General features: G+C 39.2%; 1 protein-coding gene across 1 annotated transcript; it reads right to left on the bottom strand.

Annotated features, from left to right (window-relative positions):
• Positions 1 to 5929: 5929 nt before the first annotated feature.
• Positions 5930 to 76451, bottom strand: LOC124283135 (teneurin-m-like). Its single transcript, XM_046719164.1, has 21 exons — positions 76250 to 76451; positions 53824 to 53942; positions 48494 to 48780; positions 48206 to 48320; positions 46408 to 46509; positions 42339 to 42533; positions 38185 to 38400; positions 35708 to 35890; positions 31308 to 31454; positions 29802 to 30009; positions 21810 to 21929; positions 21204 to 21483; positions 20676 to 20943; positions 20138 to 20531; positions 19676 to 19911; positions 19112 to 19245; positions 17857 to 18931; positions 15578 to 15825; positions 12595 to 12897; positions 10423 to 12034; positions 5930 to 10004 (listed from the first exon to the last, which is right to left on the bottom strand). The coding sequence occupies exons 1-21, from the start codon at positions 76324 to 76326 to the stop codon at positions 9145 to 9147; spliced, it is 7179 nt and encodes a 2392-aa protein (XP_046575120.1). The 5' UTR covers positions 76327 to 76451; the 3' UTR covers positions 5930 to 9144.
• Between the last annotated feature and the right edge of the window lie 67728 nt (positions 76452 to 144179).

Raw genomic sequence — 144179 nt, forward strand, 5'->3', positions numbered from 1 at the left:
CCATACTCTGTCAGTCCTGGTGTAGCATCATACTCCAACCATACTCTGTCAGTCCTGGTGTAGCATCAGACTCCAACCATACTCTGTCAGTCCTGGTGTAGCATCAGACTCCAACCATACTCTGTCAGTCCTGGTGTAGCATCAGACTGTCTGTCCTGGTGTAGCATCAGACTCCAACCATACTCTGTCTGTCCTGGTGTAGCATCAGACTCCAACCATACTCTGTCAGTCCTGGTGTAGCATCAGACTCCAACCATACTCTGTCTGTCCTGGTGTAGCATCAGACTCCAACCATACTCTGTCAGTCCTGGTGTAGCATCAGACTCCAACCATACTCTGTCTGTCCTGGTGTCAGACTCCAACCATACTCTGTCTGTCCTGGTGTAGCATCAGACTCCAACCATACTCTGTCAGTCCTGGTGTAGCATCAGATTCCAACCATACTCTGTCAGTCCTGGTGTAGCATCATACTCCAACCATACCCTGTCAGTCCTGGTGTAGCATCAGACTCCAACCATACTCTGTCTGTCCTGGTGTAGCATCAGTCTGTCTGTCCTGGTGTAGCATCAGACTCCAACCATACTCTGTCAGTCCTGGTGTAGCATCAGACTCCAACCATACTCTGTCAGTCCTGGTGTAGCATCAGACTCCAACCATACTCTGTCTGTCCTGGTGTAGCATCAGACTCCAACCATACTCTGTCAGTCCTGGTGTAGCATCAGACTCCAACCATACTCTGTCTGTCCTGGTGTCAGACTCCAACCATACTCTGTCTGTCCTGGTGTAGCATCAGACTCCAACCATACTCTGTCTGTCCTGGTGTAGCATCAGACTCCAACCATACTCTGTCTGTCCTGGTGTAGCATCAGACTCCAACCATACCCTGTCTGTCCTGGTGTAGCATCAGACTCCAACCATACTCTGTCTGTCCTGGTGTAGCTTCAGACTCCAACCATACTCTGTCTGTCCTGGTGTAGCATCAGACTCCAACCTGGTGTAGCATCAGACTGTCTGTCCTGGTGTAGCATCAGACTCCAACCATACTCTGTCAGTCCTGGTGTAGCATCAGACTCCAACCATACTCTGTCTGTCCTGGTGTAGCATCAGACTCCAACCATACTCTGTCAGTCCTGGTGTAGCATCGGATTCCAACCATACTCTGTCAGTCCTGGTGTAGCATCATACTCCAACCATACCCTGTCAGTCCTGGTGTAACATCAGACTCCAACCATACTCTGTCTGTCCTGGTGTAGCTTCGGACTCCAACCATGGCTTGTAGACGTGAGACCAGATTTTGAGCAGATCAGTTTGTGTGAGGTCAGCTTAAGCAAACTGTCCAAGACTTCTGTGTAGCACGTGATTGTAATTATACGCCAACTCTGGGAAGACAAGTGTATTTACTTGTGTTATTATTTGTTAATTAATATGAGTGACCTTAATGCAAAATATCCTTTCTGCAATGAACACGTCCTTCAATGAAGACAGTTTTCAGCCCCTCTACAATGCCTCGGGGGTTTTGTTCTTGAATAGCCTGACCCACAAAATACCCTATCAATCTGATTAAGTCATGTACCTGGTGCGTAACACTTGACTAATGAAAATCCATGCCATAAGTCAAGGAAGCCTCCGTCTCATTGGTTTGTGTAATGAATACATACTGTGTCTTTGGGAACCATCTGTACTGTCTCAATAGTGAATGTATTTGGTGCTTCTTTTAGAAAGCAGACTGAAATTTTGTTTCTTCATTGGCAAGCATCCTTTCGATCTGTGTGTGGGCATGGGGTGAGGGGGCGTACATGCCCAAGAAGAATCTTTGTTGGCGGTGGTGAAAAAAATGAATATATTTTTTTAAATAAATTTTAGTTTTTAGAACAGTATTTTCTTTAAATCAGACTTAGGATAAATGTTGTGCCATGGAGAGTGATTGACTTGTTGCATGCTGTAATCCTAACAACAAATATTCACTGAATCAATGTCATCTGAAAAACAGGAAGAATCACTGATTAAATGCAAAATCTGTCTGAGTTATGTTGTTACGATCAAATGGAACACTTGAAGAAATTAAAATTGTATTGGTATTTTCATGTTTATTGAAAAATTACATTTCTTTTGATGGAAGATGTGTAAAATACACTGAAACAGCTCTCTGTCTTAAAGGTCACATGCAACCAAAAAATCAAACATAATTAAAACACAATTATCATTTATTCATGACATATAATATACATTGCTGGTTATGAAAAAACATATAAACAAAATTATAAGCGTACAATCGCAAATCAAAAGTGCAATATTGTGTACTTGGTTTTACTTCCCAAGAAACGAAGCAGCCGGGATACCGAACCCAGTCAGAGCTGGTGGGTGTGCACTCAAGTGTAACGGCTGGTTCATTTGCAGATGCCCTCACGGCTCATTGTGTGTGTATATATAGAGATGTTCGGTTTTGTAAATACATGCTCATTTTTTGTGTATAACATTTTGCAATCAACAGACATCATAACATGTCATGTGCCTGTCTGTCTGTGTAATTACATAATGTGACAGAGACCGAAATCGGGCCATAAATCAATGCGTTTTGTTTATGGTGTATAGCCTGATTGGTGTTAAGTTCAAATTGTATGTGGTCAGTGATCGCAGTTGTGTATTGAATATTGTCATTAGCAGACAGGCAGACAGGCAGGCAGACACACAGGTGTCAATAAAACAAGACATTGAGTTTTGTCTGTGACAACGACATATCTATATCACAGTTAGAAATTCTGTCAACGCTATGTAATGACATTGCTTTTAAGTATCGAACTGAGAAAGTGACTCGGTAAGAAGAACGTGTGGTGAAATAGACAAATGAAATTATATAAACAGTTTATTTACTGTCATAACATATAAAAAGCTTGTGCCTGTGAGATATCAACAAAACATTAGGAAAATAGCTCACACCAAAGCCTTCACCGAGTATTCACCGGACAGCCCACTTCCAAGCTGCGTGAACCTATTTCACTGCGCACGTGCTATGAGCGCAGCCCAGCTGTTGAAACCAGTTTTAGTGAATTAGTGAATCGTTTGAACTCCGATTTCGCGCGTTTTTTTCATGTTATTTTTGAACTTTATAAGTTGAATTTGCATTTTTGATGATTTGTTTCGGTAAGTCGATACCGAAAGGTATCAGAATCTGCAAAGTTGTGTTTTACGTTGCATGTGACCTTTAAGGAATGAGTCTGTTTCACAGTTCCTGAACCATATTTTCAAAACTGCAGAACCCTTACATACTGAAAATGATAGGCTAAGCAAGTCTAATTTTGAAATTAATAGTGCTTTAATATTTTGTGTCACATGTCATACTGTCTCTAATGTACAATAAACCGAGTGGACTTCTTCCTCTAAATAACAGGCTCATTGTGCTCTATTAGTGTACCAAATACAAATAGAAACTTAATTGATTCTAAATCTTTTCTCTCTCTCTCTCTCTCTCTCATGTGAAATAGCTCTGCCAGTGGTGTTACTCTCTTTACAGACATGAATCTGACTTTATCATGCTCGTGCTTTGGGATGGAAAGTAGTATCTGCAATACACATTGTTCATATCCCCTCATGGCGTTTCATACTCTGGAGAGGGGCGGTGGGGGTAGCCTAATGGTTAAAGGGTTCACTCTTCACGCCGAAGGCCGGGTTCTATTCCCTACATTGGTACAAAGTGTGAAGCCCATTTCTGGTGTCCCCCGCCGTGATATTGCTGGAATATTGCTAAAAGCGGCGTAAAACTAAACTCACTCACTCATCCTCTGGAGATAACACAAGTACTGGTCAGTTGTTGTCAAAGCACTGTATCTGAGTGTCTTTATCAAGTGCTGTAAGGCATCTAATGATCAGTGGACAGGCACTTCGAAACCAGTACTGAGCAGCTCACAATAAAGCAAGTAGCAAAATATAAGTGTGACAATCTGGAACAGAATGTTACACCCGAATTCACATCATCCATGCATATGACATGGGCAACGTTTACGAGATTATAAATTACTAAAAACTTGCATTTGCTACCTCAGGAAGAACCATAGAGAATAATAGAAATGGGTTTTTCTTTCTTCCATGAAGTCAAATAATTGGTTTAGGATGCTTTGTTAACATAAGAGTTTACTGGTTAATGCTGCCATTTTCTTTCAGACACACATTTTTTTAAGTATGTAGCTGCAGTTGGAATGAGACAAGTTTGGCATGTTTTATTTTGTGCATGATATATGGACATGTGTTCCAGAGAGGCTCCATGCCCCAGTGAAGGATGGGAAATGTTTATTTGTGATGTCTTCTGTGTGCCAAATGGTCATATGAATGTGTTGTTGTACTGTGCAGATCTATGACATCATATTTTATGGATGCTTCAACATTTGCAACTGCTGTGTTTGTGGTGCAGATGAATGCTATAGTCCGTTTGGCTCAAAAGCGGACCGATGAATTGCAATCTAACTCGAAAACTTATAAACATAAAATACTCAATGAAACACTGATCATAATGAAAACGTCAGACCAACTCTGAGAGGTGTTTGCAGAATTTATGTCCTAAAAATAAGGAGTTGTTTAACAAAGTATCATTAAAATATCGACACAGTTCACTATTTGTTACGAGGGAGGAGTGCAGAGAAAGGGACAGCCGGGTGTGCGAGAAAGGATGGAGACGGCACAGCACAGGTAAATGAATCAATAACTTTGTCGGCACTTGTGCACGTGCTTCTCTAACACCTGGCTGTCCCTTTCTCTGCACTCCTCCCTTGTAACAAATAGTGAACTGTGTCAATATTTTAATGATAGTTTGTTAAACAACTTTTTTAATTTTAGGACATAAATTCTCCAAACAAATCACAGAGTTGGTCTGACGTTTTCATTATGATCAGCGTTTCATTGAGTATTATATATTGATCAGTTTTTGAGTTAGATTGCAATTCATCGGTCCGCTTTTGAGCCAAACGCACTATAGTTACCATTTGAAATTTTGAAGGCATTAAACAAAGTCTTGATACAGTACCATCAGCAGCCAAAATGGAAAAACATTTGTCTTTCAGTCCAAAATTGGGATTTTTCAAATGTTAATTTTCATATTCTGAGAGGTACTTTAGTATTGCATTCATTCAATAGTGTAAAAGTAAACCACATCCTTGTTATTAGTGACATCTGATGCTGTATTCAGCAATGTTCCTGCAATAAGACCGCTGACAAATCTGGACCAGACAATCCAGTGATCGTCATCATGACATCTCTCTGATGCAAATCACTGTATTCCAATAGCACAATCAAATGCTCAAGCCTGAGCAGCCTACCCTGACAGTGACATGGGTTGGTGTAGATATATTCTAGGCTGGGTGTTCATACAGGTTTGTAACAAACGTTCATATATCAGTGTCATTCGTAAGCGCATAAAGTATAAGGTAAGTTAAGATAGGTTGTAAAGTTACGAATGCTTTGTGCATCGTGACCCTGATCAGGAACTTATTCATTATTCTTCACCCAATACATGTTGCAGGCCTTTTCAATGGGTAATGTGTCTAATGATATAATGAGTGAGTGAGTTGGGTTTTACGCCGCTTTTAGCAATATTCCAGCAATATCACGGCAGGGGACACCAGAAATGGGCTTCACACAATGTACCCATGTGGGGAATAGAACCCAGGCCTTCGGCGTGATGAGCGAACGCTTTAACCACTAGACTATCCCACCGCCCTAATGATATAATGACTATTCTCTGAAAGATAGCAGTCTTGGCCCAAGGTCTTCACTATTTGTGCACACATTAGTAATACTAATGAATATCATCAGCCTCAAGAAAGGTGAAATAATCACCACCATGTGATCTTCTGCCTTCACAAGAGCAGTTTCATCCTACCCAGCATTCCACAATGTTCCTTGCATATTGTTTGTCAGCTGGAACAAAACCAAAAACTCGTTTTTCATGATTCGATAGTTATGCATTTTTATTTCCTTTAAAATACAAAACAGAATAATGTTGCATTCGCCTTAAATATTGCATTTGTACATACATGATAAGACGAGATGAGCTGACATCTCTCTGTGCTCACCGCGGAATTTCTTGACACATGAACGACATCAGCTTCACTCAGTCCCCAACACAAATTTCAAGCAGCATGGATGCAGGGAGATAGCCATGATTTCAAAATAGTATTTTGATTTACATAATCTTACACTGACTTCAAGTGGATGATTGGATGAGTGAGTGAGTGAAGTATGAGGTATAGAAACAGGGGCGTGTCATGCAAACTGATTATACCCTAGACTTGAACAAAATGGACATTTGGCACATAGAGCACTACATACGCTAGAGGAACACACAGATTTATGCAGCGAGGAATCAATGAGATATTAACACAAACAGGTTTAAGACATTGCATAATTGAAGGAAGGATGCCATATTTTGATGTCAAATGCCACACTGACAGAAACAAAACTTGAAATTGATGAATGTGTTATTTTATAACTGGACTGTATAAACTAAGAGCATGAGTTAATGAAATGATCAACATAATCTTGATGAAACATTTAAAACTTGAACATTGTACATATTTCAATCAACATCTGTGAAACTTCCACTCTTGATAGAAACAATCATATAATGCATTATCCGTCCTTTGATTATGATATCTGCATAATACTGACTAACATTTCACACAAAATGCTGAAAAGTAATACCGAATAAGTTTCTATTTTTTTAAGAAGCTTTCTGATTTGAGTAAACTCACACTACCAGTAAAAATTGTTGAAAGGAAACCCTTGGCAGTTGTTATAACATATAAAGTAGGATACTCACTCAACGATAAAAATTAAGTTAGTGGATTTGTTTTAAATATATATTTGTTTCTATTTGTTTTTAGTAACATTTTACTCTCAAATCTTCGTTTTAGAAAATATATGCCTATTAATACCAATAAACATCTTTATATCATAAAATTTGAATTTAGAGTTAAGTGAGCACAACAGATTACCATATTGCACATTTAGGTAACCCAAATTGTATGCAGTTGAAAAAAATTATAATTAAAACTTACTAAAAACTAAGATTGTAATCAGCATAGACCACTTTAAAACTATAACGGCAGTTAGTTATTGCATATCAAGTTTATAATGAAGTTAACCTCAGTGTTGGTAGACCAGATTTCATGGTTGAACATACTATATTCTGTAAGACTATTTCCTAATCTTTTTTTGTATTTAGTTTCCATCAATTAGTGCACAAGCAATTTGCATGATGGAAACCTAAGCTGAGTCTTTTAAGCTTGAAAGATAGGTAAAGTTATAAAAAATGTAAAACATCCAGCCCAAACAAGTATGTTTCATGGTAGTCATTTGTAAATTTATTTCTTCAATGCTAATTATAATATCTAAATGATAAGTACTGTCATATCTTTCACACTGATAAGACCATAATTTTATGATCTCATAAATGACGGCATCAGAAATATAGTATCTCACATTCAGTCAGATGCAACAGTATGTGATAAATTGGCGTATCTCACGGACACCTGTAACCATGGTAACAGTTCCTGATACTTCTGATCTACCAACACATAGATGAATGTTGTCAGTGAAATGATAGGTACATGCACTGGATCACAGTTGGTGCCAATACCAGTTTGTCTACAAATGTACAACATTTCACAAAGCTGCTTATCATACAAGCCAACTGTGAAATAGGCGAGTGAAATTACACACCGACTGACATGATGGATATGTACGAACATTGGCGGCATGTTGGCGTCACTTGTTCCTGTGAAACATCTTTGCACTTCACAGACCATCTGGTGATAGATCAGACTAAAATACCCTCATATTACTGTAAAGCATTAAAATGAATTAAAAATTTGTTATTTTTTTTAATTACTTTCAAGACTATTTCAAGACACATACTTCAGGTATAAATTTCAATACATTCTGAAATATCTGTATTTTAATAAATTTAAGTAAACATGATTCCTTCTAATGTTAAATTCAACAATCAGAATGCAGTTGTCATTCTATCCAGCAGATGTTGAATATTTGGTTTGTCTCTATAGCAGTACATTACTTCTTCACTGGTAACAATCTTAACACTGTATATGGGCAAAACATCTCCATGACAACATATATCATTGAGCGCCTTCCAGGACCAGACTTTCCAAGAAGATGCAGGTGATCGTTTAGAAAACACCGAGGGTCCTTCACCTTGTAGCTGTGGCTGTCTGTGTTACACCAAGGAATGGTGAAGTCTCTGTAGCACCTGGTATAACACAATCGGGCTTCTAGGTGGAAGAAATTCTCTGTTACACACAAAGCCCTCATAATGATACTCACAAAACACTGAAATGATGCACTTTTTTCCCTTATGAATGATTTTGGTAATATTTAGAATCACCGAGAATTTCTTACATCGCTCCCTGCCTACTAGCATACAGTCTGTAATAACTGTCATTGGAACACCATGAGTCACTATAAGATTGTGCTTGTAAGTTCATAATGCATGGTCATCTTGACCAGAGTTGCAGGTCAACGCGACACAAGTGCAGGTCAACACGACACAATTGACCTCAACTCTCTTAGTCCAACAAAACAGCAAGTTATGGTTTAGCTATCTGTACAAATATCTATGAATGTCTTCAAACAAGAATACGGTTGGCCTGGCGAGACCTGGCCGCTTTGTTGTGACTAGAAGCTGTCTTTACTCTGTATTTGTGGTAGTATAATCGTGTGTACACCTAATATAGCACCATCACAGAACACTCAGTGCTGTCCTGGCCCCCCTTTGGGGAGAGAGGGGAGGTCCGGGGGGGAAGGACAGCACACTTCATGTCCCCCTTTCCAATGGGGGTTGGTAGAAAGACAAGCACTGGGCAAAACAAACAAAGCACCCATAATGTTTCACTTGTCATCTGAATCACCAACCACAGTATAAGAGAACATAGCACACTGTATGCATGGGGTTGGGGGTGGCAGCCACCCAATTAAAACACCTTTCATCCTCCCTGAAAGGAAGCACCACTGTCACTGATGCCATTCTCTGCCCCTTATAGCTTGACCTTGACCTGCTGAAGCATTGTCAGCCATTTTGTTCACTTGGTCTAACAGCCATTTTTCAGAAATTAAACACAACTAAAACCTAATTTTCCAGTCCTACCTGGCTTGTTTGATAAATCTTATATTGTTTGCGTCATCTGACAGCTCTGGATAGTCCAGGGGAGAGCGTATGTACTCTCCTTCCCATCCATTAACATGGCCATTGGCTTGAAGCTCTTTGGCATCTTCATCCTCCCATTCAAACCTAGTGGGTAGACTGTTCTGTATCAAATACTTCTCTGTGTGCCAGGCTGAAGCCACAGCACGTTCCTTTGCATGGTGCAAGATTCGGTTCATCTCATGATCAATGTTGGTGCCGTAGCGGATATTTATCACAGTGTGATTGCCATGGATACGAACATCTATCTCATCTCGACCTCGTCCGAAGCCATGACTTCTCTGATTCTTATGCACAGAAATATTGATGCCATTATCAAGAGTGACGAGATCAGTGGTGATGCCCAGCGTCCGAAGATCATCCTCCGCCTGGGTGTAACTGGACTTGATGAAGTAATGAACATCCTTTGAATGAATTGTGTAGTGAAGGTTTACCATCTGTGATTTGTTCAGGAGCACTGTCGCAAGCTTCCGCGCCCATTCAGAAGCAATGTCTGCCACATTGATAACAGCCTTGCCACCAACGATGGAGATGGTTACTCCCTCACCAAATATGGCAAGTAGAGGCGCTGGTTTCTCACTGGGCAGATTCTGGAGGGGTGTGATCTTGGATTTGGGAACGGTTGAGATGGTAAGGAGGTTCAGCATATCACGGTCAAAGGTGCATTCAAATGCCGAGGAACTTGGGAGAAGTTGGTAGTCTGTGGTGGAGGGCTCTGGATGGAGTATTCCAGTGTAGGACACATCGGGAGCCATGCTCTTGATGTCGTAGCCCAACACCGACAGCCAGCTGGTGAGGTCTGTGAACATAAGAAAGTTAGTGAGTGAGCTGTTATTGCATGTTGCCTGCATAGTGAGATCATCCTGTTCTACAGGTCATCAGATGACATGCAGCTGGCAGGGGACACCAGAAATGGGCTCCACAAAATTTTGCCCATGTGGGGAATCGAATTTTGGTCTTCAGCGTGACGAGCGAACACTTTAACCACTAGGCTACCCCACCACCCCATCTTTCCATGAACCCAAGTCTTACACTTAATCTGAATCACACTATGGATGCAAGTCTTACCACTTCTCCAAGTTAACATTGATCCAAGTCCTACCATGAATACGAGTCTTACTGTGGATCTATTTCTCACCAAGTCCTACTGTGGATCCTTCTGTATATGTGGTACATACGTTCCACCATTTACCCACTACAGACAACATTTAACTCACCTGTGCGGGGCAACTTCTCCTTGGCCATGTGGAGGTTGATGAAATTACGGAACTGGTACAAGTTGAGGATCTCTGGCAGCGAGATGACATCTTCAAGTTTATCGAACATGCCTGCATAGTCCGGAGACAGCCAGCGCCCGATCTGCGTGTCGTAGACTCTCTTTGGGAAGTGGGCCAGCAGTGTGACAGGGTTATAGATGGCGCCTTGAAAGCCAAACACTAGTTCAAAGTTGGGGTTAGTGTCCTGTTCCACCAGCCCAAGGGGTGTGTAGCTGCACTGCTTGATGGTGTAGCCTTGGTCGTCAAACACCACCAGCGGACTGCCATTGGGATCTGAGGCAATGTAGTACACTTTGTTGTTGCGTTCCATGGCTAACAACCTCTGGTCGCTGTCATACAGGTAGAGAGTGACTTCGGCCGAAGTATGGTTGTAGGTATGGGTGACCTGCTTGGGGTCACCCACGTTGGAATAAAAGAACTGCACCATCCTTCCATACATGTCTTTCTGGACTGACAGTCTTCCTTCAGAGTCATAGTAGTAGGAGAACCTGTACTTGTCCCTCTTGGAGACAGAGATGAGATTACCCAGTGAGTCAAACAGGAGATGTTCTTTGCCTCTTTGAGCCATGAACCCATCTTGGTCAAACTTGTACCACATCTCTCCGAACTTTTCAATTCTGTCCCCGACATCAAACTCCAAGTCCTTTATCTTCTTGTGTTCTGTGATCTTGAAGATGTTGCCATTGGCATCATAGCCATATTGCCAGGCCGATTGTCCTTCCAGTAACACATCCTTCATGTTGTTGTCAATGTCGTATATGTACTCAATTGCCTTTTGGTCTGTCTGACCAATCCTACGTCGCCACTGATGAATTCTGTTCAGCTGGTCATAATTGATTTGCAAGGTGAAGCGAACATTTTCTGCAAATTTGAATTGAATGTCTCTCATTCTGCCATAACTATCATACTCTCGAATGATGTTGATACTGCCGATATTCAGTACCTCCTTGTCTTGGGCAGCCCACTTGATGTCAATGGTCTTGACCTTTGACAGTTTGCCATTGATGTCACTGTAGGTGTTGTTGCTGATCAAAGTGACGTTGTTGGTGAAGACGGCTACTGTTGCAATTAGCCTAAAGTTGTTGTCATAATCGTGAGTAAAATTTACTCCAAGTAGATCTCGGTCGTAGGGGAAGCTCACGGTCATGGTCTTCACCAGGGAGCTGATGTAGGTGTAGTTGGCGACGTAGCCGTACCCGGACATCTTGAGTGAGGTACTGGCAAGCCTCTGCACGTCTGGGTTATACCCAAACTTAATACTGGTCTTGTCAAACAGAATCTCTGATCTCTGGAAGTGGTTGTTATATCGGTAGTACACGCACCTCTGCTCGCCAGGATGACGCACATGTTTTAGTTTACCATTGGTGTCGTAGTCCATGATGAAGGGCAGGTCCATCCCTGGTGGCTGGTACAGGTAGCGTTGAATACCAAGGGAGAGAACTCTGTGGAACAGGTGCTTGCCCAGGACAGGAGTAGTCACTGCAGCCAAGTGTCCCTCTGTGTCATGTTCAAATAGGTACTGCTTGCCACTTGGGAGGATTATGTCAGTGGGCTGGATGAGTTGGAATAGAAAGTTCAGACGTTAAAGGTAAACAAGAAGAAGCTATTTCAGGTAAGAGTGTCAGTGGAAGCTTTTCTTTATCAGATATCACAGGACAAAAATACAAGTAAACAGGCAAACATATATGCCAGTATTTTGGAGTGTTAAGGTCTGACTGACTGACTGACTGACTGAGTTTGGATTTATGCCGTATTTAGCAATATTCCAGCAATATCACGGAGGGGGACACCAGAAATGGGTTTCACTCATTGTACCCATGTGGGGATTCAAACCCGGGTCTTCGACGTGACGAGCAAACGCTTTAACCACTAGACTACCCCACCGCCCCGGAGTGTTAAGGTATTGATGATATTTGCATCATCATTTTTCTCAACAGTAATACATCATGGTGTTTCAGAGAGCCCAACACCTTAAGAATAAAAAAACCCCAAAACACACATGTGAAACTAATTCATAGTCAACACAACACATTTTTTCAAGAGGTATCATGTGTATAACACTGACAACATATTTCCTTGTTGCTGAATGATCCCACCCTAATTCCTACCAACCTTCTTTGATCCATATCTGTAGAAGTACCGGAACTGTGCCCCGTTTGTGGACGTCCTCTCAGTCAGCACCCCCTTGTCATACTGGCGAGTTTCTCGCAGTTCCCCGTACTGCCACTGGGTGATGTCGCCGCGGGGGCTGTACGTGATGTTCATGGCGTGGTGACCCGTTGCAGGCAGGAAGTGAGATGGCAGGCCAGAACTGTCGTAAACGATCGTGAGAATCTCGCGCAGAGTCTTGTCCATGATTGTCTCCATGTGGGTTTTTCTGTCATACTCCATTGTCAACAGATTCTCCCCATTGATCTGAAACAAAACGATCAGCCCTATGTTCTTGCTATCTCCTTAACTCCAAATATATCATGTAACCATGGCAATATACTTTAACGTATGTGCTCTTTAGCCAACATCAGCCTTTTTGTGCTCTTGATGAGTGAATTTAAATCATTTGGACTTACATTTTTATTCAAGAATGTTTGAATATTTAACATTAAAAATATTTTTGGCTTGATATGTACATATGTCTCCATACTTGGGAACAAGGCCTTCATATTGTTAGTACTTGTACCTGCCACAAACCTATATCGCACAACTAAAGTTAAAGACCACCCAGCTGATTCATATGAATATATTGGGTGTCTTTAACCTCTTTTTATTCTAGCATTGAGGGGCGATTATCACTGACCATTATTTGAAGCGTTTCACAAACAATACCAGAGATGACATTCGGCTCTGTATTACGGTGCAGTCCAAATTTGGCAAGTGACAACTGACAGTGTGGGGTTAATAGACAACAACTGATCTGCACTCAACATGTCGTGGACAGTAAAGCTGGTTGTTAACGATACACACATCTACAGATATCTATTTGTTAGGAGACAATGTAAAGTTTACACACGACTTCTTTCTTGAAAATAGTCCAGGAATGTTAGTTCCATATATGAGTGCTGTTGGGATTATTTGTTTCTCAGAATTGATTCCATAAAGTGACATCATGCTTTTCTTACACTGGAGCATAGCCAGAATATAAATGGAGGCAGTGGAGAGAGTTGGTTACAGAATATACCATGCCTCTTCTAACGGGAGGACTGCCTAACTATGCAACTTTTTACAGTGTCCTAATGCATATATCTGGATTTGTTTAGGTCTCATGTCTTCAAAAATAAAACATACAAAATAAAGACATAACCAGCATGTGAAAAGAAGATTCATTTTCATTCCTCAAAATTATATAGAATATTAAATATCTATTAAAAATATGAGAAAAATTATAGCAATAAAACTGTTAGAATGATAACTGAAGTACCTGTTTCATGAAAACAAATTCAACTATGTGAAAGCAAACAGAACTTTACACATCAAACAAAATTTGAAACTTGTAATATGAAGTCATTTTAATAATTAGCATGCATACACAACTTAGAACAAACGAGAATCAAATCTTTAACATGAGACCCAACATTTTTAACTTTCAGAGAGTCTAACAATACAGGTTTCAACTATATGCTGTTTTGTACTACCTCATGCTTGTGGAAAGGGGGTAGACATTTGTACGGAGATTTCATTAGTTGGAGCTAACATAAAAGTCTCCGTTGATGCAGGTAAATCTTCAAATTATCTCCCCTGACCAGCCATTCTGCTTTTGCTTCCACCAAGGTCAGTCTGTGTTTGTTTCAAGGTCAACAAAAACCATTCATGATAATGAGTGAAGCATGATTATATTAATATGTACGAATGTTCCACTTACAAATACGTCCATCCTCGGAACCAATGGCTGCAAGTTTTCACACGGTGAAGTCAAACATGTTTTAACACCAACAGTTACAAAGCCCACATACTTCACAAAACTTAACAAAAACAACTTGCAGGTTGAGATTTTCCACAGTGAGGGTTTCAACAGACATAGCTCTCACACAGCTGTCTATAAGTCCCTGAGGAAAACAGGCACAATATCGCCAAGTTCTGTTTAAAATCAACATCTCAAGCATATGAGGTTCCAAAAAACTGTTAGAAACAGGGTTGCGATTTGGAACTACAATACTACAGTTACCATGGCAACATACATGAAGCCTGTGTCACGGAGACAATATGCGCGGGAAAACAACACTAAACATCCAATCAGAAATCTCAACACAGACTGACGTTGTCAACCAAAGCACAATAGACTGAATCAGACGATATCAGATATATCACCCTGTAATCTGTCTGTAACATAGCCACGTATACATTTGATGTCCTTGCCAATGCACAGACCAATCCCCTTTCGGAGATAGTTGGTTCACTGAGTTACAGGAATAAGAATTTTGGATATTGACAATAAAAGGCTTAAGGCAAGGAGAGTTAGTCAAGGCTATGCTATCGACAGATTTTTCATTTTTATTACTGTACAACTCTTTCACAACCATATACAGCTATGGACTGTTCCATTGTGTGGAAGCTACCATTGACAGATAGGGGGGGAAAGAGTGCAACCTGCAGCAAAGGACTCAATTTTCTGGTGTTCAAGCCTGATGGCACAGTTGCCATACACAGCAATTTGCTTGTGCACCAGAAAATAGAACACTCAGTACCAACAGTGATAATACCAAAAATGCCACATAATAAATCTATAAACAAAATGGCAAAATGCAGTTGAAAACACTTGGCCTTTGCTGAACTCTTGCCATTAATATGAACTTAATAAACTGTCAAAAATAATAAAATTAAATTTGAAAAAAATCATATATAGAAACTGTCAAGGGGAATGCCATTTCTCTAATACCCATTATAATAATCATAATAAATTAACAATTTAAGTAGAAAAATTATGTTACAAAACATAAAACAAAATGTCGAGAAATGGTATAGAGGTGAAAGGTTATCACTGTTGATTCTGTGTGTTAATGATTACGCACGAGATGTAAAAACATACCAAGAGAGCTTTTTCCTTGATTCCATCCTCATGCCAATCATGCATGTGCGCATGCCGTGAAAACGGGGATCCTACCCTCAATCGTTGACCAATCTTTTCGATGATTCGACTCTGCCGACTCCTACCCTTGCGGCGTAAATAGAAGCGCCATTCCAGCCGGTGAATGTACGCCCCTGGTATGATCACCTTCCGTTTGTAATGCATGCGATGCTCATTCTCCATGATTGGATGCCCTCCAGTTTCTATAGCAACAGTCAAGTTGCTAGGGAACAGCACCACAACAGCTCCTCCAGGCAGGTACGTCACTTTCGTCTGGGTCGATCCTGAAAAATCCAAAATTGGTTTCACTAAAACTGAACATAGTGTGAAGACATCCTTCAAACCAATAGTGTTCTACAATGTGAGTTTTTGACAATCTTCAGACACAATTAGGTTTTCAAGAGGAGAGATCAACAGCAGCCTGTTGTAGTTTTTAGCGAAAAGAAAACAAATGCACAACATAGACTTGACGAGAGAGGGCGTGAGAGAAGCCACGTAGATTTCGGCCATAACTATGTCGCGCTATCTGACTTAAGGCAGTGCTAACGCTTCTGTAGAGGGAGATACATTCACGCCCTAGTGGTGGAACAGTGATACAAGAGGAGGTAACTCAAAAATAAATCATCTCTTATCAACTAAACGCAACAGGCAGTAGAAGGCTTTGCTCATGCTTAGAAACATACAAGTTATTCAGTGAAGGTTTTTGGCATGAGTGAATATTTACAAAAAATCAAACTAAATAGAAATGTCTTAGCTTGTCTTTAAGAATGAAACTAAAGAACCTGTGGAATGTGTAGAAAGTGACCAGTTCAGGGCATGCAGTGAAATTTGCGGAGAATATATGGCAAAAATGCTCTATGACTACGAGGCTCTAAATGAGCAGAAATGGAGGACAACAGATTGATGCATGAGAACCAATCGTGCTTCATGCTGCATAGTATCATTCAACTTATATTCCACAAAGCTCATTTGAATTTCTAAATGTGCATCTTTACTGCTATCAGTATACACAGTAACTACTTGTGAGTGAGTACCTCTCACTAAAGAGAAACCAAATTTTCATGGATAAAATTGAAACAGACACTCAATATTTAAGATAGAAAGCATGCAGAAAAAGTTGAGATGCAGCTTGATTAAAGCCTGATAACAGAACAAGTTATATACCCATACATATAACCGATACAAAACATAAGTATTTAACAACTATAATGCAAGTTGTGTACCTATATATAACAGATTTAAACATCAAACAGGGATGCATGAAAGGACGTGACAACATTAGCAGATTAAAAATGTTGATGAAATGATAATAATCATCAAATGTCTGCTATTATTATTGATACAATACAAATCCCACCAACTAATTGAATATTGAATCTGAGCTTTGTGAAACAAGAGTTTCAAGTCGCGATACAGAGTGATGGTGCAACACTGACTAGGAAGATGCAGAGTATATTGTCATTCAGAGTTCAAAGATTGTTACAACTTGTAAGCTTTGGTGGGTGATATTCAGAAGGCATGCACACCATAAGTAGTTAGAATAAGAAAAACAGACATAATTTTAAAATTTGAGAAAACATCAAAATGGTCAAAATAGGTTTCTGTGTTGTCTACTGATTATACAAGTTTTAATAGAAATCAAACATTTTCTATTCAAAATAAAACAAAAAGTTTACAGCAAAATCATATTTTGCTAATCTAAACCTTTACCCCACAACCTGGAGTGATTGCCATCTTCATTTCCTAGAATAATGAGATTGGATTTATATATTGTCATTCTCAAACATGTCATGTAGCTTTTCTCACATGAATCTTGGAAATAGTTCAGACAGGTTCAAATCATTTACGCGTGATATTGATGACTGTATAATTAGTTGTGGGGAAGGTTGGACAGTGCTCAATCTAGGATCTTGTAGATTTATCTCTTTTTCAAAACTCTTAAAATCACTTAGTCTTTTTTTTACCTGAAATCAATTTAATATGGGTATGTACTTTTATGCTTACAGTTTCAAATAGCTGGAACATGTGTTTCCAACATGTTATTCGACATCTAATTACAAGGATTATTCAAAATGTGAAAATATGACACCCCCTATAACATGATTATTTGAAATTTGACACACACACACAAAAAAACACCATAAGAATTATGCCATGAGAAAATGTTGACTTTGTAAACAATGTCCCTTTTACGGACGTCTTGCTTTCTGAAATTGTTCATTAATATGTACGATGAGATTGAGCATTGTCATCCTATTGGTAGCCAGCAACTGCTGTTTATTTGTGTATATCATAGGTGGAATGCAAGCACTTGCCATGCATGACAGATTGCACGCTCCCATAGGTTGCCATAGCAACCACATCACTGCTATCTGTAGTGACATGAACAATGGAACCTGTTGTGTTCACGTCGGTGTGCAGACGAGTTATCTCCCCTGTTGGTTGGCTGATGGTGAGAAGTCGGCCCATATCATCGTACTCGTATTTGAAGGTCTGGCCGTCGGAAGTGTGTTTGGATTCCAAGAGATCTGTGCTCATCATGTAGGTGAAGGTGGCCGTCATGTTGTTGGGGGCCGTGAAGCGATAGAGGTGGCGTTCGTTGTCCATCAAGAGCTCACACTTAGCGCTATTCGGGGTGATGATTTCTTTAGCATGGGTGTCATACCCGCGGACAATTATCAGACTGTTGCCCGCGCTGTCAATTACAGATTTTACCTTGCCATAAAATGAGTTGACGTTGTAAGTGAAGTTGTACATGTACTGATTTGTCATAATGCTGATGGTGTGCTGGTGTTGTCCATAGCGGTTGAATATGAAGATTTCCTGGGTTTCCGGGGAGACAACTTCATACTGTTGATTCACACTTCGTTCAGGAAGCTCAGATACTATGGAGAAGACTCGGAGGTTTCCCATGTCAGCAATGTGCATGATGCCATCTGGGGTCACGGTGATTGATTTGGGCGTGTTGAACAAAGCCTGGGCAGCAAGACGTTCTTTCATCACATAACATGGACAGGTCTTCTTCTGGCAATCACACTTGGATTTCGCCCCAGCAAAGTGATGTATCAATCCATCAGTTGTCACTACACGCACCCGGTTGATATGATGTGTGTCACTCTCGACAATGTAGAGGTCGCCATGAGGTGAAAAGGTGATTGACTCTGGTGACACGAGAGTCACGTGATCAGCTATACTTGTTGCCTGTTCATCGTCGGACAAGACACCAGCCGGAAAGAAGTTTGTTTGCCGAGGAGGGCAGTAGGCTGGACGTCCAGCCACTGTGACCAGTTTGTAGTCCTTGGTCAGTTTCAGGACAATGCTGTGATCAAGAATATGCAGGGTGTCATCAAGCGGGTCAATTGCAAGAGCTGTTGGCCATCGCAGGCTAACCTGAAACATCGGGAAGCAGCACGATTAGACAACATTTATGATTGGTGATGAATCCAGATACCAAAAAATGTAAATTTGAAAAGAAATTAATAAACGAGATTGGTCTTTAATTCCTAAGTATAAAAACAATTCAAACAGTATGAAAGTATAGACATTATAAATTGCTCTGTATAGATATACCCTCTCTGCAGACAGAATGTCATCACAAGGCATGGGTGTCCACTCTCTCAGTTGCTCCTGGGTGCCAATCAAGGTGGTGATGTAGCCATCAGCCGTTATCTTCCGAATATTGGGGCCATCTGGGTTGATGGCATCTACAACAGGAAATTACTCAGTAAGCACAAACTTCCATATGCTACAACTATATAAAAAATGTAATGATAAAATTGGCTATACCTGACTCACAATGCTAACCTCATGAGTCAGGAAAGGAAAAAATACTCATTAAGCTGAATAAAATTGATATTTTATCCCTGACTATGCTACAACTGAGTCATAACAAAAATAAACAAACTTCATGACTATCAATATGATGCAAATTTTGTTGCTTGTGTAATTTCAATACCAAGTCAGCAATATTCCAACTATATAATGGTGAAAAGCCAATCCAGAGATTTGTCTTGTGATATACACCTGGGGACAGGATGACACACCATTCATCAAGACAATGAGCCTTATTATTTGTTCTAATTGATAACCAATCACATGATTATGACTGAAAGATAACTAAAGCTGAAGTTTTACCTTTAGGATGTCTGAGACGGGCCTGTATGGCCATCTGACCGTCGCCGCACAGATCGGCCTCGCCAGGGGTGCACTCCTCCCCATTGCCGGCCACTGCTTCCAGGTTGTCCTTGAGGTCACGCACTGGACCCATGGTCTTCACTCGGATCACCTTATGGCTCATGAAGTCCGATATGTACAGACGTCCATCCACAGGACTCACGGTCATGTAGAACTTGTAGGGCACCGACTGTGTGCTGGAGGCAGATTCAGACACCATGGTTGAGGAAGACATGAATCATACACTAACAGAATCAGGGAAATAAATATATCATGCAGTTTGATAAAAACCATTGTCTTCCTTTAACCTGACAAAATGAGGTTATTCCAAGGCAAAATATATTTCAGCACCAAAGTAAATGAGCGGGAATGTACAGTTATCTGCAATGAAACCAAGACCTGTGGCCTCCAATCCAAACCTACCTCATCTCCAGTATGCTGGCAATCTCCTCCCGGTCTGGTGACAGCTTCCTAATGAAGTTGTAATCTCCCACATACAGACTACCATCCAGCCCACTTGCCAGTGCCACTGGTGCCAGGAGTCGATTCTCTTGAGCCTTGCCATTACAGGCGTCACAATACAGGTTGCGGCGGTTGCCATTACCGAGGATGTTGATGATGCGTTTGGGTTTCTCCTTGAGGTAGATGTTTGTGCCATCACCCTTGTGGAGGATGCCCTCTTGGAAATTGTAAGTGTGGTGGATGTCAAGGTTCCAGCCACCGATTTCGGAGGAGGTCAGGTCAAACCCATTGACCGTGGTGCTCCTAGTCTCCCAGAAGATGTACTCACATTCCTGATACTGATAACCAACATACACTGAAATACAAAGACAATAGGTGAGTGACAGAGGCTACACTAAGTGGAGTATACCAGTTACATTACCAGCCTATATATAGTCTAGTCTGGTCCAAACATACTAACGGCCAAGCAACGACCCAATCTATGGAACACAACACTCACCTCTAGCCGTCACTATCCCATAGACCTTCTGGTTGAATGCGTTCCGTCTGTTCCAAGAGAAGGTGTACTTGAGAAGGGGATCAGCCTCGAAGGTTTTCTCCAGGACCACACCTTCAACGGACACCCTGAGGTGGACGAGAGAGAGGTTTTCTGGGATGGTGGTGGGGGTCATCTGGATCAGGATGAGAGACATGTAGCCCAAGGACTCGCTGCTGTGGTACACCAGGTGCACTTTGGTTCCAGGGAGATCAAGGCTCTCTTGAAGGACCTGCAATGTAAGTAAGACAATTGGTGTAAAGGAGGGCCTTGAATGTAAGGTGAGTCAGTCATCTGTTGGGTAGGAGAGACTGTTTGTGAAGAGCATATCAATCAGATGTTGGACAGGAGAGACTGTGAAAAGCACATCGATCAGATGTTGGACAGCAGAGACTGTTTGTGGAAGAGTGTGTCTGTCAGATGTTGGACATCAACAGTCCAAAGTTAATGATTAAAAGTGATTGAAGCAGTGGTTATCCTGCCTTCACCCACCTGTGATTCTGGAATGATGGTGCTCTTCTCTGGGCAGGCTCCTAGCTGTGTGTGTTGCCAGGTGGACAGAACCACAGGCTTCAGGAGGTAGTGCTGGTGCTCTGTGCTGCAGTCCTCGGGGAACAGATGGTCGGGCTCCTCTTTGGTGAGCGTCATGATAACGGTATCCATGGTGATGATCTGGTTCCATGGAGTCAAAACACTTGCAGACTTGGTCACAAATGGCTGTCTAATGAACTCAAGTTCCACAGAACCACCGCCATTAACAAGGATGTCAAACCTGCAAAGAATTCAATACCCCTTGTATGACAACCTTGTATAACACCATGAGGTGAACGAATTGAATCAGCACAAATTACACACTCCAACCCAGAGCAGATTTCTGTGAAGGAAAGTTCACAGCCAACAAAATGGGATCATAAAAATGGCAAAATGGGCTGGATGATCGGGCTCAGTCATTTGGTTGACAGAACCACATTGAAACCCAACTGTGTAGATCGTTACACACATCAACCAGGGAATTGTCAGGTGCAGACTTGTTTATTTACAAGATGCCATCTTATGGCAGGGATGATGCTGAGTACAGAGATAAACAAACAAACTTACACTCCTTCCTTTCTTGTGAGGGTGAACCCATAAAGAGGCTGCGCAACAATTTCAACCTTAACGCCGATCAGAGGTGTTCCATCTTTGGTTGTCACTCGTCCCCGGATGACCGACACTTGGCTGAAACAAAACAATATTCTCAAAATAACATTCCTGTCAAATATAAACAACAAATGCAAAGGAGAACTGAAAATTACAAAGAATATTCTTATGACACCATGACATTAACCAAACTCCTAACAATCAAAACCAATATCCAATCATAAATAATAAAAACTATATCAAACTGCTGGGATAGAACCCTCATAGAGGCCCAGCTGATAACTGACAATGCACACACTGAAGAGAAAAAGTGGATTATCTCCCTTGCATTGACTTTCATGACAAAACTGAATTCTGTATTTGTCACATGATCATATTACTACAATCAATACAATACTCCTGAATAATAATTCTATTTTAAAATTCAAAACCAACATCACAGAAATTTTATATATCCAAAATCAACATAAATCATGTTGACACCATTAACCAGTGAATTTGACAATCAATGAAGGTCAACAAACAATTTCCATGACAACTGTGTTATAACACTCTGTAAACCCCGGTTGTTATCCTATTGCGTTATACCACCCTATGATCTGAGGACAAGGTGAACTCAGTGAAGAACAACACACAACATGAAGAAGATGAACCCGGTAACACTGAAACAAGATCTAGGAACACTCAGTTCGTGTGAAAATATGTGATAGTTAGCAAGCTGCCCTACGGCACAAATTTATAAACACATGTAATCTCTAACACCGACTTGGGCGGTCCACTGATTTCACAGATAACGGCAAACACAACCAACCTTGCACCAGTATGTTTCAGGCACGGATAAAAACCCAACATCACTTGAATTACACCAACTTCATCCGTAAGGAAAACAGACAAGTTCAAAGATAAGCCATGTTTCACCTATCCAATTGGGCCAAACATAATCTGATTTAATTTTCCATCCAAATTCAGTTTAAGGTCTGAAGTATCAGACTTTTTCTATTACGATCAAAATCAATTTTCACAGATCAAAACCCAGATAGCATCTTTCAAGTTTTCTTTTCACAAAGGTGATACTATGTACATTGAGATAATATGTTTAAATTTTGACAGAAACCAAGCTGCAGCCAACAGAAGGACAATCCCACTTTCATCCTGTGTAGAGGATGTGGGTTTTTGGGGTAATTACACTGACAGATATTAGATTGCACGTTGTAAGAGATTTAACAAAACTCCAAGGAGACTGGAATAACACAATAGCTTGCGGACTTCATCCATAGCTTTGAAGTAATGAGAACGGTTTGGGAAACGTTTCTTAATTGCGTGGCAGGGGACTATGACGAGAACCTGTCATAAGAACAAGTCTAAAACCACTGAAGGAATAATCATGGTTACTTGTTAAGAATACAACGTAAATTGCTAGCCAAAGGGCCCTTATCCTTAACCTATGGATTTTTGAATAGGAAAAATGCCCTAACATGTTATTCAACATTCTTGCATTGTTTTATAGATCGTGATGAGGTAGAAACTTTGCAATTTGATTAGATTTTTCTTTTTCATTTTCATGAGTGTGACATGTCAGGTTACTACAGTTAAAAGAATAGCATGATGAGCTTGCATGCTGGGTGGTGTTGTGGGTTCAGCAGCACCTATTCTTCCAGGTTCAGTTCTCTGTGTAGTCTGGTCTTGGACATAGCTGGGGCAGGACAGGTTGGTAAAGGTAGTTCCCAACATAGTCTGTCTCACAGTCCCTCAACCACTTTCCCTTCCACCTCAGCCCTTTCTTCTAAAGCCCTAAATGAAGCAAGTCTAGATTTCATCAGTCTCTGGTCTGAATCTCACTAGGGCTCCTTTTCCATTTAAACAGAATTATTTGTTTCAATCAAAATTATATATATTCAGAGACTAAGTGTTAGTCTATTCCCAATACAAAAAGTTTGATTTATTGAATGCCAGATTTATGAATATACATTTATCATGTTTAATTTTCAATCAATTCTGTAATGGAACCCCTATTTACATAAGGAAGTATTGTCTTATAATTTTGACAACTAAGAATTAAGAAATAAACAATGGGTTTCGAACAAAACTATTTTTTAAAATCTAAATGCACCACTTCACCACTAGCCTGGTCTGTGTAGTAAGTTTTAAAGAACTATTCAACACTTTAGTTCTACCCCTGCGATGGAACACGGACCACAGACAGATGCATGGAAGAACATGCTAATCACTATGTCCCCTTTTTCAACTGAAGGTATAAAATGTGACTTTTGCATAAAACGAGAGGAGCAGAAAAATTATTCCTGCTGGGAAATGACACAAATGAAATGTAAACAGTAAGTGATATTGACAACTACAAACAGCGCTTGCTGAGCAGCGTGTGCAACTGCTAACTGTTGCAAGTGTTCCGCATGTGTGCCTGCAAGCGAGTCTGTATGTAATCCTGACAACACAAACACCAAGAACTGTTTTGAGAACAGTTGTTTCAGAACAAGCGTATTTGGCCTCCTTTACCTGATGTCTGCATATTTTGAAAAAGTTGCCAGGTAACAGTAAGAAACGTATAATATATCGCCGGGATTAACAGGGCCCCTCCTAAAAAGCTTCCTTAGTTTACACGGAAGACAGAAAGCAGGGGATGCTTTGACACTTGAAATGCTGCTGGCTTGTGTACAAAGTGGAAGTCTTACAGACTAACAATGCAAGAAAGATTGGTAAAAAACACCTCTTCTGGCAAGAGGAAGATATGGAATGCGAGTTCAAGTCAGGCAGAAAGTTGTTGAAGGAAACAGAACTCTCAACTGCACCCAATTCTCTTCTCTTAAATCTTGGCAATTAGCCTCAAAACTTGCTCTTCTGCTTTTTTGAAAATACCTTCATTCTCAAACCATGTTCACAGTTCTGAAATGATTTGTGTGTTTTGAAATAAACCAAATGAACATATTTGGGGATGAAGGAATGTCATAAATATATACAGAACAAAAACAGTTCATGAATCATGAATATTTTGGGGGCTATAATTAAAAGTACCGTCTGCTGAGTCCTTCCACAACAACAAAAACAAATACATTTATTAAAGTACATAATGACACATTTAAATGAACACTAAACAATTGCTCAGCATGCTGGCAATGAAGTGAATATCTACCACAATACTCTCAACAGTTGTATAACATTATGTCGTATAACACCCCTGGAGCTGAACCCAAAGCAGTGGTTCATGGAGGGAAAGCAATGAGTACATCTGTGAGATCAACTCAATCCACATAGAATATGTCCCTTTTGCCATGCCCTGGAGACTCACAGGAAACCAGCATGGGATACTAGAGACCCACTGGTTACAAGCATTACTTACTAGAGACCCACTGGTTACAAGCACAAGATACTAGAGACACAGGATACTAGAGACCCACTGGTTGCAAGCATTACATACTAGATACCCACTGGTTACAAGCACAAGATACTAGAGACACAGGATACTAGAGACCCACTGGTTGCAAGCATTACATACTAGATACCCACTGGTTACAAGCACAAGATACTAGAGACACAGGATACTAGAGACCCACTGGTTGCAAGCATTACATACTAGATACCCACTGGTTACAAGCACAAGATACTAGAGACACAGGATACTAGAGACCCACTGGTTGCAAGCATTACATACTAGATACCCACTGGTTACAAGCACAAGATACTAGAGACACAGGATACTAGAGACCCACTGGTTGCAAGCATTACATACTAGATACCCACTGGTTACAAGCACAAGATACTAGAGACACAGGATACTAGAGACCCACTGGTTGCAAGCATTACATACTAGATACCCACTGGTTACAAGCACAAGATACTAGAGACACAGGATACTAGGGACCCACTGGTTACAAGCACAAGATACTAGAGACACAGGATACTAGAGACCCACTGGTTGCAAGCACAAGATACTAGAGACACAGGATACTAGAGACCCACTGGTTGCAAGCATTACATACTAGAGACCCACTGGTTACAAGCACAAGATACTAGAGACACAGGATACTAGAGACCCACTGGTTGCAAGCATTACATACTAGATACCCACTGGTTACAAGCACAAGATACTAGAGACCCACTGGTTACAAGCATTACATACTAGAGACCCACTGGTTACAAGCACAAGATACTAGAGACACAGGATACTAAAGACCCAGAAGAAATCAATAAGATACTGCTGACCCAGAGATCACAAACAGGAAACTTGAGTTTTGTCCAGACCAGATAATCCAGTGATCAACATAATGAACATTGATCTATGCATTTGGGATATGATAACGTGTGGCAGGCATCTTTGACTGATCAGAGACAAACATGGGATATGGGGAAACCCAAAGAACCAGCAAAAGATACTGGAAAACCCATATGAGATAAGCACATGATACTGTAGTCCCAGAGAAGACAAGCCTGGTACACTGAAGATCCTCATGAGGTGATATATATGGGGTACCATTCTGAAGTCCTCGGTGAACTCGGTCCAGGGACCCATATCATCATAGCCTGCAGTCTCCAGTTACATAAAACCAGCTACCATGTTATTGTGCACCTGTCAAAATTTTAATGAAAAATCTAACTGAAACAAGCTTTGGCATCAAAAGAATTCCAAGCTATTTTCCCCATCTGGTCTGAGAAATTCCCTCCAGATTTATTCATGGAGGAAGATTTCATCGAAATTAGTCTTGTTACATTGGCGCCAGTATTTTCCTGTAGGCTCTATAACCATGAATGATGACACAGTAACCTGAGACAATATGACATGAGCACCTCGTCATCGGAACTGTGACAGATGTGAAGGCCAACATTGGACCACATTTCTTTGTTAAAACCAAACAGTGTATGCAATATGATACAGTCTAGTCAGAGATTTCGTGATATCAATTGTGTTATCACCATGGTGGCAACTATCGGTGAAATGGAACATCCGTTACAACCTCAGGTTACACTGATCTGTCAGTTTCCATATTGGAATGGCCAAACACAGCAATTTTCAGATAATGTTCACCAAACCGATACGAAAACTGGTCTCGGACAGAGTTGAGGTGAATCCCAGGTGTGGAATATTGCAATTATCGCAGGTCATGCTCTGAAGACATCAACATGCTTTTCCACTTTGGGCAGATAGCTTCAAAAGTTTAATTGAAAACTGTCATAACAGATGCAATATTAAAACATTGCCCCTTGTTTGTCTGCCACTTCTAGCAACACCAAGTGACCTTGTTTTTGTTTTTCATTGTTCTAGTGAACATGTAAATTCTAATTTCTCATTTGTTTTGCTTAAACACATTTGTCGCCTTTTTTTTCTCTTTATGATTTTACATTTCTGGCGACAATGAACTTAATGAGATTCAGATTCGAAAACAGCTTGTCTATGGTATGAGAATGGTGATTAACAATTATGGAAGAGTTAAGTTTGAAATCTGGTAATCTTCATAAATGGCCTATCTTGTTGAGAGATTAAAAAAGGTTTAAAAGGGTTGAACAAAGAAAGCGGGAGTAATTTCAAAATTGCCATCATTCAGTTGGAACAATGAAACAATTTTTCCAAATAAGCCACCTTGCGGGATTGCGTAAAGCCATTATAACGCCAATGGGTAAAGCAGGAATCTTATTGGAGTAAAACCCGTCTCCGTTGACTTTAGGGAATGTGGGATGGAGTGCCAAAACTGGAAGGAAAAGTCTCGACAGAGAACAGATATGGGAAGAATGTTTTAAATGAAGATTAAATCAGCGTAATTGTCTGATTCAGGCACAAAATGTAACACATTAGGGATTATTGAACTTCTGTCGAGTTTTGCCAATGTGCTGAAATCTGGGGTTGGCATTTGGGTGGGGAGCCAAGTGATAACTTTGGGACCTCAACACTTCTGTGCTGCTGTCTCCTGCCAACTGAGACCAGATCACTGAGGAATGAAGGAGCTTAACCCTTGAGCCCAAGCACAGGCTTGGAAGAATACTGAAAATTCAATTTAATAACACCAATTCAATCTTGAAAAATTCAATTTCACAATTTGGAGTAAACCTGCCCACATGGTCTTAAATTTGACAGACATCTTTTTACACTGTTAAAAGAACCGTCACATCTTAAGAATTTTAAAAAAATATAAATTTCCATTGAAGAAAAAATAACATCAGGTTGTCTCTAAGCTGAAATTATGAATACGACATGAAACACAGGCACTGATCTTGCTGAATGACATTTAACTGGATTAAATTCTTAATAACTGTGTTAAAATTTGAACCCAGAAGTTCCAACCTTCACTGAAAATTGACAATATTTTCAGACAATAAAAGGAAGAACCGGAACCATGTCTTTAAAGATTAAATTCAAATATGAAACTTGGTATTAACATTTTTCATTTATGGAGAAATATGTGTTTGTATGAAAAAACATACATTTGCCCTAAAGGGTTAACATTAAAAGGCCAGTATGATGACATGAAGTTATACAGTGGGGTCTAAATATATCTAAATCGACATCTCAAGTGTTTGATGTTTCTTGAGGTCGTTGCAGATCTCAGTGCCAGTGTCTGGAACTCAAATATTGGTGAAAAAATCTCTGACTCTTTGACAGCACATCAATTACATTTGGGGAATTTTTTCAGGGGAGACAACCTTGAGCTGACTCATACCGATGTCAAGGCAAGTGATTTGGTAAAGGACCCTCTAATTTGGTTTCTTTTCATAAAAAAGAGAGAAAACTGCACAAATGATGCATATATTTTCAAATTAAGCTGAACTGCAGCGTTTGTTGTGGGTACAATTGACTTAATTTGCTGTAAAAAAATCAACGTAATCGCCACTTATTCTCAGGAGGTGAGATGTCACAAGGATCTAGGGGGGTCTTATGAAATTTGGGTTACAAAAAACAGCTCTGTCCTTTGTCAAAATTGGCCGACATGACCAACATTAACCTGAGAAATGTGGCTCTGTGGTGAATTATTCCAAACATTACTTCACTTGATCTCAGACCCAACTCTAGTGCTAGCCTTTGTCCACAAGCTCCAGCTTGTAAAAGACATAGCTGGAAACAAACCCATCCACAAAATCAATAACCAGTGAAATATTAATTACCATAAATGTAGGTTGAAAAAGAAAGATGTGTGAACCAGGTAATAATCTCAAGTTTCCAATGTAAGATTTCAGACCATTTCTTATCCAATGAAACAAACAAAATCCAATAATATCTACACTGTTAAAAAATATCTAGCAGCAAAAAAAAAGAATCCTAAGATCAGTAAATTTGAAAAATATTCATGAGATGAACTTGACACCAGTCTGTCTCTACCCCTTCATAAACATACCGCAACACAACTCTCAGAAAGAGCAGAGTTAGATGTGGTCTTCAGCAAACCATGATTGTTGCAAGATGGAACTCAGATTCACTGACATTGTGTAGATCAGTGTTCATGATGTCAATCACTGGATTGTCCAGACTCAAGTAGTTAAAAACAGCTGTCATGTACATGGAATACAGCTGAGGGCATCATTAAACAACAAATGAACAAACAACAATACAAGCACTAAGCAGCCTTGGTCAAGCAGAGCAGCCAGTTATCCCGTCCTTCCATGGCTTTCAGTTACCTACAACTATATCACATAATAAAGAGCCAGCTGACAATGTTTACCGCCAGGATTCAAACCTGGAACCCTGCAATGAACCTATTTACTGCACATCCAGGACCCAGATACAGTAGTCGTCAAAGCAGAAAAGTAGTCTTGTGTTGTTCGAAACACAACTAAATAAATGTTACGTGTCATACAGTCATACCTTAGAAGGCTATATGTCATATGCTGCAGTCAACAATCTGATTCTGAATGAAGTCTACGATTCAGTGACGAGTCTTGTCTCAACAAAGCAAAAGTGTTCTGCCATTACTGATCGTTACAACAGTAATTAAGATATGGTAGTGACCTCACCTTTCATTGAAGGCATTGCGAGTGGCGTGGGTCTGTACGCTGTCTTCCTCGATGAGGAAGCGCATCTTGTCAAAGAAAGAGGCTGTTGTACTTGGTGGCTGTTTGCTAAGGAGGACGTCCTTGGGATCTGGCGACACCTTGCAATACTGGTCATTACTGCAGGACACGGTCGAACAACAGTCTGGGTCCAGGCAATCCAACAGTCCATCTACAAGGCAAAGAAACATGAGAAACAGCATGAACCTACTAGACCATATTCACATTTGCAGGAGAAAAAGGGTTTTGTATAGTTTATAGTGTTATTTCACCCATATATTACCTAAAACACCACAATATCAGCCTCATATATTGCAGGTGAGGTGAGGTGAAATTGGGTTTAACGTCATGCTTGAGAATATTTCGCTCATATGACAACGTGCATACGTGTGTATGTGCAGCTGCTTGTACTAGCCCAAACTGAAGCTGGTTTTATAGTGCTAGCCCACTGAGATACCATGCCACAGTGAAGCATGAATACCCCACTCAGACACATTATACTGACTCCCAGCCGACCAGTCCTTGTTGTACCCGTTAATGCCGAGCGCCAGGCAGGGACCAACAAGTAACATGTTTTAACGTCTTTTGGTATGACGCTGTCGAGGATGGAACCCGCGACCTTCCGCTCTCCGGGCGGACTCTCTAACCACAACACCACGGAGGCGGTTGGCCTCATATATTGTAACAACTAGAAGAATCAAACCAGGGTTTCAGTAAAAGGGTGGGAGCTTCAGCCTGTGGACTACCCTTCCTCTCTTCAAGGTAAATACAGCAACATAAACTGGTTCCATTTGCTATACATATTATTTTTTCTCTTTCTGTTACATTTTTTATTTGACTTTCGGGACTAATAATCAAATCAATATCAGTCCCTGAATTGCGTCCCCATCATGCACAAGCTGCCCCTCCCATGTTCTCCTCCCTCGCATAACCAGGAACATGACTCAGTTATTGCACATCAAGAGTCTTCCTGTTACACAGAAATATGCACTAAACATGATTTCCTCCCTGATGGCAAAATTCAAATATGACTTGGGTCAGTTTTAATAACTACCAGAGGTACTTAACTTATCATATTCAACATAGGTTCGTGATTTTCTTCCAATTTCCCCAAATGGCAGCAGACGTCTTATCATTTTCATTACTGATACACCTTTGAGTCATGTTGACTCCATCTGCAAACATGTCTGGGAGAGAGAGAGTTCTGACAGACAATCTGCAAGATAGACTGGCATCAACGACGACATCAATGACGACATGTCCGACCCGGTACCATGTGACGACTGCACGGCGAGTTAGTCATTGGAACGTATCAATTAATTAAACAATCCTGGCTTCTCGTGCCATTGCATGTCCGAGACGAAAGCGATTTGTGTAATGTTGCAGAATCAAAGTGTGTGATTCATAACGAAAGTGAGGATTGTGGGCCGTCTGTTGTCGAGAGTGTGTGTAATGTACGTGACTGCATACCATTGTCATTGTCAGCCATATCGTCACATTTGGTTTCCTTCGCAATGTTGCACGCCAAGCCCTTCCATCCTTCACTGCAAGTGCAATTCCATCCTTCTCGGAATCTTTTACAATCGCCATGGTTGCTACAATCATCAGGGCAGCCGTCTGTCGATACAAAAAGAGGGATTTGTGAAAAAAACACACCAAACATCAATCTGTTAATGTGAAAGTGCTGTGATCAAATTACATCAGTGGGATCAGAACCAGTGTCGAATAAGGAGAGTAATCGGCAAATGGACACTGCAGAAACTTATACATCTTCCTTCAAAGGACAAAAAACATTTATAAGTCGGTTAAGTATTTTTCAGCTTCATCTGTTCCACCATCAGCTATCAAATTTAGTTCTTCAGCACTATGTCAGTCACTACTGAATGGGACTGGCAAACATGCACTCCGTGAACTCATATGATATAACAATTATCTGAAAATTGTTTCATGTTTTGATAACTTGCTGGAGATGGCCTTCCAGAGAATATTATCATTATATCCCCTGAGATCAGCACATCACAACAGAAGCAGATAGACTGAACCACTAACAATACAAATACTTTTTTCAAAGATTATACCCATTAAACCTTGTCAAAGGATGATTACATTTTTTTTTTCTTTTTCCACTAATAGTGCATTTTCAAGCATGGATGACAGTCAATTCATGCAATAGTTTTGATGATGTGTCAAACACTCAATACAATTTTTTTTATGGGTCATCAACACTCTAAATGATAAAAACACCATGGATGTTTTTTTGTTGTTGTTTTTTAAAAAAACAAAACCTTCACATGTCAGCTATACAAAATTGAAATATCAAATTTCCAACCATTCGACTTAAAAACAATAGTTCATAATTGATGAAGACTTTCAGAAATGTAACCCACAAATAATATTCCAACATAATCACGCACTGCATGAGTAATGAGTTTGATGCTTAACTTGAGTCCAATCTCATTATCAACCATCTCATTGTACAATTACATGTGTGAGAATACAATCCGATTGAAGCAAATGGACACATTTTTCAAAACGTCTCTACAAAGGCTGCGTCTGCCACCTGATAGGGCTAAAATCCCAGACAGACTAGCACCATGTCAAAAACATATTATATTTTCTGCATAATACTGCCCTAAGACTCTCTGATTGATGGGCCGGCCCAAGCAATATGGGCCATCTGCCTAAGAACGCCTAATGATAATTTCTTAATTGAAACTAACGATGAAAAAAGGTGGACAGACGGCCTTTAATTATTATGGCATCTTTCTCGTCAGTATAATATTTTAATACAATAAAATGTTGAAACTGATATGAATGACACCCGAGAAACGGAATGCTTGGGATGGTGTCATGATCACTGGTGTAATCGTCTCCCTTTCACGAACAAATGCATCTCCGCGATTATGACGACAACGCTCCAAATGAATAACTGTCCATATGGAGTTCCAACTTTCTAACAAAGGATAATACAATATTTAAGAATTTACACAAAAGCTTTTAAATTGGCTCCCGTGGGAATGTAAATTGTTGTGCAGCTACGAAGGAAATGCCAATGGACATGTAATTCACTTTGTCAGACCTGGCCAGGAGGCTTTAAATAAACATTAGCATTCTTTAATTAAAACAAATATTCACATTGTTTGAAAGTTTCTGCAAGGACCTAAGTGTTAAATAATTCTCTTGAACACGAACTACTGCCTAATCAAAGTATTTATCTTCCAATATTGTATCTCAAATGAAATAATTCCCAGAAATAATAATGCATCTCAGTATTTTCAAATTAATACAATTGGTTTTACAGTGACTGGGAGAGAGTTCTACATTAAAATGGACGAAATGATTTATTTTATTTGGTTGGCGAGGGAGCCTGTCCCTCGTGTTTGTGCTGGAGTCAGCAATATTACAGACATACCCTGCCCACATGGAAATAAACCCACATGTAAATAAACACATTCTGATCTGGAACAAATAGAGGCAGAAACTTATATACTGCTCAAGAGAAGTTAAGAACACATAATTATTTTGAAGAACTATGGTTAATCTGTCATGTTTTGACAGAGTAGTGATATTCATATGGAAGAACTGCTTGTTCTTCAACCTCTATCTGTAGTCTAGCATTACACTGATAGCGGCTGCCAGCCCTTCATCACGGGCTGAGTGACCAGCCAAACTGGACAATCCCCCTTATTAGACAAAATGCCCCAACCCAAATACTCTGCATTGCTAAAAATTACTAGTTTGATTTTTCTCAGATCACTAATCACAATGAAGTTCACATTACTCAAACATTTTACCAGAATGTTACCCCAAAAGAACCTCTCCTTATGAAACACATATCTAACTCCTGTGAAATAATTCAATAACTTCAAGCCGTTTTATCTCTTTCAAGTTTAAAGTTTTTGTCTTTAACCAGCATATCATGATTAAATGGACTGAAAGTAAACCTGAATGCATCGAAGGCTTCACGATACCAACCCATTCAGCTGGACAGATTGGGAAACGTAAATGGCGTGCCAAGTGTAATTGACAAGTTATTGGATCAGCTTCCTTATATGGTCACACGATGACACCTGCCAATCACTCCCATCAAACAAAGCCACTTCTTTTAAATCTTCCTTTGATACCTAAATTCATCAAATCAGTGTTTCGTGCAATGATGTGGACAGTTTTTGTCCCTTCAATGTAACACATTATGTCTTATGACAGCAGCAGAGCACTCCGTGTTTGTGTCATATAGTGTTTCATCTTTACATTTATCCCTTTAAGTACATTTTCATGTTTAAAAATTAATGCTAATCTCACTCAAAAACACTAAAAACAGATTTGATGAAAAAATTGCATTTCACATCACATTTTTAATCGTCAGCAATACTGCAGCGAATTTTCAGTTTCAGGAAGAGATTCTGCGTTCTCACTTCTAAAATAATGAAATATGTACAATTTACAATTAACCAAACTAAACAATACCTTTACTTCAAACTAATAGTTCACAGTTTTGCCATTACAGGTCAACATTCACTAAGAATTTTATCAAAAGGTGTGGTCCTTATCAAAAGTTGAGTGGTATAATCTAAGAGTTCAAATTACTTCTATTATTACTCTGTTCACTGAAGCAATCACCTTCTTCATCTTATATATTTCACGTCTTCATACATTTCTTCAGACAATTTCTGACGGGCAATACAAGACGTATCCAGCACTTTCCTCTGTATGATAACGTAATTATTCATACTTTGAACAGCCAGTCAAAAAGCTTTAAGAATCAATTCTACATCAGATAAATGGTTGAAATTTCAAACACACGGTATAGCTTCCTTGGGAGTAATCTCCTCATTGTAAATACCCAGATGCAAAAAGAGTCTGTTGGAAAACATTTCCCATGAGAGGAAGTGCTATTACGTTGGTTTGTTGCTGCAAGGATAGAATTCTCAATATTTTCTTTATGACTGCAACATTACTCTTATTTCCCATTTGCAGAGAAATGTAAAATTTAATCCCATCATAAAACATAGATTTCCGATTCTGTAAGACCCCAATGCAATATTTCCCAGTAAATAATAGCTGGAACTGTTTTATAACAGCGCAATTAAAACAGCACAAATCAATTTCCTATCACATGACCGCCTGACACGATTCCGTTGTTCATTTTGCCATTCATCTCCATGTAATTGGATCAATTTCACAGTCTATATTCAAAGTGTGCAATTATGAGCGGCCTGAGAATAATATCCCATAATAGTTACAAAATGTCAGGAGAAAAGGTCCCTATCGTTACCTTTATTGTGTGACCTCAAAGCCATTCGCCAAAACAAAGGTCAACTCAACAGGAGGTGAGATTTAAACATCAGCAAAAACCTACTTCAATACTGCCTTCCCAAAAATTTACATATGCAGTAAACTATATATGATAAGAACATGCTAACAATGAATTAACCATACACAGTAACCAACTGTTTTCCTTGTGTATATCAAATTACAGTTATATAAACCAGAATTATTAGTCCTTGATTGTTATAAACAAAGTTAACTGCATTGCTTTTCGCACTGTATTTTTGACAAATGTCCATGTACAGCATGCATTAAAGTTTATAGTTTAGCTAAAGAAATTAATTTGCTGATCTGAAGAATGATTAAATACTTTTTATAATAATGCCCAAAAATATATTAATAAGAGAGGCGAAATGATAGATTTCAATTTTGTAGTACATGTTTTCCAATTCATTAAAAAAACACACCATATCTAAAAAAAATGAAAAAATACTACATTTCATATCTATTAACTCTTAAATTCAATGCATCTATTCTCAAATATTATTGACCAATTAGAACAGCATTATCTCCCCTTGCCAAAGAATTATCTCCCTTCTCACCAATTGTGCAGTGCTTTCCATTCCAACCATTCTGGCATGTGCAGGTCCCATTGTTGCAGTATCCGTGCAATTCACATCGATGGTCGCATTTAAGCTGATCACAGAGGGCACCAGTAAAACCCTCGTCACACTCACATCGCTGATTTTTGCAGAAGCCATGAAAGCACTCAAGTCGACAAATTTCTGCAAACAAAAAGTAAATATGGCTAACTAGCAGCCCCAACACAACGACCAAGGTATTGAGTAGGTGAAATAGCCAGGCAGTGTGGGTGTAGGGCACTATTACTGAACCAGCATCGAGACAGTCAGGGCGAAGGATTCACAACAGGTTCTCAATAGTTAGTGTGGCTTTTATTGAAAATCAATTACAAATATGTTAACGCATTGAAGAGGAAATATTTACTTTATCAGAAATTGTACATCATCTCTCAAGCACACATGAGTTCATTTAGTACAAATTCTTCTCTTAAAAATACTGTGATTGTTGTTCAGATTTACACAGAAAGTGAAAGAGTCAGACTTTGTAAACAAAGTTTGATGATGTCAAATGCATAATTCAAAATTAGAACTATTTCAAGGTATTTCTAACAACAGAATAAACCTTTGAATAGGTGTCATTTAGAAAGGGTTTAAAGTAAGATTTTACAACTGTACACATAAATTCTTACAGAATTTCCATGAAGCATAAACATGGCAAATTACAAACTGTTTTAGTAAACAATTTAATATGAAACAAATGCTTCACCACAAAACAATGAATATCAAATCATGAAAACCATAAAATCATGCTGAAATTAATAAACCAGCCAACGAGCTGTCAAGCATTCCAAGTTAATTGTGTGTTTCAACCTTTGTTAGCCATTATACAATAGGCTGGTACATCACACCCATACTTGTTTGTTGTACCAAGGATTACCCACTGTGCTTGGAAAGCCAAGCCTTCTGGAAACCAGCAACAAGGGATGTAACTGATCAATTATCAATTTCAACAGCTGATAATTAACACAGCAAGGCTGCACGTTGTACAATGTTTATTTTCCACAGACCGATGGTAACGGTGCAAAATCCGGGCAACTTATGTGCCATTCAGGGCTTGTTTGATAACAAAACACAGAGAATATCAGGACATGATGCCAGTGTCTAATGCTCTCATTGTGTTGCTGGATGGCAACCCTCTGTCAGAGCTATAGCAACCATGCTCCAAGCTGTGACAGAACACATCCTTCTCGTCCTGACTGAAATGGCTTCACATATATGGCAAACTGTTCCTTGCAAAAGAACACCAGAAAATGGCATTTAGCAATGATTGAATTAACTATCATGTTTCCATTTAAGCCACATGGTAACCTAAAGGACATATTCATGTTAAACAAAGTTGTCATTGTTATCAAATGTTACAAAATCATATTCTGTATGTGTTTCATTTTGAATTGTGCACATATGGAACTGAGATCATATCAATAGTATGATTCATGCTAAAAGAGATACTGACAAAATATATTATAAGCAGAAGACAATATATATGAATATATAAACACTCAGAATATGCTGACCAACACCCCCCTGCCACCCACCCTATCTCATAATAGAACTGACCCACCAATTCATTAGGACCAGTCTACTGTTCACATTAGGAGTGATGGGTGATCCAGTCAACAGAAAGTGACCTCTCATGATTATGTTAAAAGTTCTCAAGTTGCAAATCCCTTGTCCATTCCGGGTGATCTGTCTCTGACAAGCAGTTATCTCCCTTTGATCCCACTCATCTGAATGGATTAATGAAACTACGCCCTGCAATTATTCCCTAAAGAATAACCCTTATCAACATGTCAAATAAAATTAGCGCTCTGTTAAACATTCGGACAACAGACATTTGTGAGTGTCAGATGTGACAAGTGGCATTTATTTACATGCGATGGAAGTAAAAAACATAACAACAAAAAACACTAACACAAGAAAACATGGTTCATGCGGCAACAAGAACATTAATTATACTTCCCAAAAATGTAACGAAACATACATGAGTTTAACTGGCGTCATGCTGATTAGAGTGTCGTAACTTTCATATCCAACAGATCAACAGTGATAGTAGCAAGTCATTTATGGCCTGTCACATGATACATGAGCTTAAAGTTGGACGAAAGAGAACACAGTGTAATTAAATTCACCAAATGCGATTCCATTGCAGTCCTGCTCAATTGTAGATACGAGAGGGTTGGAAGTTCAAAGCATGGGCAAACCACACAGTGTGAACTGGGGACAGTTTTGTAGCAATGGCCGACAGTTTTGATGCATTGTGGACACCTCTTTGACTGCCACGCTATTAATCATGGCTCCTCCTTGCATTACAAGTGGTAGTAGTAATTGAACGTTAGTGCTACAGAATGGGTTAGAGGCTACAGGTGAAGCTGGTGGCAAAAGCCGATTATGAATGATTACATTCGATTTAAATGGCATTCCTTCCCAAGATGCATTACCTGTTTCACAGTCCTCGCCTGTGAAATGGCGCTCGCATATGCAGCGATGGGTCTCCACATCGTACACTCCATGGCTTGAGCAGTCTTTAGCGCATATTTGCGTCACATTTATTTTGTCGGGTACGCTACACGCATTCCCTCTATAGCCCTTGAAACACATACACTGGCCGTGGATGCACACCCCGTTACCAGAGCAATTGGACATAACACAGTCAACTGAGAAAGCAACAGAAAGAGTGCACAGATGAAAGCAAGCACACTAACACAGAGACTTATACAGAAATACACTGTACAACATAGAGACATGTGCAAGAGGTTCTCGGATGCAAGATGACAACCATCATTTCGCTACTCACATTTTAGAAACCATAGTGCTACTCCAAACTTTAACCTGACTTGTCAAAGCGCTCTTACATAAATCACTTTTGAAATATAATATCTAAAACTATAAATTTAAGCTCTGATGTAAAATGGCCAATATGTCCTAAAGAATTTCACCCTTTTTGTTGACATTATTATTCATAATATTTTTCTTGAAATTTCATACTGCATATTTTCATAAGGACATCTCTTAATGTAATTCACTTTTTACCCATTTAAAAGATTTTTATCTCATATGGACAACTTCTTGCACAGTCTTATTCATTATATTCTCCAGACTTGATCAGATTGCACTGTGGCTCATATTACCTCAGTCTGTTACAACAAACATTCATTGCAACATTTATTAGGATAAAAAAGCTTCGGCTCGTGTAATTACACCACAGAATTCGGAGAATAAACTGAATAATGTGAACACACACTGAATTATGTGTGAAATTATACAGAATTATCTGTTCGCAAAGAATCTTTTCGGAGCCATTTTTCTATGCAGAAGCTAGTATATTTTGTCATACTGTACAAAAACAGTAACATGACACCCTCTCTCAATCTGATCAAGTTGGTCTGAACAGAAATGATGTGATGCTCACTGTCAGAGTGCTACAAGATATGTGGAACACAATTACCACTTGTCTGTGACTCAACTCTAAAACAAGCAGCTGATATCATATCTATGATATAAATTGAGATAACAAAAACAGCCTAGAAATAAATTGATAAACAAACACGTTGTAAAACACCTTATTCCCACCACCACACATATCACACTATACAAATCTCATCTCTACCCAAATCAACTCCGCTCGAAGGCCATTTTGTATCAATCTTCAGCTGTTTTAATAGTATTTTAAATCAGCAGCAAAATTCCATTTCAAATGCAAATTTGGTTGTTTTTTTTGGGAATATTTCCCATTTTTTACTCTTCCATTTCCATACGCAACAGGACAAATTTTCTGACTGGTCACATTGCTTCATCATTCCCCAATTTTTCACACTGAAGGAAACCAGTGTTGGCGTGAAAAAAGACTTGAAGTGATTCATAACTTGTGAAGGGGAGGTAACTCTGACAAATCATTCACCGTGAGCCTGTACAAAAAACTTCCTTTTTCTAAGATCTATTTCCGATCATGATCAGTCACACAGCATGTTGATTCGCTTACGTTATTCGTCAACTGCCTTCAGGGTAGCTGAGTGCCACAAATTTATCTTTTGAAATACAGAATTAGAGTTTCTAGCCTACACAGCCATTTTTTCACTCCAAATTTTCTAAAGCAACAGGGTGATAATTTTTCCATTTTGCATTCAATCAATATTTTACTCTGAACATCTGTGTGCTATATTAGATATTTTATGTTAACAGCAATGTATGGCAAGGCATTGTCGCCATCTGCTTTCTCCTGGCACTGAGCGGCAGGAGTTCAGCTTGGGACACGCAGCTGAGTATTTTGGGGGACCAACCAATAGCATGAGGTGGAATCTAAACACACAGTCCCCCTGCCCCATTTGTTTACATACTTGGGGAAGAAAAAACATTCTGGCATTGCAGTTCCAGATGTGTGTTGGAAAACATGGTTAAACTAAACTACCCCTTGATGTCTTTTTGAACAGCTTGCCGTCATCGTGAGATGGCAGCCAAAATGGCAGTTGCCTGTTTCATTAATGCTGATTAGTTAATTATCAAGCCCTATTTCATAACATTGTTAACATTGTAGAATGTTCAGACATGTGTTGTCCACGTTTATTGTTAATATATTTAACATTTAAGCATTCCCTTAGTAGAAACATTTATGAAAATTGTCATGGTTATTCATAAAATTTGGAATGTTAGATTGATGCTAATTAGACTGACCGACTGAGTTTGGTTTTACGCCGCTTTTAGCAATATTCCAGCAACATCACGGCGGGGGACACCAGAAATGGGCTTCACACAATGTGCCCATGTGGGGATTCGAACCCGGGTCTTCGGCGTGACGAGCCAACGGTTTAACCATTAGGCTACCCCACCGCCCCGATGCTAATTAGAAGAGTGTTAACTGAGGGAGTGGTCTATGAATGTAGTGTCTTTATAGGACTTCTTCACCAGAGCTTTGCAGGAAGAGGGTGGGAGGAAGAGGGTAGGAGGAGCTGTGTTGGGTGGGTGGAAACTGGGGTGGCCCAGGGAAGAGGTAGGAGAGGGCAATAACAGATGGTGAAGAAGGTGGGTGGGGAAGGTAAGCTCAAGAAATTGTCAAGAGAGGAATACTTTGGGAGTATCTCATTGCGATGAACCTTTTCCACATTCTTGGACCTATAACACATCTGACGACCATATCAACATCACATCAGTTCTCCATAGACATGACAGTCTCAGAAACCAAACCATCACAGAATATACATCATTAAGAAACACATCCACCAGCCATCAGTGAAGAGATTTCACAAGAACTTTGTGATGGTTTAGTTTTGAGATATGAAATCATATATGTTACATCAAGTTGGAAAAGCACAACAGCAGAAAATAAGAAAAAAGAAATTAATTATTAAACGTGTGATGAAATTAAAGGATACATGTATACATATGAAACATTGGATTGCACGTTATAATTCTGTTATCACCAGTCGATTCCTTTTTCAGTTTACTTAACAAACCAAACACTCAACATGTTACAGGGGCAAGGGTGGCCCATTGTCTCAGGAGCTGCAAGTCACCGTACAGAGTTGCGTCCCTTGGCCACACTGAACCCTGATGAAACACGTATGACGTGGTTTCGAATCTTGGTTGGCACCAAATATGTGTCAGCATCATTCCCATGCTCATGGGTTCCACCAAATGGTGAACCTCAGAGACCAGCATCACATCAGGCTTTCCTCCCAAGCTAAGCTGACACGCTGTGATATAACTGGAGTACTGTTTGAAGCTGCTGTAAACCCCCTCACTCACTCACTCAATATTTACATGTTATAAACACAACAAACTGGTGCTGATAATAACGACATGTTACAGTCAGTATATACTTCCAGTTTTACAAACGATTCCTCTTTGTCTTTCCTTTAACTATAGAAGCATTTACTAAGCAAGGTAATATATTTTCTACCACAGTGATCTCTACAGAAGAAAGAAGACACTCTTACAGAGTTCTAGAGAAAGAAACTAATTTTTCCTGACCATTCCTATCTGTCACAGACAAGGTTCAGTCACCATCAGCTAACAATATTGTGTTGTTCTGAACTAATCCCATTTTGGCATTAGCTGGAAATGTTTTACTGCACTACCCTTACTTGAAATGAATCTAATTCAAAGACCAACCATGACAGTTGGTTTTCGTATTAAGTTTGGAGAAGAAAATAATCAAAATGAAATTACTTTTTTTCCTTCTTTTTGTAGATAACAGTTTCTTTGCTGACAATATTCCATTATATTTATTGGCTTTCTTTCAACAAGTACTGAGAAAGTTTTGTCAGTGTATTTCTTTCAGGGAATTCTGTGACAGAAAAGAAATTGTCATAGAAACATTAAAAGAAGAATTTTCTACATGCTGGTATCTTGTATTCCTCAATACTTTTAGGGGACAATTCACAAGTCTCATATCTCAATACTAATCCCAGTGGTTTTCAAGCCAGGTCTCCCAATAATCCCCGAGGCAAGACAACTCACTTCCTTTAGTTTGCCATTTCATGACATCAGGCATACCCCTGAACAATGAATGGAACATGCTGCCAATAATGTTGCAACATATGGGTGGATCTTCCATTGATCCAGTGTGGGTGAAAGGTATGACAATAACAGAACTTACCAATGCCACAATCTGGTCCTTGGAACCCTTGGAAGCAGACGCACTGTCCGTTGATACAATGTCCATTTCCGTTACAGTTGGGGACTTGGCATTCATTTTCTCGATACTCGCATTCTCTTCCCTTCCAGTTCATGTGGCACTTGCACACACCATGAGCATACAAACCATTGCCGCTGCACAGAATTGGACATTTTTCTGAAATCAAAAACAAAATTTTAAAAAGAAGTCTCCAAAGGGCATTAAGAAGCTGGAAGACTTTTATGGATAACAACTTCTCTATCTCTCGCATGTGATGATTCAGGGCTATAACTTGCACCTTCTTGTGGTAAACAGAACAAAATAGAGTTACAATATTACAAAACTATAGTTGTTAGCCACAAAATGTGTTTGCCTTTTTTGCAAAACTTGAAACCTACATGATGGAAAACGTGGATTGAAACAGGTAAACCCTGACTGGCAGTGTGATCCACTGTAACACAACAGGCTGTTACTAACAGAATCTTGACAACCCAATGGTTGACAACAAGACACTCTCAGAAATATTACCACCCACAAAACACTGGTATGAAATCTTGGCACATTCAAAATGGCCACCTACCACTGTATACAGCCACCATCCCTACACACAATCTGTTTGCAGAGGCTAAAGTTGTATTTAATGTTGACCCATATGACAGAAACTATTCAAATAAATAATCAAAATTGAAGGTAACATAATTTTTTCTTCATTTTAAACAAAAAGAGAATTTTCTTGTATTATGCAATGTCCATCTCTTTATTTTGCAAACTTGACACCCATGTGACAACGATATTATTCTGTCAACTTATCTGTGCTGGCATATGATCTAACCAAACGTACGATGACACGTGAAACAATGGGCATAATTTTCCAAATATTGATATTAATTCCTTCCACGAACAACTGTTTACATTTCATTTCGTGTTTCTCTATCAATGGGGTTGGGTAGTCAGTTAATCAACAGACAATAGCATATAATTTGACCCCAAAGTTTGCAAATGTTAGAAACGAAAGTGACGCGCTCCCAATTACAACAACAAATGAGGAAATGGACTTCCTTTATTCATTGTAAATGTCGTCAATGTCCATGAAAGAGAAACAGAAGTGCCGATATTTGATTAGTACAGGTCCTTTTGTCTTCATACAAGACAGTCGCAGGTCTGCAAGGAATGGTAACATTCCGACTGTGGGCTTTGTTCGTTTGACGACACAGGGGTATTTCTCGCTGCAGTGGCGCGACCCCATAATAGGAAAATATCACGGAGGGGCTGTTGTGCCTAAGGTCCTTCTCACAAACAATTAGACTGCCATATTGATTTTTTGACATTTGAAAATAATAATTTGACTGACTGAATATGGCCTTTGAACATGAGTGGTCACAGGGGATTTGGGGATGCCCGTGATGTTATCGGGGGGAAATTGGGACGGATTCCCTAAATGAGACAATTTCATTTTGGAATGACAATTTTTTTACTGAAAATTCATCTCTTGGTTATCTAAAATTCTCGAAATAATCAAGTTTCCAAAGTGAAGCTATGATATGTTGATACTTGGAAATTGAGGAAAATGAAGTCCAGACGTTTTGTGATGATTAAATTGATTGAAATGGGACACAAAACCCTTCTCCATTTCACCAGTGAAAAAACTACTAATTTTTTCCGAGGTTTCAAAAAACAGTTCCTACCCCTCAAAGACACAGGAGACATACAATACCACCTAAAACTCCCAATCCCCGGAAAAACAGGAAATGAAAACAAACTAGCTTGACTTCTTTCGAAAGCCACGATCCACCTCCGTGACAACGGTATGTTTAGATTATTTAAATTCAATTTGAATAAAAGACAATATTTATTTTTCAATGGTCATTACTATTATGTAATTCATACCATTATCTGCATCAAGTCAGTGAAATACACCAATGTTTGGAGAGACAGAGAGACTAGTTCAATTTCAATGTTCAAATGTATTTTTGACGTTAGTGGCTGCCATTGATTAAGGTGTGAATGGGCGAGGAACACGTTTGAAAGCTTGAGGAAACTTTTTGCCTTGATGCTAGACAAGTGAAAGGAAAATGTTTCAATTTCGGATGCAATTTTCAATTGGAGAAATGGTGAGAGCGAGTCCTGCTGACTGAATCATCTATGCCTGAACAATGGCTTCACATGCCCCTTGCTTGTGCCGTTATTGCCGTTCCGAGAAGCAGAGAGAGGGAGGAAAGAGATGGATCTAGGAGGAAGTTTCACTTAATTCTGGCTTTTGATTCTAAAGGTCTAATACCTCTTGGTGACACTTTGATTAATCTGAGCGCGTCAGCTCGTTCTTCGTAATTCTTCCAGGAGATCCTGGACCAACTTGGGGGCAGCCAACTGTTAGCGGCCATCATCAACAGACACAATAGCTACACTAACAAAGTTTCAGAGCATTCTTCTGGACAAATGTCATTTATTTTGAATTTGTCACAGATGCCCAAGCAAGTCTCATTTCGACAGTTCAAGGGGCTGAAAACCCCACAGGTTTCTGGGCCGTCTGCCAAAAAATGCATTTGTTTTCACGTTTTGTCCAGCATTTCCTGTGATGTCAATTCCATCGCTTAAACCAATTACGAATCCGATCAGTTTTGGAGTTGATCTCGTGGAAAAAGGCATTTATTTGTGCTCTGTGTTCCGTGTCCTGTATCTGCAACCCCACAGTGGTGTCAGCCATGATAATCCTGTCTCCCCGTCGAGGTTAATGATAAATTTTACAAGAAAATATGAGTTTTAACCTCATTACCATCCTGTCTCGACACCATAAAGTTGGCGGATTATACCGACAATGAATTACCGTGTGTGAGAGAGGACGTCCATCCTTGGATGGACGTCCTTGCAGACACGATGGGGACAGTGGAATAATTAGAGGACAGTGGCACGGTGAGTCAGCCATTCTGAATAATATCTGTTTGCTCCATTCCTCCTTCAAGTTGGGCCATTAATAACATCGCTCATTGGAATTCCCCAAAGTTGAGTTGTCCAGGCTTTGATAACCATTTGTATCACTTACAATGGGCCTGTGTTTATTTGCTTAGCAATCCAGAGGCACAACTGACAGTAAGTGATCAAACACACATTATTTAATTTGTGGTATGATGAATTTTGCGTGCAGTGTTAGAGGTAGGGGTATTCACTGCGGCACCATCAAGGGGGACAAAATCATAGCCTAATCTAATTTAACTGCTTGTTGAAAGACCTGGCTCAGCCTAATAATGTGCAAAGAAGTTGTAATGCTTTTTTTCAATTTTGACAAAAAAAGAATAGTGAGCTGCCTAATTTATTAAGTAAGGAAAGTTGTTCCTGTCTGGTGAGAGAGAAAAAGGGGAGGAGATGATTATGTAAGATACTTCCCCCTCTGACAATCAGGGTTTTACATGACGCGTGATTCCTGCGTATTTGACGCAACAATTTTGTAAATGACTCTCAAAATACTCAAACTTGACGCAAGTTTTATAGGTGGCCTTACAATTCAGTTCAATAAAAATCAATTTGATAAGCAAAAATTGATATTGTTCGATGATAGTTTGACTTTTACAGAGCTGTCAGATTGTTCCAGAGAGCTCAGAGGAGACAGTAATCCAGGCTGTGTGAACTGAACTATGCTGTAGTTTCATTTGGTACGTGGTGTGACATACACAGTTACATACTGAGAATGATAAACACAAAGAAATATTACAATTTTCATGACTCCCAAATATTGAAAATTACTCCCAAAAATACATATTGTGAGTCACCATGACTCCAAGTCTGTGTAAAACCCTGGACAATGTGCTGACAAATGCCAGAATAATGGTGATTATACTCATCATACTTACTGTGATGATGATCATGCTGTGAGAGAGAGTGAGTGAGTGAGGTTGGGTTTTAAGTGTGTATTCATCAATATCCCTAATGCTGTGTGAGAGAGAGGTGGGCAGGAGAGAGCAAGTGTGTATTCATCATAGCCCTAATTAAGATTTACCTGACCTCTCAGTTATAAGTTTGCCATCTAGCACTTTTTAAAATAATTTGCCAAACTCACTTTCAGCACAGGCTTCTCCTTGGTAACCGGGAAAACACTGACACCTGCCACCAACACAACGTCCATTACCATGGCAATCACCAGGACAACCACTTTGCATTCCTGAAAATCAGAAAAAATAACAATTCTTAAACAATTAATAAATGACAAAACTTTGCCAGACAGACATTTTTGTCACCTAAATGTTAACATAATAATGTCCAGACAACTGACATTCAGTTGAGATGAAGACTGCCGAAGGAGTGTAGGTTGGAGATGTCTGGAAGTACCACCCTGACAATTAATGCCCATCTGATAATATCAACTAGTCTGGCCGATAAGAACATCAGTAAAAGTCGTCTGTATACTCAGGCGAGGTTACATTTGTACAAATCACACTTCTAGATGAGACATAGATATAAGTGCCTCTGAAAGACTAGCCACTGCCAGAAATGACCATAAAATCCACACTTGCCATCGACAGTCTCGCTCTCCAAATGTCAATGTGGAAACTGGCCAGTCTAATTGCCACTGGGACCGATAACATAGCAAGACACTTTACTTATATGGCTCGAACATTGGTAATTTCAAATATGATGCAGAAGCTAAGAAGGATAAGACATTTCTTGCTATTTGAATACTCACATATTTGACAGCAGACACACATTTACCAGCCAATAATGCTCGGACTTTATCTTGGTAGACAGACATTACAGAGTTTCATGTTGTAACAGACGCAAAAGTAACATTAACTGATCTGCCACTTTGTTAATGACTTTAAGAACAGTGGGGTAGTCCAGTGGTTAAAGCATTCACTCATCAGGCTGAAGCACCAGGTTTGATTCCACACAATGTGTGAAGCCCATTAGTTGGGCCACCCATTGTGATATAGTCCAGTATAGCTAAAAGTGTTGTAAAACATACTCACTGAATGACTGTATGTCGCTAGTATATAGCTCACAGAAGAGCAAGTGTTGGAATTTTGGTAAATGTTTTTCGGCTTTTGTCAAAACTGTGAACATATGGAATAATCTAACACCAAGTCTAGATTTGGTCTGTGTAACATTCTGTGACAGTTACTTCATTCCCATTACATACAGCACATTGCTACTCTAAAGACATTTAACAACATCTGATGGTTTCAAATAACTACCATTATTTGGGCAAGTTTTGACCAGCCAATTGTTTGGCAGATACATCAGCACCTGACAAAACTGGAATTGGTCTTACCATACAGCAGCATGAAAACCACGTTCCAAGCATCAGATGAGGTGAGGTGAGGTGAGGTGAGGTGAGGTGTGGTGTGCTGAAGTGAGGTGAGGTGAGGTGAAATTGGGTTTAACGTCGCGTTGGAGAATATTTCGCTCATATGACAACGTGCATGCGGGTGTATGTGTAGGTGCGGCTGCTTGTACTAGTCCAGACTGAAGCTGGTTTTATAGTGCTAGCCCACTGAGATACCATGCCGTAGTGAAGCATGAATACCCCACTCAGACACATTATACTGACTCCAAGCCGACCAGTCCTTGTTGTACCCATTAATGCCGAGTGCCAGGCAGGGACCAACAAGTACCATATTTTAATGTCTTTGGATATGATGCGGTCGGGGATCGAACCCGCGACCTTCCGCTCTCCAGGCGGACGCTCTAACCACTACACCACGGAGGCGGTTCCAAGCATCAGAGAGTTGTGCCTCACGACAGGTCATTGATAAAGCACAACTCGCTACTGACCACCCAATCCACATTCTTGTTTGGGCAAGTTCTGGAAACTCCGGACAGTTTAACTGGAAATTTGGAACAGTTTAACTGGAACTTACTGATGTTGTCAGCTTCCAGTGTGACAGTCTGTGGTTCATCATTGTCATTGTAGATGCCAAGGTACCAATCTCCAGAGGTCAAGAACTCCACCAGCCTCATCCTGCCTGCATTCATCTGCAACAGGGGTCATAGGTCACAACAGGGATCATAAGGATAAAAGGTCATAACAGTCCAAAACAGGTTACAGTGAGGACCAAAAATGACAAATATTGTGTTTCCCAAAGCATCTCATGAAATATTCTAACATCTGAAGACTAGGAAACATATCACTTTGCTTTCATGCTGACCTTTGACAAAGCCCTTTTTGACCTTGTTGATTGAACTCGGTTGCCTTCCAATCTCTTCATGAAGTCATACTGGATGTGGGTGGGTGGGGCACTCCGTCTTCCATACACACCCAATATGGCTGTTGCAGAAAGACTGAAGTTGAACTGAATAAACCCTGCTCTGTCCTGTCCGAACTGGCTCTGCCAGAAAGACTTTGGTGGAATCTGTTCTGTGAGAGGCTGACCGAACATCACTAACTTTGGAATGGGTAATGGCGTTGGTGTTCCCCACTGATTGCCAGGGGAGCCTGAAATACAGGAAGGTTTTGTTAAATTCGAGCCAAATCAACCCACACAGTACATAAACTATGGCAAACAGTAGTGAGTGAGTTATGTTTAATGTTTTACAGTGCCAAATGTAAAAAGAATCTCAATTGATACATAAACATTGGAAATTCTATCATCCATCACGTTACCCTTCACTTTACACCATGGAAACCAGAAACTGGAATAATGAAACTGTATTGAGGCAAGTTCTTACTATTTCTTGAAACCTGAGCGTTTCTCCGTTAATCAATGGCAATAGAATTAATTCAATTGTCCCCAGTAATTTTTCAAGTGTTCAGTTGCAAATGACATTATGAAGCGTCCATTTTTAGTTTCACAGTGACTAAGCAGTGGGGTCGTATTTCTTCCATTATTCAACAACAGCATAATTTTATGCCACTGACCACATTTGATTTCATCAACAGCGGTCTCCAGTGAAATAATCTGGAGTTATAGACAATTGTTGCCACTGATGTCAGCCATTGCACAAAACATGACTTGGCTGATGAAACAAAGACAGGGCCTAATGATATTAAAGAAATGTTTAAGTCTGAAATTTATTACCAAAATTGTATTAAAGTCTTCATGGTTACCATGGCAACACTAATTTCACTCCAAATCAATCAATTTTGTGAAAAGTAAACAAGTGAGATTCAACTTAAAACTCATCAGTCATTCTCAACAAAGACAATGAAATGTACACTTGTGAGTCACGCATGTGCACAAGCTTGGCCTTTCAAATTCAATCTGTCGCGTCATCGTCAACAGCCAAAAAGACATTTGATCTGCCTAAACTATGACCTGATGCTCCCTGGAATAAAATACACATCAAAAAAGCAAAACTGTGAAATTTGTCCCCTTGAGCATAAAATATGACCAATAGATTTGACAAACTGCTAACCTCAAGGGAATGCCCAAAATTTTGCATTTCCAATTAAACTACCGCGAAGAACTTTTGAATATTTTAAATAAACGGGCAACAGTGTCAAGAATAATTTTTTTTTGCACAATCTACGTGTTACAGCAATAACACTTTGTCATGTTCAAGCCTACTGACAGGTCAAATGACAATACATCATAAAACAGTAACCTTCAGATTCATCATTGGGCCATTACTCTCAGGCTACTTTAGTATTTTTAATATGCATGCAATTAAACAAGTTTCAAAAACCTGCAAGAGTGCTACTAAAGGTTCAGAGCCATGATCAATCTATGCATTTGGACATCTTGAAACAAAAAAACCCTGAACATCTTGGAAGATCCAACACGCATTTCCTCCCAAAGTCATGTCCAAATCGGTTTGATGGATGAGATTATCTTACAACCAAATCTACAACTGCACAAGCTCTGCTCTTTGAATTTCCCTCTGAGCGATGGAGAGTTCTTATCTCAGGAAAACAGAGACCTTAAAATCACATTACCTAATACCTCCTGATCCATCCTTGCTCTCATATTACTTAATGTCGGCCTACAAACCCGGATGAATCCGAAAACAATCTGCATGGCTGGGACGAGACCTACAACCACTGGCCCTGTAGCTTATATAATCAGAGGCATCATGACATGCAGACTCCGCACAGACCCTGCAGCATGGCGATAACACTGTCATTTGTTGGTGATTTGCTTTCCCTTCTGTGTTGAACTGAGTGATTTTATTGAGGTGCACTTACAGGAGGTTGTGTGTAAGCAACAATTACAGAAGTTTATAAACAATTTAACAATTTATACCACTCCAAAGGAGGAAAGAACGCTCACTTCTTTTGTGTAACTATAGTCAATTTGTCAAGATAGACAGTCATACAAAAGAATCACATGTTCTTTTGCTGCTTTTGAGTAAAACAATTGATAAGCTTTTTTTTTAAACAAATGCTGGGTCATGACAACCCAGTTTCACCAGACAGTTAGTGAGGGAGTTGCCCAATGCCCAGGGGCAACATTTATAGACTCTGTTTCACTAAATGATCCTAATCAAATACAAGTCTTCAGTCTGATGAATTGGTTAACATATTTAACACCATCATATTAAAATGAACAGAGGACAATTTGACAAGAAAGTATGTAACTAATAGAGTGAGTGAGTGAGTGAATAGGGTTTTACGCTGCTTTTAGCAATATTCCAGCAATATCACAGCAGAGGACACCAGAAATAGGCTTTACATTGTACCCATGTGGGGAGTCGAACCCGGGCCTTAAGTGTAATGAGCGGAACGCTGTAACCACTAGGCCAACCCAATGCCCAAATACAAAGGGAAACAAATGATATACAGGAAATACAAACAAACAGATTTCATATTAAATTCTTACAGAATTAAAAGATGAAGTCATTCCAAGATGAGCCTGTTTCTTATTTTGGAAAATGGCCCAAACTCCCAGCTCCAAGAGTCCAGGTTTCAGACTACCGTGGCTGTTCTGTGTGACTGTCAGGAGGGTACAACAACCAGAGCAATAGGGTGGCTTTGTTTCTCACAAAAACCTTGTTTTACTCAGCATGATAAGCCTGGAGAACATGCAGCAACAACACAGGTGGTATGTGTAGAGCCGAGACCCACGTAACACCCATCACACAATCAAAAGATCACAAGTGGCATGAAAGGTTTCTTTAGGCTCAGCTGCTGGGCGGATTGTGTGGCAAGCACCTGCTTCAATGTGGTGGTAGTCCTCTAGTGAGTGAGTTGGGTTTAATGCCACTATGAACAGTATTTCCTTTATATCATGAGGGAGCAAGGCTCGAAGGTTTACAGGTGTCAGAGGTTTACCACTCACTTGAAACCCATAAGCAAGGGTGAGGTGAGGTGAGGTGAGGTGAGGTGAGGTGAGGTGAGGTGAAATTGGGTTTAACGTCGCGCTGGAGAATATTTCGCTCATATGACGACGTCCTATCATACAGCAGCATGAAAACCACGTTCCAAGATACAGGTGAGTTGAGGTGAGGTGAGGTGAAATTGGGTTTAACGTCGCGCTGGAGAATATTTCGCTCATATGACGACGTCCTATCATACAGCAGCATGAAAACCACGCGTTCCAAGATACAGGTGAGGTGAGGTGAGGTGAGGTGAAATTGGGTTTAACGTCGCGCTGGAGAATATTTCGCTCATATGACGACGTCCTATCATACAGCAGCATGAAAACCACGTTCCAAGATACAGGTGAGTTGAGGTGAGGTGAGGTGAAATTGGGTTTAACGTCGGGCTTGAGAATATTTCACTCATATGACGACGTGCATGCGTGTGTATGTGTATGAACGGCTGCTTGTACTAGCCCAGACTTTAGCTGGTTTTATAATGCTAGCCCACTGAGATACCATGCCGCAGTGAAGCATGAATACCCCACTCAGACACATTATACTGACTCCGAGCTGACCAGTCCTTGTTGTACCCATTAATGCCAAGCGCCAGGCAGGGACCAACAAGTACCATATTTTAATGTCTTTTGGTATGACGCGGTCGGGGATCGAACCCACGACCTTCCGCTCTCCGGGCTGACGCTCTAACCACAACACCACAGAGGTGGTCCATAAGCAAGGGTGAGGTGCCGACAAACCTAAACACGCAATAAGGGTGAACTAAGGTTGGCACCAATGAACACAGGTTTCTGGCTTGCTGAAGGTACACAAGTCTGTAGGACAAATTTTTATCCCCTGTTCCCCCTGAATATTCTTAAATACAACCCCAAAAAGTAATGAATTTAATAAATAGAAGCGACAAAACCATTTCCACTTTTATAAGTAAACATACATACTGACAGACAAAAAATCATTATTGGAAGAAATCTGGAAATCAAAAGTGTGACCAATCGATCCTGGCCCAGGTAAGGGAGTCAACTCTGTATGACTAACTTTGAGCCATCCCATGGAACCCATGCCACATCATCAACTGAACACAGAAGAGCTAAGGTAGCCAACCCATGTTCTCACCACAACCAGATCCCAAAGGTCTCCTCACAACATAAAAAGATACATCACAAATGACGGCCTCCAACGTATCTGACCCCACCCATCCTCTTCTCCCTTGAGATGCTACGTCAATAATGTCGAGGAAAAGGGCGTGACTGACGACCCCGGAGAGTGGGGCCAGTGTTGCTCTCCCATGGGATCACTTGACCTTGTAGCATTGAGCACCACAGGGGCCGCCTCGGAAAATGTTCCGTGTAACGTAAGTCGCATTTTGGCAGCTTGTTGTCACAGACACCAGTGAGTCATGTGACCTTTGATAACGTCTGTTGGAGGCCTAGAAGGCATGTTTACATCACTTCTATCTTGCCAATTTTGAAATTTGAAAGAAAAACACAAGTGTTTTCTTTACATTTTATATTTGTTGTTATTAAAGAACTCCCCCTTCTCTCTGATATGCTAGTTGAATCCATTTTATCAGTGATATAAAAACTGTTGCAGTAATCGGAAACAAATGGTGGTCTTATCTCAACAAACAACCTCCTGAATGTTTAAGATATAATGCTGACAGATCTAAAGTAGTTTTTATCTTCTTGACAAAGTGTTTACATATCAATCCAAAAAAATAATCATTTTTCAAAATGAGTTTCATGGACTGAGTTTGTTTAGTGAAAGATTTCATAGGAGTGCAATATTCTGAAGTCCTAACTTGGCCAGTACGATAGTTACTTGCCAGCTCATCTCAAGGAGCACCCAAGGCAACATTCAAGAACTCTTGTGGATGTCTGACCTTCTGTCCCTGATCATCAGCATGGAATACAGAACCCTCTTGCACAGAGAGAGTGCTGAGACTATCCATACTCCCATAGAGTAGGGATACATGCAACAGCTGTACTGCTAAGATCTCCTGTGCAATCAAGTCCTGGAGATCCCCTGGGACCAGTACAACATGGGTACTTACACACCCTGAACTGTCCAGCATCAGCAAATGGACCTGGAGATCCTCTTAAACCCACAATATGAGAGCAGGCTAATGAAGATCCCCAGGACCCTCCATACCAACACTGGTACTTGACATACCCTGAACTGTTCAATGTCACAGGCCACTGGATCCCTCAAGTAGCATAGAGATTACCTGGCCGTAATGTTGAGTATCCGTATGGGAGAAGTTGAAGGCACAGACCCGACGCAAGCTGCAAGGTGGGGAATCTGAGTCCTGTGCCACCTTCTCGCCCTCCTCGAACATCGACATAGCTGCAACAGATGAAACATCATCAATGAACAATTAATACCAGGCTAAATAACGAGTGACAGACTAAGTTAATAAATGACCGACATTTTGTCAATGAAATAAATAAAGATTAATTTATCTATTAATGAAATAAATAAAGATTACTTCTATCTATTAATGAAATAAATAAAGATTTATTTATTTAATGAAATAAATAGGAATTAATTTATCATCTATTAATGAAATAAATAAAGATTAAGATTTATCTATTAATGAAATAAATAAAGATTAATTTATCTATTACTAAATAAAGATTAATTTGATGTCTATTAATGAAATAAATAAAGCATTAATTTATCTATTAATGAAATAAATAAAGATTAATTTATCTATTAATGAAATAAATAAAGATTAATTTATCTATTAATGAAATAAATAAAGATTAATTTATCTATTAATGAAATAAATAAAGATTAATTTATCTATTAATGAAATAAATAAAGATTAATTTATCTATTAATGAAATAAATAAAGATTAATTTATCTATTAATGAAATAAATAAAGATTAATTTATCTATTAATGAAATAAATAAAGATCCTTCTATACTATCATGATACCGTAAGATCCTTCTATACTATCAAGGGATACTGGAGATCCTTCTATACTATCATGGATGCTCTGAGATCCTTTTCATACTATCAAAATGAAATAAATAAAGATTAATTTATCTATTAATGAAATAAATAAAGATTAATTTATCTATTAATGAAATAAATAAAGATTTATTTCATTCAATTGCGGTTTGATATAAAAAAAATGATGCCAAGATATTCTCTTCATTTTAAGAAATAAAGACTTCCTACTGTACTGCAGACCTATTAGGTAATTACATTTATAGTTAATTTCACATCTGTATGAAATGCAATTTGGAACCTCATACATGGTCCAGTAGCCAAATGTATCCACATTTTCAGCAAATTGTCTCCCAAAAGCCAACATTATTAGTCTATACATGAGCTACATGCCTCATGAAAACAGAGACGTATGGCTGAAACACAATCATCAGCTTATTCTTTAGATCTTAAAGGTGGTCAAGCTCAGTGTATGGCATGTTGTAGACTAACACTTAGTCTCTGAATATATGTAATCTTGATAATAACAAACAAATCCAAATAAATTGAAAAGGAGCCCCAGGGAGACCAGAGATCCTGAACCTGAGGAAATCTAGACTTGCTTCATTTAGGGCTTTAGCTCTGCAGATAGGGCTTGGCAGTAGGGAAAATAATGTGGTTCAGGGTCTATGAGACAGGCCAGGCATGTTGCTGTTCCCTGATCATTGCTGACTATATCAGTCACTGGATAATCTGGTCCACAATTGATTATCTACAGACTTTCTTCATACTACTGAAACACTGGTGTGTTCAGTGGTAAACAACAAGCAGGAGGGCCTGTTAAACTGCGACATCAGTTCCTTACAGCTCAGATACCATAGTCAGCCGGTAACATACCAAGGGATTCATGCTTGGTGTATTAATACACCAGCAGCATCAAATCACCACTGTACAGTTACACAAACACCCACACTTATGCCAATCAGTACGCTCAATCACATCTGACCTTTGTGTAGTTCCCTTTGAAAAGAGTTAACCAAGTTAGTTCCAACAATTTGCTTCAGAAAACCAATTAACGAGCATGTATTTACCACTCAGCACACATGCACATACATTTCACTGTCAGCTGGCTCGTTCTCTTCTCTGCCAGGCCAACACAGGTCAGATGTGAAATCAGATCTTCTACGGATCATTCAACACTGTCATTCAACACAGGGCCAATGACCCTTCAATCAACCTCAACATTTAAAACAAACATATTGCTAACCTGCGCCATTTGTAATGAGGGTTGAGAAATGGAGCAGAATCACCTGCCTGACAACCTAAACCTACCTATAAATTAGTGCTCTCTGTGGGATATCAGCTCATGAGAATCTAAATGGGGGAGGTGTGAAGATTTAATACTCATACATTTCATATTCTTCCCCAAACAAACTCAAAACCTACATTAAACATAAATATGTTAAAATTTTTGATTTAAATACCCTAAATAGTGTTACTTGATATTTGATAGCATGATTAATTTGATTTGAGTTCACATTATTGTTCGCAAGTCAGTACCCCTTGTGGAGACCCTCTGCTATCAATGTGAAATTAACATCTCACAAGAGACCTGTCTCAATGCTTTACTTATACTTCGGCTCAGTAATTGTTGAAACCAAACCCAATCAAATTGTCATTAAGAAGGGATGAGTTTCACTGGGATGGCAATGTATATGATATGATTTTCTGGCAGGGCGGTGATGGGTTAACCAACTGGACTAAACAAACACGAGAGCCAATCTTCCACTATCTGCCTCAGCGCTTCTACAGCTTATTGGTAATCGACTTCCAGAAATGAGAAACTGCTCGGACTATGACAGAAAGGGAGAAAGGATTTTAAGATTTGTTATTACCAGACGATACCTTCAAAGTTGGAAAAACTGTGGTTACAAAAAGATTGTGGTCTACACATAATAGACATGGATTGCTTGATAAATGATAGGATAATAGCGTTGCACAGTCACTTGCACTAGCCTTTGAAATGACCGCGGCCTACTGCGTTGTGTTGAGGACAAGTACAGCTACAGTGAGGGTAGTCCTCATGGACTGGTATCATTGGGGGCTACAATTCCACATGAGTTCTCAATGCTTCAATTTGGCATCAATTTATAACTGAATAAAACTGAGAGAGAATTTACAAGACAGTCAACATTTATGTGTTGTTCCATCAGGACTAGGTAAAAGCTCTGGGGACCATGTAATGAGGTATGTTCTAGTCCACTGGACTAGTATCTGGGCATGTCTTCAGAAACACGAGTTTCTGAGGTTAATAGATAATTCCCAGTGATCTTACTTGTTAAAGAATTCTGCTTCGTAAAACAAATTTCATGAGCCTTGCCAGCTGTAAAGTATATACTTCTCACATACAATCTTACATCATAGTTTAATGTAAATACTGAAATATATTTTGTAATCTTTGCCAACCAACAAAAATGATGAAAAGTCTTCAAATGCTCAGATGATGGCATTATCTAATTCAATGCACAAAATGCTCACATGAAGAAGTAAACCAAACATGGAATAATTTAGGCAATGATGGTTAAAGCATTTCATGCCCACAATGAACACACTTTCATAAACATTCATTACCAAATTTAGACCAAATTTAAAGCAACATTTTGGCAAAACCATTTCCAGTAACCAAGGAATATTATTCCAAGACCTCACTGCCCAAATGTCTCGGATCAATGGTAAACATGTTAAAGCCCAAATTACAGGAATCTTTATCCTGACATGTTCGGACGCTTCTTATGAAGGGCAAGGCTGTCACCACATCACAAGAAATGAAGACTGGGTTTTCTGCCAAGAAAGACAACCATTCCAGTTTGTAAGCTCCAACCATTCCGTTTTGTCTGAGACAACATGGAAGTTATACTCATATGTTATACGTGTGAATTTCTAATTTTCTGAATTTCTAATTCTAATAAATGCTATATCGCTTAGATTTGGCCTCCAATAACTTTCTTTAAATTCACACTGACATTTGGCAACTGAAATGGTTCAACATGGATGTTCTACTTGAAATCGTCATTCTAATCACTCTTTCATTCCACTGCCAGGCATATCACACCATGTTGACAGAAGTTAGAAAACTATGGCAAGCATGTGTGGACGACAGTTGGCAGTCTTGAAACCTTGCACTTGTGTGGGGCACTCTCATCATTTGTGGTGCATAGCTCAAATACAAATCTGTTCCGTGGAACGCTATCAGCTGATGCTTCCTCTCTGTGGCGTTCCTCATCCCTTTTTCAATCTTCTGTCACTGTTTTTCTTTCACGATATTACCTTCCTTGTGTTTTTGTCAGTTTTCTTCTGATGTTGAAACTGACGTATACCTGGTGGCCCGGCTGTTTGAAAATATTTGCTGCTTTCATCCTCTTTGTGATCTTCAAACTGCCACATACCTGTGTACCTGGCTGTTAGCCTTGTTTACTTTCTCCCAACTTTGTCGTGATTCTTTGCGTGTGTGAATTACCCTTGTTTACCACCATCATGGAAACCACAATGAAGTGCCAGTATGTACCCATGTGGGCTTCAAACCAGGGATTCCACCTATCATTTTTTTATCTGTTTCCATCGGATTCTTTCAAACTTACTGTTCATATAAATAGTTCATCTGTCACGACCCTACTGATAGTAATGGTATATTTCAAGTTGTTTAAAATGGGCAAGCCTGTCTATCTAAACCAACATCTCCATGGATGCTTTGCAGTCAAAACAAGCATGTCCAAAATCTGTCTCACTTTCATAACCATCGTCTCTAATTCATCATTCATAAACTGGCATATTTTTCTCATTCCAAGTTTTTAGCTGTTTTTGACAAAGTGCCCATTATCTTGAAAAAGAAAGCTTCATGAGAATTATACATTTTACCTTGGCCCATGGTATGTTAACTTTAGTTATCTGTTGAAATATCTGACATGGTGAGATTGCACACGCATCTACACATGGAGAGAAATCAGAAGTTAACCATGGAAAGAAATCAAAGGCTCAAATGTCAAATTTCAGCTCAAGTTCACTTTCATGTGTTTTTATCAAGGAAAACGTCAATTTCAAAATCAATTTCATCCCCTGTATTATGTGAAGGGGACAGTATTTTTCTGAGGGATACACACCTCATACTGAACAAAATTTATGAAGGGTAGCTGTTACAAAAACAAAAATTCAAAATTACAAGCACTTATAATTGCAAGCAAGAGATAGCTCTTACAGGAAAAGCCAAGGAAGGCTGTTTGAAAAATACAATTTGAGTTTATGAGCATGTCGTAAGTAGCGAAATTGACGACATCGACTTTACATTCATTGCAACAGAGTTCTATAAATCCAAGATGAAAGTGTAATATTTCTATAACCATGAGCATCAGGAGAAATAAACTGGAATTACTCCTGCAAAGAGGTTAAAAACCTCTGTTCAACATGGTTACACTTTGCAGCCATCCGCATATGGGGCTGAATGACGGCAAATTACGTCCCCACCTCCTTTAGTTCGCAATCAAGTGTTATTTGGTGGTATTCAATGGCTTTTCAGGGCACTGAGGAGTGTTGTATCGAAGTATATCAAACGACTTGGAGCCCACTTCCAACCTTAACGAAAATACCGCTACAACCTCACTTAAAACGGCCTCTCTTGTCCAGTGAAATTGACAATAATGAATCCTCGTCAACTGAAAATCAATCTGTTATCAGTTTGGCACAATGGAGTTACAGTGTGATGTACATGCAGTCCGGACAGTCCTTCATCCTTATTTATTGATTGTCACCACAAACTTGCCGCTACGTGTTCACGCCTCTGCACTTGTACCCATACAATTTTTAACCCCTTGCCAGATTCCGGCAAAGCCGAGATTGACCAGTGTTGTTTATATGACTGTTTTCCATATCAGCAGATCGAGGGAGGCCGTTCATCAAATAAATTTGTCACAATCCATTTTCTGTCCTACCAGAGCCAGGAAATTTGCAAATTGATAGAAGGAGAGCTGATAAAATCTAGCCCCTAAAACAACAGGGGGCCTGCTATTAGCTTGGCATTCCCTCTGTAGGATCAATAGTATATAGATAGTGAAGTCGCCCATGATATCAACTTTCCCCAAGTCACAACATCTGAACAAGATATGGATTGAAGGAAAAAAATACATGGAAAAGCTTTTTATATCTGTGCCCCTACGGTGTTTTGTAAAGCATTCAGAACATCAAACCTCACACTGATCTAATGGCTTCGCAGCAGGATTAAGGACTGTGAATTACAGGCCTGTAATATCGATAAGTGTGGATCACACTGTCAGCTAGGTGAGTCAGAGAAGGGTGGTTGAGATGCACCAGTGTTCACCCACTTGGGATTCAAACTTGATCTCTGGTAAGTTTGAAGCCAGTGATTGTTCTACAGGTATGATTAATGGTTCACACAGATGATGGAAATTTTCTAGGCATGGCAGCCTGTTATCCAGTTGACATTATGACTCCCAATGTATAGGATCCTGTTTCACAACAGGCACTACGATGGCAGATGGATGACCTAAACACAGACTTATGACTGTCCTACTTCTAAGATGATCGTAACTCCTAGACTGTAACACAGACTTATGACAGTCCTAGTTCTCAGATGATTGTAACTCCTAGACTGTAACACAGACTTATGACAGTCCTAGTTCTAAGATGATCGTAACTCCTAGACTATAACACAGACTTATGACAGTCCTAGTTCTCAGATGATCGTAACTCCTAGACTGTAACACAGACTTATGACAGTCCTAGTTCTCAGATGATCGTAACTCCTAGACTATAACACAGACTTATGACAGTCCTAGTTCTCAGATGATCGTAACTCCTAGACTGTAACACAGACTTATGACAGTCCTAGTTCTCAGATGATCGTAACTCCTAACTCCTAGAGACTTATGACAGTCCTAGTTCTCAGATGATCGTACACAGACTTATGACAGTCCTAGTTCTCAGATGATCGTAACTCCTAGACTGTAACACAGACTAACACAGACTTATGAACAGTCAGTCCTAGTTCTAAGATGATCAGTAACTCCTAGATGACTCCTAGTTCTCAGATGATCAGTAACTCTCCTAGACTATAACACAGACTTATGACAGTCCTAGTTCTCAGATGATCGTAACTCCAAGACTGACTAATGACACCTAGAGATGAACTTATGACTCACAGACTTAGTTCTCAAATGATTGTAACTCCTAGACTGTAACACAGACTTATGACAGTCCTAGTTCTAAGATGATCGTAACTCCTAGACTGTAACACAGACTTATGACTCTTAGTTCTCAGATGATCGTAACTCCTAGACTGTAACACAGACTTATGACAGTCCTAGTTCTAAGATGATCGTAACTCCTAGACTGTAACACAGACTTATGACAGTCCTAGTTCTAAGATGATTGTAACTCCCAGACCTTAAAACGGGGTTTATGACAGTATAAGTTGTAGGATGACAGTGAGGAATGGCACCAAGGTAGGTACGATCCTTAGCAACATGCAGTCAGAAGCATAATCGAACAGATCACTAAGTTGGTCTCCATGTACTGGGCACTCCAAGCATCTCTGTTCAGACTAATAACAATAAATCACACAACTCAATCTTCTCGGACATAGGAAATGAATTCCACAGAATCAATACATTTCTTGTCATATAAGTCAGGGTATAAATGTCAAATGCTCAATGTAGATCTAGTTAAAATATACGACATATGCCAAATTGACGAAGTAATAAGAAATATAACGCTGACAGTCTGGCAGCATATAACATACAATGATGGCTACCTTCCTGGAATTAAATATCACCCCAGGTAATGGTATATCTCCACTTAATTGTCTTCTGACCAAAATAGCACAACACAGGCTTTAACTGAAGGATATACCACAGCAAGTCAGCAAACTCTTTGGGTAAGTGAGTGTGTTGGTTCAACACCAGTGACACCAGTACACCATAAAGTATTTCAGTGACAGTACACTATCTGCTGCAAAAGGGAGAAAGGTCCCGAACCCACATTTGAGCAAAACTATGATTCCTTGGTAAAATCCCAAAGTATAGGTTTTATGTCTTTTGAAACATTTGAGTAAAACTATGATTCCTTGGTAAACCCCCAAAGTATAGGTTTGATGCCTTGTCTGACAACAATCTAAGAGTTGGCCAGACAATCACACAGAGTGGTTGATGGTGTGAGCAGTATTCCATGGTACAACATGCCAGTAACCCTGGCAGTGAGTCGGACTTCCCAATCCATTAAGCATTTAACGTTAACTTGTCGTTGCTGGACCACTGTTTTACTTACAAGCCCAATGTTACCGGCTCTGAATGTCTACATTTCCCTCGTTCTGTATATCCTCATGACTCAAATCAGTAAACCAAATTTAAAAAAAGGGAAAATGTCAAACAGATCATTAAAAACAAAACTAGACAGCTGGTCACCTGAACAAATCTCCAACTATATCTGGTGCAAGGAAGGCAAGTTTACAAAGGTTAATCTTCATGCAGCTTTTGAACCTTTTTTTTTCAACCCTCAGAACCTCGACAAGTAATTACACAAATGATATCTATTGACTCACCCACAACAGTTGCCCAAGGCATTATTTGTTTTTCTTCTTATTAAAAAAAAGATAGAGAAGGAAATGACGGTGGTAGACAGAATGGTAGCTAGTGTACAACAAATGAGAGAGTGAGTGAGTTTAGTTCTACGCCGCTTTTAGGAATACTCCACCAATATTGAAGCAGGGGACACAAGAAATGGGCTTCACATATTGTACCCATGTGGGGAATAGAACCCAGACCTTCGGCGTGATGAGCGAACGCTTTGACCACAAGACCACCCCACTGCCAAGTACAACAAATGACACAGATATGGTGGTTACAAATATAGGCAGCAGACAGTGTGTGTTGGTTTATGTTTATTGTCTCTTCCACGCTGTGTGTAGTAAACTCTGTCAGTATGATGTTATGGGGAGGGTATCCTTTGTCTCTGTGTTGTTTAACTGACGAGGTAAATAAACACAGTGCCACATCATGTCATAAAACATGGAAAGAGAATCAGATTAGGCAAGGTAACCTCACTTATCCAGTCAGCCATTGCCGAATTACCATATGTGTTTGTTTATTTGTTGGATTTGTGGAGATCTGGCGATTAAGTACACTGTTGCTAATGGCAACCAAACAAAGCAAACCTTGATCTTTATTGATATTTCAACTTTGCAGTACGTCTAGAAAACAACTGTGTTTTGTGCTATTAACCTAAACTGGAAGTGTGGCTGATGAGGATGCTGAGAATAATGGTGAAACTGCTGACGCAGAATTTATTTGTTGTTTGATGACATACTGAGAAATATTCCAGCCATATGATGACAATCTTTAAGTAATCGTGTTGGGAGCAGACAATCAAGTGATGGAAATAAGTATAAATCTAGTTGGGGCATGATGTGTTTGGTTGTTGTTTGACACTCAGCACTATTCCAGCTACATGAGTCATGGGTAGATTCTCCCTCGCTTGTCATCGTACCTGGACATATTAGAATGTTGCTCGTGCTGTCATCCAGTGGTTTCCTGACCTTGACCTGATTGTTTACAGGAAGCTGAATTATACCTGGTATTAACTACATACATTCATTCCCTTATATTCACAACATCTATCATACACTCATTCCCTTATATTCACAACATCTATCAACTTGGTATGAAGTTCAGAGTAGCAACAGCTCAAAGCAGTATACAGTAAGGAACAGCATGCAACGGACATGCTGCTACTCAATTCTCTCAACACTGAAGGCGACAGCATAACTGAAATCAACAACACTTCAGCTGAAATCCGAGCCAGTCAAACATAAACCTTTCGGGAAGTCATCCAGAGCTCAGATATAGATGATGCTGAATATTTTATATTTCTAGACTGCTGATGAAAAGTTCACCATGACTGGTAGCAAGGTCTGGACTGAATGTCTGACGATGGAGCTGTCTAAATATTCTAGTACATATACTTTTCAGATTTTTACCATAAAGAGAAGTATGTATAGAGAGTGGAAGTGTTGTCATCTAAAATAACAACTGTATGTCTCAGTGGTTGATGACCTGACACCATGAATCATTCCTCATATGATGGCACCATGGGCAGTGAACTGACCACAGGTGGTAAACTGAAGCAGTCCTCATTTGATGGCACCACGGGCAGTGAATTGACCACAGGTTGTAAACTGAATCATTCCTCATTTGAAGGCACCACGGGCAGTGAACTGACCACAGGTTGTAAACTGAATCATTCCTCAAACTACCGAACACTGGTTGTGAATCAATGCTCAAATCATCAACCACTGTTTGGAATCAATGCTCAAATCATCAACCACAGTTTGAAAATCAACATTCATATCATCAAACAAGTGAGTTCATATCTGACCAGATTGTGAATCAATGTTCAAACCACCAAGTTGTTCGCTGTTCATCAAAGCTCACTATCATCAACAACTGGCTCTCTCTTGTATAGACTCTAGACCACCAGGACACCGAGATCATCAACAACTGGCTCTCTCTTGTATAGACTCTAGACCACCAGGACACCGAGATCAACAACTGGCTCTCTCTTGTATAGACTCTAAACCACCAGGACACCGAGATCATCAACAACCGGCTCTCTCTTGTATAGACTCTAGACCACCAGGACACCGAGATCATCAACAACTGGCTCTCTCTTGTATAGACTCTAGACCACCAGGACACCGAGATCATCAACAACTGGCTCTCTCTTGTATAGACTCTAGACCACCAGGACACCGAGATCATCAACAACTGGCTCTCTCTTGTATAGACTCTAGACCACCAGGACACCGAGATCATCAACAACTGGCTCTCTCTTGGCTCTCTCTTGTATAGACTCTAGACCACCAGGACACCGAGATCATCAACAACTGGCTCTCTCTTGTATAGACTCTAGACCACCAGGACACCGAGATCATCAACATAGACTCTAAACCACCAGACTCTAGACTCACCACCAGGACACCGAGATCATCAACAACTGGCTCTCTCTCATCAACAACTGGCTCTCTTATAGACTCTAGACCACCAGGACACCGAGATCATCAACAACTGGCTCTCTCTTGTATAGACTCTAGACCACCAGGACACCGAGATCATCAACAACTGGCTCTCTCTTGTATAGACTCTAGACCACCAGGACACCGAGATCATCAACAACTGGCTCTCTCTTGTATAGACTCTAGACCACCAGGACACAGGCTCTCTTGTAGACTCAGACCACAAGGACACAGAGATCATCAACAACTGGCTCTCTCTTGTATAGACTCTAGACCACCAGGACACCGAGATATAGATGTACAACTGTTCAAGACATTCTGAAATGCCATTCACATGACAATAAAGATGATTTTTATAATGATTGTTTTACTGCTCCTGTCCATTTCATGCCCCCTGGCAACAAGATATAACTTTCATTTTGGAAGTGAAAGGCCAAAACATTTCAATTCTGGCAGGCATATTTCGTTGTTGAATGTCTCAAAGCTGACCCACCATCAACCATCTCCATCTACTCCCAAGTATTAAATCCTAACAGAATTTGACAGCTGACTATTCACCTTGATAAGTTTCAGTGCACATATTACACTGGGAAATCAAATACAATGCATATTTCATGGACACACCCAGACCGCATCTTCCTTTCACTCAAACAAAACAGCAAACTTCATTTTGGGAGCCAGCAATCTTGGACAATGTTTATTTACAACGTCAGCAACAGTCTCGTGGGGGGAGGTTGCGCGCTTGCTATGTCGTAACTAGCAATGGGTACCCTTCCCAAATTACTATTAACCAGCAGCAATTCCAGGTGAAATACATCACAGACAGAATTGATTTCCCGAGGAAATTAAGTCAAAACAAACATAGGTCCATGTACGAGGAGAGATAGCAATAATTAAGGCTCTGAGTCAAACAGCCATGCATGATGCATACATTGGAACCTACGCGGTGCACAGTTTCTAGCTTCGTAATTAAATTGTTCTGTTGCACTCTCGTAATTTACTTTATCGGCAAACCTAATACATACTATTTGTGTAACCGTGTATACTTAGACTCTGAAGGCAGCAGTGTACGATGCAGCAGTTTGACGTGCGTGTGCACGCAAGTGATATTTTCTTGCATGAGAAGAAATGTATTACGTCCCTCTGAAATTACCTACGAGTAGAGAAGATTGGAAGTTGGGCATCATTTTCATTCGAAACGAACAACTAGTCATTAAATGCAGAGACTGTAGCAATAATAGCTTCAGAAAAACACAACACTTGAGTAAAATGGCTGGTTTATGTGAGAGGATTGTAATTATTGGGGGAAAAGTTACAAAAAAAGGAAGAATTCATTTTTTTGTTTGCAAACTGCATTGACCTCAGAAATATTCTCTAAGGAATCGTCCATGAAACAGACTCTTAAGTAGCATTACTGTAGGTTTATGCAAATAAATACTCTTGGAGTCTCCATGACTGGAACCAGGCAAACATCATCTATTAATTCTCTTTTTTACATTGCAAACGCATGAAATCAAGGTTTATTCTGAATGATGAAATATCTGAAACTCACAGCTTCATTCTTTTCCTCAAGTGTCCTCACATTCATTGGTAAATAAAAATCAACTTTGAATGCACGCAATCCCAAAAAATCAAAATGGTCCCATTAGTTCCAGAGCACCATTTCATCAGACAAGTGTCTATTTCATCTGAAATTAACATCACTCGTAATGACGACCTTGTACCAACCACACTGAGCAGTCTATGAATATGGCCAATAAACTATGCAGACACAAACGCCATCTCAACTGAAATGTGCGTCAATATTGCAACTGACGAGTCTGTGGCGAAATGAACACCCAACCAGTGAGGCTGCCATGAGCTGTGCATGATGAGGATGATTATATAGAGGTGTCATGTAAGTAATCAGGCGGAAGACCTGAGATTGGTTAGGCAACAGTTGTAGTTAGTCAATGCCCTCTCGGGACGCTGAGCGACTCGCGCAGAAATATCGCCGCCTAAGCCTCTCACAGTTATTAAAGAATTTCTACCTCTCTTCGCGCTGCTCTCTATCCAAGCTGATTACATTCAAGAGTGTTTGTCCCTTTCATCTGACACTTCCATAAAACTTTATTTTGTATTTCTTTAATGATTTTCTTCACCACCTCTTTTCAAAAATCACATCAGCCAACGCTGACCATGAGCAAAATTTGACATTTTCCCAAGAAAAAAACAACAGAAAGCTATTCCTTCGCATAAGTCAGCTGTGAAATAGATGTTCTCAATGTCCCACTTTGATCTTTGAGTTCAGCTTTTCTGAGCTACTGTCAAGTTCCCATGATGTACAACAGACACATGGAACTGATACCTCCTTCGAACAACTCACTGACATAGGTAATGAGGATCTATGTGCAGCAAAAGTCATTTTTTTGAGCTTGAAGAAAAACCTTCATCTTAATAACGTCCAATTTTCAAGTCCAAGCCTTACACAACACACTTCTTTATTTCCAGCCTACGTAATTTCAAGTATGAATTACACTTTTTTACGAATACTGAATATGTCAATACTCATGCAATCAGTGGTGGCGTGCGTTAAAACGTATTCACCTTGCTAATGCCAGTGTCATTATCTCTCAAGGTAGGGAATGGATGTCTGTGAAGAAGATTATTTATAAACTTGTGTCACCTATAGATGCTACATACTGCTGGTTTGAATGTCACATAATGGATGCTAATGAGCACCTTTTGCTCTTTACAAACACTGATCATGACAACGTTACAGTGAAGTTATTGTTTAAAAAAGGAAAGAGCTGTCCAGGTAGGTGTAAACTTTCCTGCAGCAAATGATGATACCTGAATCATTCCACATGTTTCAGTCTCATGTTCAAGGATACAAGCCTTTAGTCAGTTACATAATTAAATCTATGAATATTTCAGACAAACTAATAAATGACTTTGGAACCTGTACATTGCTAATAATTATATTTATTTATCATTTCACACAGCATCTTGGTCAGTTACTTTAGATGCAGGTAACAAGAAAATTGGTTATATGCTCAAGAAATATTAAATCAAGAAAAAGGTCATGTCAGATACAACAGAATTGCGAATGAAAAACTTAAAAACAAACTGAACAATAATTAAAAACTTTAAACTTGAATACAAAAACATATATTTTTATTCCTATTTACAAGCCAAACAGCAGGTTAAAAAAGCCTGATAATAATCACATTCAACATGGCTTCATGAGACCAATAATTCACAAACCAGATATCTGGTCAAACAGACCCCTGAAAAGATCAGAGACGGTAAAATAGCAATCTAAAATCAGGGTAGTCGAGAAAAGATACAGTGCATCAATTCAGCATATTCTACAAGAATCTTAATGACTGGCAAACTAATTATCCCAGAGAAACCAGGTTCGTTCAGCAGCGAATTTGACATTTTTTGCATGTTTGCCCACAAAGAATGTGGAATAGAGTAAAACAACATGGCCCAGAGAAGAAGCATGGCTGTGCCTACTGCTGGATGATGACAAGCCATATCGACAAACAACCCCCATAAAGCTAGGTACAGTCATTAGCAAACCCAGACTGACATAGCCACAGTGTAACGTTTCCATGGAACAGCGTAGTTCATAACAAAGTCAACACTACATGTATTTAGAACATAAGCTCACTTTCCTAGCTGGTCCTTGCTAATGAGATATATACCTAAACTACAAATTTATTTTGGTGTTTTTTGCCCAATTCGTTGCTCTATAACTCCTTCTGGATGCATAAAAATATACAAATAATGCATTCCACGTGTCGTGGAAATTGGTTGGTTGAATAATGAGGACTCATATTTAGCTAGTTGGCTTCAGGCATCAATAAACCACCTCCACTGCAAGCCTGTCGGATACAAACACTGATTACACGTCTGCTGATTCTATGCACATCCTCATCATATGAACAGCGAAACATGAATCCTGGGTTGATGTTGGCAGTGTTTATGGCAGATTTGTAAAAACACAAACATTTCCGTGCATCACTGCAAGACCTCTTTACACAGCCATTGTCACGATGGCTGCTGTTTCATTGTTTTCTTACAATATTTATAAGCATGGGTGATGAAAGGCTTTTTAAACTGACATGTAACCACAGCCAAATCTACGTTGTTGGGAAAAGTTAAGATTCCATGCAGGACTACCGTTTGATGGAAAGAGCAGACACACATGAATGTGTGCACTGTATAGACTCATGTCTTTCAGACACAAATCTGAAAAAATATTCTTCCAGAGAAAAAATCCGTCTTTCTGTTTTCTTTTCCTGAAGAGAGTCCAAGGTCATGAATGTAAGTCACAGTAGAGTGACCAAACTCGGTTTGTGGATTTGACAGCAGGAATAAAAACAATGGAATGATAAGGCAAGGGAAGATTCCCGTAAAACATGCTTCAAATTTGAAGCCTAATCCTAAATTCAGGCATTTATAACTTTCGGTTATTTTATACCAAAGATTTATACTTGGCCATCACTTCTTCAGTCTAAGAGATTTGCACATGCTCAGAAGTACATCATCAACAACAAAACATGCAATTATAAGTTTTGACAAATTCAAGGATCCAAACTAAAAATACTTTTCTGTGTCTTGCAATACTGACAGAGACAATCATTCACAACAATTTCCATTGTACAAGACACAATATTTTGTGCACAATAAATTCTTTCTTCAAAATTACAAGAATGATGTTTTGATCCCACCCAGTCGGGTCGCTGTTTGTTAGTGAGTGAGTTGGTTCTATGCCTCTTAACCAAAATTGAAATCACAGCAATCTTGACTTAACTTGCTGGGTTAAAATAGTTGGTCATGTACACGAAGCATTCGACCACAAATAAGAATCCTACAATCCTATCAAAGATAAAGACCATATTCAATATCATATTATATTTAACAATTGAACACATCGACCTTGCTACCTTTTCACTGACAACTGATGAAGATTGCTTCTAGTGTTCTATCTGCGTGGAGCTCTCTGCCCAATCTGTCCACCCAATGGTAAAGTGGGCTGCGTACTTCTATCATGCCTCACAGACAACACTATCAATTGTGTATTTCAAAGCTGTATTGGAAAGAGAGTGGGGCTAATAAGACATGAAAACATTCATCAAGTCAGGATCAAAAGGCGATTTAGCTGGCAGTTACTGTTCACACTGCTCTATTGGGACTGTAACATTCATTTGGTGTTGTATTGAATACCCAGGGATGCAGGCAACAAGCGAAGAACGAGATCAACTGACTGCCAGCGACACTGGCCAATGAAATGTATATCAATGAAACCCAACTGAAAAGGAACCACGCTATGTCTGTTACAGCAGAGATGCCAACCCCAAAGTGTTGCAAATAGTAGTTTCAAGGATGAAAAGTAGTAGTTTGACCATAAAATTAGTAGTCAACTAAATACTTCAAATCATGATGGATTCTGGAAAAAATAATATGACACTAATCACGAGTGAAGCTTTAATTTCACATACCTCCAGCAGCAGATTTCCAAATTGTTACTTGCAATGATTCCAGTTCCAATGTGTCATTAAATTGGATGACTTGAAGAGTGAAGTCCAAAAATGTATTTAATCGACGAAAATATATGTTCTTGTCTTTTTGTCTGAATTTTCATGATTTTTCTTCAAATTTCATAGAATTTCTAGTGCAATCGTATTGGCATAGTTTGAGGCTAAAATTCGTAGCGACTATGATAAAGTTGTAGAGGTTGGCATCTCCGCTACAGTGATATTTCAACTACAACTACTAACCCACAAGAAGTCAAACATTATTTGGGGACATCTTGAAATTTCTACGACCTTAAGGTAACTGACCCATAAGCAAAGGAAATATTGTTTCGGGACATCTTGAAATTTCAATTTCACGCAGCCTTATGCCTCCTACAAGCAAGTAACACAATCATCGACCTAGTGACATGTACTGCAGTAATGTTGAAAGAGTAATCCTCCTACAAGCAATTTACACAATCATCGACCTAGTGACATGTACTGCAGTAATGTTGAAAGAGTAAGCCTCCTACAAGCAAGTAACACAATCATCGACCTAGTGACATGTACTGCAGTAATGTTGAAAGAGTAATCCTCCTACAAGCAATTTACACAATCATCGACCTAGTGACATGTACTGCAGTAATGTTGAAAGAGTAAGCCTCCTACAAGCAAGTAACACAATCATCGACCTAGTGACATGTACTGCAGTAATGTTGAAAGAGTAATCCTCCTACAAGCAATTAACACAATCATCGACCTAGTGACATGTACTGCAGTAATGTTGAAAGAGTAATCCTCCTACAAGCAATTAATACACACAATCATCGACCTAGTGACATGTACTGCAGTAATGTTGAAAGAGTAATCCTCCTACAAGCAATTTACACAATCATCGACCTAGTGACATGTACTGCAGTAATGTTGAAAGAGTAATCCTCCTACAAGCAATTTACACAATCATCGACCTAGTGACATGTACTGCAGTAATGTTGAAAGAGTAATCCTCCTACAAGCAATTTACACAATCATCGACCTAGTGACATGTTGAAAGAGCACAAGTAATGTTGAAAGACTGCAGTAAAGAGTAATCCTCCTACAAGCAATTTACACAATCATCGACCTAGTGACATGTACTGCAGTAATGTTGAAAGAGTAATCCTCCTACAAGCAATTTACACAATCATCTACCTAGTGACATGTACTGCAGTAATGTTGAAAGAGTAATCCTCCTACAAGCAATTTACACAATCATCGACCTAGTGACATGTACTGCAGTAATGTTGAAAGAGTAATCCTCCTACAAGCAATTTACACAATCATCGACCTAGCGACATGTACTGCAGTAATGTTGAAAGAGTAATCATGAGACAAACTGCACGGTAAGCTAAACCACATGTGGCCAAGTCCTATCTTACACAAATCTGACTTCTGGGCACCCAGAATTTCAATTGTCCACAAAACACATGAAATCCAGTCACAAGATGGAAGGCTGTAACTGAACCTGTACATATGAACTGCATGTGCTCAAATAAGATTGTGTAAATCACAAGATTACAAGTGAAAAAGAAAACAAGCAGAACGATCAAGGTTAATAGAAAAACTGAGCTTTGAGAACATGTGCTATAAATATGGTAAATGAATCCCTCATCTGGAAAATGATACCTTGAACATATCCCAGAAACTTCAATATAAAGCTGCCAGTGCTGGCCAATCAAACCTCATCATCTGTCAAACACATGCTGCATTATTTAAGATATGCAAAATGCAAAAGAAATGAAAGAAGATTCGATTCTTTCACCTGACAGCTAATCTGTCATTGCATTTGTCGTGTGAAATAATTGGGTGTTCTTTAATTTCTATGAGCCGTGATATTGCTGTAATATTGCCGTGATATTGCTGTAATATTGCCGTGCTATTGCTGTAATATTGCTAAAGCGGCGTAAAACTATACTCACACACTAATTTCTATGAATCCTTCATGACAGATAACTATAATCATATGACTGACTGACTGACTGACTGACTGAGTTTAGTTTATGCCGCTTCTTGCAATATTCCAGCAATATCACGGCGGGGGACACCAGAAATGGGCTTAACACATTATGCCCATGTGGGGAATTGAACCTGGGTCTTCGGCGTGACGAGCCAACGCTTTAACCACTAGGCTACACCACCGCCCCTATATTCATATGAAAGAATCCGGTCTTTCTTAACTTCTTTCAAGTAGTATTTAAAGTAAGTAACTAAACTTTAAAACATCACAACCTTGAGGGAAGACGCAGGAAGATCCCCAGCCTACCTGCTGCTACCTAATCATGTTCAGATTCAACTTTATAGGAAACATGAGCCAGTAGACCTCAGGCTTAGACTTTAAAGACTCTAGTACAACAAAGTCATGATAATACTAATGACTTGTATGACATTAACACTATCTGGGTTGCCTCCTAGCGGTCTCACAAACCAACATCTCACTACCCAGACCAACACCACCCTGTGTAACGAGATAAAGGTAATAATACCTGTCATTAACATAAGGTGAAACGTTATTGCCGTGAATACCCCACTACTGATATCCATTATTACTTACGTTATTCATTTACGAGTGAAATATACATAGAGATGTCGACATCGTGCTAAATGTGAAGAAACTGTTGGGGATAGGAGTGAATTACTGCTATACTGCAAAAGCCTTGAACCTCTTCATCTACAGAAATGTTTCCATACTTTGTTACTACAGTGTTGTCTCAGACAACTTCTACCACTGTTCAACAAAAAGGGGCCACCGAGGGGTGGCAAATTGGACCATGTCGGGGATCAAAGCCCTGTGTTTTGGTCTTGATGGTCTACTAGACTCACTTACCGACCTTCTTATTAAAGAGAAATCTCTCTTGATGAGATGTTGACAGGTCTTGTACTAGCCCAGAAATAATGACCTTTCAGAGGTTAACATTTTCAAATGCCTGGTAATGTTTCTCACATCCGAGTTTTCAAACCATCACCAGCAAATGGTTTGAACCAGTATCTCTAGCAACCATTCCATGAGCACCAACTGGTCAATTCATAAGAGAATTCAGCAGAAACAAGCAGATTGGAAGACAAAGGAAGACACACTCGGGATTCCCTTGACCGTCATCCCTCTCCAGATATCCCCACACCAAAGTGACCCCCCTCAAGGCATCCTCCCTCCCGCACTAGCCCCAACAGATATCGCTACTACTAAAGTCCACTCCTCCTGGACAATATTAGTTTTACCTGCATTTCATGACAAATTTCGTAGGAAATATGTACTGACCCTGAAAAGGCTTAAAAAAGTAATACTGACGCTTTAGACCACCGGAAAAAACATGCATTGTGGCAAAATTCATTTAAAATTTAAAATTTTTTTTTATACAGGCTAAATTTGAACAAAAAGAGATATGACATGGACCATCCCAAGCTTGCCTACAGGCTGTTCCAGGAATTATCCGATAACACTTGTATTGGGAAACAGTTGCCTCGCATATCATCCACACAAACCATTCAAGCCTGTCATTTCCAGAAAAAAGCTGCCAAAGGTGAAAAAGCTTTATGAACAGAATGATGTTTGTGTCATTTCTAGTCTAACTTCAAAGATCCGAGTAAGAACCAAGATGAGGAAATAATTCTCTTGAATCCTCAAACTGATCCAAACTGGAAACACCCGTTTCATAATTACAATATAAAAGAAACACATGACAGAGATTTACTTTTGTCAAAAATTATAAAACTTGCTCTGCTTTAAGTTAAACTTGAGGCCAGTAATTGCATCAATGTGTGGCAGGGTCCAGACCTCCCCTTCATAACGTTTCATAATTAATTACACCATGCTCCTATCTATCATCAGCAGCAGCAAGACTTAAGGTCTCAGTGTTGATTAAACATCAGAATGTGTGTTTTCTCTGTTCCCCTGGCAACAATATGTCCTTGATGACATCATCATAATTATTACCCCATACTGACTTATCTAATTAACTTCTATTCCTAAAAGGTTAACAGTTGTAATGACTTTAAAGCATGTCTGAAATAAATTCTAACTTGGCCTCATAAACAGTTCCATGATTTCTTCCAAGTATTATCTATATATAAAATATAAATGTATTCAGTCTGTCATGCATACACTGATAAGCATGAAGTTTGCAATTGTAGGTAAGTCTTTCAGTTTGAAAGAGAAGAGTCTATCTGCTACTTTATATTACACCTTATTAAGATAATTTTTAAAACAACTGAGTTTTCACTGTAAAATATCTTCATTTCAGAGACATAATGTATGTTGAATGAAACTTTCAAATTTAAGGAATCTTGGATTCAGCTTGTCTGTATCCATGGTTTCAAAATAACATTTATAACCAAGCCTCTAAACCTTTCTACTCATACAGAAATATTCCGTTCGGATCAATATTTTTTCAAAAATCACTGACATGAAAACTAACTGCTAAGCTATGTTCTTAAAACATCAATATTTCAGTGAAGCCTTTGATGAAATCAACATACATATATCTCAGAGTGATTGCAATGTATTAGGGAGATATTTCATGATGACGAAAATAATCAAAGCAAGGTGCAAGCAATTTCAATCAAAGGGAAAAATGCAAGGAAAATTTGAGCAAGATGACTACAAGATTACATCAGTGGAATTTTGCAATAATGATGGTATTCATCCCTTCGACATTAACAGACTACAAGTGTGTAATCAAAATCATCCATAAATAACCCAGATAAATTTGGCATGGAGCGAAGGAGTGCTTTGAAAGATGGGTTTAAAATCCTATTACTGGGCCACATTTATCTCCCGGTTTGAGCTTTATGGTTTGACCCCCATATTCAGAAATCTGACATTTTTCAGAAATTGATGCAAACTCACTGCTCTTGATAAATGGATGTCGTTTTTTTCATAGCCTGTATGATTAAGAGGTGAAATGAATTCTGTCACCTACTTGTGGATTTCATGACTGGCAAAATGAACATTCTCATGATCACTTCCTGATTGCGACAGGTCCTGTCAGTACCACCGACATTTGTTATAGATGCTATTGTCAACATAGGCAGATCAGTTATCCCATCGGTCTATGGTTTCTTATCATGGCTATAGTCTTATTCGGTGCTTACAGTGCTAGGACAGAAGGTTAAAACCCTGTCCCAACGTCCTAGCATAACTGTCCAGGATCAGATAATGATTTGCTAGGCACTCAATAGGGATTTTAAAAGCTTTCGTAATAGACAGTTTTTAAGATGGAAAGGGCAGTCAGTGAGATTGCATGGTTTGCAGTATTACTTGGAAAAACTTAAAGGTACATGTCCAAACTTACAGAATAAACCATTTTCAAATTTTAATGCACCAAAATAAACCTACAGTGGGCACTGGTAGCCCAGTAGTCTCAGTGATTTGACCATGATGTGCTGGTTGGGAGTTCATTTCCCAGGCCAGCCCTGATCATAGTAATAAGCAGTCATAGCAATACATATTGGTATCGTCGTAGACACATACTGAACTGACAAATAAACAGTTCAAACTTCCTGTTTAGAAATGGGCTTCAGTACCTCATGCCCAATAAAGGCAACAAGAAGACAAACTCATCAATATCCCCCTCAATGGCAAAATACTCTTCATGGTTATGTCTACGAGTTATGATTATGTCAAATATTTAGGTGTGTATATAGAAAAGTGGAAGGAGAGTATTGAAAGGTTTTTAAAGTTCTGCTCCAGAAAGGAGCACTATCACCAATTTCAGTCTATGTCAAATTTGTTGCCATGGAAATGCCAAAAATAATTTATTCAGAAATCCAAAACTACCAAAAGGCACCAGTACACCACCAGATCTATGTATGTGTCAAGTTCGGTGAAGAAACATTGAACGGTTTTAGAGTTCTGCTCCGGAAAAGTGCACTACCACTAATTTCTGTTTTAGTCAAACTTGATCAATGACCATGGTGTTGTGTGGTTCTCTCACTTGGGTGATGCATGCCATCGTATCCCAATTGCGTGGATCAATGACCATGGTGTTTGTCACCAGATTGTCTGGTCCAGATTGTCTGCACAAATACAGCAAGAACATTGCTGAGAGTTATGTTAAACAACAAACAAAGAAAGAAAGAATTTGGAATGGCAAGACTTACCTGCGAAGTATACGGTACACGCCAGTAAGGCCACACACATGATGAGAAGGATGAGGGCGGTGCACTTCCATGTGCATCTCTGTTTCAGCTGTTTCTTCATTCTATGACTCGCGCTACTGAACTTGGAATAGTAACCGTAGTCTTGTGAAGGGGGGTACGTCCCCATTGGAATGCTGGCCACACCAAACTGAGGAAAAGTGAAGGCTTGCCTGCAATAAGAAGGTTGTAGTGAGTGACATTGATGATAACAACCACATGATAACTGGGTACTGGATCGGTCACATGACTGGCCATTGAGCTTCCTGAACACATCTTATTAGAGGAGCCATATTTTCACAAAGTCTTCTCAATGTTTAACAGTGTTCTAGTTGGGGAAGCGGACATACAGTGAAACCAGATGGATCCCTACAATGCAACAGATGGATCCCTGCAGTAAAACCAAAGGGATGCCTACTTTGAAATAAGAAGTTATCCCTTCAGTGAAACAAAATGGATCCCTACTGGGAACAGATGACTCCCCACGGGATCCCCTGATGATAACAATTACTATTGTATCTGTTATTAGAGTTTTAACTCACAAAAGCCCAACCAGCAAAGACGTCCAAGAAATGTCATGACCTTGAGAAGTGCAGCAAGGTGACAACAAAAACCCTTCAAAAACCTTCAGGAAAATCTACTAAAGCCAAAATATGAACGTCAGCAAAAGTGACACGTTTGATAAATTGTGGAAATATCATTCAGAAATATTGGACAGCCATTTCAAAATTATGGATTTTTTTAGAAGATTTGTCTCTAAAATATGACCAAGGTGGATTGGAAGACACATATTTAAAATATCGATTTAAGCAGAAAGGTGCACTGTGATGTCTTACTCCAACAACAATGACTCCTGAGAGTCTGAAAGCTGGACATAAACATCCAACAGATGAGACAACAGATCCATACTCTGTCCGCCCCGAGCCAATGATACCATTCTCTCTGTAGGAATTTTAAACAACATGCGTCGCCTGTGATTTTATATTATTACGTTCTAATGGGTTTTATCCGTTTATTGAGTTACGTAAGTTTTATGATAATTTTACAGCAACTTCAAAGAGCCTCTTTCAGAATGAACGCATCAAGGGAGGCTGGACAAGGGTCATCTGCTTCAAAGTGATCTGGATGATTTGCCATCTTAAGTCTTGTCAAGAGCCAAATCGTAGGCAGATGAGGAGCTGCAAGACCTGGGAGAGCTGTCCGCTTTAGTCTCATTGATTTCCATATCATCAGAACTCACTACATCTCTGATCACTCAAACAATATGTTTTCTTATTTCAATGTTGTCTAAACTGAAATCGATTATTTTTCATTTTCAATATAAAAGCCATTGCCAACTCCTGCCAGTCCTGGAACAGATGTACACAATTGACCTGGGATGTGGTGCAAAGCTCAGATTGTTCAAGTTCTCTCGTAATATGATTGCTAACTTGTTGAAATCACCAAGCGGATATAAATATATAACAAAATCATGCACCAGGGAATTGGAAAATACTGATATGCAGCATAGCATAGAGAGATCTATCAAACTGATAATTCTTTCACCACTTTACGGCAGTATTGGATATTCAAAGAGTTTGTGTAGAAAAATTATCATAGACAATTGTTATTCTGTTAGTTCTTTCAGCAGTGATGGGCATCGAATGGGTCAAGCACAACACATGTCTATTTGGGGAGGATGTCAAGCATGGCATCATTAACCTGACAAGTACAGACCTAGCACTATCGGTTATAGTTGGTTGGTTGGTTGTTTAATGCCAAACTCAGCAATATTCTAGCTATATGGCGCGGTCTGTAAATAATCAAGTCTGGACCAGACAATCCAGTGATCAGCCTCACAAGCATCAATCCACACAACTGGGATACGATGACATGTGTCAACCAAGTCAGCAAGCCTGACTACCCAATCCCGATAGTCGCTTCTTACGACAAAGATGGGTTACTGAAGATCAATTCTAACCCAGATTCTTCATGGGTATCATGTGGCCGAAGACTGACTGACTGAGTTTGGTTTTACGCCACTTTTAGCAATATTCCAGCAACATCACGGCGGGGGAGAACAGAAATGGGCTTCACTGTGTCCGAAGAACACAAATGTAGTGAGTGAGTGAGTGAGTGAGTCTTACTCACTGCCCAACATACCACACCAGAAAAGTGCTTCCTGCACTTATCACAGCAGTAGATGTACCCATGTGGAGAATCAAACCCAGACACTGGTGTGACAAGCAATCACTTTAACAAGTGGGCTAATCTAATACACCTTAGACAAGCAGAATCCAGTCTGAACAATAGATTAGTAGATAATATGTGATTGAAAAGTTAGCCTGCTATCAATTGTGTTGTAAAAACAATATTGTTATGTTGATTGCTACTTCAGCCAACATACTCATTTCCATTGAGCTGACAGATCTATTACTTCTCATCCAAGCTGACCAAAATGAAGACTGACCCTTTGCACCGTCTATCTTACAGAAGGAATTGAACAGCCTAACTGGTGTTACAAAGACCATGCAATAAAATCTCTAGGAGTCATGGTTATCGTTCAATCTTTGGAATTGGCAATGTTTTTTGGGCTCCGTCTCATAAGAACCAAGAAGGAAATGCAGCTAATGTGATTACACAGAGTACGAGGGAGAGTATCATCTAATAGTGACATCAATACTGAGAAAATAAGACATTTAAACCATGTGACATGCCAAGGCAACATCGTAACTTTTTCAAAAATTAATTCCGAAACTAAGTTAGATTCCTGAATTGTGAAGAAAAAGGATGCGCTGGCAAATAACAAAAGCTGACACAGCCACATCCAAAAAGATTTTATGTCCGATTTTGAACCGTATCAACTGAATTTCAATCGGGAGTGTCGTAATACACGTCCGCTTCTTCACGTCCCTGACCCATGTTATGTGTGATTAAACACTCGTGCTCTGCTCATCCCCCCAAAACAATAGCCCTCAAGTTGGGGCTGTCTGTAATTATCTCGTATCATTCCCAAACCTCATTGCAATTTGGAACAATTATTTGTTTTATGATGAAATAAACACACGCTCATTGCGACCCCCCAGTGGTACATCAGCAAAACAATGGCCGTGCCTGCTTGTGTTTTAAAGACAATGGACAGAAAGCACTTAGTGTCATGTTGGGCCTCAATTTACAGAATACAAGACATTTATTACAGAGATAGCCTTAAATGTAACAATTATCATAAATACAGAATAAACTGCTATTGTCTCAAATGGGAACAAACAAAGTCCCTGCCCCAGCGTCTTGATACTATTACACTGTTATGGTAGGAAGTTGTAGACGGAAATGGAAAAATTGTGGGTCGACTATTAACCTGACAAACTATTGCTGCCTACGTCTGAGGAAATTGCCAATGAAACCAATTCCAATGCAAAAACCGAAAGTTAAGTATGACCCCTAGAAAAACATAGCTAAAAATATCGGTCAATTCTCTTTCTCAATTTTGTAGTGATGCTGTTCAGCAAACACACAAAATATTTGGACACTTGCTACTCAGTTCTCTCCCCCTGATAACAGTTGTGATATATCGGCAATTCATCATTACATACTTTGATACTGTTAAAGTGGATTAAAAATGGTCAGATATACCGATAACTGTATTAACGCCTCCATCTCAGTTAATTATATTCCAGTAGTAAATTCTAAAATGTATATATCCTGCAAGGATGAACTTTGTTATAATTATTGGCCCACCAAAATGGCCACCATTGTCAATGTCACTGTTGAAATGCACCAAGAAGCCATCTGATTGGCTTTTCAGTTTACTGAGAACTCTGGCCACCACAGTCTTGGAATGCTCCATGAAGCCATTTGATTGGCTTTTCAATTGATAGAGAACTCTGGAAAAAGTTCATGGGATTTCGGATGATATGGTGAGAGTATGATTAGAGTAAACTCCCTCTGACACTGTGAGCAGTAAATATTGGCAAACACTTTGAAATTTGAAAAAAATGACTTGTCCATAAGAAAATTAAGTTATCAATTGGTCTGAAATCAAATTTGAAAAAATCCCAGAAAATTGCTTGTCCAAAGTTCCTGCTTGAAAAACAATATTGGGTATTTTCACAAATACAGTAATCATTTCACAAAACAAACAGGTAAACAAAACTGGGAATCGTATCCTTCATATTCCATGATGGATGACTTTTCGGACTTGATCAGTGAACTAGAGTTGTATACAGAGCCTGACAAAGACAAACGCCAGTCACTGACTTCCGGCAAAGTTTATCAATCCGTCCAACTTGAGTAAATATTTCCTAACCTGTGTACAACATAGATTTACAGAGTGGCAATGGCACCTTGAAATATTAAAATGTCTCGGAGTGTCGATATGGGAGCCATGTTGTTTGATGGATGACTACAGACCTAACTCTACAAGTAGATCAACATTCGCAAGTGATTAAATTCCACAGTGCCTGTCGTTGTGCATGCAGTAATTACACCTATGTCCGACATCAAACTAAAAGTAATCGCCAATTTCGAGATTAATCTTCCCGCGTGATTTCCAAGTTATGGTAGTCAAACAGAGGTAACCAGAACTCTGGGCCAGCTTATTGATTTAATATCCGTGCACTCAAACTATTTACATTTGGGATGTGATCTTCTTGCTTGGGTGTGTTTGATTTCCGAGACTTTCCAAGTTGAGCAAACACCAATCACTTGGTCCGACTTTGGCCAGTCCCAGAGAGCCCCGCGACTGTCACCGGTCTTCTTGGCATCAATATTCCCAGCCATACACACTTTCCTCTCCGGGTTCCTGTCTCCCGATGTTGCATCAAATTCCATTAAATCACCAATCCACACCTCCTCCACCACTCTCACAAGGATAAACTTTGTCTCAAGATGGCCAAATCCTTGCAAATATTATATTTCTTCTCTTCTTCAAACAGTCATGACCAATGTTCAGTAGGGCAGACACACAGACAGACAGCCATCCAATATCAATGTGCAAATTCCGTCACTCTAATATTCTACAGATGGTAAACACACCATCAACTCAACAGTTCTCAAAATCATCCAACTCCCCCCTAAAAGTCAATTGTTCAAAAATATGCAAATGTCAAAAACCCTCCAGTTTTATAGAAAATGGAAAAAACCTGCATGAAAATGTTCATTTAAGATCGAAAGTCAATCTAATTCCAAATCTGGTAATGCAACACAAGAGGCTCTCCATCGACAGAGTCAACAACAAAAATTGTTGTTGCGTAAAGTTTGAAACTCTAGTTGATGAATGGCTTGGTGGATGTATTGGAAGCATCTCTGTGAAGTAGAACAGCCATTAAGGACATTTTGTTCCAGGGAGAGTATCCCCCATACAACTGTGCCGACACACAAACAGCTTCCTGGTTATCGTGGTGAAACATGTTTCTTACCCACCATATACAGATCAATATCGACTTGGACAGAGTCAAGACCCCATTAAATCTTTTTGAACCAAATCCATCCATCTTCCCAAGAATAAGATCTGAGTGGGAGAGTAAGCACATTTTTAAAAACAGACTTTACCCTGAATCATTGCAGAGGGCACTAGAAATGGGCTTCAGTGTCCATAACCAAGTTGGGAACTGAACAATGGAAGTTGGTGTCATGAGAAAACACTGTAACCCACTACACCTAATGAAACAAAGAAAGGCATCATGCCAAAATGGGCAAAGGATCAAACTCCTGACCATGACAAGCAAACACATCTACTGCTGTGCTACCCTGTACATGAGACATGTAACTGTATACGTAAACCACAAACATCCCAATAAACCCAACTGATACCTGACAAATAACAACAGATAACATTGTCAACCCTTATTTCACTGCAGCACCATCGCACCTTGACAATCGTCTCCATGGAACCGAATCAGTTTAAAATCACAACCATACCAACAGAACAAATGGCATAACCTGATTATCCTACAATATTCACTCGAACACCGAAATCAAACTGGAATGCAAATATTAAACGCTCCCCAAAAGAGCTTCTTACCTTGGTAATCCAACCTGAGCTCCATTCAGAAGCACTTGAGAAAACACAAAAACCATCTCAGCACCAGTCCCCCAACTCTTCACAGCTTAATCCCAACAAACTCCACAATCTTTATGTCATTAAAGTTCTACAGGTCGGGATGACCTCAATACGTTTTGTTAGAACGCACACTCTGGTCTAAAGGTCAGATTTGGTTTTTAAAATTAATTTGAAACGAAGACAAACGACTTCAGAGATTTGGCAGAAATTGGAAATAAATATGGAGAGAAAACCAGATTGACATTATTGCCCAGGATTAGAGCAATGATCTCCCCCAGAAAGACTCAGAATATTACCCCGTCAACTTTTTTTAACAACTTGAAAAATTATGCCCCAGATCAATATAATTTAAAATCTTGAGACCTGAAAATGTCCCAAGCAGATGACCGTTTATGAAAGTAGGACAAACAATATTTCTACTCAACCCATGAATATATTCTTTTTTACCATCCCCAAAAAATCAATTAGCTTAAAACACATTCAATTTTATAACCTGACATTTGAAATAAAACCAACAACAAGGAAAACTAGGCATAGGATAAAATGTCTTCCTTACAAATAAGTGCAGAAAAATTGAAGCATTTGTTCTTCACATCAGCTGAAAACTTCCAAAGGAAAAAAAATAACAAATATTTGAACATTTTAGATAAGCAAAGTTACAAATGAATTTCAAGTAGAGATAATTAACCCCACACATGTGACAGTGAAGTAACCCGCAGGAAGGAAAACACAACAATGTCACAGCATCTTCTGTATGTTTTTCCTGTATTTTCATAAACAACAGTATGTTTTTCGTGTGAGACAATGAGATGTTTTCACTTCCATTGTATAATCATTTGGAACTCTAAATTGTTAATAAGGCCTAGAGCCCTGTCAAATAATGACAGTTCCAAGTTCAAATTTTGGAAAAGTGTCAGAAATAAGTTTTTTGCAGAAATAAAGTCAAATTAAACAAAATCAGTTCGCCTGCTGTTGAGTTTCCGTCATTGACCACTGTGTGCTTCCAACTGTTTGAAGTGACAAGTTACGGCAGAGCACTGGGAAGAGATTGCCACACTCTTCCTACATTTATGTTGATCTAACGCGTGCTGACGCCACCACTTCTAACCATCTTCCTCCTAACTCAATCACATACTCACGATTTCTTTCGGCCAACAGTTTGCAATTGTCACAATCCTAAAAGCGCCCACAAATCCTTACACCAAATCGTGAATTAAATTTTTTGGCTGGCAAAAGGTTTCCTTTTCAATAAAAACGTCTTGTCATTCATACGACTAATAACTATTCTCGCCCTCTGTTTTTTTGTGTGCACCAACCTGAGAGACGCAATACAGATTAGTAAATAGATTGTGTTAATCAATACGATGGAGGGACCCAGTGCTGGAATCTCGTCCTACGAAGGCATGCAGACGTCAATAAAAATGCAACTTGATGACCAGTGGGCGATTAAGTCAGGTTGGTCCTTCTTAAAGACGCAGCCAACAATACCATGAGACTGTGGCAGCTGCCAGTGAAATACTTCGTAACAATGGAAACTGAAGAAGGCCTGAGAAAGTTCAATGCAGACTAACAAGTCGCTAATGCTGTCTGAGATGACCAATTAAGATGCTATTGACCAATGAATTCAGCCAACACCTCAAAATTGTAAAAAGATTATTCCATGTACAGCGCTGGCCCAAGTAGTGTTAGTGTTATTTAACCATCCTGGGGAGTGGGCACTTTCCCACACCGAAATGACTAACATGTCTCCCCGAAACTTGACTCGCAAGCCGAGGTCCGACAGTTGGAAACAATCATTAGTTGAAGATGCTGATGAGAAAATAGCAAAGCAGCCGTTGAAGAGAATCTTGCCTTTGTTAGATCAGATGATTATCAGTAACTATAATTACTTCCTCCCGGTGTTCGAACATGTTCACAAGGGAGGAAATAAGTGGAAGGAGAGGATAGTTTGGTCATTACAGATATAGTTTAGAAGTAAGTGTGTATGGTTTCTGGCCCGTTTCAGCACTTTTGAAGATATACCAGGGTGACACCATTATTGGGAATTACGGAAGAGACTTGAATGTGAACAGCAAACATATAAACAAATTAACCACAACCTTGTAATTTTTTTAGAAGTGAGCTTGTGTGAGTGAAAGACTGACAGGGTGTGTTCCTCTGTGTGTGAGAGAGAGAGAGAGAGAGAGAGAGAGAGAGAGAGAGAGAGAGAGAGAGAGAGAGAGAGAGAGAGAGAGAGAGAGAGAGAGAGAGAGAGAGAGAGAAAGAGAGGAGGGAGAGAGAGAGAGAGAGAGAGAGAGAGAGAGAGGAGAGAGAGAGAGAGAGAGAGAGAGAGAGAGAGAGAGAGAGAGAGAGAGAGAGGAGAGAGAGAGAGAGAGAGAGAGAGAGAGAGAGAGAGAGAAAGAGAGAAGGAGAGGAGAGAGAGAGAGAGGGAGAGAGAGAGAGAGAGAGAGGGAGAGAGGAGAGAGAGAGAGAGAGAGAGAGAGAGGGAGGGAGGGACGCATGGGTTTATGTGGCAGATGACTTCATGGACCTTTTCTGCCATCCCAAGATTTGCAGTGTTACAGGAATGTGTCAGTAGTGTGTGAGTCAGCCCATACCACCTCCATCACAACACTGGTCCAGGCCTAAACAACCCCCTCCCCTGTGGAGACAGCTCAAATACCAGTACTTGACATGGCACACTGCTCACATCTGATGTCAAAGATCAAGTTCAAACAAAAATAAATTGTTTAACTTTGTGCCATGATCATATCTTTAACTACTTGAAAACCTGACAAGTTTCAAATACCCACTTTTAACTACGCTGGGGTTCACAGATGCCTTTTACAATTACTCCAGTCATATGACAGTCTATCAGCCATGTTGAGGTGGGAGAGAGTTACAGCTGCACCGGATCCCATAAACAGGGTGTCCTGGCCAACAATCACATCCATGGTCAATCTGTACAAAGGCCAATAACCAACAGAGCCTCACAGTGAAGGGACATAACTCTGCACAAGTCTAGAGCTGACCTCTACCCCGGTCAGTGATCCCTTCACCTGTATCTTTAAACCAAACAGCTGAACACTGAACGACTGGGGGAAGATGCTGTCACAAACATGGAGCCACTACCTCCCCTTACGATCTGCCTGTTGTGTTGACGGTTGAGTGGGAACATGTAGCATATGAAACTTCATCAATATGATACAAAGACTTCAACAATACCAAGTTTATCATATACAAAACTAGACAAACAATATACATCCATAATTGAGAGAAAAAAAAGAAAGAAAGAAGATTAAAAAATGGACCATGACAGTGTAAAAAACAACTTTCAACAAGGACACAAATACTAACATCTAAGAAAAAAAATGTCCTTTAAGAAAAAAACATTTATAGAAATGAAATAGTTTCTCTAGATTGTTGGTGACAAGTATTATGTCTAAAACCGACTATATACAAATGAACACTTACCTCTCTATATTGTTGTGTGCTAACATCTGCTGTTCCCCGTTGGGGTAGTTGCGAGTCGAGTAGGTGTCCGAGAGTCCGCTGCGACTATGCGGACTGGCCATGTCCAAACCACGCGTGCTCGGCACTGACCCTGACCTTGGAACGGTGCGCGGGAATCGAGGCTGCATGTCGCCTGAAAACGAGCATCATAAACGCTTTATCAATAGGACACGAAAGTGGCCATTTGACCTTTTTTGACAGAGGCAAATCAATCAATCAATCAATCTGTATTTAATCTGTAAGCCACTCACTGCTGCACTGTCGTCCGTCTTATTACACATGCTTTAATAGGCATGCCGAATCGGCGACTCAAGGGGGGAAATCATTCCTTGATTCTATCCCATTACTTAAAACTTGATTTCTTCACAGCACCACAAGTTAAGCACAATTATCGTCCCCGATCCAGCGAACACTTCAACCACGTTGAGAAGATTTTTCACATAAGGGTTTCCATATAGATGAGCCAATTACATCAATTGGCAGCCCAAACTGCGTAAACTCTATCAACACTTTCAACAAGCATAATTATTCTTTAATACTTCATAATTTGGTATGCCTTTGATTTAAATGAACAATATTATCATTTTCAGACAATTTTGTTGGAAATATAAAACTTCCAGCTTTACAAGGGCTAATGGTTTAAACTGAACATGAAGTTAACTGAATGTAATAAATAGAAGTGATGGGTAATTATATCAAACTGTTAGATTTCACAGGGAACAACAGAAAGTTGATATCTGATGTGAAAATGAAATGTAAGATCGAAATACATTTTCTTTCAGTCACTAGTTGAAACGAAACATGAAATCCAATCAAAGCATGCTGATAGAATGTGATTGGTTAATAATCTTTGAAATAAACACCAATTACTTCATTATCTACATCATATATGCAAAGTAGTCTGTAATTAAGAGATAAGCAATAACAAGTTAGAACAAGACCACCCAAGTAATGAAATTGACAATTCTCTTTGATAAAGACAACTGTCGTCACATATCATTGCGCTGGGAGGTTTTCATCAATAATTGATTTAACTGCCCAGAAATAATGAAATATGAGATACTGATTGACAGAAATAGACGGGTTCAGTTCTATGACCAATTTGATCGTGATTCACAAGGGACCTAAAAATACTCCAATTCCTCAACCCTGTCTTAATCAACATAACTTGGTGAAACAAAATGCAAATTGTTGCACATTTCTATGTAACTGTAGTCCTTCGTAAATAATTCACTGTCACTATCAAATTATTGTAAACTTCGTGTGTGGTCAGAGCAATGGAAAGTCAAACCATGGCAACAACATCATCATAAACAAGAGTAACGATGAAACAGCTTTTGATGAAGTACAGAAAATAGACAAGCCTGAAGATGAGTGAAGACCTTTCTACTAATTCCACTCAGTTTGGTGAAAAGACATTCGCTCCCAAATACAACACTGACTCTCAAACATCTCTCAGATAGTTGGGGATATCCCAATCTTAGATCAACAACATGAAAACTGACCTCTGACTTTAGTTAATTATTAAGAACCATACATTCAGTTAGAGAATATTGCACCTATATAGATCCATTCCTTCTCTGTTACTTTGATGTTTAACACTTCACTTCTCAATATTACATATTCCATCAGTCTGGGTGGCACTCTGTAAGCAATCCATTCTGGGCCAGACAAGTGCCAGCCAGTGTCCAATATTCCAGTTTAACATGGCAAGTGCACATTCTGCTCACATAGAGAATTGAACTCGATTCTGTGGCCTCATCATCTACTGCTTCAACCACTGGGCTACCCTATGGACCCTAATAAAGTTCAAATTTCTTTTCATACAAACATGCTATTGTCAGAATTTGTAGCAAGTAATTTGAGAATGACAAGCATCATGTTCCACATCAACTCACTGAATATCTGAACACAGACATGTCTTTGCATGTGTTTGTGATCAGTGCCACCCTGTAGCAGCAGGGTACAGCCATGTGTTTGAACACCTGGTATAATCCCTATGAGAGTGAGTGAGTGAATGTGGTTGTATGCCACTTTTAGCAATGTTCCAGCAATATCACGATGGGAACGCCAGAAAATGGCTTCACACATTGTACCCATGTGGGGAATTGAACCCGGGCATGATGAGAGAACGCTTTACCCACTCGGCTACCCCACCGCCCATAATCACTATTAGATAATGATTCATATACACATGCTTATTGTATTTCAGAATCATAAAGAGGACTGTTTGAAGCAATAATGTAAAGAGTTCTGTCTCCTCATTTTGATACTACATATATATTAGACACTTTTACATTATCCTGAAGCAACCATCTTTATACAACAATTAATAGTCAAGTCAGGTTTTCTATAGCCTTGCTCCCAGTCTGTACTGACTAGTTGGTCCATGGATGCATTGTACTTCAATCCTTATCATAGGCAAAAGCAGACAGTAAAAAAATCATAACTTGTTATCATTCATGTATACCGATATTATTATTTAAACAAATAATAATCAGTTGGGACACTTTTGCTAATTTTGGCTTCCCTCAAGTGAAGAATTCAACTCTGAAGGTTTCCTAGTCCCAGCCAACAGCCAGTCCTTGCTGCATGATAAAAGTCCCTCAAATAACACCTCTCTGCAAGTTCAAACTTTGGGATATGTAACAACCCAGCAGACAATGATACCACAAACCACACAGACAATGTCTGTGTTTCACAAAAGACACTTAGAAACATGGCTGGAATAGGCTGGAAATAACCAATTATATTTGATAGTGACACTTAGAATAGACTGGCAATAACCATTTATATTTGATAGTGACACAAGGTATAAAAACAACATAGAACAGTAAATTTAATAAGTGATATCTATATCTCCCATGACACACCAGACAGTCTGTACTGTTAGGGCATGAATGACATGAATGACTCTGTCAATGATACTTGATCACACGTATCACGTGCCAAGTCTGCAGCTCCTTCTCTAACATCTAAATCCCCTAAATTGTCCATATGTCATCTCTCTGAGCATATTGCTAAGATGAGCCGTTTGGCCACAGGGCAATTTGGGTGTCATAGCTATCATTATCAGTGACAACCAAACCAGGCGCCATCTTATCTTCTAACAACCTCCACAGACAGCGCCTAGCAGAAACACTGCAGTGGCCTTCTTCCATTATCAACTGTTTATTGGTTCCTGTACACAGTCATGAAGCCCTCACAGTAATGCTCTTACACAACAGATACTGATTTCACAGTCATTCTCCTTCACAAAATTTAAGAACAGTGCAGAAACGTGCATACCATTTCATTTTCAAAAACATTTGGGGTACAGGTGGTGAGTGGTCTTAGGTGCTGGAATTCCATTTTGTAGAGTTGTGTCCCTTGAGAAAACCAGAATCCTATGACTAAGGGTTCCAACCCTGTTTCTTGGTCTGTCTGAACCATACCCATGCTTGTGGGTGTCAAGTGAGTGACACCTGTATCAGACTATCCTCACACATTCCTCTCACAGCAAACCATTTGCTCCTGAGACTGACTGACTGAGTTTAGTTTTACGCCGCTTTTAGCAATATTCCAGCAACATCACGGCGGGGGACACCAGAAATGGGCTTCACACAATGTACCCATGTGGGGATTCGAACCCGGGTCTTCGGCGTGACGAGCCAACGCTTTAACCACTGTACTAGGCTACCCCACCGCCCTTTGCTCCTGAGAAAGCATGGTACACAATGTATGCAATCTAAACCACCAGTTGCTGTACTTGAGTTTTTAGGATACCTCAGTGGCTAAGTGGGTAATGTCACTAATGTTTTGCCCAGGTGACACATATTGAGAGAGTTCAAATTCAGGATTGGACTCCAACCCCAAAAAGCACCAGAATTTGTAGTTTACTTGGACAGCTAATCCCAACTGTAACATTATAATTGCCCTTTTGTGAACCAATTCTTTCAAAAGAAAATGTAATGAAATGTCAACTTTAATATCAGAGGATGACAAAGGTAATTTCAGAACTACCAATGTTCTCTAGTAGAAACACAGCAATACAAAGTTTCAATCTGGCCGCGTTGACAGAAACTAACCAAACATACAAGTGTCAAAGCTTCAACACCCTTTTCCTTACAAACAATGAAAATATAAACAGCAAAACCATTTCCATGATCCTAAGATCCTGTTCAAAGCAGTGTCCATCAAAATAGTCTGACCAGATCATTAACATGCGTTTCAGAATCACAATAAATAAGCAGACCAGATGTTAACAGAATGGTTAGAGTATCCCATCAAAGCCATCTTGTGCATGACACGTGAACACACATCACTAGCCTACCCTGTAACTCTTCATGCCTTGAGTATATAGAAATGCACATACAAATTAAACCAGTGTCAACCCATGTTGGGTATGACAACTGAACACTGCCATCACTAGCTTACCCTGTAACTCTTCATGCCTTGAGTATATAGAAATACACATACAAATTAAACCAGTGTCAACCCATGTTGGGTATGACAAATGAACACTGTCATCACTAGCTTACCCTGTAACTCTTCATGCCTTGAGTATATAGAAATACACATACAAATTCACCAATGAACTCCAGCCTATCCTAAACTTTCAACTCATTGATTGTCAGGATTTTAAACGGAAACAAAAATTACATATTTTCCTTGCACTAATATTCAAAGAACCTCCTCAACAATAGAGTAAGGTCATTGCAAACTATTTGTCGAGTCCATTTCCATTCTATCCTTAAACAAATTGTAAATCAATAGTCAAGGTCACCTGGTGGTGAGAGATGGAACTAATTACAATTCCAACAATCCTTTGATAAATCCGAGATACATAGTGTACATCATGCCGTTAGTTTCAATTTGCAGTAGTAACTGGTGTTTTATCAAAAAATCTATCTCTCGCTGCCAGAGCGGAATAGGAATTACGTGTCAACAAGCAAACAAACTCGTTCCTTTTGCTCTAATTGGACACGTTAATGTGCCATAAATCTCCGCATCACTACCAACAAACAGAAAATTGGTCATATTTCTGGATAGAGATATCGCTGAAATATTTCATCAGGATTAAACCTCAATTTCAGCCTATTCCTACAGCAGTATTCATGACCTGGTGATGGACGAAAACAGAAAACAATCTTGCCACTTAGATTCATCTTCCTGTATGGTTCCTCTGGTGTGTAAGGAGAGTGGAGATAGCTGGGTATCGGTTGTTTACGGATCAACTGTCTCAATGGTAAACGTCTACACGACTAGACTTAAACAATTTGTTCTTTGGAAGCCTTTTTTCAGTCTGAAACTGAATTATCGTTTTTAAGTATACCACTCTACTTTTGTTTGGGTTATTTTTTTGGCTCCATTATACACAACTGACCTTCTAATCTGTCACGTGTATATTTAAACAGAATGACATCCTGTTATCCCGATAAAGTGTTCAGTAGTACTCATGGTAGTAATCAAACTAAAATTCCTATTTTACAGACATCATAATTTCAGGAACAGTAAAATTATGTTTGTTTTGTACCACACACTCCCAAGCTGGACCAGAAAATCCAGTGATCCACAGCATGAACATCGATCTAAACGACTGGGATTGACATGTGTCAACGAAGTCAGCGAGCCTGACCACTCAATCCCATTAGTCGCCTCTTACGACAAGCATGGGTTGCTGAAGATCAATTCAAACCCGGATCTTCACGGGTTGAGTAAACTTAGGATGCTTTACACAACATCACAGAAATGTTGTTGTGTTGAACACCAAGGATGAATTTCTGCAGCCACCGTGTGAAGAACTGAACCCATGTCAGGAGCCTGACAATCAAACACCAAACCACATGGCTACCAGATGGGCCAAAGTTACGACGGAAAAAGTAACACTATTTTCTGAAAGCATTGCTGATTTTTGTAAGATCTGAGATAAAACCTAAATAGACCAACAAAACTATGCCAATTATTTTTGTAGTAATAAAACCTTCAGAGAGCCAACAGATGGCAGTGGAAGTTGGCGGTAGTGGAGGCATTCTCCAAGTCGATGCACATCACAACCACACCAGCCTCATAGTCTTGCAATAAAGAAAAGGTCTTACGTTTTTCGTCATTATTTTGCAATTATCTCCACTCCGACAGTCATACAATGTAGCTGGCCCCAACACTGAGACGCCAGTCAGAATTCAAACAAGACTGAAATGCCAGCAAAGACCATGTCTTCATAATATACAGACCAGTCTCTGAAAGCACAAACTGTGCACTGCCGTGGTTATTTTGGCCTACAAGATGGAATACTTTAATCTTATGTTACAAACGGCAGACACGCCATTGGGCCAGACAACAGCCCAAGCATGTTTTTTCTGCATATTTGAAATCTCACAAGAGGTCAGTAGGATGAGACACGGATAAGTTTGGAACCAGCTTTCTCAAACTATTATTCCTGAGAATTTCCGAAGCCTCAATGGGGGTATCAGTGTCAAGAAAAAGCATGTACATTATGGAGAACAGCGGCGAGGGGTAGTCTTCGGTGAGGGGTAGTCTTCGGAGGATCAGTGATAACGCTTGGGGTATTCTAGGAAACAAAGGAATTGATTTGGTGCCATCATTACAATATGGACTGGTCACTAATGATTGCACGGCATAAAAAGGTAGTTTACAAAAAACTTGGTAGTCATTCACAATTTTCAATTACAGTTTAAAGTTTCTAGAGCCAATTGGAAAAGATCTGGTGTATATTGCCAATCAAGCCCATTCTTAATATTAATGACTGAAAAAAATTATGTTGATTTCCTATAGTGGGGAATATAAAGAAACCTACATTACGTGCCTGATCTCCAATACAGATTGCTTGGAATTTTTAACTTGCAAATCTCAGCTTTGCTTATTGATTTTCCAAATCGGAATTGATTGGAAATAAAACTTAGCTATCACTGAGCATTATAAACCCCTCCCAGGTGAGTTATTGGACACTCAGTAGGCACTGAGTTTAATGACTTTTCTATCATGGTGACATGATTGACTTTTAACCCGTAAATACAGACACAATGAGAAAGTTGGAGAAACCTTCTAAATTAAATTGAGAAAGGGAACGTAACTTAACTTGGGTTTAAATTGAACGAAAAATTAGATCTCACTAGCAGATCCTGTAATTCGACAAGGATTTAAAACATTGATTCCATACAAAAACTACAACAGTAACGTAGAAAAAGTACATTCCTTAATGCCACATAATTATATCTCTACTTGTAGTCACAACTGTTTATACTTAATCAAGAATGTGATCATGAGCTGGATACACATAGCCAACAGTTCAGACAGGACCAGGAATCACTGACTAAATCTCTAATAAAATAAAATTGTAAAAAATATAATATTACCACATTCTTCTTTAAACTGAAGGGAGAGTAGAAGATGAGCTATATTCTCTAAAAAGTATGTGATGGTGAATAAGTGAGTGAGTGAACCGGGCCAATTGATGAACAAACAGAACTTCAGTTTTGATAAACTCTCAGATAATTAAATTGACTTAGACACAATGATCAAACCTGACCTCTAGTGTTTAGTCAGGGATTGATTGATTGATTGACTGATTTATTGAGACATTTCAGTGTGATGTGGAATGGCAGTCCAAACCTGTAATCACAAGCATAACCATTCTTGGATTCAAACCCATAACCACTGAATCCTGGAATGGCTAAGGTACATAACTCTGCACAAGGAACTGCAGCACCTTGTATCACAGGCAAGACAAGAACAGTGAAAGGTGGTTGAAGGAAGGAAAACAAAATCCATGCATGAAAGAAAACCAGAACAATATCCCCATCTGTAAGTCATTCGCACTGCTGTTCTTGAGTGAGTGAGGGATTAGCTGTACAACCACCCTGCAGCCAGAGAGGGAGGACAAGAACAATGTGCTACACACTGGGGAGAAACAAGGATCCCTGTCACCGAAGTGGTGGTATCTCTAGTGAGCCTACATTACAATAGTGAGCTATGATCATCTTACAGTCACTGAGGAAAAGATGCCTACTCTGCAGTGAGAGAAGGTCAAGTGACAACTGTATGCAACATCTTGGAAGCTATAGCTTGTTATAATTCTCCTCTTGAGAAGCAAAACAGAATATACTTGCCAAAAAATCTTCTAACATTAATCACATATAGTCTTCACCAGACAATCTGAATTTTTACACAATCAAAATGGATGTTACAATGAGATCACAAAATGTTTTCATTTTAGAAGAAAAACACAAAATTAATATCTTCTACAATCCCAGAGAGGTATCTTTGTAAAAAATGTTGGTGATAAAACTCTTAAATTCAATATCTATCTGTAAATCTTCCAAACTTCTAAAACAAATTATTACAATATTCAATACTCGAGGTTGTTTGAAAAAACATGAAAGGTTTTGACAGTGAGTGAGATCATGACAGAACACGTCAATATCAGGAAATTAACTCAGACCACAGAAAAAAGTGGATGATGTGATATAGGGACATCAAACAGCAACAAGCTATAAAGGACGAGGTACTCACTTGCATCCAAATACGCTGCAAGAATGAAAACGTACAAGGAATATTAATATCAACGACAACAAATATTTCATGGTGAAATCGACGCTGATCAATACTTGAGGTCCTGTAATCGACATTTATTACCAAGCAGGGGAGTAATACCTCATAATATTGGCACCGACAGCTTTTTAGATTTGATTCTAAATTGAGTTTTGATTGTAGAACATCCAGAAAACATTAATTTCCAAGAAGTTTTAAAGAAACATTGCCAGCCTCATCAGTCAAGTGTATTTTTTTGTCTACTGAATGATTTATGGCTTGCAGGATTTCATAGCACTCCGATTTTCACAATGAAAGTCCTACTAAAATGTATTCACACTGGACATTATGATTCTTGAAGTATAGTTACTTTATTCCCATGGACAATCAATTTAACTTTGTAATTGAAAGCAATGGTTCCCTTATGAAAAACATTATTTTCTGCACTTAACACTCTCTGATACTTCATGAGACCAGAATGAAGGTTTTTCAGAATACTTTATGAAATGCTTAGGATCTGAACAGACTTTTTCCCCCACCTTCATCAAATATGGTTATTTCCCTTTCTTAACCATCATTTGTAGAACTACATGTACACTGACAGCGTTCAAAATGAGAATTCTCAGTTTTGCAGCAATAAAGGCCAAATTCATTTTGCACTTCAAACTACACTTTTTCTTCAAATAATGGACTAACTCTTCAAATTTGGCCAAGTGGAGAATTTAATTTCAGAAAAGTGTAATGCACTTGAGAGAAGTGGAGATTTGTGTCAGGGAACTTCAGTGGAATGTACAATGGCAATCTCATATCTGAATGAAATAGACAAACATCACAACACATCATTAACCTCCTAATGATATTTCTCTGTCACAAAGTTAATATCTTCTGATGTGAACTGCTTCAAAGAGAACGCTTAACTTACGATTAACCCAGTGGCTTTTTCCACAGCCTTGTTATCAACATCCATGTCTAGTTCAGAGCACCAAGTATATTTCTCCGGAATCAGAGAATTTAATGTTTGTCGATTTCAATGCTTTCATCTCTGGGGTCAAGCTTTCATATATTCCACTCTTTGATATTACTTCACCCTCTCAGTCTTATTGGGATCTTGAGAAGATATTTAAAATGTACTGGGTAACCCCCAAACCTCACAATTAACAGGCCATGGAACAGGCTTGATAAACTTGAACATGTTTCTAAGGCAATAACTTTATGTTTAAATCATAATGTGTACATGAAATAATGAAAAAGATCGAGCTGTCCTTACAAAAGACTTGTACTGTCAGTTTACCAAGGCTTGACAATTACAAGGGCACAATTACTGTACATCCATGGACTTAACTGAACTCAGAGCAAGGCTAAAATTGGCTGAACAATGTCATCACTTGATGACCTCCCCTGTTAGATATTGTAATCGTATTCAGAAACTAGCTGGAAATGTTGAAATGTGTGAATTTTTCGAGACTGACAATCCTATGGGGTAAGTCACCTCTGTACGCTGTAGAACTCTTCTCTAACCAGGAGTGAGTGAGTGAGTGAGTTTAGTTTTACGGTGCACTCAGCAATATTCCATCTGTATCTAACCAGGAACTTCAGAGGGTATATACAAAGGCAGCAGAAAGTGTTGTTACAAGATGGACTATAGGTAAGGGGGACGACAATATTGTAGTCAGGGTGCTTTTTTGTTTATGTTTAAATAACCTGTTTTGGGATTTTATTGGAAAAAAGTAGCTTCCTTCAGAGTTTACAAGTGTGATAAAAATCATTCACTGACGTTCATTTAAAGCGGCTGCAGTCAAGGTGAGGTGAGGTGAAATTGGGTTTAACGTCGTGCTTGAGAATATTTCGCTCATATGACGATGCATGCATGTGTATGTGTATGTGTGGCTGCTTGTACTAGCCCAGACTGAAGCTGGTTTTATAGTGCTAGCCCACTGAGATACCATGCCGCAGTGAAGCATGAATACCCCACTCAGACACATTATACTGACTCCGAGCCGACCAGTGCTTGTTGTACCCATTAATGCCGAGCGCCAGGCAGGGACCAACAAGTACCATATTTTAATGTCTTTTGGTATGACGCGGTCGGGGATCGAACCCGCGACCTTCCGTTCTCCGGGCGGACGCTCTAACCACTACACCACGGAGGCGGTCAAGACACTTTGCTTATCTATTCTTTTGGGAAGGAAATATTGGGGACTGAAAACATTCTGTGTCACTCAGTTCCTGGTGTTTCTGACCACAGTATCAAATGGTTCACCCTAAACAGGAACTGTTTCAGAATGAAATGACCATTGAGCAGGTCTCCGTAACTCATACTGATTTCAGGACTAGGTTAGTGGTCTCATGGCACAAAGACCATTTGAGGTGTCCAGAGAACATCCCAGCAGTTACATCCCTTGAAGTACAGATACCACCAACACCACGCTAAAATTATTTGAGGTACTGACAGCACCAACATCGCACTAAAATCATTTTGAGGGACTGACTAAACCAGCTTAGCACTAAGATCATTTTGACGTACTGACAGCACCCGCTTAGTTCTAAGATCATTTTGAGGTACCAACATTGCCAACTTAGCGCTAAGATCACTTTGAGTTGCTGACAGCACCAGCTTAGCTCTAAGATCACTTTGAGTTGCTGACAGGTGAGGTGAGGTGAGGTGAAATTGAGTTAACGTCGTGCTTGAGAATATTTCGCTCATATGACGACGTGCATGCGTGTGTATGTGTATGTGCGGCTGCTTGTACTAGCCCAGACTTAAGCTGGTTTTATAGTGCTAGCCCACTGAGATACCATGCCGCAGTTAAGCATGAATATCCCACTCAGACACATTATACTGACTCCGAGCCGACCAGTCCTTGTACCCATTAATGCCGAGCACCAGGCAGGGACCAACAAGTACCATATTTTAACGTCTTTTGGGTATGACGCGGCCGGGGATCGAACCCGCGACCTTCCGCTCTCCGGGCGGACGCTCTAACCACTACACCATGGAGGCGGTCAGTTGCTGACAGCACCAGCTTAGCACTAAGATCATTTTGATGTATGGATGGTGCCAACTTAGCACTAAAATCATTTTTAGGTAAAGATGTCTTATCACAAAGATCATTTTGAAGTATGGACAGCACCATCACTAAGACTGCCTTCAGCAAGGAGTCCTGATATAATACTACCATTTCCTTATGTACGATCAGTATCATCTGTCACATGAAACTTCAATCTCTGGAATCAACACCCAAACATACATACCAGGTGCAAATACACCCCCAGGCGTATTTTGGACCATATATGGAAGGTCAGGGTCTCCCTCTCCGTCGGAGAACTGTTGGCGCCGACAGCAGGTGTCTATATCAGAGTAGTTTCCCCTCTGTGAGGGGCCGAAGGATTTCTGACGAGGCAGTCCGGGACTGCGTTGTGGAATGTCTTCGATGGGTGGGGGCGGTGGTGGGGGTAGCGTTGGGGGAGGTAGGGGTACGGAACCTGCAACAGAACATGTAAAAGTGAGACATCTAACACCAAGAAGCTGTAGTTATGTAAATAAAGAACAAGCTATCACTGGACTTCCATCAGCATCTTCATATCTGTAACAGGGAAAATAAACACAAATATCTTTGTTTATTGCTTTGGTACTCCCCTGGAATTATCGTATCACCAGAGTTATTTCTGTGCGTTTGAACTATTCATTCAGCCATGTATCTATTCATCCTTTTTCTTCAAAAAGTTGTCAGTAAATATATCTGAATTCAGTTCTTCTATTCTTCTATCAAATAATCAACATTGCTATACATTCTTTCCAACTGACCTGTATTTCAGCTTGATTAGGTTCCTAAACATTTCTCGTTTCGTCAATGAATATGAAAAGCTTAACTCAAGGCTGAGTCATCCGCGTTTGACACCAGAGCTGACATTGGACCAAATAGCAGACAGGGCTCTACCAGGTCTAAGTGGCCGATGGTCTTCAACAATGTACCAAGGTGCTACACAAGATATAACTACATCGTTCATTCATTCATTCAAATCAGCCACCAGGATTTTTTAATGTTTCTCTCCCTGATGGCAATTAAGGTGTAACGTAAGCCAACGCAAGGACAAATGTTACTGTGCCACATTGCCTATCAGAGAATTACATGGAGAGAGAGATTACAGTTCTGACATTCAGGTGAGGTGCTTTATACATGCCTTCCAAGGCTTTGAAGCCGGTAGAAGTTACATGTTAACATTAACACCTGCAAGGTGCATCATGGGATACCATATGTTCGGGAAAGCCTTTCTGGAAGTTAGGCGAGAGAATGGTCTATAAACACACGATGGTTCTCAGAAAGGTAAGCTTGGATGGTTTTCATTTCGTTGTGAAGTGGGCAATAATGATCATTAGCATGGGTCTTGTATCCCAATACAAAACCAGAACAGAGACGTGTAAAGCCAGTGGGATGTTGCTGCAGGTTTCTTGCTCTTTGTGTTCAGAGTAGGAAGGTACTGTAATGTTTTCCTTAAATGATTTTTTAATGTCTGAGATGTGAAAATGGCTTATTGCATGCTAAGGTTAAGTGCGTCATCAATGAGAATAACACGCAGAGATATTCCACTCATGCAAACTGACAAAAGAACTTTTTTGCTGTTATCTTTCCAGCTTTGTGCCAACTTACTTGATAAAGACAAATAAAGCTAAGGCATATTTATGAATGTTTGGTGAAAAACAATTGCAGCATCAATGCCAGTGCAAATGTTAAAGGACAGTTGATGGAAAGGAGACCTTCTGTTGAAAATCTTCAGATTAAGAATGGATGTACGGCATGTCCAGGAATTATTTACTTTTCAGATTTTTGACAACATATGAGATAATTATGATACAAATAAAGGTAAGCTGTATTATTAATATTTATTATTAATATTTGTTGATTAAATTTAGGAAACATAGAAATGGTTGAGATAATTCCCGAGAACAATTTTCTTGAACTGTCTTGAGTAATCAATCACAAGAGCTTCACGGAAGCGCATCTGCAATAGACAAGCAATGAATGACCAGGAGATACTAAAGTCACCGTCACCGACGGCAACACGGCTGATGGACAGATTACCCAGCGGCTAACCGACTCTCCATCTCCCCCTACCACCTGTGTCCATCATGTAATGTTTCAAAATCTTTCAAGTGTTTGATTTGATGAGCAAATTTCATGCGTGCCTTCACTCTGCATGAGTCATCACAGACAATGAGAAACGGGGAGGCAAGTCGTCCATTTTGTTCACGGGTGACACGACCCCTACGAAGGCATGACACCATTCTCTTTCAGTTTGATACATAAAATATGAACAATATCCGTCAAAATTGCAAGTGGATATTTTCTCTGAGGACTCATTTTGTAATTGATTTCACAACTTTTTTTGACAACTCCCTTTCAGCACGGTGATGATGGGAACATGTCATGAAGGACTGCATACACTTTACCCCTAAATTAATCCCCTCACAATAAAACAATGAGAATTATTCAAACCCATGACTCATAAACAGCAATATTCATCATCGTATACCCATCCCCACAAAATATCCCATTTCACTAACATTGCTTCAAATGAAAAAGAAATATGATTAACTCACCACATATTTCACCTAAGGTGAAAGTGGAAAAGTTTAATTGAGGTTGCTTTTTTTTTTAGCTAAAAAGAACCCATTAAAACAAATTTAATGAAGAAATATTTTTCAAAAACAAATCCCAAGCTAAAATCAGCTAAGAAAATCCATCAAAATTTGGAAACATGAATTTTCATATTTTCATAAGCTTATCAATCATCTCCTGAAATCAACACATTCAACCCCTAACTCCTGCATGGTTAAAGCAGAGAGGCGATCGGTATAAAAACCCAAATACAGTTTTAAGATGGATTCAATATCAGAGAAATAGATATTAATCATAACTTTACTTATGATATATCGTCATCAAAAACCTAAGGGAGATAACTCTTTTTGTCGGATACTCTGACTTTTCGTATCATTTTACCCAATTATATTCCAAGGCAAACATGATTAAGATGTTTGACTTGAATTTCTTCTATCACTGGAAAAGTTTGACATAAAATGCCTGAGTGAAACATATCATCTCCAAGCAAGAAACAAATTTAGCTGATGACGACAGAGTGCCAAGTGTTTCTTCAGGGGAAGGTGTATATATGTATCATAATCATTCACAACTAACTTTGAGAAACTAATGACAGAAAAAATATTTGTCCACTTCAGCCATTTGTAAGCGAAAAATACTTGAAACTATTATCTAATAAATGTACTTTTCCACCAGTGATTGTATATTTCCATAGCTTAATTGCACTAAGCAACCTTAACACTACAAGTACTGTCTATGTTAAAGTACAATTATGATCAGCTGAGTTAAGATTGCTTTGAGAAATGGAGACAGTTCGGTGGAAAGTAGTGTCTTTCTTTATGCCCATCCAATACATGTGAATAGCAAAGATGTGATAATGCTCTCTCTATGGGTAAATATTCAACAGTTCTCAATCCATTATTAGTATAACTGACACATGTTTTCAGAGGTATTGGGTATCAATTTGTTTCAAGTTGATTTTTCATACAATATCCTCATTTTACCAACAAGTCTTTCAATGCACACAATTACAGCCCAACCGACTAGCATTCACTGAGAGTAAGCAGAGAAGACTTAACCTGTCCAGGAACCAAAGATTGAGAAGTTGAGGATAAGCTAAAACATTTTCAAATAAATGTTTGATCCAGAAGTGTCAGATAGCAGACAGTTCAAGGAACTTGAGCACACCTTGATCGCAAACATTCCTTCTGGTACTCAGGTGCCCATTGTGTTAAAAGTGTTCAAGCCTAAAGTATTAATGCTGTGGCTTCTCAGAATTGATAGGAGACTGAAACTTGGTAATGCCAGCTCATATTGGAAATCATCACAATTAACGATTTTTTAGTTTATTTCAATGTGAGAGAATTATTCATGATAAATTAGCACAGGAAATGGGCAGATTTTCAGTGCTGATGGGAAAATATTCATCAAAGTTGTCCAGACGAATACACATGGAGAAGGGACTGAAGCCAATGGTGAAATAGGCGTGAAACTCGGTGAAATAGACGAGGCACTGGAGTTTGTGTAATTGCGGACAGCTTGGCATCGGAACACAGGTTAAATTGACAGAAGGCAGGGGAAATATGGTCACTTAGTCAAGCAGTGACCCAAGTTTCGCAGACCGAAATTTGATTACTTGTGAGAGATTTCAAGCTGTCATCAACTCATCACATTTATTTTTTCCTTCGAAATGTACAATCAATCAACTTCATCTGCAACGCACATCTTGATGACCCTCGCCAACAATGATAAGCTCCCAGCAGCTCATAATATGAGGTGTCAAGATATCTTTGCACCTTGGTCAAGGAATTGGCCAGTGGTCATCTCAGGAGACCTGTGATGGCTGGCCCAACACACATATATCACAAACCGCTACCAGAGGGTGTTACATCAGATCAATAACTTGCAGCACTGTTGAGAAAGTCATTAAGCAAATTTCAAGATGGAGCGTCGGTAATGTCGCTGAATCTGCCCAACGTTACATACCTCACACAGAAGAAACAACAAAGGAATTCCCATCAAATTGACATATTCACCCTGTTTCCCTACCCTCATCAATTTAAATGATATACAGAAATCAACCAAATATCATTAGAGCATGGCAGGGCACCCCCAGGGAAGACGTTTCCAGATTCTGAAATTCTTTCCTTGCATTAAATCTAGCGATGGTAGAGAGTTCGCCAACAACCATCTTGCTCCCTGCTCCATGGGGAACTCCTTGTACTACAGATGCCATCTTCTATTCCAGCTACAGTGGCTTCCGAATCAAGCCCCGGATACAGATATGTACATACAGAACTAGCTGCTCTCCCTCTGTGGTAGGCCAAATTCATCATGTTATTCATACAAAAATATTAAAAGAATTTTCAGAACTCATTTAGTGATGCATAGGCAAATATTAATGGTATTTATTGAATTCATTGCTTCCATTTAAAGTGACAAGATACTGAATTCATGATATGTATTTCAGTTCTTCTGTCCCAAATGCTTAACAAACTGAAAACTTATGTACTAAATATTTTATATTTAATCGCTGAAGCAAAAATCAATATAATTGTACTCAAAACAATTTCAGCTATGATTAACATTTCAAGCACTGGTACACTAATGTCGACATGACACAGAAGAGACAATAAGGTGAGAAGATGTGTTTTGAAACTGGGATTTTTAACTGAGCTTATGATTTCAATCCTTCAGCATGTGGGAATTACCTACATCCTCTAATAACAATATGATCAGTTTAACTCGGAAGGATTTGAATAAAGATATTTTCATGTAAGAAAATTCCACTTCAGCATGAGTTACTTCTACAGAATATCACCATTTTACTTACAGACCAAAATATATATTTAGCATCAAAATCAGGGGAAAATTGAGATGTGAACCCATGATCACCAGATCCTGCCATGGCTAAGGGAAACCACTCTAGGAAACCACTCTACACTTCATAAGCCTGCTTTGGCACTGACCGCTTCTGTAAAATATCTCTACTGCTTCATCTCATTTAAAATTCAAAAGATTTTAAATGTTTCTATCTACCCAATCAGCTTTTAACATAAAGCAGTATTTTGACATAAAAGCTTCAGGATCTGACAAAGCTGGCACTGTCAGTGAATTGATGAGTGAATATCATGCCAGCAGACGACGTTCAACAATATGGCATTTCCCTGGCCAGGTCACTTCTCACAGTGCACATATCCGGTGTTACCAGGCAATCTACAGCAATAAAAAATCTATAACACCACATTAATCCATTTGCTAGAAAGCTATCACCCAAATCGCTCTAAAACAAAATAAAGTCGTCAATAACGATAATTATTGCTGTCGCGTAGGACTACTCTGTATAACAGCCTTATCAATACCACCGTGGCGTTTGACGTTGTCTTCTCAAGCAGTTGTCTTTTTAAACAATAAATACAGAAGAAAGTGGCCTCACTTACAATGATTGATCTAATTTCTCTACCTGCATGAAGAGGACAGCTCTGTAATCAATTTAAAACTGATACAAAACGAGACTCCACAGAAAATATATTTGACTTACTTCACCTTACACATTTCATCCAAGAAAAAAGTCAATCAAAGACAGACGTAATCATAAAAATAACTGACTGTGGGCTTACTGACTTCTTCTTTCTCAACCTTAAAAATCTGAATAATTATGGACATGTGCACAGCTCAATAACAAACACTTACTAATGTAGATTTAGTTAATCAACTATGGAGTGACGTAGGTACAATTTCTCCTGATATTAATCATATTATTTCAATTAAAATCAGTACGGTTTAATGAATACAGAATTAAACAATGAAAGGAGTGAGTGGGTAAATGCTGCTTAGAACAGTATTCCAGTAACATCAGTTGGATGTGGAAAGAAGCCTAAAGTGATGTACCTCTTAGATGTTTACCAATGAAGGAAGAAATGACAGCACGCTGGAATGAAGTACACAAACGACTGAATCTATAATCAATGTCCTCTTATTTTTTTGTAGGTTTGACACGACAAAAGGAAATTAAAACTCTCATCTGGCTTAAAAAATAAGATAATCACCAGCTTTCAACTGCAGCTGGAAAAAGGAAAGAATTGGTACTGTGCTAAGACCATTTCTCTACCAGCACATTATCCAGGTGAGCTTCAAGAACTGCAACAACATGAGAGTCTGCACAAAGTGGTACCTGTCATGGATTTGGCTCATTAACGTTAGACAGAATATAAAACATTTCCCAAAATAACTGATATTTCCTCCTGGTTTAGACCAACCTACTCAAGAAAATAACAGGCTTGTGGGTAAGCTCTTGCGAATATCAAGCATTCTTCACTGTCATAGAGAGCTGGGTTGATGACTTTTTATTCGAAGTGGCTGAACCTGGCTCAATTGACTGAAAGACACCCGAAACCACATCGTTCTCATGTGGTTTCCTATTTTCTGTAATCTCTTGGAGGAAAATGGATAAATGATGTAAGATTAAGAACACTGTGGGTAAAGAGTAAGTTATTCTTGAGGAAAATGGCATACTGGCTATTGGCTGTGTAAGGAGCATGTGAGAGCTGGAGGCTTGTTTGTGCTCAATATTCATATTCAATATTATATTCAAAAGATGCATGAAATATATTTTCCCACTCAAAAAAAAAGAAAGAAAACCCAATATACATAATGACTTCCAAGCATATGTTGTTAGTAACAGATGCAGCCAAGGACTAAATTCATCTTTGCTTATCACATTTTCACCAGAAATAAGGATGAAGAGTTTAACAAAATTAGTGACACAATAATCACAAATTTGTAAGATATATCTATAACAGACTTCATTCAGACAGTGAATAATTCTGCTTTTCAGGTAAAATTCAGGGAACTACATGGAAAATGAAATATAAGATATTCTAGATTTTTAGACATTCAGAGATATATAATCTACATACTGTGAAACCAATATTAACATCAACCAATCATAACGATCCAAGTCATTAAGTGTGGGTCTGTCACATGGAAGCACCAGTTGTCATTGGAAAATGTTTGACCAAGGATGCAGTTTGGGTGTTTTCTGATATCACTAGCTAGCTCCAGCAAATGATAGCATGTTGTCAAGGTAACAGTGTAATTACGTCTATATTATACCATGGGACTAAGATTACTTGCACGACCCCAATTTCCTGTCAATGAGAAAAAGAGGGGGGATCCCAAGTCGCCTGCAGACTTAAAATTTTCTACGGGCACGAAAAAGGCGACTTGGTGTCTCTGAAACCTCATGGATACTACACCCTGGCCGATAGGAGTATAAAGCTGCCAAACCACAAGATGGATCGCCATAACCAGTTCAAGACCATTATTTATCAGGATAGCAATTACGTCCTAACTGAGTGCTACACGGAAGCCGGACTGTTATGATCAGCGCAATCAATAGCGATCTCCGCAAATTGTAGCATCCCAGCTCTACATACAGGGGACAGTTTTGAATAAGCATTCTTAAAATCTGCCTTTTTCCTTAACCCCATCAGCGAAATATAAAACATTCCTAACGACAGAATCTCCGTCAATCCAGCACAGCTAAGGGACACAATTGATCCTCGACATTGTGCCTCTATCCAGGCTCAAATTCTGCCCGGTTATCACAAGTTTGACTGCATCTTAAATCCATGAAACATCAAAAATCAGTTTAGCTGGGAGAAATCAATGCCACAAAGCCAAGAAGGTTCAGTAATGATAGTACAGGCTGAAGAAGGGCCTGTCGAGGAAAGGCCTCAATCCTGAAATTTTAGACCAAACAAGTTTAAATAATAATTCCTTTTTCATTGATTCAAATTTTGCACCAATTGATTATGATCATGGCCTGATCCGGGCTGACCAAATCTGATTTGACCATGGCTTGGTGACAGGCGATTGAAGGGGTTGCCATGCTGGTCTCTATCAAACACAGGGTCAAATCTAATTGTAGACTGCTGACGGGCCAATGGTACTAACATTGTCTTCATATGGGAAATACTTGTTGGGTTGCAATATTTCACACAGCGTAAGGCTATTCAAATTTTGCAGCCCTGTATTACAGAAGCATGAAGATTGTATTGACAGTATCCATTCGTTCAGGGTGCGTGTGTACAATAAACTGTCTTACCTCTCATTATTAGCAATATTTCAGCCATATAACAGAACTAACTTAACGAATGGGATTCACATTTTGAAAATCAAATGTAGGGCTTTGGTGCAAGCAGTCATCTGTTACCACTTGACTCAATAGACATCATATGCTGGTCGAGAGGTATTTGGGATTTTGTACAAACAGCAGATTAAAAAAAAAAATTCCATTTTTTGGACACAGAAGACATTAAATCATTTTGAAAGCCATTACACATATCAAACATGCCTCATTTTGTTATTTGCGATATTAACTACAATCCAGTATGATCACTGAATTAAATGTCCTAAATTGTCAATATATATAAAAAGCTAATATGAACTATTCCCATTTTTCTCTTATTACACATGGACACTAAAGTGTACCATTTCATTTTTGCAATGTCACCATTGATTAATCATATAAGCTATTACCGCACTTGATGTTCTCATTTCACTTCAGCCTTGATCGGCACAATGAACACTACAGCAGCAGGTCACTCCTAGTTAAGTCTGTTGCACTTGACCTTACCATGGTAACAAGTAATTCTCAAAGACAAAGCAACTTGCAACAAAGGAAATGTTGTTTTTGAAATGGAGACCATTTAGACTTTATGTTGGCTTGGGTAAGAGGCAGCCTCGGTAACGTCTCTGCTTTTGAGCGATGTGAAAATAATGTATATAAATAAGCAGCTCTGACAGGTCCTGGAAAGAAAGCACAAGAAAACGTTAAGAGCTGAGTCTGTTAAGGGGCACTGGCAATGTCTGAAGTGCACATGTATGTCTAGACCCCAACTAACATTAAACTTATCTTATTTAAAAATTTCTCTACAAAATTAAAAAATGAAATCCAAATGGAGCCTTGAACAATGCTTCATTCAAAGAACTGGGGCACTCTTTACTTGCATAATCATTCTAGACTTGAGTCCGATTCATTTTTAATTTCTTCAGTCAGATCTGGAAGAGACACAAGTTTAGACCTGCCATTCTGGAAGAGTGAGTGAGTGACTGAGTTGTGTTTGAAGAGCATTCCAGATATATTAAAGGGTGTCAGCCTAAAGTGGGAGGGATGCTAAAAGTGATGCACGATGTTTCCAACTTCGACAAAAACACACAGGTGACAAACCAAGAGAAATATCAGGAACACTGGGACTGAAACAAACCATCTGAGGTTTCTGGTAGGCCAAAGGGACACAACATTGCGGAGTGAACTGTGGCACCTGAGAAGGGTGGACCACCCATGACCGAGTTGATGCAGGAAACAAACCTGAGTACACACGACAAATTTACACAAGTATTCAATTGACACATGTGAAAAACAGTATCTATTACTCTGCTGCCAAATATTAAATTCTATTTCTATCCCGTCTTTGAAACCTATTCAATTCAAATATATTATGCTGTAGACGCAGAACTTTCAGTTTACAAAAAGCACTTCAGTGACCTTTAAGTTCCCATTACAAGGCATAGCACTAAATAATGTCCAATTATTGAAATTAATAAAAATTCTTACTTCCTTTTTACAAAAATTCACATACCATTTTGTGAAAAACATTATCCCAATCTTCCACATTAAATTTTATTCCATAAAAATTGTTGCAACGATAATTCAAAGAATCTGATCAAACAGATTTGAAAAATACATTTCCACCTCCTTAACAGCTGACATAACTTTCCACTCTAAATTAGCAGTAGCGATGTCAAAAACAGACTCTGTCAGGGTTGAAACTGTCACTAGGACTCTGAACGTTCACAAGGAGACCAATCACTTCTGTAAAGCTTAAACTGCAACAATCTCAACTGTAGCCTAACAGGTTCCATACCAACACCACTTCCAACACCTGTTACTTTGTACTGAAGCCACCCACATGTGCCTAGTGATGTTACTGTCATCTTAGATCTCCGCATAACGGCACAGATCCTGAACTGTTTCACCAAGATAGGGCACATGGGTACTCGTAGGATCCAGAATAGCATTTCCTCTCTGATCAACTGATTCCTTAAACCATCTGTTTTCAAAAAAGTTTTGCATGTTTTGTGATGTGAAACCTATCATTTTGTTCCAAGGGTCAAGACAGTTCCCAGTAGTTAATCCATGTTGCATGTTTCAGTGGCTACAACGTAGGCGGCAGCGGAATAAGAGACAAGAGAGATCTCATCCTTAAATCTAAATGAATCTATCTCCTATCGCTTCACGGAATTACATGTCAGAGTGAAAAGAATACTTTATATTCCCCACTAAACTGATGAAAAAGATATTAAACTACATTTATCAGTGATAAATCTCGACAGATGAGTAAGTTACATGTATTTTTCATTGATTCACATCTTTAATGGATAATTAAGAAAGATAAACTATGATTTTGTGATTCATCACCCTACATCTTAAAAAATAGCTGAATTAAAAAAAGATATTCTTAAGGTGTAATTTTAAGCTTGGCAATAGTGTTGCATTAGTCGAAACGAATCCTTGTGGAACTATTTTTATGTCATGAATGGGGTAGTAATTGTATGATGTGAGAACTGTTAACAGCTGCGAGGCTGTTACTCTACACGTGTAAGGCTGTAACACACGATACACAAGATCACCATGACCTATTGCACACTTTCTCATTACATTTTTGCACTGTCACCTGCTACTCCTAGGCCGACGTTGTTTTGGAATTAACTTTCTAACATCGGATGCACATGGAAAGAGAAACGTCTGACTCATATCAAATCTAGGTTTTGAATTTGAAAACACCCAACAATAGTGTTTGGTTAAGGTAAACTAAAAAAAGGAGCCTTGTAAAGTATTCTTTAGTCGCATGACAACACCATGAGCGGGTTGAAAAACCCAAAGAACAGTTTTAAAAGCTGTGTACTGAAGTGTCCGACATGTGCTGCCAGTGTTGTTGCTGTCATCTTTGATCGTTTAAAAGTTTCGTCCAGAGAAAACAGTTTCAAACCATTTCAGATCACTTTAACTGTTAACTACCTTACTGTCCACGCACAAACTTAGTGAGTACGCTTTTTTACATCATCTGTAGGAGTATTTAAAAAATAAGACCAACTTTTCCCTGAATATGGAATCAAACCAGGGAATCTGACCAAACTAACCAATATTTTATCCACTAAGCTACCTAAGCAGACATTTTGTTCTTTATTTCCAGACCCGTGAAGATTCGGGGTAGAATAGGTCTTCAGCAACCCATGTGCTTGCCATAAAAGGCGACTATGCTTGTCGTAAGAGGCGAATAACGGGATCGGGTGGTCAGTTTCGCTGACTTGGTTGACACATGTCATCGGTTCCCAATTGCGCAGATCGATGCTCATGCTGTTGATCACTGGATTGTCCGGTCCAGACTCGATTATTCACAGACTGCCGCCATATAGCTGGGATATTGCTGAGTGTGGCGTAAAACTAAACTCACTCATTCACTCACTTTATTTCCAGCAGACATTGCAGTGTCTTACCTCTGTACAAACACAAGCCATACCTCCTCTATACCCGATACAATTGTGCCTCTCAAGATCAGCGGCTTGAACTAAACTGGTCCTTACTTGATCAGACTTGTCTTGTACAATGAACAGAAACGTGCAATACTCTTTAACAGGTACACAACGAGAGGCGTGAAATTGTAGAGAGCAACAGCCAGCCTTTTTGTAAAGAAATTGTGCTCAAAGATAACAGACATGTAATCAAATTTCCTCCATCAGTCATAATGCGGGGTCAAGAGAGCAGAAAGCAAATGAAGACTTGACTCTATAAATACAGACGTAATGTTATTTACCTTGTAAATTCAATTTAACGTTTCACTGAACAATTACCCTATGGTCGAGAAGGTGATAGGGGAACACTGAGTGTTGGAAGGAAAGGCAAGCTCTTTGCAAAAATACCCAGAAACAACAAGGATACTGGGGCTAAAAGGCTGAAGGATGTTTTCTGTTTTCCTACATTCTTCCACCAACTGGAAAAAGCAAAAACCTATCACAAGATCTGCTCCAGCGCAATGAGATCGGGATCCGATCATCACCATGTTTTAGGCTTCCAAAAAAGCCAGGGAAAACTTCAAAGCAGACGTGTCTGTGAAATTGAACATTCTCGAATGGCAAGAAAACAGAGTGGGGTTTACTGCCGAGCTAAAGGGAAGGCAGAATGAGCAGATAGATGCCAATTAGTACGATTCTGCCATGTTTTGCCGACTTCACTGACTACATGCTGTTTCGGCTAGAGCTTTGTACTACTGGCTAAACGTATGACTTAAACAGATAGGTGTTATTACTCTCTAATACCAGGATCTCGCGTAACTAGAAATGGCGGTGTATGTTGACTTGCGGATCAAGCATGAGTTATCACACGTTGAGCCTGAATGATCAGCGATTCCCAGCCCACAATATCTTGTCTATAGGGATTAGCATGTATGTACGAGTCAGTGATTGCGTAAAACACACGCTTCCGTTACTTCCTTTCTCGAACTGATCGTTCTCTACTGATAACATCTCACTGAATGGGAAATGAAAAATCATCAAATAAAGTACGAGTCAATTATTAGCTTTTACAGAATACCTAAATGCATGTTTACCCATAGGAAATAGCAAATCTATCTGGTGAATAGTTTGAAAATTTATGTAATTACATTTTTATGATCTTCAGATAAGGAAACAAGTTTGAATCAAATGAATCAATAAATCAATAACACATCCCAATTGTTATGCTGGTGAAAGAATCATCCAAAATGATAAGTTTTCAATAATACATTAGAGAGCACTTGTACAGCTGACAGCCAAACAATGATCTGGCAACGTCAGAATTTACCGGTCTACATACTTACGATAATCACCGAGTTCACATTAACACATAAGTGTCGTCCAAACACTTTAGCCAGATTCATTTATACTAAAATGTTTATTTATCGTACACATTAGTTGGCTGAAACCTGTCACCCCCCCAGGCTTTCTATTAGTCTCTGGTATGAATCTGTGTGTGTCGGTAAGTGAGTGAGTGAATGAGGTTCAATGCTGCTTTCAATGGGATTTTAGTACAATCACAGCATATCATCTTGTAGGATTCAATCTGAAGTGATGCCTTACCTGTCTGCCAATAAGGTGATAACACAGGTATGGATGTGACAAACCCAGTCAGGGTAAATCAGGGGTTTGAACCCACAACCACTGGTTTGGGAATGCCAGAATGGTTCAACAACTGCATCCCACACAACCATGACCTTGACTGCAACAGGAGCAGCTACCCAATGGTCGACCTCCACCAGATGCAACCAAAAAGATGACTCTCTTATATCCTACCATATTACAGATGATGGTGGTGGCCCAGTTGGTCGAGGTGTGGCATTTCAGAGCAGCACACCAGAAACCTGTGGGTTTGAATCTAGGTCTGTCTCCACCATACCTACACTCATAGGATTCATCCAACTGTGTAACATCTAAGAACTTCATCATTTCAACAGGAATACTGTTCAAATTGGCATTAAACCCAACTCACTCACTCACTCCTGTGTTGGGGCAAGTGTCCCATATGATTAACCCATCTCTTGTAACTACCCAAGTTTGTCAAATGACCAAATGTTTTGAAAATGAAAATCACTCATATCATTCAAATACGAATAACTAAATGAATAGTTCAAAATACAAATTAGTTGAGTTTTGACTAGAAAAGCATAATCAACATTTCTTATAACCTGAAAACATTTCATTGTATATTCATTTTAACACAGTGACATACTACATTCATGTTTGGATAAAATCACATCAAAGAATGACAATAACAAACATGATACCGAAAGCAAAATCTGCTGCTGCCACTGGAAAGCAAGCCTGAAATAAACACCCAATAAACATTGATATCTAAAGCATGCAACAATATGGAAAGCAATATCTCCATGACAACACACTCACACAACACTTTACCATGGCAGAAGAACCATATAGTATCACAAACGGCAATCAGAGAATGTTATTGACATCGAGAGACACACTTGTGAGACTATATTAAATTCATGTCATGATCAAGTACATTCTCATCTGAACAGAAAGAGCATGATGACGGATGACCTAAATCAAACTAAACAGAAACCACATAAAGATAAGCCCAGGTTAAAACTAATCCTTCACTGAAGACTCGAAACTTAGCTCAGTAACAGGTAGTGTCTGTTATCGGAATCTGTCAAAAGGGTAGATAACTTTTCGAAAGGGGAGACAACGACATAACTACATCTCAGTTTTGGTAGTTAAAGAGGAGATACCACGTGGAAACGACAGACAATCTTCGAAACAACATGCAAGAAAGTAATTTTGAAGATAATTCTGGATAGAAATATTTCAGTTTGCTACAGATCACAATTTTACAAATGGATGAGATCTATGATGAGGATGAAGATGAAATATGAAGATCAGAATTCAAAATTTACCTGTCCGACTATTTTGCCGCATTGGTAGTCGGTTATCTTCATCTGATTCAGACATGTGCAATCTATGTCGGTATTGATTGGGCATATTAATATCCTCGGGTGGCTGAGCATAAACAACTGTTCCCGGCCTGAGGCCCGGATGGTACACACTGCCCAACGGGAGAGTGGAGGGTGGGGCATGCTCAATTTCATCATCGGACCCACTCATGTAACTATAGGCGCGAGCATGTCCGACTGGGTTGCCTCCGAGCGGGGAAACTGCATGCTCATTAGGCGTTAAACCTAGGTGCAAATGAAAATATCACTAGCTAGATGCACAACATTTCTTTACAAGTCAGCAATTAAACACAATTTAATATCTGGGATGAAAGACATCCAAGATGTTAATTTCGAATAAAATAAACATGTTCATTTAGCATTGACCACTTAAAACAACATGAAGCAGTAAAAGCATGTTTATGCTACGCTGTAATCACAGAATTTATATACATAGAGAAAAAGGGTTGAGCCAATTATACACACCATCACAGAGGGTCTACAGGGGGTACCTTATATATGTAGTTATGTTCCAAATAATGGATTGTCCATTCTTGACTTACATATGTTGAGGTCATTTCGGAGCTAATTGCCAGCTGTGATGGCTGAAAATGTCATCAACTGTTGTCTGGTTCAAGTCTATTTTTTTCAACTTTGATAATGGTTAAACAGATTTTTTCTACTTTAAAGTAACCCCTGCAAGGCCTCATTGCTCTGCTGGTTGTCGTTGCATTGTTAGCAAAACATGACCAAGATGTCAGAAATTCTAATGACACTCGGCTTATAGCTGTGAAAATAAGGATGTATTGTAATTTGTAGATTGAAGAATGAATAATGAATATTTAATTCTGACATAAGATAACAAATTTCAAATGATAGAACCAATGCAGCCACATCCACATGAATGGTCAGATACATAGGCATGAGAGACGCTTTAGTAAAATAGAATAAAAGCAGGCTTAAAATAGACCCATTCAACACCTTGGAAACATGTACATGTAAATAATTCAAGTTTGAGAAGCAATGAGTTTCACTGACAACATACAAAAATTGATTAAAAGCAATTATCAGCAGATTCAATCAAGCAAAGCAAATTAAACACAGGTGCAACTTCAAGTAGGCAAGAAGGGCTAACAAAAAAGTGTGAAACGAGGAGGAGAAGATACCGTGATAGTGGTTGTTAATAATTGACTGACAGGTAATTAAACATACAGCCCGGTTAGACACCTATCAATCTCAATCAGCTGATTGAAAGGTGGAGATATTGACAACAGAAGCATGAGAACATGATTAAAGCATGCAACATGTGGCTGGGGCCAGTCATAACTCGGAGGAAAGTCATGTATCCATAACAGCTGTAACTCAAAAACGAACACTCAAGATTTCACTTTACAACATGTTCCTTGAAAATTTTGTTGCAACAATAATGGAGCGAAGCGTCCAAGAATGGTGACACAAAGTCATCCAAGTTGTGCATTGTAACCACTTTATACCCCTTGCCAGTAATACCAAGACCGATTCAGTACTTAAATCCTTTCCACAACAAATCATATAAAAAACAAACACGACACCTGCAGCTTTTTGCAACAGTTTGGTGGGAAATGGTAGTAAATTAAAACAAAATTCAATAATTTCACAAATACAACTATAGTGGGAAAGATGCAGACAGCAGACACATTTTCAATCATCCTAAATATATTCTGCATGTCCAATAACAGGGGCAATAATTGATTCACCACTGAAGTTAGATACCAGGAAAACCATTTTCATCAGAGAAACATGTGAAACAATCTTTTTCATAGGAGGTGATCCTCAAGTCAAATGCTGAATAAATTAGACTCTATTAATAATTCCTCAAGCACTTAGATGAGACACAGATAGAACCTCCTCTTGAAAGTGAAAAAAACAATTTTCATTATTTCATCTGACCAGAGATATGATCACCATGTCACCCAGTATAGTAATATTGAGTGTGATATTCCACTGGAGAATCTCCAATGATGGTCTGCGACATGTCCAGATAGTGTTGGCATCCTGACACCTTCATGGAGGTGCCGCCTCCCCTTGATGTACAGAGATCCTGTTGACCAGGACAAGACTGATATGGTCTCTGCGATTTGGGCCCATCTTTCGGAGAGGAGGGTGTGAAGTTCTACCTCTCATTGGGCCAAATACCACCACAGATCACCAGAATTTATTTCCCCGTGAGACTTTAAGTAATTTTCGTTGTCATTGGATTGATCTTCATAGGGATTGCTTTTATCACTGCAATCTGACAGAATGACCATCTGATATATTGCATACTCCCTGAAACACGATTATAATGACACATTGTACACGGAAGATCCCCAAACACTAATGAAAACATTACGCAGACAAGAAATCGACTGACAAAGTGGCCTTTGGTGGATTGGTTGAAAATTCACAGGGTGCAATCTGATCCGGACAGTCAAACGCGGAAGCTTTCTTGATTACAAAACACTTTCGTTAATTTAAACCTCATTGACAAGATAAACCATCAACAACTTTAAGTCTTGAGGGATTTCAAACTCCACCCAATCACTCAGCCCATGTGACCTGGGTTCTTTGCTCAAAGTACACCATAATACCCATGATTAGGGCAGTTCATGATGATGAATTAATTCAATAGTCTTTGTCTACTGCACACTTAATACCCTTCTTCCACCCTTGACGGTAATTCAATAATGGGGAGTAAGAGATATCGACATGGCATCTAGCCCTGCTCCAGCCTTTGTCACAACATGGCGACAATAGTTTCCACAACCTCTCCAGCACTGAGGGGCGGTGGGGTAGCCTGATGGTTAAAGCATCCACTTGTCACGCTGAAGACCCGGGTTCAATTCCCCATATGGACACAATGTGTGAAGCCCATTTCTGGTGTCCCCCGCTGTGCAATTGCTGGAATACTGCTAAAAGCGGGGTAAAACCATACTCACTCACTCACTCTCTGGCACTGAAGTTACAGATGGGGATGTGTAGCAGAGACAGATTCAGACACCCCAAATACATGAGTACACACACATTTTCAAATCTGCTGTGAGTATGGATTGAGGAAGTGAGGGAGAGGTTGCACAAGGGTAGTCAAGTGGTTCAAACGTTCACTTGTCCAGTGGTTTGACTCCACATATAGATACCACTTCCTGACCACTTTCTCGGTTCCCCCTGGCCTGAGTATGACTAACGAAGGCAAATAAAGCATAAATCCCTATAAGTAAAATTGTAAACATTTCAAACTGCTTACATCCATTACAAAACCAATCTTCATCATCCTAAAAGTTTACCTCAATCTAATATTCAGCATTACATCTATAACACTCGTTCATAAACACAAAACAGCTTGATCACCCACCATTCACCATTCAACTATCTTTGCTAGGCACATTCAACCACTTTTGTTGGACACATTCATTTAAGAATTTTCTGTGAGAAACACATTTCCTAAAATGCACTCCAAAAACTCAAAAGCAAACTTGTTCATGGCTCTTACCCCTCATAGCTGCCTGAAGATTTCCTGCACAATATATTAAAAGTAAATAGCCCCTTTTATCAACCTGGCTCTTAAAAAAGGTTTCTTTAGCCCTTTTTGTGCCAGCCTGTCAAGTTGTTACTGACATTTAGCCTTAACAAGTACTCTCCTGAACCTTAATAAGTTGTTACAAGTCCTTAGGCAGGGGCCCTTCATTCAAGATTCTTAAAAAAACTTGAGATATTGAAAGCCTTGAGGAATATGTCCCCTGTTATGCTCTCAAAGCAAACCTCAACAGTTTCAGCAAACAATGTATGTCCCCAAACCAGCCCTTTATTAAGTTTTTCAGTCATTTTAAGTCAGCTCCACAAACACTAACATAATTTTATTCCTCTGGTTTTTATGATTTTTTATCTCTTGACACTGTGCAAGTGTGATGCTCTCAGCTCTTGAATATTATTTTTCTATCACTTGTAATAAGTTTTTAAAGGACATAGAAATGAGATGTAATTGACAAACATGTTTGCAGAGATCTAAACCATGTACACATTTATGGTCAAAATATTTCTCACATCAGAAAAATGGCTTTAAATCCTCTGTGTCTGTTATCTTTAAACATATTGGAAAACATATCTTTTTACATAAACTTTAAAAAACCTTGGCAAACTAAAAAGGCAGAATCTGGAATCTCTTATGGATGAAGTTTCACGTATTTTTATTTGATTTCATCGCAGGATGAACAATATTGTCATATTTTGAGAAAAGAACCCAGCAAAAACAACAGGGAAACACAGCTCATATTGTAATCGGACTCTCAAAGATCCTTCAAAGACAAGGTGCCAAGTTACAAAACACTGCTGAAATATCTTGCAATCAAATAGCCACCGAAGTTGAAACCGGAAATTTTGTTCAGAAAAACATAGGCTGCACCACGAAGTTAGCGATTATATTGCAGCTCCAACTAAATGACGCTAATCAGATGACTATAATCGTCTTTCATGAGCCAAAGTTTGCGGATATTACCGGTACCAAACATGTGGTAGAACATTTGGTGATATTATGTTTATAGACATATCACTTGTTCGGCAGATATTTAGTACCAATCATGGGGTAGAACATTTGGTGATATTATGTTTATAGATATATCACTTGTTCGGTAGATATTATCGGTACCAATCATGCGGTAGAACACTTCATATGTTGTGGTCGTTTTCAAGTGGCTGTTGTGCTAATGTAATAAAAAAACAGCTAATTACATATTTGGACACTTTATTAACATAGACTTTGATTTCAAATCACATTTGAAAATATATCAAATTTTGTAAAACATTTCCTAAATATTAAGATAATTCCTGATTCTCTCAAACTAGCTGAACACAAGATTTGATTATGACATCTGCCAACTCAAGTTTATTCAAGTGTTTGAAGTGTTAAATGTTGGCAGGAAAGTACTACCAAATGTTGAAAGCCAGAGTTACATGCCCTTACAATGGTGTATTGTTCCCAAGAATCACCTGGTAACACTTGTTGGTGTTGTCAAGCCTCCGGCTGGAGATAATTTTATCTAGGAATGTGACAAGCATCAACTGTTCCTCTCTTTCACTGCAGGTGTTGAGACTATCAGGCCAGTGCCCATTACACCACCGACCTTTTCCTAAACCTAGGTCTACGGACAAAATTGCCTATTTTTGTTCATCACTGACAACTAACTAGTATTTGTGTCCATCAAAGAGAGCCAGTAACTACAGGATGAACTGATCACAATTACTGAGGCGTACATTAACTGAAATCTAACATCTGTGTACACATCGGTACAAACAGTATAGAGCCGTATTGTGTAGGCCTATGTTTGAAGGTTCACCAGATGAAACATAACTCAAACATTGTTTGTTTTTTAAAATAATATTATTTCTAAATATATAATCATCACTGACCTATCAAAATTAACTCTGAAAATTGTTATGCACAAATTGGAATAATGATGTACTAAAAACATAAACTTCATTTGATTAAATATATTCCATATGTATAAATAATAAATTCCAAACTTTGGGAACTTTAGTTAAAAAAAGAAGATTCTTCAAATTCCTTTCCACCACATATTTCAGCATGAACTTAATGTTACTATGCTTTTCCTGAAAACTAGTAATTATCTTCATGACACGAAATCAGAGTATTTTCCATTACAATGTAACAAGTTTCTTCAAATAATATCCTAAAATGACAGGCATATTAAACAAAAATTACTTCAGAATTCTCTTTCACAAATAACCTCCTTCCTCTGCCCTTTATAAATCCTGGAAACTAAGTTATTGGAATAAATGGTGTTTTTGGTGACACACAGAATGTGTCATAACCAGATCAGTCAAAAGCTATAGAATCACAAGTAATTGACCAATAAAGACCATGTTCACTAAATGGCCCCTCAGGTAGGAAGGCAGTTATATTCACCTCAACCCAAGGGCAATTTCCCTTTGTGAAATAAACAACCAACCATGTCAATTTCACCTCGGACAGTTCTAAATTACACTTGCAACTGTTGATACAAGCACAGCACCGATGTCAGTTTCCATGGCCGGATTTCCCACAATGAGTGACACTTGCCTGTGAACCTGAGATGAATTCGAGATAATTGTCCTCATACATACCTGTAGAAAATAGCACACTAAACCCAAAACACTTCCTATTGGGGAAGAGCGTAATTATCTATTTCAAAACCGATGTATGCCACAGCAATTGAAATATCATGTACAATTGGTCTGAATTTCCGGGTGCAAGTCTGTATTGAAACACTGAATGTGGCCTCCGATCTCATGTGTGATCTAATGCAAGACCTCGGGCCCAAGTCAACACCAAACCTCAGATTTACAACTTATTAACAGTCAAAAGGCATTTATTTTCATTGGACCGATTTGGATTTTACGTGTACTTGTCCATTCTCTTAGAGATGTTGGTCTTCCCACCCCCAAGTCAGTGGTAGGCACCTGTATACGTTTATGTCTGAAACCCATTAGGCAGCTAAAGTGAAAAGTTCTGTACTGTAGAAAATTACCTAACAACACACACACATAACGTTGCACAGGTTCAATGGATGCATTAGACTGTGAAGGAGAACGCGTGTGTACTCAAAACCAGCAAATATATTTGAGATTTCATTTACCACTGAAGAACAATAAACATACGATGTTGTCAGGAAAAATATCAATTAACGATCAGTGAATGTTAGTCCTTGTGAAAGACTATCAAGTACGACTGTTTAAGGGAGTTCTATTATCCTCCTTCCATATGTTTGAAAACTTAACTGTTCGCGATTCACAGAAAAATCTAATTGCGCGAAAAGTTGACATAAATGTTCAATTCAATCAGAGATGAAATTGAGTAAGAGGAACGATGAGATATTTCAATCACAAGGCATACAGCAAATGTATCAGTAATTGCATGGTGTTGACAGTTTAAGGAAAATCTCGTGTTCAGAATTAAGTGGGAATGCCATTATATATTTCTATTGAAAAAACTTGATCAAATATATACTGTATACTCATCAGCACAAACAGCAGATTCTGTACTCATCAGATTTGATGCTACCATCATACACGATTCACAAACACAACCCCCTAGAGGTCTCTGCTTTCACATCGTGTACATTTAAGCAAACTGTTGGGAAAGTGAGACAACCTACGTAAACACAATCTCGATATTAAACGAGAGAATTAAAAACATCATACCAATCAGGAAGCCTAAATAAACATCAGTCATCTAGAGATTTGAATACAACGAAAAATTTCAACAAAATGAAAAACCTTTCTGAGTTATGAAAGGTTAAACCCATTATAACGAGTAATTTAAAACTTGAAATACAAGATCAAAACATGTAAACATTAATATGTACTTAATTATATCTGCTTTTATGAAAAAGATTTTGAAATGCAGCAAGTTTTGTACGGGCTATTCCAGTGATTCCATCAATGTTAGTAGCTGCAGGTTGTGTGACTGGGGACTGGGGCTGTTGGGAGGGTGGAGACACCAGGATGACGTGTCTGTTTTTGCCGAGGAGGTGAAATGTAGTTTTAGTGGTGCGTTCAGGATTACTACACTAACACAGTACTTGTCTGTGTGTGTTGGAGGAGCTGATTGCACTTGTACAGACTAAACCCGGGTTTACAGCCGAGATCCTGGTCTATTATGATGACCCCACTCAGATACAGTACTACTCCGAGCTGGCCAGTACTTGTCTTATACCCATAATGCAGTGCTCAGGTTACAGTAATAACACGTACCTTGTACCTCAACATCTATGTATATCATCACAGGAACCTATCATATCTCAAAGGAAATATTCATGCATGGTATATCAGTGATGTACCATCACAAATATTGATATGTCATCCTCCAATTTATTTTTCAGCATCTCATGAAGCTTATTGTGATGCCAAAATACTTTGTTTTCATGAAAATCATGAATATTATCAATGTGTCCACTTATATTGTACTCGTCTGAACGCCTCTTGGATGGATCTTGTCATATTCTCATGGTGCCTCCTGCAGTTACCCTCAGATTCTCAATGTCAGATCTGTCCCTGCATCTACCATACATCTAAATACTTCAATAAATCAAACGATCCACTGCAGTAAACTCCAAAATCAAAATTAAAAGCTATGTCATTCCAAACCCCAGTCTCATCTACTGCTGCACGCAATGGAAATATTTTTCCCCTGAGGGGCAATGATTGAATGACTGATGAAAAAACGTGGTTAGGAAATGGTCTGATATCCTGGCCTAAAATGGACAAGTACCAGCGAAACGGATTTAGTCAGAACAATATGGAAGAATCTGCTTGCATGTCAGCATTCCTGGCAGATTACTACTCCTAACTACTTCGTTTCCTGTACCCAGAATGCTTTTCTCCAGCACTTCTGGAAGGAGCGATGGACAGGCGCCACATCAGAAATATGTTCCAATCAGAGGTTGCCTGATGCCAATTCGTTTGTTGTGTCCCCAGTGTTCAGGCAGACATTGTGAGATTTCAATCCTGCTCAACATTGGAATTCTCCATAACAAATCGTCAGTTGGTTGAAGGGTCACGTTTGTTTGAAACCATCTAACCAGCATGGGGCATGGCGTATTCATCACTGTGTCACCGTTTCTTCATCATTTGGACAAGAAAAACAGATTCCATCAATTGATGAGTTTGAGCGGCCAGTAAAGATACGGTCATTTAAACCTTAGTCACTAGATCATTGCAAATGAAAGACATCACATATTTCAACATGTAACACAGTCACTTGTGAAATTCTAAAATTGACATTCAATTATAGAAATTTATTTTATTTAATTTAAGGAAATGACTAAATCAATGCAGTTTATCAAAGTAATACAATTTATGTAAAACTGTGTAAACAAAATGATCATTTATGCAAACATGATATTTTGTGAAAAATTCTCGATTCCAGTTAAATCTTCTTGCTTCAATCCACTATTTGCATATTTATCTATTTTTCAAATATACAATTCAAAAAAAGTTTAATCAGAACTTTTTCAAACAAGATATATAAAACAGGAAACATTTTGATATATTTCTGGACATTTGACAAATTCTAAATGTCTACTTTCCCAACACAAATGACTTAAAGGACTGAACAAATAGCAAGATAATATCTCTGCTTGCTGGTTCCAAATGGGCAATCGGGTGGGACAGAGGTCAAAGAGCATGCCTGTCATACCCAAGGCCCAGGTCCAATTCCTAACAGGAGTTCCATGTCTGAAGACCATTTCTGGTGCTACTTTTCCATGACACTGACTGAAAATTGCTAAAAGCCCTGTTAAGCCATACTCACTCACTTCAAACAATACTTGCTTTTTAATTGCATGGATAACTTCATGCAGAAACCTTTTCAGTCTCATCATGCACTTCGAAAGTCAGTAAACCTTCAGGTTTTTGGGAAACTGGTTTTTGTTTTCCAAATTTAAATTGAAATTTCAACCTGAGTGAAAACAGGCATTTAAATTTCCCACAGGATTGAACTTTTCCATTTATTTTTACAGCTAAAACAACTTTGTGTTTTTTACTGGCGGAACAAAAAGATAAAGATTTCAAGTGCACTAATTCAAGACATGCCTAGAAATACCAATCTCGCTTAACTAGCTTAACTCCACCAAAAAGTGTCCCATTACCAACCAATCACACCCAAGCTTAAATCACAGGAGCCACTGTCAACCAATAGAAATGCCTGACAAGTAAGCAGACACTCTGCTGGCTATCATCCTAACATGTTCTATCATGCCTGTAGTGTGAATTTTAATCATTAAAGCAAATAATCATAGGCAAATATCATGTGTTCCTGAACATGCCACCATACTTTTTAAACATCCTTCCATAATGACATTCTCTCAGTTGGAATTTAATGCAAAAGATGACCAAAATTCTTGCATGTCATACAAATAACAATGGTTTCATATACTGTATTAGCGATTTAGGCTACTCCATACTTATAACAGAAATTATATCTTGTTCAATTATATGTGGTCTATTTAAACATAATGAAAAGAAGTTCTAAAATGTACATTATTTTACAGAATTTGCATACAGACATACTGTGTTAGACAGGGAAGAAAAATATTCAATATCCTTAAGAAGTCATATTATGTAGAATTATACACTAGGGGTTGACAAATGATCAGATTATATTAATATTATGAAAAGTTATAAATTGAATAAAATATCTACATATCTATTTGTGAATACTGCCCTGTTGGATAAAACAGAACCAAGGCTACTTCAATGTTATGAAAAGAACTAAAAGTGAACACTATTATATCTATCTGTATATACCGTTATATTCAATAAGATATACAATCAGAAGATTCTAGAAAGATAAGTTGACAACTATTCATGATCCTACTTTTCTGACTTCATCAATAAAATCTCTGCTGCGACGTCCACATTCGCCCCCCACACAATGTATTTCCACAGAGAGTCCTGGACATAGAGAAACATAAACCGGCGTGTGTTTACATAAGGAACAATCATCCCGAGGTCTGTAACTGACAAAGTAACAATGACGAGATGGATTCCGCTGGCCAGTTTTTCAAACTACCATCAGTGATTAATATATTCAGGACCTCAATACCCTTGTGTAACGTGAAATTGAACAATAACGGTGAATATATTCCCAAATCCTGAGGGAGAAAAAAACTGCTTACTTTCTGTGAAATAATAATGAATGAACAGAGGCCATCATTGCCGTGGTTCGCATCCATGCCTCAAAGGACGACATAACGGTGCAAATAATACTTTTTCTTGTAGTACTCAAAACAAACTAACCCTGGCAACTGTTCCCAAACAATCTGCTTAGTACAGTTCGGCTGTTGGGGAATGGTGGTATTTGAAGGACTTTGCAAGGGAGGTGCCTTGCCCTTCTACAGCTTGCGACTGTATGTACATCCAGCTTACCCAAACACAATATAGTTACATTGATTTTCAAGTCAAGGTATGCTGACAGCATTTATATCTTATTTGTCTTTGGCCAATACACCATTCTGAATCATAAAGAATCATTGTAGGAATTCAATCCTCATTTGGACAAACCAACGAAATGATGTCTACTTGGCCAATGTACTGTGGTGATGAATCAATTTTCACAAACACTTGTCGAATCTTACTAAAAACAGGAAAAGTGGAACAAAATACATATTTCAAAGGAAGTGTCTTCTTCTTTTCAGCAAATATGTTTGTGATTTGTTCCTTTTGAAACACCCTATCTAGATCAACTGTGAAACCATCATCCACAAGGCTATCAGTTTGCACATCGATCATATTTCCCATACAGATTACAAATTCCCACACATTAAAGTTACTCCAATCCAAATGGTACATGAAATATCTAAAGTAAGACAAATAACCAGAAGGCAGGGCAATTCAAAGAGAACTGAGACACCAGAATTGTAGAACTGAATTGCATTAATCCACTGCAAGTGAGATTGACAAACAGGTGGTCCCAAGAAATCACACCACACTGGCGGCCTTTCCCATAATTCCTGGACAGAGAGAGCAATTTGCCCCTTTAATGAGAGCAGCATCTCCTGGCTGTGGATTGCATGTGTGTTTTAGTGGGGGTATCAACAACACTTTATTACATCGTACCTAGCAACATTCCCCATCCTTGTGATCAAGCTGGAGCTGTAACCAAGCAGTAACCACGATGTCCGGTCAACAGACAGCAATGCTGTGCCATCTTTATTAACATTTTGCATTGGTTCTCAATATTCACCAAAATATGAACGTTAAACAGAATGATATAATCCACATTCTGACGTGGGGGATGAAGAATGAGACAAAAGATGTATTTAATATCCAGCTTAGGATTAACATCACCAAACTGGCTATATAACATCACCAAACTGGCTATATAACATCACCCAACTGGCTATATAACATCAGCCAACTGGCTATATAACATCACCCAACTGGCTACATAACATCACCCAACTGGCTATATAACATCACCCAACTTGAGGGGACGGTGGGGTAGCCTAGTGGTCAAGGTGTTTGCTTGTCATGCTAAAGATTTCCCACATGGGTACAATATGTGAAGCCCATTTCTGTTGTGCCCCGCCGTGATATTACTGGAATATTGCTAAAAGTGGCTTAAAACTAAACTCACTCACCAAACTAGCTATATAACATTAATTTACCAACTGGCTAAGTAACACTACCCAACTTGACCAATAACATCACCAATCTTACTGTAAACACTGATTAACTAAATACACAACATCGCCAAATTGACTATATAACATTACCCAATTTGATCTATAACAATACCAAACTGGCTGTAAACTTGATACTGGATACATAAAATCACCAAAATTGCTATATAACATCGCCTAACTGAATACATAACATCACCAAACTGGCTGTATAACCCAGTGGATATAACACACCAGTCAACTACATATATGACATGACAAAGGCCCTCCTACTGAACCAAGATGAATCTGGTGCCACAGGATGTACCCGGAGTTCGGGATGTTCCATGACTTCTGCCTCAGAGCTGTTAGGGACAATAGAGTGAAGAGTGTCAGTTCAGGAGGCTCCAAGACTACTGCCTCAGTGCTGTTAGGTGACAAAGTGTGTCAGTGAATGAAGAGGATCACATGCCAAGTTTGAGATTTTCAACTTACCTAGTCCCGCTAATTTTTTATCGTGGTGGGCAATCTTGACTTCTTCGTAAGGACGCAGATTATCATCTGAGTGGAAGTCTTCATCAGAAGAGCTACATGTTTGACTTCCGCGATTTTTCATGCGAGTGCGCCGCTGAATCCGTGGTTGTTGCTTGATACGGTCCATCCCGCATGTGCAGTGGTCACTTCATCTCACTGAAATCAAAACATTAAAAAGTTTGATAAAAAAATGAAACGAATTATGATTCACTCAAATTATGAGAGTCAATATCACAATCAGACTTCAAAAGTCACTCTTCTTTGCTCTCTGACCATAGAGATTTTGGCTGCAGCGAGTCCATGTTTCATCTACAGACTCATTAGAAACACTTGTCAGAGCATTTTCCTGGTTATTGGCAAAATATTGTGACGGGATCTGGACATGCGTCGTGTCATGTGGTTTATGTGGCCTTGTAAGATCCCACTTTGCAGATGATTTCAACATTTTAATTACCCAGTAACTGAAGCATGGCTACATTAAAAAGCAACAATTTTTTCTGCCTGTAATCAATGTTGCATCAATACCAAGTTACTGATGTACAGCATCATCTTAAAGGATGACAAATCGTGAACTGTCGACAAACACTTAATTGTATCATTTTACATGCCATTAACTTACTGGTGTCAGTAGCCAGCAACAATGACAGGCGAGAGTTGTTAGCAGGTTATTTGTTAACAAAAGAACACCAAACAATAGCTGCTTTTGTAGTTGAAAAACATTCACGTGTGACGATGTTCCAACCCACCTCTTTGGCTAGCTATTACATAATCAAACGCTGCCATCGACTCATGAATTACCCATGAATCACCATGATAGATCTGACAATATAGAATTCAGATCAATACGGCTGTCTACAGCTCCAAATACGGGCTGTGTAATCAAGAAAAACTCTGCTGGCACTCAACAGCATCCTAGCCACAGCTGACAGTGTTTGTGGTAACCACAGTACTGTACTGAGTGAGTGAGGGCAAGTGGTTTAAGCCTGGTACAAGAAAATCATTGAAGCAAACTATCACTAATATTGCTGCAGATTAGCATACAATGCAATTTCATATGAGTTTTTAACAGAATATCAGTAATAGAACTTCATGTAGGACATCCTTTGTCACAGATTTCTTTACATGTGAGGGAGTTTCGATTTGTGACGCTTCAAACAATATTACAGAAATGTCACTGTGGAGGACACAATAAATGGCATCAACTGAGGCCATGACAAGTAAATGCAGTACCTACTGGGATACCTCACCACCTTGAATACTACATGCAATAAAATAGAACTAGTGAAGAGCATGTTATGAAACCAAGGCAGATAACTGGACCTGAGAGATGTCATCCCCAATGGTCAAGGTCCAGCCCTCCTACAAATGTCACTCCAATCAGCTGTTTCTTCTGGAACTGGCTGTAAACACAAACAAGGGCACAAAGAACCCTGACCTTTCCAGACTGGCCATTGTGCTAAACAACAATTCCACAAAATAATGATCCCCATGCTATGTGACTTGCTCATTGTAAGCAGCTGGTAATCTAAAACCTGCCTGTGTTGACTTCCGCTTCCATGGTGAACACAAAATGAACATCAGTTTCCAACAAGCATCACCAATATGAACATGACATTCATCTCATCACAAAGACAAATAAAAAAATTGTCATTTGTTTTGATTCCTTAATGAATGTTGGTTATTCAACCCTGTTCAATTAAAGCAGTGATATCCATGTATGGTAGTGTAGCACTATCTTTATAAGCTATTAACACCGGGTTCGATTCCAACTTTGGGACAGTGTGTGAAGTCCATTTCCCTTGTATGGAACATTGTTGAAATGGAGTAAAACCCTGCTAAAACATTTCCTCATGTAGCAGATTATGACAGTTACTTCATGATGCCCTCGCTGTCGATGTATACTACACTTGTTTCAAACCACATGACTCCCATCTATCGGTGGGACTTGTCTCTAAGAAACAAACAATGAATGAAAGGAAATATAAACAAGCCTTCCAAAAAGACTGATCAACCATCTGGAAGTTTAAAAAAAAAATTCCAAAGGTTTATCTATCATCTTTTGCAGAACGAAAATATTTTACCCTCCCAAACTGGGTTCCACATGAGATACCACAATCCACTTGCATCACTTATCTCTCTGCCTCAGAGGTTGGTAAGAGCTACATTTCATGCACAAGACACTGATCATAACTGTTTACACAATGAAAAACAGGAAGAATTAATCTGGATGAAAGATATATTCTCATCTTGTGTCCTTTGACATCAAACTTATCAACACTTGTCATTAAAAGTTAAAACTCCCTGAAATCTGACAAGTTTTAAACTTTATTCAACTTGTGTTGGTAAATGTGACATCACAGTCACTTGGGTGAAATATTCTATATAGACCTCAATCTTTCTAAGAAACAATCTAGTTTCCTGACACAAGTAATTCTTTAAAGCTATGATTAAATCTTGCGATCTGCGTCTTCATTTTCTCCTGTGACAGTAAAGACTTGTTTATGAATGTTTGTGGAGCAACTATCTATACGACAATGTATTTTGGACAAAACACTTACTTGTAATGTCATCTAACAGACACTTCAACCAAGAGAACTAATTCCTGTGGGAATTCTGCCAGGAAATAAACCCATTGCCTCTGGTAATAAACGCACAAGGTTCTCTTGTGACTACCATAATATGTGAACTTAGCCTGCAAAATGAAGTCATCAATTCTACATCCTTACAACTTGCAAAAGAAAATCTGGAGAGCTTATCAATCATGTTTGTTCCATGGGAAATAATACAAGGTAAAACATTGTGAGATGAAATTTAATAACTTCAGGAGATAAATGCATTCACCTGATAAAAAACTGCTCATAATTTTGAAATCCAATCATATTCCGTCAAAATGAATTGTGAATACATTCACACCTAATTTCTTCCTCAGATCCAACATGGCATGGTATTTACACAGAATGCCACAAAGTGACATTATACTGAAAACATGTGTTGCTGTGATTGACAAAAAACCAAATGTCACTTGTAATGTGGCATAACAATATCCAGTCAGGCCATGTATATTATTCCTGTTAAGCAAGCTGTGTCACTCTGCCCTTGCAGGCAACACAATCTTCATGGGCACAATGTACATTAACAACCACACTTCATTCCGTTACAAGTAAAGCTGACTGTGTGGTCTTGGGAACAGAATGTCTGCCCGCATAGTGGAGAGTTGGGGGCTTCATCTTAAGCCTAGTCTTACAAGAGATGTTAAAACCTGATCAAGACAAAACTAAAAACTAGCATTAGTCCGGACTAGTGAGTGAGTGAGTGAGGAAGAGTGAGTGAATGAGTGACACATGTGCACATACACCAGTGTGAATGAAGTAACCTTGAAAGCTACATTAGATGCCAACATCACCTTGGTCAACATAAGCCAAATGTTATTCCCACACCCTGTATATTGGATGTTTTACTTCAATCCATCTATCAAGATTCAAATACCAAAAAATACATAAATGGTTTAATCCAATCCACCATCATTTTCATAACAACCTGAATTCCAATAGTCCATTTCTTTTTCTAAATAACTGATTATGGCAACCCCAAAACTGTCCATGTGTATGAAGCTTAACAGCTAAGAAAATCTTATAAATGGCTGAAATTAGTTTGGCCTAATGCTGAGTAATAATTACCATGGACGAACAATAAAGATTAAACTCTGAATTGAATATTCAAATTACGTACAAATGTTTAAAACAAGCAACCCAATATACTAGATTCAAAGGAACTCAGCTTATCACATGCTTATCATTACCACTGATGCAATGGTGTTAATATCATTTACCCAGACAAGCATAATGCCATGCACACCCTCAGATGTCAGAACAGCAGAACAGGATTAGCAGTAATCAAGTCTCTGTAGACATGGCAGCTCTTTAGATGTACATAGAACATGACCCTAATCCCTGGGTGAAGGTAGAAGAAGGGAGGAGGGAACTGCTATACACAGACTTACATCTAGATCACATGCTGTGTTGAGGTGTCACCACTAACCCTGCCATTCTCTATCAATGGCAGGGAAAGAGTCGTAAATCCACTGGGGCGAGGGATACCCTTTTAAATCATTAACTCCTGTAATTTGGAGCTCTTTGTAAATTAAGGGATGATTGTAACTGACAGCTATGACAAGCTGCACTTCTTTCAGTCTGGCTAGACAAAGAATAGAAAATATCCAATAACACATCATGACGGAATCAACCTTTCCAGGAACGACTCTTAACCTTCATTAGTTTCAGATGTAAAAAAGCAACATTCAATACGAAAAGACTGTCAGTGAGTCCAAAGAAATCTGAAGTGAAACATTAGGAAAATCCTGACATATCAAAAACAAATTTATTACCTACGAGGGTGAACATATCAGGGTTAATATTTCTCATACGATGCCCTAGGGCAAAATATCACTTTGTCATGGTGACGTGACATCATGAACAATGCTATGATGTCACGTTTCTTCTGTGACATTGCGTTCTACATGCAGCGACCGGCGGGTAGCCAGCCTATGTTTGAAAGTAGATTTGTTTATTTGGATTTATTTTCCTCAATTTTATGACTTCGGTAATAAACAGAATATTATTTTTGTGCCCATATCATACTATGTTACGAAACTCGTGCCTAAATATCTTTATATCCCTTGCTCTCGCTTGGGAAATGCCAACATATAGGCATGTCATAAACATAGTATGACATGGGCACTCATATAATATCCTCTATATACTATGAGCCAACAAAGAACCCTTCACAAAATACACCTTCTGGCAATGATATCTCTTTCCAAATCAGCAACAATCCTCTATAAAAGAAAAGCCTAAAATAGCAGTTAAACCGCTGATCCATGCTGTTCCAGTGATCATCATCATCAAGCCATGCCTTGTAACCTAGCTCTGGTCCGTGGAAACACTGGGGAACTAACAATGATAAATATCTACTTGAGTCTCCATCCACACAATGGTCAGCCAAACAGAGAACAATGACCACTGTGGACTGCCATACATCTGAGTAACTGTAACAATCGCAGCCCCTATCATTATCACCCTGGGCAGGTTGCTGCCATTGCTGTTCAGTCAAACTGCTATAAACACTACTTGTGTAAGACTGCTTATCATTCAAACTGTCACTGATTGCAATTACAGATACAGTGTGACAGGTTAATGGGTAATTTGTTTCAGTCCTTGCTCTGATAAGGAAGACAAAGATTCTAATTCATAAAATTTACGGCAATCACATTTTTTTAGTGGCATCTGTTCGACAGCAATAGAGCGACCAGTCAATAAACTTAGCAAATTTATTTTATCTCAAATTCATTTTATCTTCGAGACTTCACTTGATACAGATAAACTGAATTTACATTTATCTGTCTACCAATCAAACATTTATGATAAGATTTATTTATGATTTATAAATATGCCTCTCCTTTTCTATATTCCATAAAACTGATACACAAAGTGCATATTAAAATAGAATGACATATCTGATTATCCTTATAAAATATTGAACAGTTTAAATTATTCAAATATAAGACTTACACAATTCAAGTGCACTTACAGTTTATAATATTGTGTTACCCCCAAACAGTTTTTCTATATCAATGGCCCACCCACTGTGAAGCTCCATGACACTCTTCACTGGGCTTCGCACATCCTATCATATTAATGTATATATGAATAAATCATGGCACATGACATTGTTATGAAGCAATCCAATAATGATGATGTTTGCACTTACTGCAACTGTCCTACCTCTCTGATGAAGGTTTTGAATTTCACATGAAATCCAGTGTTGATAGCACAGTACCATTTGTTTATTGCCCGTTAAACGCTGATCAAGAAGACTGCTGGCCATTACAGTCACTGACCCGCAAACCACGATCGGTCAGCTACCAATTAATGAAGCTGAGCTGGCGTAATGTAATTCTGATGACCTCAATACTATGTATTGGGTAGATCTAGTGTGGTGCTGGTCACCAGACAACTAATGTTGCTTGCTAACTCAATTAATGCGCAATTGCCAGCATGCTGAGCAGGGAGTGTTTTCGAGCATTATAATAAAGTCACACTTTGACATTTAGTTCCAAGCTTGCTTTTAGAATCGTAATTTTTTCATGATGTCAGATAACAAAATGCCAAGAACTATGGAGACATTCTATTTCACGAACTTATCTTGAGAAAACATCTAATCTTCCAGAGAATACTTCCTGATTAAAGATGGCTTCAGGAAAGACACATTTTGGCCCCAAAATTAATAACTACAGATTTTTCACCTTTTGAGTGAAAGAGTGAAAGAAAGGGTAAGGGAGGGAAGGAGGTATATTGTTGCTTATTGTATTATTGTATTGCCCTTATCTCGGTGAGTCAGATAACTGTAGGAAGAAAGCCCAATTATCGTAGATCTCAATTGTTTACCACTAAAAATACAACTAGAATCAACTTGGGTTAGAACACACGATCACATGTCAGTTTTACGCGGCAATTCAAATATGGTTATTCGACTGGGTCACCATGCATCCCAACAGGGACAAATTCCAGGCAACTACCTGTGCATCTATGCATCTCAGTATCTGTGAGATGTAACTGTTCCTGGGTAAACTAAAATGATATAAAATACCGATAACTTCAAAGAAAGGAAAATGTAGTTGCATCTCAGGTTTTAAAATACCATAAATGACAAGAAGTCAAAGAATTGAGTGGAAGATACATTTGGAAAAGACATGCTTAATAAATACATGTAGTTACTGAACATTTTCTCTTCATTATGATCAGAACTTGGACAATTCATTCCTACATTCATCAATCATTAAATGGATTGCCTATGAAAGTTGCACATGAACCTCACGCCAGCATATTAACCTTCAGCCCAGCAACCATTAACTGCAAATACTTTGAAAATCATCCCATTCTGATATTTAAAAAATTATCTGGATTTAAACACCCGCAAAAAAACTCAATCCAAACTTGTATGTCATCTTACATCGGTGGCCATCTTACAGTTTCATCAAGCATTATGCATCAGTATGACGGCAACAGTCTATTCAAAGATAGCTCTTACCACGCTCCAGCCACTCAAGAGCTTTTGAAGTCAGCGAATCCAACCGAAGATCAGAGCCCCACAACTAACAGTATTGATTCAGGGGGCTTGTTATAGCAAAGAAAAGATCTATGCGTTAATAGGTGTTAAGTGTCCTGCTTTCCAGAACTGTACATGATTATGAATGTTCCGGGGTTGTATATCGGGATGTTACGACCACAACGACAATATCAGCTCCGTTTTTCAATTGAAAATGAAATTGTACCTCATTACTTTCTCTGATTACTGGCAGTTGAAAAGTATAATTTCCTTCTTATTTATTCATGAAGCAGTGGCACTTTTATTTATAGGTCTGAATGAACAAGTAAAATGGACATCAAATGCAATGTCTTGTTCTTGGGGCTCACAGTTGTGTGGTGTCAAGTGACAATATCCTTTACATCATACCTGCACAAGTCGGATTTCATAGCTGTCAGGAAATTTATGAATATATGGATATTATGGAAGCTATAATAATATAGAGGGGAGGGTTTGTCCCTGTAGTGAGTGAGTATGGTTTTATGCCGCTTTTAGCAATATTCCAGCAATATCAAGGCGGGGGACACCAGAAATGGGCTTCACACATTGTACCCAGGTCTTCGGCGTGATGAGCCAATGCTTTAACCACTGTTCTACCCCACCCCTCATCTCTGCAGACTTCAATGTGACCACATATCATCATAGATCAAAGACAGATGCATTTTGAAGTAAAAAAATATTTTGACAATAATATGAAGATTTAGACTAGAGCCCGAATAAGAAAATCAATTATTTTTAATAATTTACTATTAAAAAGCCCATCAACTTCAATCTTGCCTCATAAAAAATTCAAACAATGTTAAAATGCCACCACAATTAAATATCTGAGAACTAGATTCATTTCCCTGTGAAATTCAATTTTCAATTAAAAAATTCAAAACCCATTAGCAACAGAATCTCCAAATAGCATCCATCAAGATAATATCTCACTACAACCCAGGCCCAGACTGGTGTGTATTTCACACCTGTTTCACCTGAGGTGTCAATCATCCTATTGTTAAGTGACACCTGCTCATTACAGGTGAACCTCAGGTAATCAAACACTCCCAGTTGATCAGCAACCTCACAGATAGATAGCTGACTGAAGGAAGATGAAATCCAATTTGGATTCAAATTGAATTAATTCATAACCATAATTAATCATGCTGTGGGTTACTAAAGAGAAACCTGCACATTGCTTCAGGTTTCCAATTAACCTTTTCAAATACATTAAAACCAGTTTCAAAAGAAATCAATATATACTACCCATCAATAGTTTAGACTCACTACTGTAAATGTAGCCACTTACTTCAGTCAGCTGTTCTAAACTAGATTTTGCAAAATAGTCCATACTGTTTAAAGGTACTGTTTACACATGAACTAATGTATTGTAAAACAAATTGTAAAGATGAAAAGATTATTGTCATGAGTTCAATAAATGATGAAACTCAGTGAAAATTGGCGAATTCTTAACAAACCTTTACACCAAAACGCAGCTGTTCACATGTACGATATTTGCACATGCTTTTCAGCAATTTGATGCATGATCCTCATGCAATTCATCTGCATAAAGTTTGCAGTTGGTTCCCCCAAGTTAGGGGAGAAATTCATCTTCGATGGAACCACACATATATACACAACATATAGTGAGTGCTTTAAGTGAGTCTAAACTTTTGATGGGTAGTATATATTAAAACAAATTAAACACAAACTTGACACTGATTTCCCCAGGTGTCATCCCAAAGATGCCCTCCCTACCTCGCCATCTCGCTGACATAACCCTCTTTGATCAGTGCTACATGGTTTAAACCCCATCACGAGACTCCCGACATTTTATGACTGGTACCATAACAACATGGACATTCTCAGAGGGAGATCTACGAGGTTTTGATAGTAATCCACACTGTCACAAGCTACTTTTCATGGTCATTCAAAGGCACAGAATATGGTATCAGAGGAAGGCCCAATTTTCCAATCCTGCTGAAACTCTGAGACCATCATTACTAAAAAGTAACATTAAGCATGACCCTTGATAATGTTTTGCATCAAAAACCAGGAGACTGATTCCTTTCTAGAGCGTGCTGCCATTTCAGCTGTTAAGTCAATTAACAGGCATGATCAAAACAGACTTACAAAGTAATTAACTAACATATTACGTTAATGAGAGGTGACATGAATGTTATGCCACACTCTCAAATACCAGCAGAACATTTCATGTTGAAGGGAGCCAATACACTGTAATGGGATGCCCAATTTGACCATGTCTAGACGTTATAGAATACAGACTGGCATTGTGTCATGTAATTGAGGTTATCATGGTTGAAGTGATATACTTTATACATTTGAACCAGCAGTCAAGAGAGTGTATCGCTGTTTCCCTCTTTACAGATGACTCTACATTTACATCCTCAGCATGTGGTACTTCACCAGCTCATGAAGCAGGTATACCCAACACTGTCCCCCTTGTATATCGATCTAAAATATTCCATCTTCTTCAACCTCATTTCCTTCATCACCACCTGTACTGCAGAGCTAATTACACCTCCCTCCCTCCCACCTGTCCCGAACAGTCCCAACATCCTTCCTATCAAACTCACATCCAACCATCCTGTGTGGGGATTTCCTGTCCTCTCTGTCCACCATGTAGAACTATCTGATCCTAGGCAAGTCTACCAGACTCCTCAGTTGCTTGGGTTTCACACACCATCTTTCCATCTTTTACAGACCTGTCATATACACATTAGACAAAGTCGATGGACCCCTCCTAATCCACTGTTACACTGAGTCTATGGTTCTCTTATACCAAGCAAATTACCCCCTTTTCAACTTCTGTTACACAGAGCATGGGGTCCACTTCGTTAACCCTGCTTGCAACACAAGTCAAGCATGACATCAAGCTCTGTCACCTTAATGTTTGCCTAACTCTAAACCTCCTCCAGCCAGGCACAGTGATGAAAGCCTATTGTCACTCACCCTGTCAATGACAACATAGTGAACCCTTCCTACCATATGGTACTTCCACCCTAATGGTCCCTCTAATACAAGACAGTTGTTGGTAATCAATTCCAGGTATCACACACACCACCTCTCTGCATCCTAATCCATAACACCTTTGCCTCCTTGCCACCCACCAGCACAAGCCATTTGTCTGACGTATCTTGACCAACATCTGACACAAACCCCTCACAATACTGGACAGTGCTGCATCTCCTAGAGCAAATTACTCTGGATCTCAAACCAGTCCCTTTCAACACAAGCCAGTCATCAAAATGCCTGCTTGTAGACTCAAAATCATCACCTTGACATCCTGCTATTAGCCCACCTTAACCATCTCAGACCTACCTCTTGTCTGTCTCACAGTCTCTGAAGCATATTATTTTCCCTACAGCCTAGCCCTCCCTGCAATGCTAAAGCCCTAAATGAAGCAAGTCCAGATTTCTCCAGGTTCTGAATTTCGGGGTCTCCCTGGAGCTCCTTTTCAATTTAAATTGGCCTATTTGTCACAATACAAATTATATATATTCAGAGACTAAGCACTGGTCTAACCTACCTCTAACACCAGTAATTGTTTGTTGACAGTCATGTCACTAACACACTCCAATGTCCCATCAACCAGATTCTCACACACCTACCTCGGCCACCTCTATCTCTACCTCTAACACCAGTAACTGTCTGTTGACAGTCATGTCACTAACTCACTGACCAGTGTCCCCTCACCCTGCTTCACACAGACCTACCTACCTCAAACACAAACCCACCCTCATCCCATCCCTGACACTAGGCCACCACTCTACTTCTCACCTCAATACCCGTGTAATCTCTTCCCCTCACCACGACTATCTACACAATGTTGACAGTCACAGAACCTCCTGTTGACTCAATTCATTATGTAACAGATGTTTCAGTGCCTGAGTCCACACATACGTCAAACTTACTGGTGCTGTATTTACCTCCCTGACTGGTTCCAGCGCAGATCTTTTCAGCACACAATGTCCACACAGGCTAATGCACCTGTCGATGTTCATATTCAGCCGTAGCAGCAATTCTCTGAGGGAACATCAGCCCTCACACGTATTAACCATGAGACGTGAATAAAGGGCTATCAGACACATCACCAAATAATCTTCAGACAGAGATACAAGTCCCTCTTGTGTATCCCAGACGAACACGTCTAGATGGACAGACAATTACCATATATATCTTGATATGCTTTATTTGGTGCCACAATGGTTTCTGGGCCGGTGATGTGTGGCCATTGAATAGAAGGATGGCTTGAGGGTATAGACATTTGACATCAAGCATTAACTCCTTACACCAAAGCTCTTACAGTTTATTGTCCTACCTGGATACATTTTCAGTGAAAGGAATGTTTGTTTAGTTGATCAAGGTAAAAAGACTAACATTACCACACTTTCTCTGATTTGTTTCCTAATTAACACTATGTTAAATGGATTCCAAATCTACTCTGAAGATAGTTTCCATTATATAATTTTGAAAATTAAATCTCTCATGTGTAATTCAAAGAAAAACTATGGAAGTTCTTTTTTAATTTGGTTCACGAAATGTTTACACAAACACCTACCAGCTCATAAAATTATATCCGGATCCCATCACTTCATGAGCTTATGTGAAATAGACAAATTTACGAGATAAGATAGGGAGCAGATTACCCCCCCTGTCCATGTGGTACACTGATATAGCCACTACACACATCCCGTATCAAACATCTCTGGTGTAACTGCAGCACCAGTCGTGTACAAGGATACATCATAATCAAGTCATTAGCAGTTGAAAAGGATATCTACAGTTATTTTTAATTCCTGTGACGGCGTGGTCCACTTTGGCAGAGCAGTAAACGCCGCAGCATCACGGAGCACCAACAAAACCGAGGCAAATGTCACACGAGAATGAACCCCACGCCATGCAGCTCTCCCCACACTCTCGTCCCTGTATTAACTGAACTTTCAACTGATGGTACTGGATTAACTCTTAGGCTCGAAAACATTTCTTTCAAATAAGTGTAACATATTTTTTTGTTCAACAGAACTTTCCTCCTTTATTGTAAATAGAAAACTAGGGATGCTTCAGTTTGATTCACCTTAGTTTTAAAATATGTTAGGAAAATAGAAATAAATTGTGATCTGTGTGCATATACATGCCACTATCAGATCTGTTGATAACAAGTTGTTCCATGCACTATCATCAGCTCTGTGTACATACAAGACACTTGTCAGTTGCACTAGCCTCAGCACCCAAAGCCCTCCCCAGTCAGCTGTTGTACAACATGTCTAACTAGTACCATAAACTCAACAACTGTACTGATGTCTTCAAGACTAATTACAACTGATGTTCTTCCAAGATCAAAACCAAACCGAAATTCCTTTCAATTAGACTTCCAGACCTAGAAGAAACCAATGATTATTCACAGTGGTTGGTATTCCATAACCAACAAAATCCATCTCAGTGTGAGCTTAATGAATCACCGGTACCAACACCTAAACACAAACAGCTGTAAATCTACCTGTCTCCGAAGGATACCGCTAAACAGGTCTGTATTGGACTGGCCATGCTATTAGGCGTTGAATCCATGTGTGAAAGGGAAGCCCTCCCTACACACTGTTCCTGTGGGGGCGGTTCAGCACAATGACCAGGAGTCAAGATGGCTTGAGCTGCATCAGCTGTACATTAGCACCTTATGCCTACTGCACATGGATACAAGCAGGATATGTGTTTAGCATTGATATCATTTGCATGGTGAAATGAAGGATGGTAAACAAACCATAGGAAGTACATATCGCTGTACGTTTTGGCACAGACCCTGACTGATCATGTGATATAAGCACTATGTATGTATACAGGCTGGGCACGGCACTGACTCAACAGGGAGGAAGTCATGACTGGGAATTGCCAATAACAAATAAAACCATTATTTTCCAAAAAATATTAATGACAACGTTACAGAATAAAATAGAATGGAGCAGAGAGAGGCTGTCTGGTCCATGTAGTTGTAATAGTAGTAGTACTAGTTAAGACAATAATTTATGACAATACTCAAATTGTTCTTAACAAAACTCAAAATAGTAGTAGTAGTAGTAGTAGCAGTAGTAATAAATAACAATATTCAAATAATAATAATAATGACAGCAGTAGTAGTAGTAGTAGTTATTAAAAAACTTTTTCAAGGCAAAACTTCAAGAAAATATTCAACATAGAAATTAATTTCAATAATTTACAAATTCTATTTATTTATATGTATGTATATATATATATATACCATTTTGAAACAGATCATAAGGGTCCAGTTGGGACATTGACTAATCTTTAAGATTGTCTCATCAGTCACAAATGGTAGATCAAAACCAGTAAGTTCGTTTGAGGTTACGTATCTATTTTGGGAGCTAACTAAAGACCTATGTTCATCTAGTGTAACATCTATTGATGGTACTGAAGCTACTACCAGCAGTGAGGGACCTGGCATGTTGCCCTCCACTGACCTAAGTGTTCACATACCTACAGCATGGCAAATAATCACCACTAATCCTACAGTCAGAGACGGAGGTCCATCCAGGTACAGAAACCGATTCCACACAGGAGAGTAATAGGAATCCCATGAAAAGTACCTCTACTGTTACACTAGCAGACCCATCACCTGGTGTTGGCGATTCGAGTATACACAAGCTGCATCAGCCTGACCAATTCTCCATCAAAACACAAGCAGTTGTAGTCGTACCATGAACATCCATCGGCTGCTGTACAAGTGTGGCTCCTTGTAGGGAATATTCCAAAGTCTGGCACAGTTATTGTTTATCCACAAACGCTGCATTTTCCACAAGCATCCATTGCAGACAGAAGAGCAACAGCCTCCGCTACCATGCTTCTTCTTCCATTGATTAGATCCTCCTCGCTAGAGAACACGAACGGAGAACGAGAGACTGAGCGAGCGAGAGGCTTCCACCTCCTTACTCCAGGACTGACTGCTGGCTTATTGATGATTTCCCAACCCAACACACCAGCCGGCCGAGGCCCACTGATCGGAGGAGCCAACGAGAGAGAGCATTCAGCAGACTTCCAGGCACTTCATAAAACCATCCATGACAGGCCCTCTCACTGATGTAAGGCACAGTGTATACGTCCCACAGGGGCAAGAGGTCAAGGTTCATCTCAACCCCAGGGTCACTGGACTGTATGGCATTGGTGGGGTCCTGCTCTCAGCACCCTGGAAGCCACTTGCGGTAATGTACATCATATAGACCGCAGACATTCCTCTATAATACTGAAATGTCATGGAATGGACAGATGGACTGGGGGAAGGTTAGAAATGACACAGGAAATTTGAGACTCCTGAAAAACAATACCAACCTCATACAGAAGTGAGATTATCTTGCTTTGTGATATGCATTTTTAAAATAAAACGATCAATAGTCTCACACTCCATCTTGGCAATCCCAGCAAATATCAACTGAATTTGAATAATATAAAAAGAAATTAAATGAAAGCTCCTTATGACACAATTTCAATTTCACTATTGGAATGAGATGGACATGTCATACTTAATGGTGGTAGAACGCATCAACAACAGAAGAGCAGCAAATTGTTTTCACAACCTATTCCAAAGTGTAATTCCCTCAATCATCCCAATATTGCCCTGTCTTCACAAGCCTGACCCTCACGCTACAAACCCTCTCCCTCGTTACATGACCTGTCCCCATTTAGGACCTACAGACCTACTGTCATCTGTTGTCAATATTGATATCAGTGTATATTGAAGACAATTACTATGCTAATCATGTCTGTTCTACTGAACATGGGATGACTGTGGAGCAACATGTCTTCTTCCCCCCCCCCCCCCACACACACACACACACACAAAAGCCAAGTCGGAATTACTGGTCTCACTACAATGTCCATTAAACATGCATTTTCAATATCCACAACAACCCTGGCTTAGAGATCCCTTTCCAATTTCCGTACAGTTGAAAATCACACAACCATCAACCTGGGTTTATAGACATTTAACAGTCACCAAGACATTGATTATATACTAAAAACTCCATTCAAATCACATACGCTTGTATTAATTACCTCAGGAACCAATGAGAATGGATCATGTTTACATGTATAACATACACCTTCAACTTGTGGCTTGGGTAGTATTAGACATAAGATACTATATACAGCCTCTTGTGTTGTTGGCACTGAGATTTCAGACAATGTATCTCTTAATCAGCCCATGCTGTGGTATTCTGTCCGGTTTCCAGTATCTACAACCTTCTGTAAATAGTTCTACTTGTCCTTCCATGATACTTGTCACTTTATTCATTTCTCAACACTTACAGAGAATGTATCCATCTATCCATCCATCCATCCACACAGAACTCAAACCCCTCTCACCTGTCCATTTGTACACAATCATCTATTGACATTTTTGTGATTCCCAAAATATTTTATCACTCATCAATATTCAAAAGAGTTCAGACCAGATGATCCCATGATGGACACTATGAGCTACAATCTGGTGATTGATACTATGAACAACTTCCATTGATGCTGGGTTAGGATGACACACAACAGCATGGTATAGAGTCTGACCATCCCATCCATTTGGTCATGCATAATGGCCACCACAGGCTGCTGGGGGCTTATTCTAAGCCAGAAGGGGCGGTGGGGTAGCCTGGTGGTTAAAGCGTTCGCTCTTCATGCTGAAGACTCGGGTTCGATTCCCCACATGGGTACAATGTGTAAAGCCTATTTCTGGTGTCCCCCCCGTGATATTGCTGGGATATTGCTAAAAGCGGCATAAAACTATACTCACTCACTCACTCTAAGCCAGAATGGACACACAAACAACCAGCATGAGTTACTGGAGGAAATCTCTGACCAAGAATCCCATTGTTATTACCATATACCAGTTCCTACAAACAAGGACTGTGTCCCTCACCATGGATCTGAACATAGGGCTACTACTTATCAGCCCCCTAAAACTAAACAACTTAAACTCTGTCCATTCTAAGCGTCCAGTTACACTATAGACTCCTTCCCTTTTCTCTTCAGGTGTCCATTTATCCAACAGACACCTTGCCTTACACACCCAGACAAGTCACATACCTGTAAAGCCAAAACAAATCAACCAAGTTCCGTTCATGTATTGCAGACCACTAATTAACATAATGACAATTAATCACACTGACGGAACACTAAGTGTAAGTAAACATTAGAACTAACACAGGGAAGTTTGTGTGAGCATCGATGGGGCATCAACGTACCAGCCTCTCTCAGCTCACCCGCAGGGCCAAGTCCAAGCTGCCCTCTACTGACCAGGCCAAAATCAACATTACAATTTTGATTAGTTGTGACCTGTGGCTCCCTCTGGTGGTAGGGAGTGGAATTAAAGCCTTCACCTGCCCCTACTCCCAGAGTTTCCTCGCAGCAGGCTGGAGCCAGAGTCTGGCGATTCCAACACCGATTCCATAGCACCATTCCGTATTGATTGTACAATCCGACCAGGAAAATGTTTGTATAAAGTTTACTGCAGGATCTGTGGGCATCAAGATTGGCTGTTTTTAAGGATATCTGACACTGACGTTCTCATCAAAATTTAACACGTTTGGAAATGAGTCAAAAATTGTGAAATTTGAAATTTGAAATTTGAAAAATGCATTTCTTGGTGCTAAAGTTTTTCATTTTAGCAGTGAAAGTTTACAGCTTTAATAGGAATTCAGAGCAATCTTCATGCTGACTGACTTTGAAAAGTGTCATCAACGTTTTGGATAATAGTTTATTTCCTAACTGGGGAGATAATTTCCATTATAATTTTTTTTAATTCTAAAAAAGCATTAAAAATATTGTGATGAAAAAAACAAATTAGAATCAATTTCATACCAACTTTAAAACCCCAGAGCATATCGTTCAGCAGATGAGAATTTTTAACATTATCAAACGATCAAATTTAAAAGTGAAAATTATTAATATTTGAATTATGATTATTAGGGAGTGGGAAAACTCTTAAATTTTTAATGTTTTTGTTTTTTTCCAAATTAACAAAGATCATTTTGCAAACAATGTTTCACAGCAGGCAAAACTGACTTCAGCATTGTTCTGCCTTCAGTATCAGCTTTGAAGATAACAGTTTTAAGAAGTGGCGAAACTATCTTTTTGGCAAAACAAATGATATATTCATACATTATCAAGCCTTCAACACATGCATTTTATTTTTGATTTATGTTAAAATGCAGGAGTTCTTTCTTGGTTTTATATCTTTTCGAGGCATGAAGGGTGGGATATGTTTTCAGAGAGCAATAGAATTGTTATCTGCTGTCGGGGTTTTGTATACACTGAATATTCAGAATTTTCATCTTGAAAATGAGAATATGGGCAAATGTCACAGTGGTTCGCATATGTAGCAGAAATGTCATCAGTAAGAGAAGATGTGAATCAGTTTTGAAGTCTGTAAACATCTCCTGTACTCATCTGGCCATGGTCCTTTCCTGAAGTCACTGGTGTGACCATCTAGCCTTGCCTGTACCCAGGATGTGACCATCTAGCCTTGCCTGTGCCTAGGGTGTGACTATCTAGCCTTGCCTGTACCCAAGGTGTGACTATCTAGCCTTGCCTGTACCCAGGGTGTGACTATCTAGCCTTGCCTGTACCCAAGGTGTGACCAACTAGCCTTGCTTGTACCCAGGGTGCGACCATCTAGCCTTCCCCTGTACCCAGGGTGTGACCATCTAGCCATGCCTGTACCCAGGGTGTGACCATCTAGCATTGGCTGTACCCACAGCGATGTCTGTACCCAGGGTGTAACCATCTACCCATGTTTGTGACCATCATCACAAATCCGTCTCTCATGACCGCAGTATCCATTCTAGTTACCCCAGACACAAGTTACATGGCTCTGAGGTACCTGTTTTACAAAATACCCATTCTAGTTACCCTAGACACAAGTTACATGGCTCTGAGGTACCTGTTTTACAAAATACCCATTCTAGTTACCCTAGACACAAGTTGCATGGCTGAGGTACCTGTTTTACAAAGTACCCATTCTAGTTACCCCAGACACAAGTTACATGGCTCTGAGGTACCTGTTTTACAAAGTACCCATTCTAGTTACCCCAGACACAAGTTACATGGCTCTGAGGTACCTGTTTTACAAAATACCCATTCTAGTTACCCTAGACACAAGTTACATGGCTGAGGTACCTGTTTTACAAAATACCCATTCTAGTTACCCTAGATACAAGTTACATGGCTCTGAGGTACCTGTTTTACAAAATACCCATTCTAGTTACCCTAGACCTGTGTTATACCCTGTGCCATCTGTAAGCAGTCCACAAAGATGGCTGTCTTGAGAGCTTGCAGCTGTGGACAACCTGACTGGCCACTGGAGGAACCACCACATGCATGGTCTGGCTGATTATTAGTTTCATGTAAGAATTCATCAAGAGTCTGGTATGAGCGGCCTACAAGGGTCATATGCACAACAGGCAACTCACTGGGTTAATGATTACAGTTTCACTGTAAGAGCAACATAACGTACGCCAAACACTGACGTGGTCTATCAGACATAAAAATGACAATGGATCATATCTTTTCTGAATTCCTGTCACATACAGAAAAAAAATAGCCTCTTACGCTCAAACAGTTCATTTTAAACAGCACATGTTCCTAAGGCAATATCTCTCGGAATGACGAGGCAACAACTATGATATAAATAACCCATCATTATCTCCATGTCATGTGATCAATATCAAAATCGGCAACGACTGACGGCATGACATAACAGCATAGCTCTCCTAAAACCAATCATAAATACTGCCATCAAAAAACTAGTTTCAATATCTAGATTATATCATAGCAATG

Source organism: Haliotis rubra, unplaced genomic scaffold (assembly GCF_003918875.1).
Source record: "Haliotis rubra isolate DU_JTF1 unplaced genomic scaffold, ASM391887v1 Scf31, whole genome shotgun sequence".
Lineage (NCBI taxonomy): Eukaryota > Metazoa > Mollusca > Gastropoda > Lepetellida > Haliotidae > Haliotis > Haliotis rubra.

Bases quoted from the DNA above. Each gene is read 5' to 3' on its own strand.
- LOC124283135 (XM_046719164.1), bottom strand. From the start codon at position 76,326: ATGCACATGGAAGTGCACCGCCCTCATCCTTCTCATCATGTGTGTGGC. The intron at 48,781-53,823 runs GTAATCTCTATG...CCTGTATTTCAG, and splicing joins ATACTCAACATTACGGCCAG to GCTCCCCTGGCAATCAGTGG. The intron at 38,401-42,338 runs GTAAGTTCTGTT...TTGCTTTCTCAG, and splicing joins AGGACCAGATTGTGGCATTG to TTGACTGTGTTATGTCCAAT.